Consider the following 120,059-nt stretch of genomic DNA (forward strand, 5'->3'; position numbering starts at 1 on the left):
TGGTTCATTTTCTCTACTTTCCCTGAAGATTGGGGGTACCAAGAAGTGTGTAGCTTATAGTCTATCCCTAGGGCTGTTGTGAGCCCCTGTGTGATTTTGGGTATAAAAGAGGGCCCATTATCACTCTACAGGGACTTTAGAAGTCCAAACTAAGGAATTATTTCTCTTTTTTTTAATTAGTTTTTTCTAGAGATTAAGACTTTAGGGCTTCCCTGGAGGCGCAGTGGTTAAGAATCCACCTGCCAATGCAGAGAACACGGTTTGAGCCCTGGTCTGGGAAGATCCCACATGCCACGGAGCAACTAAGCCTGTGTGCCACAATTACTGAGCCTGCACGCTACAACTACTGAAGCCCGCGTGCCTAGAGCCTGTGCTCTGCAACAAGAGAAGCCACTGCAATGGGAAGCCCACACACTGCAACTGAGAGTAGCCCCTGCTCACTGCAACTAGAGAGAGCCCGCGCAGCAACGAAGACCCAATGTAGCCAAAAATAAATAAATTTATTTAAAAAAAATTTACAATAGCCAGGACATGGAAGCAACCTAAATGTCCATCAACAGATGAATGGATAAAGAAGATGTGGTATATATATACAGTGGAATATTAGTCATAAAAAGGAATGAAATTGGGTCATTTGTAAGAGACGTGGATGGATCTAGAGACTGTCATACAGAGTGAAGTAAGTCATAAAGAAAAACAAATATCGTATATTAACACACATGTGGGATCTAGAAAAATGGTACAAATGAACCTATTTGCAAAGCAAAAATAGAGACACAGATGTAGAGAACAAGGGTATGAACACCAAGGGGTGAAAGGGAGGGTGGGATGAATTAGGAGACTGGGATTGACATATATACACTACTATATATAAAATAGATAACTAATGAGAACCTGCTGTATAGCACAGGGAACTCTACTCAGTGCTTTGTGGTGACCTAAGTGGGAAGGAAATCCAAAAATGAGGGGATATATATATATACGTATAGCTGATTCACTTCGCTGTACGGCAGAAACTAACACAACATTGTAAAGCAACTATAACCCAATTTAAAAAATAATAGTTCAGTTAAACCTTACAATTATGTAGCATGACAACAAAGAACTATCTGAGAAGTAGTCTTAGTAAATACAGACCTCAAAACAGAATTAGAATTTGATGTCCACTGAAACACAATCTTTTTCTCTCTAAAATTACCCTTGTTTTTCCCAAATACAGCCAAATTACAATTTATTAGATTGCAAATTAAGTCTGATATCAATAAACTTGACTTGATTACTTATGTAAGTGTAATTGATCGTATAGGTTATTTTCAATTGATTGTGCTGGAACTTTTCATAAGGAATCTCAGACTAAACCTTTAAAAGGCCGCTCAGCGCCAGGAAAGCAATGCCAAGCACTTATCACAGATTTTGCCTTACAGATTTGGATGAATTCCTCCCTTTTTGAGGTCTCCCCAAAATACTTTGAGATTCTTGCACCTGTTAGGAGCTGGCCTTTCTTATTTACCTGATAAAGCTGCTGGGAACCTCTGAGTTGCCCATTTCTGGAGGGATCAGGTAGAGGGAAAGATAAATGTTTCAATTCTACTTTGGGGCGTAAATTACCAAACTGCTGTAAATTATAATTAGCTTGAGGGGAAGCGTTTCCTTATATCTGGAAAACAGAATAAAAGCCAGTAATATCTCAGACAAAACTGAAAAATTGTAACCATCCATCAGTTCACTCAATCCTATTTAGCAGTTTTATAAGGCCATCACATTTACCCAATTTAGTGGTATGATATGAAAGTTATGAGAAACCTGTACTTGTCAAAAAGCTCTTTCTGGGCTTCCCTGGTGGCGCAGTTGTTCAGAGTCCGCCTGCCGATGCAGGGGACGCGGGTTCGTGCCCCCGTCCGGGAGGATCTCACATGCCGCAGAGCGGCTAGGCCCGTGAGCTATGGCCGCTGAGCCTGCGCGTCCGGAGCCTGTGCTCCGCAACGGGAGAGGCCACAACAGTGAGAGGCCCGCGTACCGCAAAAAAAAAAAAAAAAAGCTCTTTCTGTGAATCTTCTTGAAGATGAAGCATTTTTGCGAACCATCAGCTTAACTGTCTATGAATGGCAAAAGACTTAAAATTAAGGCACGGTTGAACACCTGATCACAATGCAATTGACAAAGAAACTTGGTCATAACAACTAGAATTATGACTGATAACACTTTATCAGGATATACCAGATTTTTAGGAAAGCCATCCAGGGGCCCTTGAAGCATCCCAAAGTTAGCTGGAGGTCAAAAGAACTTTAATTAGAATTTGCTATTTGGAAAGTCTGTCAAAAGTATCAAAAAGTTTTAAAACACTTGGTCAGATAGGATCACAGGTCACTTTAATACTTACTCATTTAACCAAAGTGACAATAAAAGATTTCAAAGGGCAAACGGAACAAATTATTTAAAGGCAAAGAAATTCTCACAGTCTGTTATCAAAAGCAGCATTCCAAGAAAACTTTGTTCTCTTAAGAGAGAGGGAAACCAAATCCTGTACCAGTCTACTCTTAAAATCCATTTACCTAATTAAATTGAGTCCAATCTTAGAAAATCCTGACCACATACAAAATTCTTTTCCCAATCTTCCTTTTCCAGCAAACCTTTTCCAACTTTATGTATCATATATTATTCTGTCCCTCATTTTCTTTTTCATTTAGAAACAACCAGCTCTAGGACAAAATCACCTTTTTTTTTCCTTTTGACAAAATGCATTTCCATTCCTCATACCTTCATTTACTGAAAACATGTTTCCCATTTTCCTTGCATACTGAAATGTTTTCCTTATAATTCTTAACCTTAAAGTCTTTTTCTTTTTTATTTAAATTTATTTAATTTCTTTATTTTTGGCTGCGTTGGGTCTTTGTTGCTGTGCGCGCGGGCTTTCTCTAGTTGTGGTGAGCGGGGGCTACTCTTCGTTGCGGTGCACAGCCTTCTCATTGCGGTGGCTTCTCTTGTTGCGGAGCACGGGCTCTAGGTGCATGGGCTTCAGTAGTTGTGGCACGTGGGCTCAGTAGTTGTGGCTTGCGTGCTCTAGAGCACAGGATCAGTAGTTGCAGCACACAGGCTTAGTTGCTCCGCGGCATGTGGGATCTTCCCAGACCAGGGCTCAAACCGTGTCCCCCTGCATTGGCAGGCGGATTCTTAACCACTGTGCCATCAGGGAAGCCCTAAAGTCTTAATCTCTAGAAAAAAACAAGAAGCAAGTAATTGTAAACTGTTTGTCATACCAGCATTTTCTGATTGGAATATCCCATAACCTCTAGAAACATGCATCTTCCCAAAGCACTATTTCTTTCCTCAGTGTGGTACAAGACATGTGTCTAATAAACCCAAACATTTAATTTCCCTCTTCTAAGAGAAAAGTAGGTAAATTTAGACCTGTATAGCAATTCATGTTCCAATATTTTATCTTATTTGAAATGGCCTGGATATTCAATGAATTCCTATCATTTAACTTAATTTAGTTTCAAGTTACCAAAATTTGGAGAAACTATTTTAGATGCACATTTCCAAAATATAATTATTTCTATAGAGTTTACCAAAAAGCTCTTATCTCAGTTACATTTACTTAAAAGTTTAATCATATCCGGTTATCTTCCTTCTTGACAAATTTTATAACAGAAACAATATGCACTTATTGACTTTCAGTAACCCTAGGTACAATAAAAGTATTATACTTAATGTTGATGACTCTAAAGAGAGGTCTGTATTAATTAAACCTACAAGTTTAAGCTAACTTTAATCCAGATATTAATTCAATACTGGGTATTTCCCAGATCACAAGAACCTGAACCTGAACTGTATTCTGGTGAGTGTCTTTTATATTTCTGAGAATTTATATAAGTGCTTTATTTCCTTTAAGCCAATTAAATATAGCTCATTTACAGGTTGATTTTTACATAAAGACAGACAGCACCAGAGACCACAGTTTTCCTGCTTGAGTTTAAAAAGGCCTCCTTTTTTCTTTTTCCTCCTCAGTCTTGGGGGCTACAGATGGATCAGATAGTTCCTGAGAGCTCAGGCAGAACAGTTACATTTTAAAAGCAGGGGAGAGAAATGCAAGCTCCCTTCTCCCCCTCTCCCTTCTTTAAAGTCCTACTAAGTAATCCAAGGCTGGAGTCTCAGGCAATGTGAGCTGTGTTTGTATTTCAAGGCTTACGTGCTCCACAGGGCCCACAATGAGGCAGAGACTTGCAGGAGCGCTTGGACAGACAAAACTACGTAAGACAAAGATCCTTTGACGTTCACTGACTGAGACTCAACATGTACCAATGACAGAAACTTAAAGACACAAACAAGAAACAAAGACATGGTGTTATGGCGAGGTGGCTTCTGGAGGACTTGGTCCAGCACAACTCCTCTCTCAGCTGGCCCTTCTGCCAGCCAGAGTTAGGAACACAAAACAGAAAAGTATGGGGGGTCATGAAAAAGGTGAGCCAACAGGGAGTCTCCAAGATGAAAGGGATGGGAGTATAGGTATGAGGACCAAGGGAGAAGTAAAGGGAGGAGGGACAGAAAATACCGAAAAAAAGAGAGGGATTGCCATTTCAACCTGCCCCCTGTGGGTGTCTATTCAGGCACCAGACTGTGTGCTTCCAGAAAGGACCAGTGAAGGAGGGAGCACCCTGTCCATTGCCCACCAGGGCGATCAAGCCTGGAAACCAGTCAGTTGTAAGTCGTCTGTGGGACTCCAACCCACAGGTGAGACTCTGACCCACACATACACCAGTATATAGAAATCTGCTGCTTCAGCCTGGTCCCTCCCAACAGGACTTCTCTTGGCAGCAGGAAAATAAAGGTGAGCATATTGCGATGATAAGACTTCTAGCCACTACAGGATATGAGATTTGAACTTCTATCACTCTCATAAATCTCCCATTCAGGGAGAGCCTGCTGGACCAAGATCTGCATGGTGTGAGGGGAGCCTCTCCCACCTCTGTCACCAATCAAGGTGAACCATTGCCAGCCAGAGGGAGCAGGTCTCACGAGCTGAGAGGAGTGATGCTGTAGCTGTGCAACATCCACTCTCTCAGAAGGATAGGCCAGAAGTAGGAGAGGACAGAGAGAGGAGAAGACGGAGAGAGAAGCAGATATCAGGAGAGGACGGGGACAAAGGGAGGGGCAAAGCAGTGAGGGTAGAAGGACAAGGGGGAGGGGCAGAGCGTTGCTTGAATGAGGGGACCAGGAAGGGAGACTTACCAGGTGTGGTGACAACTGCATTCAGTGGTCCTGGAGGTGCCCACATCCTCTCCCAGGAGGGAGACAATGTCCCTTTGTGGAGTCTCCACAAAGTGTGTTACTGACCACGGTTCTTGGACTCCTTAATTAATAGAAATTGATAAGAGGCCAGACAAGAAATCCAGGCAAGGCTTTACTGGGACCTGTGTTGCAGCAGGAGGGAGAGAAAACAAGTTAACAGTTTCTGTTGCTTGCTCTGGAGGCGGGGGCAAGCTCGTTCCTTATATGGGGTGAGGGTAGGGGCGGGTCCAGGGGTCAAGCCTGAGGGGTGGCTTAGGTGGTCTGCCACCCCCTGGGTGGTGCTGTGTGCAGGGGGCATGTGTGGTACCCTGCTTTTGCTCCTGGCTCCTCAGAAGTGGCAGTTGGGTTTTTTTTTTTTTAAAGAAGATGTTGTTGGTAGGAGTTTATTAATTAATTAATTTATTTTTGCTGTGTTGGGTCTTCGTTTCTGCGCGAGGGCTTTCTCTAGTTGCGGCAAGTGGGGGCCACTCTTCATCGCGGTGCGCAGGCCTCTCACTATTGCGTCCTCTCTTGTTGCAGGAGCACAGGCTCCAGACGCGCAGACTCAGTAGTTGTGGCTCACGGGCCCAGTTGCTCCGCGGCATGTGGGATCCTCCCAGACCAGGGCTCGAACCCGTGTCCCCTGCATTTGCAGGCAGACTCTCAACCACTGCGCCACCAGGGAAGCCCTCATGCTTCTTTTGATCTTGGGCGCCGGGCTTTCAGATACGTATTTACAAACGTCGCCCGGTATTGGGCCTCCCTCGGCTTCCCTTTCCCGGTTCAGCTTAGGTGAGAGCCGTCTCCACGGTCCCGTGCGCACAGCATGGTAACGTCCAACCCAGCCCGCGCCCCCTCGATGGCCCCCGCAGGGCCTGTCGTGTCCCCCCTCCCCCTTCTAGTGCGAGCAGCCCAGCCCAGAAAGGCCGCTCATGCCCTCCAGCAGCCATGCAGGAGGGCCCCGGGGCTCCCAGGTAGCCCACAACTTGGCATTACCTAACTCTCCAACCATGTCTCCTCCGTAGCTTTATTTCCCCAGGACCACTGACTCTTTGAGCTCCTTTTCTTTCAGAAGCCCCCCTCTCGCCCCCATGGCCCTTCTGGGCTGGGCTGTGGGCTTTTGCAGGAAGGGCTAAAATAAGGTGATGTCCAGTGCCTGGGGATTTTCCTGAGGGGGTGCTCAGGGAAGGCCCCACTGAGAAGGTGGCATTTAGGGTAGGAGGTTGCCACTGGAAGCAGTGACTGGAGGCAGTGGGGAAAGTGGTCCAGGCAAGGGAGGAGCCAGGAAAAAGTCACCAGGTGGAATGATTTGACTGGTTAGGAACCAAGGAGAGGGTGTGTGCCTTCCTCCTCAGGGAGAGGAAGAGAATAGCAGACAGGTCCTAGGGCAGTGTGTCCTGAAGGCACCCTACCCATGACACTGTTCCCCCATGGAGAAACAAACTCAAACCTTGGGCCTGGGGTTGGGGTGGGGAGAGGCTTGATCCCCTGTGATCTTCAATCTAAATGGTGGCCCAGAGCAGCTCAGCCTGTGACCTGTGGTGGCCTTGTCTCTGGCTGCCCCACCACCTACCTCTAGGCTTGGCTCCACACCCCAAAGAAAATAAACTGAAGGAAACTTCAGGAAACCATTGTCAAGGGATGGGATTGAGACAGGCTGGGACCTGTGACCCTTTGCTGCAGTGCTTGCACCTGGACAAACTTCTTCTGTACCTGGACAAACTTCTTCAGCAATGAGAAACACAAAGAAGCTATAAGGGACTAAAAATAACTGCTCACATATGCATTTGGGGCAAATTATGGACAACAAGATACAAAAAGACCCCCCAAAAAACTCAACTGCCACTTATGAAGAGCCGGGAGCAAAAACAGGGTGTTGGCAGCAAAAGGAGGGTACTGCACATGCCCCCTACACTCACCACCACCAGAGGGGTGGGCACACCACCTAAGCCACCCCTCTGGCCCAGTCCCTGGACACGCCCCTACCCTCACCCCATATAAGAAACAAGCTCACCGTCCCCCACCCCCCAGAGAGAGAGTGAGCAAGGGAAACTGTTATGTGTTTTTGCTCCCCCCTGCTGCAGCAGGGGCCCCAAGAAAGGCTTGCCTGAATTTCTTGTCTGGCCTCTAGTCAACTTCTGTTGATTGGGGAAGGCCCAGAACCCTGGTGGGTATCAGGATTATTTTTGGAAGGGAGAACTGAGCGGGTGGTTACAACACACCAGAGAGCAATAAAACCAGAAGGCTTTCCAGGCACCCCTGCTCCTCTCATCTTCCAGAACCTTTTGACTTAAGGTCTCTTCTGTGCTCCCCTCTCTTTCACCTCAATCTTGGCTGTAGTCTCCTGCTTGACACCCCCCCTCCCAGCTGACACCCCCAAAGGCAATCAAACAACAACTAACACACCTAGGGGGCATCACCAGGGAACGGTAACTCAGATTGTCCCACTCCAGTTCCATTTCAAAGGTGAGGAAACTGAGAGGCTGGTCATTTGCCCAACAGTGGCAGGGCTGGTGGATAGTGGGTCTCCTGATTCAGGCACCAAGCTTTCCCATTGGCGGAGTGTGCATGCTATGTCCTGGAGGGTAGGGAGGGGTGTCAGTGGGCAGGGAGCTCCCTGCAGCCCTGGGAGGGTAAGAAAATCAGATGTGGGAAGGAGGCCTTGGATCATAGGGACAGGGTCTGGTGGCCAGCGCCTCTACTTGCTCTTTTGGCTCCTGCGTCCTCAAGAGACCCATGCAACAGCTCCTCACCTCGGCTGCCTGGCTGCCTGATGTCATTGAGATGGGTGGCAGCAAGGGGGCCGGGGATCCCCTGGTTATGACAGCTGGTCATGGGACGCTGACTCACTGCCGGCCAGACCACCTGACCACAAACGCAGGCAGAGAGGGCCCAGCAAGGGAGTTCCCCAGCTGCAGCCTTGTTTACCTCTAGCAAGCCTTGGGGGAGGGCAGGAGGAGGGCAGGGCTCAGCAGTGGGGCATGCTGGGAAGGCCAGAACCTGGGATCTCCAGGGGCGGGGGTCTCCCTGCTTCCCAGGGCCCCATTTCCTTCCAACCCCTTTCTCCCTGAGCTTTCCATCCCTCCCTGCAAACCCACCACGGTCCCAAACAGAGCCAAAAGGCAAGAAAGCAAATGTGTTCCTAGGGGCGGCCTCCATCTCAGCTGCCTGTTTAGACAGAGGCTGTGCCTGGAGTCCTTCCTGAAACCTGAGGCTCCCTAGAGCCACAGGGCTTTCGTTGGGCACCCCCCATGCTCTCAGATGGGGATGATGTAGTTCTGGGGTCAGGAAGCTGGGCTCTTGGTCTGGCCTGCCCTGCCCAGGGCTGAGTGGCTCCCAAGCTGCTGAGTCACACGGGGGCACCTGTGGGCCACTGCAGCCTCCGCCCACTGGAGGCTGTTGCCTCTTTGTCCCCTGACCCTGTCTGTAGGGCAGCAGGCATATAGGGTCACTTTCCCAGGCTTACAGCAGGGATGCAGAAAGAAGCCTGAGAGGGGACTGTCCTCTCTACAGGGCTGCTCTGGAGCTCTCTGCGAAAGACAAGCCACACCTGTGGACAGGTCCCTGCTGTGCTTCCACAACCAAGTCCCCCTTGCACCTGACTAACCAAATTCAACCTACTTTCCTGTGGTCTCCAGGTTTCCCATCCCTTGAAGTTTTACCTGCTTCCACAAACCCTACCATGAAAAAGCATGAATTTGACTCAGTAGGTTTGACTTTCTACTCACAGAACCGTATCTGGAGGGATTCATAGGGTGACATAACCTTCCTGCCTACCTTCTTCTAAGACACCCACCCGTAACAACCCCCTTCCCCCAGGCCATTTGAACAGGTCACTTTTGTCACATAAAGCCGGAGATGTCCAGCGCAGGAGGGAGGTGGGCAACAGAGGCCCAAAGCCTCTGTTTCTTGGTCCCTAGCTGGGGGCTGTTGAGCTAAGTACTGGGCTGCCCGTGAGGCCAACAGACCTGAGACCCCTCAGGCCCTTGGGCACCACCGGCTGACTAGTGGGTGTCCAGGCACCAATGGGGAGTCTCTTGGGCTGCAGTGAACACTTGGTGGCCACTGAGGCTCCAGGAAGCCTTAGCAGGCCCTCCAGTCAGGTGGGGGTGGGAAGATCCTGTGCTCTTCTGGCACCTCTCAACCCTACCCCCTATCAAACTGGGAGCTCCTCTGGTGCTCAGGCTTCATTTGGGGGTCTGTCCCTCAACTCAGTAAGGGACAGTCATGGAGGATGCTGGGGATGGCGGAGTGGGCTGCCACCTGAAAAGCTGATGGCTTCGAATGGGGTCGGCTGCCAAGAGTGGCAAGGTCAGGACAGCACCTCGGGAGCCAATTTGTTCTAGCTGGCGGTGCCCGCTGAGTGCCTAGGAACTTCCTGGCTTCCGGCCTCTGTTGTCCACCTCCCTCCTGCACTGGCCATCTCCGGGCGGCCTGGGTTCTGCTCTGCTGAGTCACGGCCAGGACCAGACCTGCGAGGGATCTGGGGCGGGACCCCGGCCGGTCCCTTTCCCTAGGTGCAGAGGCGGGCGCCAGACCGAGATGTCGGACTGCGGGGCCGGCCTCTTGGGGTCCCTGATGCATTAGGGGCAATGAGGAAAGGGGGCGGCAATGAGGGAGCCCAGCGCCGAGGAGGCTGTAGTGAGTGTGGGGCTCCCGCAGGGTGGCTCGCGCGCGACGTCCTGGCGGCAAGGGCTGGACCGGGCGCGCTCAGACCCCGCCCCCAGGAAGTGGGGAGGGCGGGGCTCCCAGCGTGCCCTACAAAAGCCGCACGCCTGAGCGGCTACCCTTGGGCTCCACTACTGCTTCCCAACTCACGGCGATGGCGTCGCTCACCGTGAAGGCCTATCTTCTGGGCAAGGAGGACGCAGCCCGCGAGATCCGCCGCTTCAGCTTCTGTTTTAGCCCGGAGCCCGAAGCGGAAGCTGAGTCCACAGCTGGCCCGCGGCCCTGCGAGCGGCTGCTGAGCCGGGTGGCCGCCCTGTTCCCCGTACTACGGCCCGGAGGCTTCCAGGCTCACTACCGCGGTGAGCGGGCGCCCTAAGGCAGCGGCGCGGGGTCGTGACGCAGTCCTGCCCTGCCGGCGGGGTGGCTGCCTCTTCTTTCTCGTCGGGCCTGGTGGCGTCTGCGGGGGTTTGCTCTGGCTGCTCCCTGGGTGGACGGCGGCCCGCGAGGGTCCCTAGTTCGGCTTCGGGTGCCATCCTGGTGACGAGGAGTGGTGACTACAGCCGGCCCTTGTAGGGTCAGGCGCTGCCAGGCTCTCCGGGCGGATCTCAGGCCTGGCGGCGTAAGAGACCTCCTCCCCCACCCCCACCCCCGCCCGCCATGATGTTGCAGATCTTGGCGAAGGCGCACCGGGGCGTCCTCACCGGCTCGCGAGCAGGCACAGGGTGGTCAGAGGGGCACTCAGGTTACAGTGACATCTTGCTGCTGCCGAGTCTGGGCCTGCTAGTGCCAGGTGGGGGTTGTGATAATAACCCGGAAGAGCCTGGGCCGGCAGACTGGGAGGAAGGGCTGGCTGGGGAGGAGGACTCAGCTGTGCGGCCTGGCCCGCGAGTTCCGGGCCGCCGGCTGGGAGGGGAGATCGGGGACAGACCACAGAACGCCCAAGACCAGGCGGAGTCCAGACGTTATCCCATTGGCAGTGGATAGAGGGACCAGATGGAAACGTGCTTGAGAAGTGTTGGTGTAGGGACGGAGCCCAGGAGCCAGCTCAGTTTATAGCTGCGCTGGCAAGACCGGTGACTGCGGGGGGTGGGGTTGGGGGAGGTGGTTGTGACTGGGACGGAGGCGGGCCTGCCGGTGGGTGGGCCCGTGCTAGGACCGTCCTCAGGGCCCCAAATTTTAAAATTTATTTTCAGAGTAGATCGTTGTTTATTTATTTATTTTTAAAATTTTTATTGGAGTGTAGTTGCTTTACAACGTTGTGTTAGTTTTTGCTGTACGGCAAAGTAAACCAGGCATACATATACATATATCCCCTCTTTTTTGGATTTCTTCCACCTTTTTTTTAATAACAGTTTTATTGACCTACAGTTCACATACCACAGAATTCATCCATTTAAAGTGTACAGTTTCGGGCATATTTACAGATTTGTGCAGCCGTTATCACAGTCATCTTGGAACCTTTCCATCACTTTATGAAGAAACTCTGCGCTTTAGCTATCCTCCCATCCCCATCATCCCATACCCCAGCCGTAGACTACCACTAATCTACTTTGTCTGTGGATTTCCCTATTTTGAACATTTCATGTAAAAATATGTAGTCTGTTGTAACTGGCTTCTTTTACTTAGCATAATGTTTTAAAGGTTCACCTACGTTGTAGTATGTATCAGTATTTCATTCCTTTTTGGGGCTGGGAAAGGTTCAATTTTATGGACACGGCACATTTTGTTGAGCTGTGCATTAGTTGATGGACATTTGAGTGGTTTCCACCTTTTGACACAACCCCTGTTTTTATGGTGGATGTTGCATCTGGTGACCCATAGACCTGAACCAGCCTGCAGATGTATGGTGTGGTTTGTCTTGCATGGTGATGCTTTAAACCATTTGAGCCAACATCTAAAAACTGGAGACTACATATAAATACGTAATTTTAGCTTTGTTGGGGGAGGAAGCAGGCAGATGTATTCTACTTTACTCTCCTAAGCCACAAGAGGTCCAAGGCCTTTGGAGGGGCTGGACCCCTGAGGAGCAGGTCACAGATGGGGATCTCCCACAGTTGATGGGGGCTGGGGCTGGTTGGATGTGGATGGAGACAGTACCTTTCTGACAGGGCAGCTAGTGCAGAGGCAGAGTGGCAGGTGGCCAGGTGCTACCATTGCTGCACCTGCACACACGTACTCTGCCTTTCGTGTGCGCCCAGGGTCCAGGTTGGAGTACTTACTCTCCAGGCAGTGGCAGAGTGAATGGGCAGTTTGGCCTCAGCCCTGCTTTCCCCTGGCTCAGACAAGTGGGCTTCAGTTTATAGCCCTGCAAGTGCCCCTTTTCGCACTGGCCTCAGCCCTTTTCAGCAGCTTGTGTCCAACTGAGAAGGCCTGGGTGCTCACTTGCTGTCTTTTAAACAATCTAGATGAGGATGGGGACTTGGTTGCCTTTTCCAGTGACGAGGAACTGAAGATGGCGATGTCATATGTGAAGGATGACATCTTCCGTATTTACATTAAAGGTAAGGGGCAGCCTGAAGCCAGGTGTTCCTGCTGAGTACAACTGGCTTGAGGTTATGGAGACGTTCCCCTAAAGAAGGGGTGAGGAGACTGAAGGCTGTTTAAGACAGGGCCATAGTCATTGCTGTGCTTGGCCTGAAAAGGAGTACTGCCCACCACAGGGGGTGAGGTCGGAGGGTCTCTGGGTTCACTTAAAAAAAAAATAAATTTAATAAATTTTTAAAATAAATTTAATACATTTATTTATCTTTCATTTTGGCTGCATTGGGTCTTCGTTGCTGTGCGCAGGCTTTCTCTAGTTGCAGCGACGGGGGCTACTCTTCGTTGCGGTGCAGTGGCTTCTCTCGTTGCAGAGCATGGGCTCTAGACATGTGGGCTTCAGTAGTTGTGGCTCACAGGCTCAGTAGTTATGGCGCACAGGCTTAGCTGCTCCACAGCATGTGGGATCTTCCTGGACCAGGACTCGAACCCGTGTCCCCTGCATTGGCAGGCGGATCCTTAACCACTGTGCCACCAGGGGAGTCCCTGGGTTCACTCCTGATCGTGCCCACAAGCTGAGGGTTTGTTTAGTCGGGGCGAGGCCAAGGCCGTGCAGACGCCGCTCATCTCTGTTGCTTTGCTCTTGCCTGGGCCGCCCGTCCCCAGGTCACAGGCGCAGGGACTGTGAACCTCCTAGCAGGCTCTGAGGTTGTGTTGTGGTCACTTGAGTAAGTGAATTCGCGTGGATTCGGTGTTGGAAGGGTGGCATGAGGGACCTGCTGACTGTGATGGCCCCATAGTGGTGACAAGCAGGAGTCTTCCGTGGCTTACAAAGAGTGTCATGGCTTTCTGCCCTGCCTGCAGAGAAGAAGGAGTGCCGGCGGGACCACCGACCCCCATGTGCTCAGGAGGTGCCCCGAAATATGGTGCACCCCAACGTTATCTGTGATGGTTGCAACGGGCCAGTGGTGGGGACCCGCTACAAGTGCAGCGTCTGCCCTGACTATGACCTATGCTCTGTCTGCGAGGGGAAGGGCATGCACAGGGAGCACAGCAAACTTGCCTTCCCCAGCCCCTTCGGGCACCTTTCTGAGGTGAGTGGGGCCTCCCTGTGGGCTCAGGGTGGGTGCAGGGTGGCAGGAGCCCGGTGGCAGGAGCCCCCTGACCTGGCACCACCCTGCCCCTCTGTCTACCCCTGCCCAGGGCTTCTCTCACAGCCGCTGGCTCCGGAAGCTGAAACACGGGCACTTTGGGTGGCCTGGCTGGGAGATGGGCCCACCGGGGAACTGGAGCCCACGTCCTCCTCGAGCGGGGGATGCCCACCCTGGCCCTGCTGCAGAACCAGGTGAGACTTGTGTCTGCTGGCCTCTGAAGGACGAGATGTGAGGGCTGGCAGAGCTGGAGGGCCTTCCCTGTGTCCTGAAATCCTATGTGCCTATGGCTGGGCTGGGCACTTCATGGCCATTCCTGGCATTTAATCCTCACAAAACCCAGCAAAGTGTGGAGCATTATCTCCATTGTACAGGTGGGAAAACTGAGGCACCTAAGTGCCCAAGGCCACTAATGCACCTGCCCTTGCCCACTTCCTCATGCTGCCCTCTGAGGTGGTCCTCACATATAGACGGGAGGCCCCCTCCAGCACCTGCATCTCCGCAGTATACTCTCTTCTCTTTTATGCTAGCTGTCAGGAAAGTCAGAGCCAAATTTGCACAAGTCTTTTAAAACACAGTCCCCAAGTTAAAAACTTACATATAGCTTGCATTCTGAACTTTAGGATTCTGGTTTTATTCTGATTTTATTAATCTTACTGTGTCCTTGGATTCACTTCATCTTTAGAGACAAAGATGGGGATGTTTGATTCGAGTAAATAATATTTCATACTGTATGTACTGAGCCCCCTGCGGAGTACCAAGGCAGCAGGAACACAGATGCAGGGGGAGCAGGAGGGGAAGTGGTCTGAAGGACCACGGGGCCCAGGAGGTGGCCCGGAGAGGGAGGGAGAGAGGGAAGCACTGGAGTGTAGGCTGCTGGGACGGGGCCCCGGGGGGAGGGCTCCTGGGATGAAGGTGACAGGACTGCGACAGGTATCCGTCATTGAGAGACATGCTTTGAATTAAGTGTATCTTTGTTTTTGTTTTTTAAAATCAAAGCTTCTGGTCCATCGGATGATCCCAGTGTGAATTTCCTCAAGAATGTAGGGGAGAGTGTGGCAGCTGCCCTCAGCCCTCTGGGTAAGTGGTTGCCTCGTCCGTCCGTCCTTTGATATCAGCAGAGCATTTTGGTAACCAGTGTGTAGGTGGCTGTTGTGTGGCTTTCACTTGGGATACTGCAGAGGAGTGGCAGCTGATGTGTTCTTGAGACCAGTAAAGATTTGTTGCCACATATCAAACTTTACCAAGTGCTGCACCACAGGCCACTCGAAGTTGCATTCCCTGACAGATTCTTGAGCTTTCCACACAGAGTGTGGAATCAGCCAACGTGTGGTTGGGGTAATCCCACTAGGGAGGGTGACCAGGCTCAGTTGCAGGGCTGGCCTGTCATCTTCTGCCTGTTTGTCCTTTGGGAGAAAACCAGTCTGTATTTCTCCTAATGTGAGTCTTGGGGTTTCTTCAAGGACTTGTGTGAGTAGTTAGTTGAGATGCCATATTGCCTTTCCTCCCTTTTTGCAACCCCCAACCTTTCCTGGCGCTTCCTGAGTGCTGGGCTTGTGCCGGTGCCGGAGAGAAGGGAGGAAGGGAGGAAGGTTCTCTGTGTGCCGCCAGGTTACCAGTGCGCAGGCCCAGGGTAGGTGTCTGGGTGGATGAGCCTCCATAGTGTGCCCGGCCTGAGGCCAAAAGCTCCAAGAATTTAGAAAGCACTTGCTGTGTTTTGGCAGCAAGAATCAGCTAATGAAGGTGATTATGATGAATCCACGATCTTGGACTAGAAGAGAGGTCATCTTTGTGACTGCATTGGCAGAAAGTGCCCACCTGGTCTGTCCAAAAGTTGTGTCCATGTCTGAAAGAATGCTGTAGGAGGGTGCCCAGCCCCACCTGCCATCCACCCTGTGGCTCACAGAGCATGACTGCCATTGCTTCCAAACCGAGACCATTTCTGTTCACACTCATTGAAGCAGCAGTGACATCTCGGTATTGCTGCTACATGAAATAGCTCAATTCACACATGGTTTCTGTACTGGAGTTAAAGGTTCTTCTTGAGAGTGAGGAAAAAGAATTGCTATATTTAATGCTTTCTAAGGAGGGTAACAGTGGAGTAGTGATGAAATAATTGGGAGATGGGTTATCCCTAAACCCTGACACTCACTTAAGACATAGTGAAAGACATAGTAGAATTTTAAGAAATTCAAACTAATGGGTTGCTACTTAGGGGCCATGGGAAGTTTTCCTCTGGAAGATAGTAAATGGACAGTGGTTCTGACTGAGTATCAGAATCACCAACAAAGGGTTGGGGTTTTTGGGGGGGTTTTTGGTATATAATTTGGTGTATGGAAACTATTAAAACTAATTATTCTGAAGAACAAAGTTTTTCACTAGAAGAATGAACGAGACAACCTGGGAAGTCACAATACCAAGTCTAGGTTCAGGCAGGGGACTTGAAAAGAGTGTGGAGTCCCAGGTCCCTTGATTCGGTGAGTGGGTCTTGGGTGGGGCCTGGGGTCTTTGTGTTCTGAAGGCTTCCCAGGAGACTGCGTCATGCTTGCTTTCCATGCCAAGACCCATCTGAGCTTGTGAAGTGTTTCAGAACTTGACCTGGATTCCCCACTCAGGACACAAGTGCTCAGAGGTCTTTGGGGATAAGGATTAAGGCCTTTTCAGATCTTTCGAAGTGGATGGAGTTGGTTTCTACTAACTAGGGAGGAGCCTGGAACCCTATAAAACAAGAAAAGTTTCAGTAAGATATGCTTTTGAGTAATTTCCATTGACAAGAGCCATTCGAGGAATGGGTTAAACTCTGTTGTTGGAGTTATGGGTATTTTCCTTTCTTATGAGAAGCTAACAGGATGACTTACTCTGCTAACTGCCTACAAGGGACCATTTGTTCCCAGATCATGGGCCCAGAGGGGATGTAACCGACACCTCCCAGAGGGCAATGTGTGCAGAGAGTCGGTGGCTTTAAAGTGCAAACCTGAGGCCTTTTTTTGGTAGGTGCTGTGAGAGCCAGCTGAGCAACACCATGAGGCCTAGGGTGGAGGTCACAGTCACCGACACTTAGGATGTAAAATAGCAGGGCCCTTCCTCGTCATGGGGTCTTCAATAAATGCCCCCACACAGAGGCTTTTGGGACAGCATGGCAGAGACTGGTACAGGCTTGTAAGCCCTGAAGTCTTAGATTATCATTAAGTTGGAGAAACCCTAGTTAAAAAATCTCAATGATCCATTTACAGAAGCGTCACATCATTCACCCATTTAGAAAAGTGAGAAAGTATATGGGTATTCATTGTACTGTTCTTCCAGCTCTTCTGACTGCTTGAACCTTTTCCTAATGAAAAGCTGTAGGGGAAATGGAAGGAGAAGAACAATTTAAATTTTGCAGATGGCGCACCAGTAGCTAAGCCTGCTTTCATCTCTGCTTGCTCCTCAAACTCCACTAAAATAATAGTGAAGGGATTAAACAAAAAAATATAAAGCATCATGGATAAAGAACAAGAGAAAAAAGTAATAGAGGACAAGATAAAATGAAGTTATCAAACCTTGGAAGATGGGAAGCGGATGGAGGACAGTAACAGAGTGGGGGCATCAGAAGCCTGTGCACCTGCACAGGGATGCCACCGAGAAGCAAGACCGGCTGTGCAGGGACCAGAGAAGGCCAGGGACCCAGGGGAGGGGTTGAAGACGCCTATTAAGGATCATGTAGAGACTTCACAGTCCCAGTCAGCCAGATGCTGGCCCTTGCCAACCCTTGCAGGAGACCTGGTGTTTAATTTAATTGCTTGAGCACTTGACCCAGGGAAGCTTCAGAGGTGGGGACACTAGGGACACAGGGCAGGGTGAGGCACCAGCCTGAAACTGGGCATCATGAATGAGAGTGAGTCCAGCAGAAGCTGGGGAGTCCCTGCTCAGGAGAGGCTGAAGGCACCAGAGGAGCATCGGACAGCTCTGCCACCTATAGGATCCCAGTGTCTGGCTGGGCACCCCGTCACCCTGCAGTTGGAAGATGACGACGGCCCTGGCCCCAGGGAGAGTGCTTCCCATCGCCTTTTCCTTAGTGCCTCGTTAGGATCAGGCAGCTATGGGTCGCCAACACTTCGGGGAAAACCTCCGTGCTCGGGAGAAAAGGAACTGGAGGAAGGACTCAATAGGGAAGAGAAGGTTAACATCCTCAGTGAGAACAGAAAAGTGTTTGTATCCATGAAAAACAGGGTACCGTAAAAATGATAACATAAAGGAACAGAATAAGAACGTTCTTGGAAATTAAAAAAAAATAGAAAAAAGACAACTTCAAAAGAAGTCTCAGGTTTTAAGATCATCTCGAGGAAATACTCTAGAAGCAAAACAAATAGAGGCAGAAGGAGAGAAAAGATGGGATAATTTGAGGATTAATCCTGGAGGTCCAATATAGGATGAAGGAATTCCAGAAAAAGAACAGAGTAAACTGTAGGGAGGAAATGAACAAAGAATACAAGACAGTCTCTTGGCATGAAGGACATTAACCTCTGGATTGAAAGGGACCCCAGATGCCTTATGTAGCAACTTCTTGGAGTCCATCTTTCAGGAGCATAACTTTATGCTATGCATTGAGTATATGATTCTCAAGTAAGTACACTTGAGAATTTTATTTGTAGTTTCAGATCCTCCCAATAAGATAAATTACAGAACTCTAGTATCTCCTGGCTTTTCCCTACATATAGGAAATATAGTAGATAAGTGGTATTTCCACTTTAATAGACTCAGCAGTATAACAGTGATTGTTAACCCCCTCCATTTGTATATCATGTTACAGTGTGATCCCACTTTAGTATTTTATGGTTTTTATAATGGATGAGCATCAAAAATATAGTCCATATCATGCAGCTTTTATTTTGATTCAGAAATCTTGGTATTTTAAAAAATTTTAATAAAGTATATCACATGTTAAAAAAAAAAAGAAAAAAAAGAAAGGGACCCCAGATGCCTTGGACGGTGACTGAAAAAAGACCCCACACCAAGGGTCACTGTCAAGTGTCAGAACCCTTGGGATAAAGAGAGACTCTGGAAAACTCTCCAGGATGCTATAAAAGCTTGGGAATTGAAGGAGCACAGCAAGAGCTGAAAGACAAGTGACTTTAAAAGGCTCATCTAAAATGGTTTTCCAACCTCGAATTCTGTACCCACCTAAAATGATCGTGTGGGAGCAGAACAAAGTTGTCAGGAGTGCAAGGGTCTTAATCATCTTACCTGGGCTTGAACTCCCTCTCTCTGGCCAAAATGAAGAAATAAGCCCAGAATGAAGAAAGAGGTGCTTGACAATGGTACCCAGCACATGAAAGAGTGACAAGAGGAGTTGCCAGGATGGAAGGAAAGGTGTAGCTGTGCCTCTGGCCCCGAGAGCTGCCTGTCCAGGCTGGAGCTGGAAGCTCCATGCCCGCCAGGGGTGGTCTCCAGGGAAAAAAACAGAACGGATGCGGTATCTGATACACTTAACGTGTGTTGTAGAAAACACTATAGAGAAGCTGTGGGAGAATATGGGGAAAGTTAGCAAATGAAAAGGAGGACATCGTTACTGCTACAGAAACAGAAAGACTCTACGAGTAAATAAGGCCAGTACTTGGCCCAGCAAAGAACAATATTTATGTAGTGGCACTAACGTAAACGCTGAATGCTGTTTTTACCAAAACTTGAGTTTGTGAAAGGACAGGGGAAGGGGTGGTAAAGTGTTGATCTTCCAGAGTAAGAAATATGCAGTAAACTTGAGCAGTCGAGAAAGAAAGAGCATTTGTGGGTTGACAGCTGTCTCTGGGGAGTGGGCAAGGCTGTGTGGCAGGGGGCAGGGAATCTTCTATAGAAGACTATAGTCTTTTTTTTTTTTTTTAATTTTATTGAAGTGTAGTTGATTTACAATGTTGTGTTAATTTCTGCTGTACAGCAAAGTGACTCAGTAATACATACATATATTTTTCATATTCTTTTCCATATGGTTTATCACAGGATATTGAATATGGTTCCATGTGTTACACAGTAGGACCTTGTTGTTTATCAATTCTATAGCCTTTTAAAATTGTTTGACTCTAAGCTATGGGCATGCCCTTTGAGAAATTAAAAATAATTAAAAACATAGCCCCGATGATTGTCCACTCCCTTCCCCTCAGTAAGCATGTGCCCCAGAGTGTGAGAGACTGGAGGTAGACACACCAGCCAGTGCTTGCAGCCTCATGGGCCTTGCACAGAGTTTGCACGGGCTGTCTGCCCGCCTAAACAAAATTCGCGTGTTCAGTGTGCATGTTTTTCACATTACTAGGCCCCTGCATGCAAGTGCGATGCTTTATGTGGTCCTCACCACTGTGGCACAGGTGGTACTGGCCACACGTGGTATTTATTTGGCTCTCACCGTATTCCAAGGGCCTGGCCCTGCCTGCTGTGCAGCCGCTGTTCTACATGGTTAGGGGAAAACAAGGTCTGTTTATGGACTTTCTGGCTCTGAAGCTCACCTGGGATGCTAGCTATTAATCAAGTTTTTGTTTTCTCCTTGGCTTCCAGGCATTGAAGTCGATATTGATGTGGAACATGGAGGAAAGAGAAGCCGCCTGACACCCACCTCCCCAGGCAGCTCCAGCCCAGAGGAGAAGTGTAGCTCTCAGACAAGCAGCTGCTGCTCCAACCCCAGCAAGCCGGACGGGGACGTGGAGGGCATGGCACAGTCTCTGGTGGAGCAAGTGAACAAGATCGCCCTGGAGTCAGGGGGTCAGCCTGAGGCAAGCACCCTCCCACGTCATCCCCAGGTTGTGGCCGCCCAGAGCTTCTCCCGGCATCCCAAGCACAGCCCTTCCCTGGCACTCAAACAGCCAGAGGGACCCATTTCTGTTGCAGAGTGTCGGTGGCATTTAAGTTGTTCTGTGAACCTCCACTAGAACTTTGTAAAGCAAAAGCCTCTTTCCAGTCCTCCATGCCCTGACTCTCCCAGGCTGTGGTCAGGTGGCCTGTTGTCCTTGTCCTTGTGCTCATGGGGGGTTTTGTTCCAGGAACAGATGGAGTCTGATAACTGTTCAGGAGGAGATGATGACTGGACTCATCTGTCTTCAAAAGAGGTGGACCCGTCTACAGGTGAACTCCAGTCTTTACAGATGCCTGAATCTGAAGGGCCAAGCTCTCTGGATCCTTCCCAGGAAGGACCCACAGGGCTGAAGGAAGCTGCATTGTACCCACATCTGCCACCAGGCAAGAGATTTCAAGTATTTTGTATTTCTATCTTTTCCATTCAGAGCATCCTATCACTTGCTTTTAGCAACACAGAAAAACATGATGTCCTGTACTGCATGGCTTGTCTGTTGACGCAAGAGAAAACTGGGAGTTGGTTTTGTCCTCTGTGTCTATACTGAGCCTTAGTATAAGCTCAGCTTTCTAAAACTTAACATCCAGACCCAGAATTACAAAGGCAGATGTGACGTGGTGGCGGCGCTGGCTTTGGCACTGCCATGCACTACTAAAAGTGGACTCGGGGTCCATCTTCACTGTTTCCTCGTGGAAAGTGCTGACCTTGGAGCAGGGGTCCTAGCCAAGGCTCCGTTAGGAGCCAGGCAGGAAGCCACCGTGTGAAGTAGGTGGTGTGGAAGCAGTAGGGCCGGGTAGAGAGTGTGCCAGCCTGGAGAACTCACACTGAATAAAAGAGGCCACTCACACCCTGCTCTGGTTCATCACTGTCACACGGCAATGACTTTTAAAACAATATTCAAGTGGAAACCCATTCTGTGGGCCAAATTCAGCCCTTGGCCACCAGTATTTATCTTCTCTGCCTTAAAGCAGGGAGTGGCAAACTACGCCCCATGGGCCAAGAATGATTTTTTCATTTTTATAATGGTTGGAAAAAAAGTCAAGATGGGAAAATTAGATGAAATCCAAATTTGTGTTCATAAATATAAGTTTTACTGGAACACAGCCATGATCATTTGTTTGCATTTTGTTTGGCTGCTTTTATGCTTCTAACAGCACAGTTGAGTAGTTGTGACAGGGATGAATAGCCTGCAGAGCAGCTTAAAATATTTATTCTCTGACCTTTTATAGAAAAAGGTTGCCAATTCCTGCCTTAGAGGGTCCCTGTGAGGGTTAAGACCTTGTAAAATGGCCAGGCCCTGCAGGCCCTGGGTACTTGCTGGCTGGACAGCATGCTGCCACATACAGGTCACATCTGGGGCCCAGTGACTCTTCCTCATGGCTGTCATTACTCTCTCTGGCAGAAGCTGACCCCCGGCTGATTGAGTCCCTCTCCCAGATGCTATCCATGGGGTTCTCTGATGAAGGCGGCTGGCTCACCAGGCTCCTACAGACCAAGGATTATGACATTGGGGCTGCCCTAGACACCATCCAGTATTCAAAACACCCACCGCCGTTGTGACAAAGTCTGCCTACCCATTCTGTGTCCCCTTTCTTCTCTCATAGTTGTGTTGAGCTAGTATAGCACCCCAGTGCCTCTGTAAGGGCCAGTTTCTCTGCATTCTTCTTCCAGGATCTGGGGGGGTGGGGACGCACAAAGCCATTTAGGGCAGTAGAACAAGTGACACGAGGGGGTAGTTCTAACTAGCTTCCTGTGGGCGCCTGGCTCCTTGCAGCTGGGGGTGCCCGGCTCCTTGCCGCCGGGGGGTGCCCCCCTGGGGCAGAGCGAGAGACTCCTTGCTGGGGAGGGCGCGGAGGCCACACTGCATCATATTCCCGCTCTCCCTGCAGGATTACACCAGCAGTCCAGAATAGATCTTGCCTAATGGCCTTCCGCTTTTTTGCTTTTTTTAAAATGACTATAGTACACTGATATGTAATTGATTTTCTGCTAGAAATCTGCTGTACTCCGAATTTGGCTAGAGTATAGCCAACATTCTGTTGGTGCGGAGAAGGCTGTCCTGTAGTGATTACTAGAGGGTAGGACAGCTCAGGACTTTGGCTAAACATCTGGGAATAAAGAAGGGCTGACAGGGGAACTGATGTTGTTCACTGAGTACTGCCTGTTTCACAACTACTGTAATTTTCTCATTTCCCAATGTGTCAACTGCTTTTAAAGTAAGAAAATTGCTTTGTAGCCATTCTGTCACCATATTTGTAAACAATCTTAATTAAATGGTATAAGCACTTTAATCAGAGATGGTGCAATGAGAGATGATCTGTTTGATAGTCATGTTTATTGTTGGTTCTTGGTAGTTCCCATAAGTCATCCTTAGTCCTACTATTTAAAAGCAACTTGGGGAGCCCTGTTTCCAGTGGCGGCACAGAGATCAAGTGGAGAAGGGCTCACTTAACAAATATGTCTACATTAGTAACACGTTAGTTTCAATTCACAGATCGTCATCAAAGTCCTCTCCGGTTTTAAAGAGGTCACACAGTCGCACGAGTGAAGAAGGCTCCTGCATCCCTTTGACCAAGGGCCCACCCTCTGCCCAAGGGCCTGTGCCCCCTGACTGCTCGGGGGTCTTTCCACAGAGCCTCTTGGGCTCAGGCGTGGGAGTGTGTGTAGCCTGAGGAGGCTGGAGTGCACCAAGGGTCCTGCAGAGGACTCCTTCCCTTGGGGTCTGGGTCCTGGGGGTCCCCTGCTCAGTCCGTGTTGCCCGGGCTGGCCTGGGGCCTCTTTGCAGGGGGGTCAGGGGCTCCGTGTCCAAATGTGAGCTGTTTCCAAGTGGCAGAAGAAATTGTTCCCACTTAGGAGACACGGTCCTGACGTGCTGGGCAGGACACGGTGGTTCCCCCCGAGGAACGACGAGCTCCCTGGTGTCCCAGTCCTCATGACTGCTTCCTTCTTTGACCTTCCCTGTCAGGCCAGTGTGGTCCTGAGGTGGAAACACAAGATGATGGCCCTGTTCTCCATTCAGAAGAATGCCCAGCAGGCTCAAGGGACAAGGAGAGGAGGTCCTGTGCCTGTACTAGTCCTTGACTGTACCTCTGGGCGCTGACACTTTCTGCTCTGCTGTCTACTATTCTGTAGCCTGGCAGGCTAGGGACATGCCTTGATTTTGAGGTTTAGCAAAGCATAGCAAATAAATGCCCTCTCCGTCACTCCAAATCCTCTGCCAAATTCCAGGACCAGGCTTCCCAAAAAAGGAAGATGTTCTCATGTGATCAGGGGATGTCATGGGGACCTTAGCATCAGGTGAGGGAGTGCCTGAGGGGTTCGAGCAGGAAGGGCCCTAGAGACCACCTGGAAAGACCATGTGCTCATTGCCAGGCAGCTGGGAAGGTCTCTCTAGAACCATGTTCAGGGTTTTGAAGCTGGAGAAGGGGCTGCACAGAATACCCCAGGGGTATTGAAAATTGGGTTTCACTCCTAGAAAAATGGTACAGATGAACCGGTTTGCAGGGCAGAAATAGAGACACAGATACAGAGAACAAATGTATAGACACCAAGGGGGGACAGTGGCGGGGGGTGGGGGGGGTGTGATGAATTGGGCGAGTGGCATTGACATGTATACACCGATGTGTATAAAATGGATGACTAATAAGAACCTGCTGTATGAAGAAGTAAAATTCTAAAATTCAAAAAAAAAAAAAAGAAAATTGGGTTTCACTGCCTACAAAGGAATTTGAAAGCAATGACAGGAGGGACCCTGCATCACCACCCCCAGGCAGTTTGGACGAGGCTGTGGGCAGTTGTTAGTGATTCAAGACGGCCAGTTCTGCCACTGATGTGCTGTGACCTCAACTGAACCTTCACCAGCCTCAGTTCCTCACCTTCAAAACAAAACAGGCTTGTGGTGAGAATTAGTGCATAAAAAATGTTTAGCCCTGGGACTGGTACATCAGTAACTGTCACACTCATTATTCTATAGTTTGGAGATTCAGGGCCACATCCTCACCTGGGGGCCACATAGCTAGTTAGTAGCAACACCAGAGTTTGACCGCTGCCTCTTGGCTTTGGACGGGCGCACTCCACTACTGTCTGAAGCTGGCCAGGACGACCCAGGCCTATGTTGGGGCGTGGCAGTGACAAATGCCTGGCAGAGTTTCTCTGCCTGGGTGCCTGTGGCATAAAGCAAAACCTGCATTCTGCAGCCTGGAAGGTCTGCTAGGTTTGAAGGATCAGGGACAAGAGCAGGTCCTAGGTGAAGAGAGCGCCTCAAATGCACAAGAACCCACCTGGATAAATGAAGGTGACAGTTCCTCAGAAACCCAGGGCAGGTCCCAAGCTGAACAGTCTGACAAAGACCCGGTACTCCATGCAGAATGAAGGGAACGGTCCTAATGCAGAAAAGCCCTACTGGTCAACCTTGATTGCCTCCAAGGCATCAAGCTGCCCTTTTGACCCCGAGTTAACATCAGTGACAGGAGGAGCGTGGCAGGGAAACAGTGCAGGCCAGAGAAAGGAATTGGCTTAAGACACAGAAAACAAGACACCCACGCGGGAAGTTGGGCTTTTAGGGGGTGTAAGTCTGATACTTTAATTGTCCACAAAACAAGTTAAAAATCCTGCATCTGCTTAGTGGACATTGGGACACTGTCCTCAATCACTGACCTTCAGGGACTTCAAGGTGACCTCACAGTTTCTGGTGTCCTGGACATTAGGGCTGCATGGAGGCTGGACTGTGCTCTGGCTCCATTTCCTGGCAGAGGGAAAGTGCTGTCAAGAATCCAGTCTTTCTTGTAATTACAATGGAAAAAAAATCTCAAAAAGGATATATATATATACACATACATATATATATATATATATATATATATATGTATAAAACGGAATCACTTTGCTGTACACCTGAAACTAACACCAAATTGTAAATCAACTATACTTCAATAAAAATTTTAAAAAAAAGGACCCAGTTCTACCATTGAACAGTGGCCCTCAGTCTGACTTGGTGGTCACCTGGTCTGACACCTAGCACAGGTAGGGACCTTGCCATCCCTTATAGCTTACCCACTGGCTGCTCAGCTTCTGCCCCACTGCCAACAGGTTGCCTAATGACATCTAAGGCAGTCCATTTCTCTGGTCTATAGCTTGTAGTTGCTAGAAAGTTCTTATTCTGAACTGGAATCTACCTCCCAATAGCATCTGCCCTGGAAGAGCCATCCTAATCTAGATGAGGCAGTCTCTCAGAAAACGCACTGAGGGACTTCCCTGGTGGTCCAGCAGTAAAGAATTCGCCTTCCAATGCAGGGGACATGGGAATTAGGACCCCGTGTGCCATGGGGCAAGTAGGCCCGCACGCCACAAGTACTGAGCTCACACGCCCCAAACTACAGAGCCCACGCGCTCTGGAACCCGCGCACAACTACAGAGGCCACACAACCTGGAGCCTGCGCGCCACAACTACAGAGAGAAAACCTGCGCGCTGCAAATAAAGAGAAAGCCCACATGCCACAATTAGAGAGAAGCCCGTGCACCACAATGAAGGGCCTGGGTGCCACAACGAAAGATCCCGCATGCCTCAGTGAAGATCCCGAGTGCTGCAACTAAGACCCGATGCAGCCAAAAATAAATAAAATAAATAAATAAATCTTAAAAAAAAAAACACCTCACTGAAATGCAGATTAAGACTGGAGAAGAGACCCATGAAAGTCAGGTCATTCCTGCTCTCAGCTAAAGGTTCCCAGGCCTGTCGGTTTCTCTGGCCCCACTTCACTTTCTCAACCTTGCCCTTAAGTTTTCCCTGAGATCAGTGCAGTCTAGATGTTCAGAATTAAGTGAGCATCATAAAAGACGCCCCCACTGGAATCCTGCCTAGCCCTCACCTCTGCACTGGCTGCACCTGGTGCCTGGCCACGCCAGAGGGCCTGCAGTGATGGCGCCTGCTGGCTCACATCCCTCAGGCTTCCTGCTGACCACAGGAAGCTGCTCGTCAGTCCCCCCAACTGTAGGTCAGCGAGGTGGGCATGGGTGAGGGCTGGATTAGCTACTAGCTTGGCACCTTTTTCTAGGCAGGCCTGTACTGAAGGGAGGGTCTGGCTTCTCTCTGTTGGATGAGGGCTGTCTGTTGAAACACACTCCTCCTTCTTCCAGCTGCAGTTCTTTGGAGTCCCTTTCCAGATACTTCAGCCAGCGGTTCTTTGAGGGCTGGAGTTTTTCCTACAGGATTGGGAAGTAAGTTTATTCTCAGAGTTGGAAAGCAGACACCTTTACTGAAAATCTCCAGTGCAACTCTGAGGCCTAAGGGCCTCAGGACCCGTGTCTACACCGTCACCAGGAAAGGAATTTGATTGGAAGGTAATGGGGGACAGATATCTTGAATGCAGCACACTGGCACACACTTCGGGAAAGCTGCAGGTCACAAGAACTTTACCAAGAACTTTGCAAATGTCCACACTCCCTGGCCCAGTAGTTCCAAATGAAGACAAAGGCATAAAGATGCTCAAAGTGTTACAAATAATAGCAAATATTTATAGTAGCAAAAGTTTGCGAACACCCTAAATGCCCAATAAGGGAATAAACATTGCCATATCTACTATATACTGCAGGTACTTTTTAGAAATGAAAAGAATTGAAAGCTATATAGCAACATAGAAGATATGATGTAAGTGAAAACTCCAGGATGCAAACAAGTGTTTCTTACAGAAGGAATGATGAAAGATTGTCTGTACGTAAAGAAACTGGAAGTACAGACCCAAATATGCAAGAGCTGATGTGTTAGTGTGCTTACGAGCATCTCCCCTATTTATTGATATAATAAAAATATGAACAGCACCTGGACAGTGGGCGTTGCCAGTGTGATTCTGTGAGCAGAGGTGGGACTCTGCCAGGAAGCCTGTCAGTTGTTCCCACTCCCCGTCCCTGGCAGGACACAGTGTTCTGCGTACCCATGGCGTCACCTACTCAGTCACTCCAACTCTTACATGCACTGCCCATCCAAACACTGATTGAGTACCTACTTGAACCAGGCCCTGGGAATGAACAACTGGATGTAAGCCCTGCTGTGGGGCTCAGTCTGGAGAAAGGGAACATGGAAACCCAGGCACTTTACAACAGCATGCCTTCCCTACCACAAGTGTGCTGAGAGTGCTGTGGGACGAGGGGAGAAGCACAAGGAGGTGAAGTTCAAGCTGAGTTCGGAAGAGTTCACCAAGCAGCCAGAAGGAAAAGCTCTTTTCACAGTATTGTCATTATTTCACACTGCTGTCCCCACACACGTGAAAGGGTTAGGTGTATTCATTCTTGTGTTCCCTGTAGCTGTAAGCCAAGTGCTCATCATTCGGTGACATCAACAAGCATTTGCTGAAGAAATGAGGAATGAATGAACAAATGGAACCCCCCTCTGTGACAGAGCCGGCTCAGGCATCTGGGCCGAGACGGCGCCGCTGGCTTACCTGCAGGCTTGCAGGCACAGCCTGCCGAGGACGTGCATTTTCCTCCTCGTCGGCATTTATGGATTCTTCCAGAGACCTTCGGGAAAGATTGAACAGTTGTCCTTTGTAAAATGACCAGGAAGATGAAGGACAATGAAGATGGCAATGGCGAGATGCACGGACTTGACGTGGATATCAAAGCCGGTTTAGGGGAACTTAGAACTTATCTGTGTTGTTTCAGTGTGATTTGGTAATCTTCCAGCAGTTCAGAAGGCAGAGGGACCATCTGTTACTTGGAACAAGAGGAAAAGTGACACAGGGAAGAAGTGGCACTCTTAACCCAGAGACCAGAGTTTGCATCATGGCTTTGCCAATGACTGGCTGTCACTGACAGTGTGATTCTGGGTATTATCACTGTATCCCAGTTTCTGTATTTACAAATGGGGATAATATTGCAAGGGTCACTGTGAAGATAAATGAGACAATACATGTGCATGTGCCCTGCTCAGTGCCTGAACACAGAGACTAATGTCAGCTGAACTCATAGCACAGAGTCCCTCCCATCAGCAATGGAGATGTCCCCATTGCACAGGGTCATGAGTGTCTTTACAGTTGTATTATATCTCAACCACTACAGGAGAAGGCATTTTACTGAGCTTGATGTGTCCTAGTGACTTCATCCAGCCTCCCAGGGACAGCAGGGCTCTTTTACCACATAAAGCAGAGTGAGGAGCTGGAACCTTTGCAGCCTGCAGTAAGGCTGGATGGCCAGTGAAAACATTCATAGTGCAAGGACTGAAGGTTAGCGCCAAAGCCACATCCACCCATGTCAGACAGGATTGTTACATCACACAATCAGACTGGAGCTCTCTCTAGAGAACTACAGTGAGAGCCCCAACTCTACCAAATGTGAGCACCTCTACCTCAGTGTTTTCATCTGTAAACAGAAGCCAATTATCCTCACAGGGGGATGAGGAAGATGAAATAAGATTACGCATATGGGGCTTCCCTGGTGGCGCAGTGGTTGAGAGTCCGCCTGCCGATGCAGGGGACACGGGTTCGTGCCCCGGTCCGGGAAGATCCCACGTGCCGCAGAGCGGCTGGGCCCGTGAGCCATGGCCGCTGGGCCTGCGCGTCCGGAGTCTGTGCTCCGCAACGGGAGAGGCCACAGCAGTGAGAGGCCTGCGTACCGAAAAAAAAAAAAAAAAAAGATTATGCGTATGAACTGCCTACTGTGCCACATGGTCGATACTCCCAATGTCCAGGTGAGCAGTGTCCTAGCAGCTACTAGCCAGAACTCTGCTCACCGTACTGTGATTCAGGAACTCAACTCCATCAACTACAGAACATCTCTCAGCAATATGAAGGTAATGGTCTGTCTTCTCGCTTTTAATGTTACCCCTGAGAAGCTGGGTGTCTACTGTTCTTGTGTAGGTGATCTCTTCTCTCCAGCTACTTTTCAACTCTTCCCTTTGTCTTCCATGTTCTGCAATTTCATTATGTTGGTGTGTCTAAGGGCAGATTTTTTGTGTCTTTTAAAATTAACTTATTGAGGTATAATTTATAATTAATATACACTAAAATGTACCAGTTTAAGTGTACAGTTAGATGAGTTTGGTAAATTTTATCTTTGAGCCTATTACTCCCATCAAGACATAGAAAAAAAATTTATTGAGATATAATTAGCAAGATATAGAAAATTGTCATCATCCCAAAGTTCCCTTATATGCCTTTGTAGGTGATTCCCCCTCCCCAGAATACCACTCATCCCTACAGTATGTGGTCTTTTGTGTCTGATTTCTTTCACTTAGCAATGTTTTTGAGGTTTGCCCATGTTGTTTTTGTTGCTGAGTAGTATTCTATTGTATGAAAATACCACTATTTGTTTATTCACTTGCCTTTTTTTCATCCTTCATTGAATCTGTTTATTTATTTATTTTTGGCTGTGTCAGGTCTCAGTTGTGGCACGTGGGCTTCTCTCTAGTTGTGGTGTGCGGGTTTTCTCTTCTCTAGCTGTGGCGCACGGGTTCAAGAGAATGTGGGCTCTGTAGTTTGCAGCACACAGGCTCTCTAGTTGAGTCGTGTGAGCTCAGTAGTTGTGGTGTGCAGGCTCAGCTGTCCTGCGGCATGTGGGATCTTAGTTCCCTGACCAGGGATCGAACCCATGTCCCCTGCATAAGGCGGATTCTTTACCACTGGACCACCAGGGAAGTCCCTTCATTTGCCTTCTGATGTTATCTATATGTCTACCCTTTCACCAAAATCACACTGTCATCTTGATTGCTATAGTGTTATAGTGAATCTATAGTGAATCAGGCTGTAGAAGTCCTCCAGTTTTGTTCTTTATCAGAATTGTTTTGGCAATTGCATTTCTATATAAATTTTAGGATCAGTTTGTCAATTTCTTAAAAAAAAAAAAAAACTGCTGGAATTTTGATTGGAACCTAATGGCAGACTCTACAGATCAATTTACGATGAACTGACATCTTAACAATATTGAGTTTTCCAATCCATGAACATGTCGTATTTCTTCATTTAGATCTTCTTTAATTTCTCTCAGCAATGTTTTGTATTTTTTACTGAAAATTTCTTGCACATTTTTGTGTTTTATGTTTATCCCTATGTATTTTATTTTTTGATGGTATTATAAATGGTATTTGATTTTTAAAATTATTTTCCAACTGTTCACTACATTTATATAAAAATAAAATTTAGTTTTGTATGTCGACCATGTATCCTTGTGATCTTGCTAAATTAACTTATTAGTTCTAGTAGCTTTTGTATAGATAGGCTCATTAGGATTTCCTACATACACAATGTTTTCATCTAGTTTGGGATTTACTGTGTTTCCTGAATCTAAGCCCTTTGATTCTGGAAAATGTTCTGTTCATTTCCCTGCTAATATTGCCTTTGTCCCCTTCTCTTTATTATCTCCTGCTGGAACTCTTCTCTGTAGCCTTCATGTCTCTGAACTTATGTTTTTGTCTTTCTGTGCTGCACTGTGATTAATTTCTTCAGATTGATCTTCCATTTCACTAATTCTGTCTTCAGTTGCACTTGATCTGTTTAATGGTTCACTAAACTTTTAATTTCAATGACTATACTTTTCATTTCTACAAACTTTTTGGTTGTTTTTTTTAAAAAACTGGTTATTTTTTAAAGTCTCTTGCTCCTCATATTAGCAACCCCCCTCTTTTAATTTCATTAAATATATTAAACATGAATTATTATGTATTCTGAACTCTTTTGGGGTCTGATTTTTCTGTCATTTCTGCTGTCTTTTGCTCATGGTGACATACTTCCTTAAGTAAGTTAAATGATTTTTAACTTTGGGTATATGCTCCTTGGAACTTTATATGTGGGAATTCTTTGATACCTGGGTTGAAGATGTATTGCTCCAAAAAGGAGCTGCATTTACCTCTGCTTCCTGGGACAATTTAAAAATAAGTTCTCAGCTTGAGACTTTTCACACAGCATGTGTAAAAGGCTTAAAGGCCATGTGACAGATTCCTTGTGCTTATAAAATCCTGGAGCAGTATTTCTCTTCTTCAGTCAGTGCCAAGGTCAACACAGGCTGGGTCCCTGCTATGGAGGGGGTGCATTTCTAGTTCATTTGTATGCTGAGGGTGTAGTCCTTTGGGGACTCAGCTTTATGTGGTGGTCTCCTCTGGACCTTCCCACAGTGAACAGACCCTCGGCTTTGTCTTTGTCTCCTGCTTCCCTCCCAGATGCATGGAAGCTGAAGGGCAACAGGTTTCAGTCGCCTCAGCAGCCCAGCTGCTTATTCTCTGGGTTTTGGCTTTTGCTTCATTTTTGGCTTCTGATGGTTACTTACCTTCTTGTCATCTCTTCAGTGCATTTAAAATATTGTGGCTGGCATTTTAAATTAATTTCAGTGGGAAGACTGTTCAATATCTAATTGCCATATTGTAAGACATGGAACTCTAAGGGATTTCTCCATCATAGACTTCCACCATCCACTCAAGATAAAAACAGGGCAAGATAACCATGCCTCCCTCAAATTACCATACCTGAGTGACATCTCTGAAATCTGTCCCTGCAGCAGATTTAATTTTTGGACATGGTGTCTACAGTCAGCACCAGAGCCCTCACCGTAAGCCTGAGAAACAAACAAACAAACAAAAATATCAAGTTTAAAAAGTGATGACAGAATGCTGAGAAATAGATCCATTAGAGCTGCAGCCCCGGGAGGATAAAACTGTACCTCTCAAGGCCCAAAGCACCATGCAGGAACCCAAACAATGACTGCTGTTTCTGCAGTGATTTACAAACTAACAGTCTCAGGGACTAATAGTTTCAGTCTATCTGGCTGCCCACCATCACCCTGAACTTTATATATCAAAGCCAAACTCAACCCAAAATCCCACACAAATTGGTTAATGAACATAAGGAATTCAGAAGAGAAGTAACGCAAATTGCCAATAAACATATGAAGCGATACACCTCACTCACTATCAAAAGAATATGAAATAGATGAGATACATTTTTTCACTTAGCAGTCACTCATTTGTTCAATAAATATTTATTAAGCACCTATTATGTGCCAGGCCCTGACCTAGGTAAGGACAACACAATACAGGAATGGACAAACACTACTGTCATCATGGAGCTCACACTGTAGCGAGAAGAGACAGATAATAAGCACATAAGTCACCATATGGCCATCAGATGGTGAGAAGTGCTTCTGAGGAAAGTAAGGCAATGAAGCGGGGTGGGGCAGAGTGGGGACACAGTAGACAATTTTAGATGTGTGATCAAGAAGTCAAGGAGTGGACCACTGAGAGGGTGACATCTGAGCACAAAATAGGAAGATAGGCGGAAACAAGCCACGTAGATACCTGGGGGAAGAACATTCAGCAGAAGCAATGAAACGGAAAGGAGTGCAAAGACCCTGAGCCTGGCATTTTGGAGGAACGGTGAGGAGGCCAAGTGGCTGGAGCTGAATGGTCTAGGGGGAAGATGGTGGGAGAGGAGGTTTGAGAGTGTGGGCCCCGTTACAGGCAGTCAGCCTTATAGGCCTGAGATCTGCTCTGCTGTCTCCACCTTGAAATTCTTAATAATCTTTGAACTTGTGTAAGTACAGTCTGATAAGATAATGAAGCATGCTTGCGAGTCGTGGACACCAAATGTGTCCACTGTTTTTTGTCACTCCTTTTGTATACAGCATGCCTGATGACTGAGGAGCACAGAATTGCAGTGAACTCACAAGGTGTGGGAGTTCAGTGAGACTCCAAGTTCAGACGGTGTGTACAAGTCTTTTTTTTCCCCCCAAAAGAGAACATTTACTACTTATTTTTTTCCTCATTAGAACTTTCTTTACAGCAACACAAAGTAAAGCACAACCAAAGTACATGGGGGACAACCTCAGCCTGAGAGGCCAGGCTTTCCACTGGAATCAGAACTTGCTTCAGTTGCAGAAAGGAGGCAAGGGTATTCTAAAAAACATGAACAACAAAGGAAACGTGTCATATCTTTTCTTACTCCTGTTACGTCCCTAGAATAGCCTATGCTGAAAATAATAACACAGGAAAAAAAAGGGAAAGATAGGGCAATCTTTCCCAGTTCCTTTTCCTCTCAGTACTTCCTTACTCATCAGTGAGCTAAAGGTTGAGAGTATGGGTGGAATGTGCATGTATCAAGCAGTGAAGTAAAAATAGTTAATTTTCTGCAACATCTCCACTGTTCTGGTAGGAATGAAACATGTAGGCACGTATGAGCTACAAAATAAAAATTGTGCAATTTTGATGATTCTACGTATACACCAAATGCTCTTATATTACTCTGCATATGTTCCGCATATGTACTAAATGCTCTTTGCATTTATAACCGGTGTTGCACAATATAAATGGTGTTGCACAATTTTAAATGTTAGTTTTTCTTTACACAGGAAGATATTAAATAGTAAATTTTAAAACTAGTAAATAAAAGACATCAGGAAAAGTCAGGAGACCATGAAACAAAGGAAAAGCTTAATATTCTAGTACCTTTTTTTTTTTCCTGCGTTACGCGGGCCTCTCACTGTTGTGGCCCCTCCCGCCGTGGAGCACAGGCTCCGGACGCGCAGGCCCAGCAGCCACGGCCCACGGGCCCAGCCGCTCCGCGGCATGTGGGATCCTCCCGGACCAGGGCACGAACCCGTGTCCCCTGCAGCGGCAGGCGGACTCCCAACCACTGCGCCACCAGGGAGGCCCTCTAGTGCCTTTAATAGCAGGTTTTTTTTTTTTCTGCTTTTGAAAAGGGGCCCCACAGTTTCATTTCACACAGCCCCATGCCCCAACCTGGCCCTGTCTGTAGGAGCATGAATGTTGCTCTAACCTGGAAGGTCTGACATGATCTTGCATATGTTTCAGTAGGACCCTGCAGCTGTGGTGCTGAGACTGTATGGCAGAAGCAGGTGACCAGTCAGGAGGTCGTAGCAAATACTGAGGCAACTCAGACCACGGTGGTAGCAAGTGGGCACAGTCTGGGTATATCCTGAAGGCAGGGCCGGCAAAATGTGCTGATGGATCAGATGAAGAGTGTAAAAGAAAAAGAGGAATCAGGGATGAGTTCAAGGTTTGTAGCCCAAACAACTAGAAAGAGGGACTTGGCACTTAAGAGTTGGGGATGACTGTGGGAAGAGCAGGTTGGTGAGGGTAAGGTGAGGGCTTCGTTTTGGGATACAGGTTTGGGATGCCTCTTAGATATCCAGCAGAGCGGTAAGTGGTTGGAAGCATACCCAAGCTCAGGGGCAGGTCTGGGGTCTGAGATGGACATTTGAGAATTGTTAGATTGTCTCATCTCAGATGACCACGGGAATGAGTGTAGCTAGACAAGAGGTCAAAAAACTGAGAACCAGAGTACTCTAAGGTTTAGAAGATGAGGAGATGGGAAAAAACTAGCAACGAGGGTGGAAACACAGCCAGGAAGACAGGAGGAAAACCAGGAGCAGGATGACGACAAGTCCAGATGAAGACAATGCTTCAAGGAGGAGGAAGTAACCAACTCTGACAAATGCCACCAATAAGTCAAGTCACTTGAGGACTGAGAACCAACCATTATTTTTAGCAACACAGAGACCATTGCTGATTTTGACATGAGCAATTTTAGCGGACTGGTGGGGGCTGAAATCCCGTTTGGGGAAAGTTCAAGTGAGAATGGGAGGAAAGGAACTGGAGAGGGGAAAGGCAAAGTTTAAAAAGACTGATAACTGACTATGGCTGCCAAGAGGGAGTGGGTTGGGGGAGGGATGGATTGGGAGTTTGGGATTAGCGATGCAAACTATTATATATAGAATGGATAAGCAACAAGGCCCTACTATATAGCATAGGGAACTACATTCAATATTCTGTGATAAACCATAATGGAAAAAAATATGAAAAAGGATGTGTATGTGTGTGTGTGTGTGTGTATACACACACACACACGTATATGTATATAAAAAACTGAATCACTTTGCTGTGCAACAGAAATTAGCACAACATTGTAATTCAACTATACGTCAACAAAATAAATTGAAAAACAAAATTCTAAAATGACTGACAACTTACGTCTGGCATAACTGGTAGGGTGTATGCTCTCCTGCATAGCAGAGACTGCTGCCTGAATACTGAAATGCATTCTCCCCTCATCTGGGAGCAGACTAGACTACATTTTCCAGTCTTCCTTGCAGTCAGGTGTGGCCATGAGACTAGGTTCTTCCCAGTGGAATGTAAGCCACTTCCAGATCCTTCCTGGGTAGCTCCTCCCTGATCTTGCTCCTTTGAGGGGCAAGAGGCAGTGGGAGACAAGCCTCAGGGAATAACAGAACCTCAAGATTACAGGTGCCTGGGTCCCCGGATGACCCTACCAAGGACAGCTGCCCTGCTGATCTCAATCTCTCCCAGGAGTGTTACAAGAGCAAGAGAAACAACTTCTATTGCGTTAAGCCACGATTTTGGTGTCTGTTTGTTACTGTGGCCTAGTCAGTCATAAGCCATATACCACTGCACAAGCATGGGGGTGCTGAGAGGAAGGCAAAGCTTCCTCAGGAATTCAGAAATACATGCTGACATCTAAAACAAGCAGCAGTCACAAGCTATGAGCCAGCCCCTGCCTTCTGAGACCCAGTCTCAAGGTAGGCCTCAGCAGCTACACTTACTGACAGATGACCAAATTGTCCCCACTCCCACCCATCCCAACTGACTGGACCAGCGGTGGACATCTGAATCATCCAGGTCAATCAGATTGTTTCTCCCAGGAGTTTATAATTGGGACTCAGCTATTCCAGTTGGTTTGAAATGAGATTCTGTGGTCTGTGAGTGGAGTATGTTACTGTGAACTGGGAACAGAGAGGAAGGGAAGGAGAGGAGATAGGGAGAGAGGGAGGAAGGTATAGGGAGAAACTGGGTGAAGGGAGGAGAAGGGAGGGAAAAGATGATGCTTGTGTTGTTGGCAGCTTTTCAGTTCTTGGGGTTGGTTCTTCAAGGGGTCAAGGATGAAGCTCCTTCCTTGGATCCCCCCAAGATACCCCATTACCTTGCCAGTACATTTTAAATTTTGCTGAAGTGTTTTTTTCCTATTATTTGCAACTGAAAGAACCTTGGTCAAAAGAATTCCTCTGATTTAACTTCTAGGAATTCGTCCTAAGGAAATAATTGGTCAAGTGAAGAAAGAGGTATTTGTAAGAAGCTTCATTGCAGAGTTGTTCATAACAATGAAAACTAAAATCAACCTAAATGCCCAACAATGTTGGGTTTGTCACTTACTCATTCAACAAACATTACTTGAGCAAGCACTGACTGTGACAGGCACTGTGCTAGGTGCCAAGAGTATATCAGCAAAACATACAAAAAAGGGTATATAACTGTCCATCAACAGATGAATGGATAAAGAATATATGGGGTGTATGTATGTGTGTGTGTGTATACAGACACAGACACACACACACACACACACACACACACATATAATGGAATATTATTCAGCCATAAAAAAGAATGAAATATTGCCATTTGCAACAACATGGATGGACCTAGAGTGTATCATATTAAGTGAAGCAAGTCAGACAAAGACAAATATTATATGATATCACTTATATGTGGAATCTAAAAAAATAATACAAGTGAATTTATTTACAAAACAGAAACATGCAGACATAGAAAATAAACTTATGGTTACCAAAAGGGGAAGAGGGGGAGAGGAATAAATTAGGAGTATGGGATTAACAGATACACACTATATAAAATAGATAAACAACAAGGATTTACTGTATAGCACAGGGAACTACATTCAATTTCTTATAATAAACTATAATGGAAAAGAATAAGAAAAAATATGTATAACTGAATTACTTTGCTATACACCTGATACTAACATAATATTGTAAATCAACTATACTTCAATTTTTTTAAAAAGGGTATATAAGTAAAATAGGCAAAGCCTCTGTTCCCATGGAATTTACAGTCTCAGATAGACAATACTCACATAAACACACTCGCCTATATTTCTGATCAGGGTAATGCGATTAACTAGGGGAAGCCCCAACAATGAGCACAAAGGCCCTAAGAGGGAAGCAGGTTTGGATTGTTTCAAGGTCAGAAGGAAAAGCCCTTATGGCTGAAGGAGGAGAATGATGAGATGAGGCTGGAGAGGTGGCATCAAGGGCTGGAGCAAGTGAACAAGGGGCTCAGTGAGGACCCTGTGATATGAGAGATCAAGTGGGTCAGTAAGTATGGACTTGAAAAGACCTGTGATGCTGGGTGAAAGAATTGGGCTAATAAGAGCATTTACAACATGCTCCCTTCAGTCCCCATGCTCTTTCATCTCCTGACTACCTTCACACCCTGCCTGCCCCCTCTCACACCCCTGCATCTACCAACAGCTGTCTGCCCATCCCCAGTTAGGTCTGATTACTCAGTTATCTTCTTACAGACCCCTGTACTTTCCTCTAATTTTGCTCAGTCTAGTTTTAAATTACGTGTGTGTGTTTTAAGTTTCTCATCCTGTTCCACAAGAGCAGATCGGTGAAGGCAATAACAACATGGTCTTACCTTCCCTTGTGTCCTATGCCTGCATACAGAAGCTACTCAGTAAATACTTACTGACTGAATAAAAAAAGGCAGGTAACTTTCCAGGCACTGCTCTATTCATTTCGCTTCCTGAAGGAAGATGATCTTAGGGAGCAGGAGCGCTATATCCAATGAACTTGAGCCAATAATGGAACACTGGGTTCCATGAGAAATATGCTTCTGCAGGGCTGGGTCCCACTTGCTTCCTGGTATGGGTATTAGACACTCTGCTGCTTGGGACTCACCCGCAAAAATGACTGCTTCTCTCCACAAGCTTTGCATGTCCATTTGAGACTCTTTTTCACCTACAATGAAATTTCAGAATTATACCTAAAGTAATTATTTGAAACAGGTGGAACTGGATCAGAAATAATAAAGAGATCAGTGGAAAAGAATAAAGAGTCCAGAAACAAACCAACACATGTATGAAAATTTAGTATATTATAAAGGTGAAGAAAGAAGAGACTATTTAATAAGTGGTTCTGGGAAACTGGCTATCCATATGAAACAAAATCAAATTAAATCTCTACTATCTGTGGTTCTCAAAAAAAATTCCATGATATTTCAATTCTTGATAAATCTGACTAGATGGATTCTCTCTTAACATAATAAAATGCCTTACATCCAGCTCTAAAGCTGCAGAATCACCATCAGCATTCCCATGAAAGTCAAGAACAAGTCAAGGATCTGCACTATTATTTACCATTTTTTTTCTGGATGTAGTAACTGATGGAATTGGAAAAGAGAACATAGCAAGAGGTATGAAAATGGAAAGAAAAAAAATACTATCCTTATTTATGGATGATATGATTTATTTCTTTAAAACCCAAGATAACTAAATGAAAAACTACTAAAACTAGTAAGACAATTTAATATAGGGGCTAGGTAGAAAATTAATATATCTTCAAAAATTAATATAGCTTATAAGCAAACATCTACTTAGAAGAGATAAAGAAATAAATCCATGTGTAAAGGCAACAAAGGAAATGTTATCAAGGGGCACCAAAACTTTTTAAAGAGATGGAATGAAATGCCATGCTTGACATCACAAAGATGTCTCGGTTGATTCATAAAAATTAACATGATTAATATGATCCTAATACAAAAACCATCAGGGCTTTTGGGGAAGTACCTAAAAGGATTCTAAGGAGGACAAGCAGCATCTATTACAAATTTAAGTGGGTATATCCTAAGATTCCACTTCTCAGCATCTACCTTCAAACACCATAAAAATACTGTGTATCTTCTACAGGTACATATGCAAGTAAGAAATGCATTAAAAAAATAATAAAAGGTCTGGAAGGACACACAGTAACTGGCTGGCTCTGGGGAATGAAGATACAGAATTCAGAGGCTGTTGAAATTAAATGAGATGTGTGAAACTGCCTGATACACAGCCGACTTGGAATTAAACTGTTAACCCTCATTTCCCACTTGCTTTCAAATCACTTTTCAGAGTTGAAAATGCCCATGAGAACACGAACTACATTATATATATAATAATTTAAAAGTGGAAATGATTCCCATTTATTCTCAACTCCTAGAACCAAAAAAATGAAATAAGTAAAAAGTTTCTAAGCCCCTAAAATGACCCTTACAAAGTCACAGCGAACTTACAGGTGCATACCCAGCCTCTTCCTAGCTTGTAAACATACGTTGTGTATGTTTGTACATACATCTCGTATGCAATTTGATGCTACCCTTCAGGGCACAGCAGATTAGCAGGGGACTACCAGAAGCGGATACAATGACAACCTTGACAGCACCAAGCAGGGAGACAGAACGTGATTCAGGAAAGAACAGGTTAAGTGACATCCCCTATTTTACGTTTTGAGTCAGGGAAGCATTACGTTTTAGAAACTTCGATTATCCGGTTTAAAGGCGCGAGATTATTTACACTCTGAGGAGGCGTCCAGTCCCTCACTACGGGCAGAGCCAAAGAGTGTGTCGGCAGGGGTGCCCAGTCGTGCTTCAGTTTTTAAAACTATCATTTCCCTGTATTTAAATGAAAGAGCCATTTTGGGGGCTAGGCTCTGCACAGAGGAGGCTGTCCTCTACCCTCAACCTGGTGTGCCCGACCACCCGCCAGATAAGAGTTCACGAGGCCGCCTCGGCAGAAACCATTGGCTGGTTTCTGCGAATCTTACAACCACCAAGCAAAAACCGAAAAAAGCCCAGAACAACGTTATGCAGAAGCGACATCAATAAAACCTAGTTCTCAGGACAGACATGGTCATTTGTCCTGGACCCAGACACACCCCGCAACCGCACGAGACGGCGCCCACGCCTGGGGGAGGAGGTCTGGCCCCCGCGACCCCACCTCGTCCTGCCCGCCCACGCCTGGGGGAGGAGGTCTGGCCCCCGCGACCCCACCTCGTCCTGCCCGCCATCCCCGTGCTCTGAGGAGGGGGAGGCCCCACCTGGTGCGCCTGGAAGAGGCGGCAGCAGGAGCACCGCAACACCCGAACACGCTGAGGAGGCGCCATTGCGCCCGCCGTCGCCGCCGCGCGTGCGCCGCGCTACCCTGTCCGCCCTGGCTCCGCCCACTTCCGGCACTCGGGCCCCTCTGGCCTCAGGCACCGCCCCTGGAGAGCGTGCCCCCTGCGCTCCGGCCCACTCGAGCTTCGCCCCTAGTGCGCACTTGGGCCACCGGAAAGCTCAGCGTTAGTCGGCGGTCAGCTGGGACCCCGGGCGACCTCAGGACTCGGGCCGTATCTCTGCTGCCGAGTCGGGCGTTGTTTGGGGTTTGCGTCAGTCAGGTCACTGGTTGTCTGTCTCAGCCCGAAGCAGTTCCCGTCTCTATCTAAACCAGCGTTTCCGCCGGGCTCCCTGGGAAGATTGAAGTTGCAAGGGCTGGGTCTCCAGCCGCCGCTGGGGGTCCGGCCTTTGCTGGTACAGTTTCTTCTGCTTCTTCAAGTCGGGGAGAGGGAGCCGGAGGGCGCCTCCCTGCTCGGGCCCACTCCCTGGGGCCCACGGTAGGAATTTTCAGGATCTCTGGTCAGAGGTGGTTAGTTAACGTTTGAGCCGGAGCACCGAGAATCCTGGGAAGATAGGCAGTTCACCAACCCTACGCTTCTCGGAGAGGGAAACGGAGACGCCTGGCGGTTGAAAAAGAAACCAGTCCTTACTGCAGTCCCGAAGACCCGCTCTAAAAGGTGGAGCCCAAGTCCCAGTCTAGGCATAGAGGAAAAATATTGCACCCCTCATGTCCCAACCTCACCTTAACGCCAACCCGCCAAGACATTTCCACGTGCCTGACAACATAAATAATCTTGTTAAAAGAAAATTAAAAACGCCCAATCCTGACAAGGATGCTGATAGAACGGTAAAAGGGAAAAACAATCTGGCAGTTATCTCCTAATAATCTGAATCACGCAGATTTATTGTTTATGCAGTAGTGTTAACGGAAGTATAACAGGAAAAAACGGAAATAAGTATTCTAAAGAGTGGAACATTATGCAGGTCCATTACAAAGAGTTTGTAGTGAAAATGCTGGCACGTGTGTTGTTGGGAAGCAAGGAGGTTACAAAGTGTCCATAACAGCAGTTATAGGTGAGACCAGACGTGCGCGGGCAAGGGTTATAAATGGCTTAAAACTTTTAATATTTTCCAAATTTTGCACAATAGCGTATACTAGAAAAAAAGCAAATTAAAAAATTATGTTTGAGACTGAATATGCAAACAAAGGGTGACCAGACTCTCTCATCACCCCCCAAACCACAACTTCTACAGCAGTCAGGACTTGGTCCATGGCTGCCAGTTGCCCTCCTTTTTGCACCTCCCCACTTCATCTCAGGACCAACCAAGAGAACTCCAGTTATGCTCCCCAAACCAATTACATAAAACATCCTGCTTCTGGTTAGCCAGCCTGTTTCCCCACTAGCAGCCTCTAATCAGAACACACCTGAAGCCTTCCCTTGCTTTCACCGTAAGGCCTTCCCACTCTTCTGACTACATTTTAGTCTTTGCCAAACGCAAGTAATGGTGGCTGACTTCTTTTCTATAGCAAGCTCTGGATAAATGGTCCCTGTTCTCATCTGGGTGGTTTTTGTTTATCTCTACATGTCTCATTGTGGCTGAGCTTCTGGCAACTACAAAGAATGTTTTGTGGTTAATGAAAAGAGAAGAATAAAAATTTCACACGTGGTGTGAGTTCAACTTTGAAAAAGACAGATATAGGGAAAAAAACACCAAAATAATTAGTAGTCTTAAATACAAGGAAAAATTGTTTTCCTACTTTTCTGTTTTTGCCTCCTTTCTGCAATAAACATGTAATCCTTTAAAAATTCATATACATTTTTTTTTTCGTGGAAACTATAAGAATGACTTGAATGGTTTGGTACAACATATCTCTTGGTAAGGAGTTTTAAAATATACAATTATGTTTACTTACAGAACACAAATATATTTAAAACTTTATTTTTATTATCCATTTATTATTTAGTGTTACTGTTCTTGTTAAACATTTTCTCATGCGAGGTTAAATAATTAATGGATGAAAGTACTATTTTATTGTACATTTTTGTACCTTCTTTTATCACGTAAAAAGGATAGTGTCCTCTTTTATGTTGTTTACTTTCTTTGGTATATTCTCAAATTTATACTTCTACATGGCATATAAAACATTTATTTAAATTCCAGGACTTCCCTGGTAGTGGTCCAGTGGTTAAGAATCTGCCTTCCAATGCAGGGGACAAGGGTTTGATCCCTGGTCGGGGAACTAAGATTGCACATGCCACGGGGCAACTAAGCCTGCGTGTTGCAATTACTGAGCCCGTGCGCCACAACAAAGAGCCCGCGCTCTGTAACGAAAGATCCCGCATGTCACAAAGATCCCACGTGCCGCAACTAAGACCCGATGCAGCCAAATAAATATTTTAAAATTCCAAGTTATTTATATCTTTCTAATTGATGACAATCAATTTGACTCTGCCAATTTTGTGTAATTCTTATGTATATCTTTACTTAATTTTATTATGACCAAGAACATAGTCTTTTTTTTTTTTCTGGCTGCATCAGGTCTTAGTTGTGGCGCACAGGATCTTCGTTGAGGTATGCGGGATCTTTCGTTGCGGCGCGTCGGCGTCTCTCTAGTGTGGCCTGCGGGTTTTCTCTTCTCTTGTTGTGGCCCGCAGGCTCCAGGACGCACGGGCTCCAGGGCACGTGGGCTCTGTAGTTTGCAGCACACAGGCTCTCTAGTTGAGGCACGCAAGCTCAGCAGTTGTGGTGGGCAGGCTTAGTTGCCCCGCGGCATGTGGGATCTTAGTTCCCTGACCGGGGATTGAACCCACATCTCCTGCATTGTAAGGCGGATTCTTTACCACTGGACCACTAGGGAAGTCCCAAGAATGTAGGCTTTCTAGCAATAAATTCTTTGAGATTAATTTATGACAAAGCATGTAGTCAGTTTGTGTAAATACTAGAAAGGAAATTACTTTTTGTTGTTGTTGTCATTAATAAAACAGCTGTTCAGTTTCTTTGACGTTGTTTTGCTGCATATTTATCGCGAAGTGACTCGGCAGTTGTAAACAAGGTAAAATCATGGAGATTGTTATTTTAAAACCATCCATAAAATCTAAAGAGATAGAAAATAGATTGGTGGTTCCCTGGAGCTGGGGGCGGGTACACGGATTGGCAGCACATGGGCAGGAGGGATCTTTCTGGGGTGATGGAAATATTCTAAAGTTGAATTGTGGTGATGTTTGTACAACTCTTAAGTTTACTAAAAAATCATTGAATTATAACTTAAAACAAGTGAATTTTATGGTATGTAAGTTTTGCCTCAATAAAGCTATTAAGTTTAAAACCAAACAACAGCCACAGAGATGTTATCTTTTAGTACAAATAAGAGTGATCCTGTGTTGGGGGCAAACGCTGGACATGATGATCGCTCCTGCTGCAAAGCTAAGGGGTCCTCATGGCTTAGCCTGTTGCCCGTGTCCCCACAGTCTTCTTTCTGAACCCAAAGGCTTGCTGCAGCCCAGGCCTGAGCACACATGTCCTGCACCTGGACCCAGGCTGTTTATACCTGCAGAGCAGGTTTCCTCTGCTGGTGTAGGTCTTCACAGGCCCTGCCAAGCCTGCATCAGCAGCTTCCATGTCCCCATCCTCCCTAGGGGTCTTGAACCCCCACCTCCTGTGAGAGACTAAGTGTTGGGAACCTCTGGAATATGGCCTGGGCCTCATACCTGCCTGGGGAGAAGCCAGGAGGCCGAAGCAGTGGTTGAGGGTCCCATTAATTCTCTATACACAGTGTAGTTTTTAGTTCTTTCAGGGATTTATTAAGGCTTTGAGCATAGTGTGATTTTTAGCCAACTGAAATGAATACAAGGAAATATATCAGGACCTGAGGGATATGCTTTTAAGGTTAATGGTGAGGATGACGAGCTGAAAGAGAATTGAGAGTAACGCCTGTGCAGGCGGCACCCACCCTGGTGCAGCAGATGCTTTCTGCCCGTGTCCCCGAGCCAGAAGCTCAGGCTCAGGGGCTTCTGGAGAGCATCTCGAAGTTCTCACCACTTTGGTGCCCGATAGGCACTCAACCCCCCTACCTGGTGCCAAGTGGCAGGAAAGCTCCCAGAGCACGCAGCTGCAGAAGAAGAGGTGGAGGACAGGGTGCGGCCTGGCCACAGCGCAGGGCAAGCAAGGGCAGATCGGAGAGCCCCTGACACTACGCAGGGGCCAGGAGGTCCAAGGCAGAACGAGGGGGTGGGGAGCCCCTGCCTAGGTCCCAACTGCGACTGTTCAGCCTTCTTTCCATTTACAACTCACTGCTTCTGGGGAGAACCGGAGGAGTGTGTCCTTCAAGAGAAAACATACGGGAGGGAGGGAGGAGTCAGAGGCCAGCCCCCAGGCCTTGGAGCTCTCAGCCCAAAACCACAGACGGCTCATGGTCACTGGAGGTGCTAAACTGTCTCTCCACCTTCCTCTGGTCCTTGATCTTGAGTCCAATGTCTACCCTCTTCTCAAAGAAGTTCACCAGCACGGACTCCGTCAGGATGGAGGCCAGGATCTGCTCGAAGGAGATGCACCAGTCTGTATCAACGGCACCCCCACTGTGAGTGGTGGCCACGGGGCTGTGGGCCTCCCCACCCACCAGCACTGTGTCATCAGCCAGGTCCTCACACTGCAGGGAGCCCGTGCTGACCACCGAGTACGAGGACATGGACATGTCGTCTTTGGTTTCATCGTCAGACAGAGGCTGGGAGGGGGAGCCCTGCCCCTCGCCGCCGCCCCCTTCACCCACCACCTGGCTCTCCTGCGGTGCTTTCCCAAGGTGGGTGTCTCCACCCGCTTTGGCCTGGGGGTCCCCTGCAGCTGGCAGCTGAAGCTCCTGGGCCGCGTCTTGAGGTGGGTGTGGGGCTGGCGGCTCGCCCTCCTCAGGGGCACTGTCCCTGGGCTCTCTGCCCGACCATGCGGAGAACCTCCTCCCCACCTCCCCAATGCGGAGCAGCAGGCTGGCCACCGTGGCGATAGCGTGGTACAAGTCCTGCTCCATGGGGTCTTCGCTGAACATGTTGTAAAGCGTCTTGCACAGCTCTATGAACTGCTCCTTTTAAGGGGAAAAACAGAAAAAGGGCAGGGAGATGGTAAAGAATGGGTCAGATTGCCCTCAGATCATCCAGACTCACAGCGCTGGCCATTCTGATTGGTGTGAGGGTGTTGTCCCGTTAGTTGTCTCTGTACACCTGTGTCTTGACATGTCCATTTCACAGATTAGGACACTGAGGTGCAGAGAGGGAAAGGGCTTTCTTTGCCAGCTGCCGTTCTTTCAGCACATGTAGGAACACTTAGAGTCTCTCCCTGTGTCTATGTCCATTGTGTTAGCAGAGACAGACCTATTTCTATCATACCTTTCCCAACCCAGTGACTACAAGTACTTCTTCACTGTGTTTTAGAATCACATTGAGTTTTTTATATGTTTAATCGGAGGCGCCTTCAACTCTCCTTTATGAAGCTCTTTAGAGAGTGATGACAAGGTAAGGCAGCTTGGGTTGGTTGAGAGGGGTGAAGAGGTCAGGTTCCAGGTCCTGAAACCATATTTAGGCTTCCTGGCCTGAGAACGGGATGAAACCTCCCTCCACGGGCACCCAATTCTTCAGGCCTGTGGATGAGAGAGCACCCAGATTGCAAGGTCCCCCTTCGGGCACAGCAGACTGTGGTCAGGCTGCAGCTCAACAACTGCCTTTGGTTAGATGTCTGTGGTCCTGGCTGTAAGACCCTTGGCAAGATGCCACGGTCCTGACGCAGAGACCAGCAAACAAACATCGGGTGGTGGGTCGAGCGGGCCTGTGTGTGCACAGCTCCGAGCGGGGCCTGGGAGGAAGCAGAAGCGCTGTGATGTTGTCTCATAAATGGTGGTGTGAGTCTCTGCCTTTTGAGGCTAACCTTCCCCAGTGCTCCTCTGGTTCACGGGTACCAATTAAACCACAGCAAGTCATCACCAGCGGAGTGTTCTGGACAAGGCCCTGAAGCAACTGACCCCTTGTCCTCCTAGAATAGTCCCTGACTGCTGCCTGACTAGAGGTTCTAAAGGTAGGCAGGAGAATCCCTACATTCCAGGGGGTGCTGGAACGGTGGTGAGGTGCCGGGTGCGAGGGCTCAGCCTTGGGCAGAATTTTGCAGAAACATCTGTTGCGTGTTCTGATTGGGCCTACCTGGTTCATCTTGGGAAGATCCTTAATTGTCTCCTTCTGAACCTCTTTCTCCTTGGCCCACATTTGAAGGTAGTGCCGATAGTCGGGAGGGCTGGTTCCCTTCTCCTCTGCGAGTTGGGAGAAAAAAATTAATCTCCGTCTGCCAAATGAGAGGAAGAGGGCTGGGGGCTGGTAGCAGGGGGTAAGTGGGTTTAGGTATTGTCTGGCATGGAGTTACCTGGGCCCTATTACAAAACACCCCGGCATTTGGGGAGGTGGTGATAGGAAAAAACACCCTAGAACACTCATGGGTCTCCCCTGAGTAATGCTGAAGTAGGTCTGAGCTAAGCTGATGAGGATGGTCCCAATCTGTCTTCCCCAAGATGGTGACAGAACCATGCGGAGGCTGGAGAGAGAGTGGCATGAGAAGGAGAGGCCGGCTGGGCACCTAGAGGAGTCCTGGCAGGAAGCAGGCACCCCCAGAGGGAGGCGGCGATGGCTGGGGGTGTTCATAGCTACAGGAGATTCAGGCCTGGGGCTGATGACAGCTGGACAGCTGATGGGCTGGGCATTCACCTCAAGGAGAGCTGTGGTTTCAGGCATGCATCTGCCATCTCCCCAGGGTACGGGGCTCTTCTGTAGTGACAGGGCAACCAGACCCCACCCACCCTGGGACCTCTACCAGCATCAGCAGATGTTGGCCTATATATACACCTCTTCTTTTTTCTTGGACGTCATTTCCAGCTCCCTCTTGCTCTTCCTGCTGTAGTGCTTCTGGACAACGGGATGAATAAAAACAAGAACATTCTTCTGTTATGACTCCAAACCACTAAGGTCCTTGAGTGGTCGGTCTAGTCTGTGCTCTCCTGCGGAAGCGGACCTGGCCCTGGGCCCTGAATGCTGCTTCTTCTCTGCCTTCTCTGAGCAGGGCTGTCTCACTCCACCCGAACCACAGAGCCACTGAACCCTTACATCCTCTCTTTCAAAACAGTACAAGTCATACCACACAGTTCTTAAGTGAACGATGGCGCACGTCATGGGCAAAAAGTCTGAGACCAATGATTTCTATAGTTTCTGCTGATAAAGGTCAAACTCAGGGGAGTCCTAATGACCAATTCAACCTGCAACTGCCACACTAGCTGATGAGGAATTTTATGTACGTGAATCCTGCGCTCAGCACTGTATTTCTTAAAGTGACGTATTTGCTGGAGTCTGCATACACCGTGCTCCTTACGGTGACCATAAACTTGGGGCGAGCAGGCTGCCCAGCTTTTGCAGACCTGTTCCCTGAGGGAATGTGACCAGTGGGGGAACCTCAGGTGGGACAGCAGTGTCCCAGCTCTGAATGGCCCTTGGCAGCTATGTGGTGGCAGGGAAGGGTGCAGCGCTCCGGGCTGAGGCTTCTCACCAGGGAAGGGACCGCTGCCTGGAGGCTACGTGAGGTCTGAGGACAGGGGTCTGTACCCCGAGTCCCTGGCCTCTCCTGGAAGTGTCTGGGACAAGCCTAAAGCATCCTTGATTTGCTCGAGTATAACAGAAGATACATCTGTTTCTTCAGTTTGTATACTTGAAATCAAGGTCCTCGAGCTTCATAGTCAAGTTAAGTAAGCCTCTGGCACTGTCAACAGGATTGCTTTGGGTATCTTGATAATATCTTGATAGTACCTTTTACTTTCCCTTTTGAGTGTGTATTTTCCTTGGTGTGTTATTACCTATCCCCCATGAGAATTATAGGGGGGTGTTTTGGTTGGTTTTCTAGGTGTATTATATACCACCAGCTTGATTGCCAAATCCCAGGCCCAGAATGCCCCATCACTCTGGACCCAGTACTCCCAACAGGTTTTAAGTGTAGCACAGGGATGACTTCTAGTAGGCACTCAACAGACGTATTTTTCCCCAACAAAATAGTTGTGTGGAACATGAAAATGTTTCCAAAGCTCTACCACTCTCCTCCACCTCTGCTCACCTGTGCTTTGTCTGTCTCACAGTGACAGCTTTGCAATGATAGCATTTTGTGTTTTTCCTGTGACCATGATGACAGAATACTTTGTGCACGTGGCTGGGGAGGCGACACCCTCGTGCCCGTGCCACACCCACTACACCGCGTGTCCGTGTCCTCGCTTACTGGCCGCACGCAAGCACAGCAGCGGCCCCTCCCCACCCCAGTCCACGGCTGGCTCTGGGTCCTCCTCGGAACTTAGCCACACAGGAGGCGTCTCTGGAACTAAGAGCTTCCAGGCCTCCTGACCATGCACGGGAGAGTTCAGGAGATGAAACCCAAGGCCCTGGGGAAGCCAAGTGCAAAGGGGGCACCCCTGCCCCCCAGGCACTGACCTTGAGCCTCCCAGGGCAGGAAAAGATCCAGGTCGGAGGCCAGAGGAGATGCTGGAAGGGACAGCAGAGGAGGAGCAGAGGCAGAGGGAGGGAGAAGCCCGGGTCCGGGAAGGCAGAGACAAGAGAAACAGGAGTGAGAACACCCCCGGGGGGCCTGGCTCTCGAGGAAGAGGCAGCTTCCCCTGGCTCTCGCTCTGCACCTCCCCACGCAGCACACTCCCCGAGCCCGTGGAGGGCCGCAGGCCACCTGCATGCGCCCCACAGCAGTGTTGCTCGGCACAGGGCCCGAGGCCAGTGGGATACAGTGCTCACCTTCTGAGGAGCTGTCCTCGGTGAAATAATGGGTCGCTTCCAGGGCTGACTCAGCCTCCTCTGGGCTCAGGGCTATACTCGGAGCGAAAGAAGAGTGAGGGCAGGAGGGAACAACTTGATTCTCACCGAACGAAACCTCCCTGAGTCCTGGACAAAGGCCCTCCCCCCACCTGCCACTGCGTGCTCCACAGCTCCCAGCCCCACCAATATGGTGGTCATAGTGGTAACAGCTGACGACCGATTCTGGTTGACTCGTGCATTGTGTTTGAAAATGTAATATATACATATGCCAGATAAAAACCCAGTCAGTGCAGCTGGGAGTTGGTTGAGCGGCCATCCTTTCTCCCACCCCACGATGATGCGGCCCAGGGATTCTTTCGGGATGTTTTATGCTCCTGCAGGTACATATGCAGGGAGCGGCCAGGCACAAGTGACTTGCTCTCACTTTATACACTTGGGCATTGCTCCACACCACCACATACTGGCCCGCCTCAGTTTGCAATGAAGTAGTCTCTGGGGTGTCGGATCCACTTGGTTCTGTGCAGGGGGCTTATTCTCCCCATTGTACGGAGCGGGAGGAAGTGAGCAAGTTTTTACAGTGCGTGGCACAAGGGGAGGTGGCAGGTGTGGGCCGCCACTAGAGCCCTAGATGAAGCAAGGTGCGCAGAGGCGGCTTGGAAGTGGCAGGGCTGGCCGCACGAGCCCTCACGGACAGGCTCTCGGCACAGTGGGGTCTGCCCAGCCCAGGCCTCTCTCTCAGCAGAATGAGAGGTGGCCTATACCAGTCTTTCCATGGAAGTGTTCCTTGTTGTGTTACAGGGAAAAACCAGCCACAGGTGAGAATGTCTGTGTCAGGAGCAGTTGTCCCTCCAACTTTGGATGCAGAGAACAACCCTGGGGGAAGCTTTAAAACTACAGTCTGGGCCCCGCCCCAGGCCAATCGAGTGAGAGCCTCTGGGATGAAAAATCACTCAGGCTAACTCTGAGGCAGCCGCTGACTCCCAGGGGCAGGTCATGAACAACAGCAGGAACCCAGGACAGCTCCATCCCAGAGCAGAAACCCTGGGGCCAAATTTTCACCAGCCTGTCTCAATTCCCTCCTGTGAAAATGGGGAAGCCCTCCCCCGCTGCACTTGGACAACTCTGAGTGGCCACCCCTGCTGAGCCAGGTGAGCTAGGCTCCCTGCTTTGGGACCAGCTACTGCGGACGATCCACTGTCAGTGTCCCAGCAGGCCCGGCACTGCTAGAGAAGCCAGAGGAGAGCAGCCATACAACAGGGCTCCCCGGCCTTGGCGCCCCCAGGCCACTCCTCTGGTGAGAAACAGGAACCCCTGAGAGACTTAAGGATAAGCTAATGAACACAAGAGATACAAACCTGAGTATCCACTCCTGTGAGTCCCCCTCATGCGGGGGAGTTCTAGTTGAGCGGCACAGCGCTCCACCTGGGCCTCTGCCTGTGGGCAGAGTCCTCCCCGAGACTCCCGCACATCCCCTCCCAGGTCACTCAGGTCACGGCCCTGCTCTCAGACCGAGACTGGCCTGGGCCTCAGCCCCTATGCTCTGGCTCCTCCATACTCTCTGTCAGGACGGGCGAGCCTCCACTATGCTGGGACCCGAGCTGCCGCAAGGCCCAGCATTCCAGAGGCCTGTGCTGTGGAATGCTGCAGCTCCAGCTCTGGACACGTGAGAAGCCCTTGCTGGGGAGTGGGACGGAAGGCTCTCACCTGGAGGCAAGTGCAGCTTGTAGAGCACCTTGAGCTTCTCTGTCAGGTCCCCATGGTACATCCCACCTGTGGAGGAAGGCCAGCAAGGAGGCACGCTGGCAAAAGGGCACAAGAGTCCCACGGCCAGTCCACATTCGAATACCTCCCCTTCCAGTGGGTTCTGGTGGGACCCTCCTCACCACCTGACTCTCTCCTGGAGAGGACCCTGGGGGTGAGAACCAGGCCTCTGGCTTTCCCCTTCTCTGGGACCTGCACACCCGGCCTCCAGCAGTGGACTGAGGGAGGGGAGGGGCGGGAGGGCTCCCACTGGACCTCCATGTATCTCCAGTGGGAAAACTGCACTTCCTTTATCAAGGGTCAAGGGCTCCAGGCTGCCCTCAGCTTGCTGCAGTGGGAAGACTGGCCAGGGCTGGCATCTAGAGGCTTCCTCAGAAAGGGCGTGGGCACAGAAAGGCCCCTGCAGGCCCTGGAGCCACTCACTCATCCCTGTCACGAACTCCTTGAAGTTGATCAGCGAGTCCTTATTCTCATCCAGGAGCCGAAACATGCGCCCCGCCAGCACGGGTGTGTGGGAGCCACAGGCCCAGGGTGTCAGGCTGGCAAAGAGTTCCCGGAACTGGTTCGTGTCGATGCGGTACTGCTCCAGGTAGGGCAGGCTGGGGTCCCGACGCACAGCTGTAGGGCGGCTGCTCCCCCAGTACTGACTCGCCAGCTGCTTGGCCTGCAGGGGGCATAGCCTGGTGAGATGGCCTGGCCTCCTGGCCCCTGGGTGCTTAGGATTACCAGGCTGGTTGGTGTGTTCACCCTCCAACTCCATCCAAGTCTGCAGAGTGCTGGCTAGTGAGCACTGGGCTACACACAGCATCTCACAGAACCTCCTGCATTGGTAACATCAGCCCCTCGTTTATAGCTGTGGGAGTCAAAACAGGGCCCTAGGACCGCCAGCCACAGCGGGTGAGAGGCAGCACTGGCTGGACTGCTCTGACCTTAAGGCCAGAGCAGGGTGGTTATCTTGGGGGTTGAATCAGAGGCAGCTGGAGGGGCAGATGGGACCCGACAATGAGATCAGAAAGGCATTGTAGACATGGCTGTTTCTGCCTGCTCTTCACACCCTTTCCCCTTCTTCTGTTAACAGCACCTGAACTTTTCTTGGAGAGCCCCTCTTGTCCCACCCTCAGGCCATGGGGTGGGCACGTGGCCCAGTTTTGGGTCAGCAGCAAACACCCTCCTGTAGCCACAGCACCTAACTTGAGTCATTCCAACAATCAACCCTAGGCTTTTTGCTAAAACCACTTGGAAAGAAAACTTTTCTTTTCACTGGGGTTACCGAGAGGACAGGATGACCTTGGAGATGCTGGCAACAGTCCTGCCACTCTGTAGGAAGAGCAGTCCAGGTGATATCTGAGGTAGGGGAGCTTGACAGGATGTTGGAACACCTAGATCCAGTCATGCCTGAAGCTGTACATTCCTAGACTTTTCAGTTTCATGAGCCAATGCATTCCCTTTTATATAAGCTGACTTGAGTGGATTTTCTTCCACTTAAAAGAGTGTCCTGCCTAAACACCAAGAAGGATTAAATTCTACCATGTGAACTTTGTAGTAACTGCTTTTTTTTTTTTTTTTTTTTTTTTTTTTTTTTTTTCGGTACGCGGGCCTCTCACTGTTGTGGCCTCTCCCGGTGCGGAGCACAGGCTCCGGACGCGCAGGCTCAGCGGCCATGGCTCACGGGCATGGCTCACGGGCATGGCTCACGGGCCCAGCCGCTCCGTGGCATGTGGGATCTTCCCAGACCGGGGCACGAACCCGTGTCCCCTGCATCGGCAGGCGGACTCTCAACCACTGCGCCACCAGGGAAGCCCTGTAGTAACTGCTTTTGAGGATGCTTTTAAATCTATTTCTCTCCTGGCAGGAGGCTGCTGCGCTGAGGATGACTTTAGGGGACTAGGATGGGATAGTGGTCCTCCCTTGCTCTTGGCTGTCACCTTAAACACCATGTAAAGGTCCTCCAGCTCTTCAATTGAGAAACCAACGTCCCCAGGTATAGCTCGGACCTAGAAGGAAAGAGAAACAGGATGTATTAATGAATTCTCAAGTTCCCGCCCTTTGAGAGAATCCCCATGTGGATGGGGGCGAAGACATGAACTGCCCTCTTGGTGTTGCCAGCTGGCCGAGCACATGAGGGTAGTCCATCAGGAAAGAAGGTGTGGTCCACACTCTTACCCCTCATCACCCATCCTGTCACTCAATTCACACTCCCTGAGCTCCTTCCTGGTGGGCACTGGGGGTGCCTTTCTGTTCTGAACACCCAGTCAGGGACACAGGGTGAGGGGCGGTGATCAACCGACTGCTATCTGGATCCCTCGAAAGGCCCTGGCACTGGCACTTTGGAAGATGACCTAGAACTTCCCAGTAACTTCTCCCTCCAGAGACAGGAGGACAAAGGCTTGCAGCAGAGGTCAGCGGGCTGAGTGGATGGAGGGCTGGGTGGCTGAGTGTTGCTACCCAGGGGCAGGGGTTAAAGCCAGGCCTGAAGGCTCAGTCCAGAGTGGGATCATGCTTAGCCTTTAGGCACTGAGGCATCAGAGAAGCTTCCCCGTGACCAATCCACAAGCAGAAAATTGTGACCAGCCCGCTCCCCACTTCCCTAAATTTGCACCTTCACTCCTGGATTCCAGTCCCACACAAGACAGTGCTAGGGGACTCCGCACCCTGCTCCTCAGGGAAGTCTGGAGATGGCCTGGCAGGAGCAGCCCACTTGGTCACCATCCCCACCCCAGCTCCAGCCTGCACCCTGGGGCCATGGGAGCCCGGGCCCATCCGTACCACACTCCTCTTGGCCGTATCCTCCAAGGACTGGATCACTTTCAGCCTCTGTTTAAACCGCATCTGTTCAATGTCCTCGGCCCTCAGGCTGCTGAATTTCTACCAGTCAGAGGTGATTCAGTGAGATAAGGTGGAACCACAGAGCAGAAGACAGCCACCCGGCCATGGCCAACTGCACCCACACAGCCCAAGGGAGTGGTCTGGCCAAGAAGCCCCCAGTGAGTGCTGACCTCATATGACACCTTCAGGAGGTCGAAGATGTCCACCTCTTCAGGAGGGTCATCTCCACTGGTCAGCAGGGCATGGAGGTGTGGGATAGGAGGAGAGACACTCTGCTTATTGACCACATTATCCAGGTATCTGTAAGGATTAAAGGACAGAAATCTAGATCACCCACAGGTGACAGGGGTGTCTTACCCATGGCTAAGTGATGTGGAGAGACCTAATTTGCCTAGACTCCCAATCAATGAGCGAGTGTACTGAGGGCCAGGCATCCTCCAGGCGAGAGAAAGATGAGCCACTGCAGGGAGGAGGGGGAGAGGCAAATCAGGGATGCCCCCTGGAGGCAGTGGAGAGGCTTGAGCACTAACTCTGAGAAAGCTAGGTTGTCCACTGGGGTCCCACGGTGGGGGGACCTTTACAAGTCCAGACCCTACCAAAGCAGGAGAGAGGTTTGTCCCAGCTGCAGGGATGACACGTTTCCTCCATCTGGCAGGTCACTGGGCCAGGTGTGAGGACTCCCTGCCTGGCCAGGAAGAACCAGGGACCAAAGGAGTGTCCCAGGAGGAAGGGGAGGGAGGAGCCCTGCTGTGGGGGTGTCCGAGGAACACGGCCTCGGGACAGGGCCTGACTTTGGCTGGACTAGCCCAGCCAGGACCTCACACTCTCGCAGGCTCTCTGGCTGGGCCTGACACTCAGGTGGGAGACACCCACTGGCTCCGGCACCGCTTCTGGTCAGGCCCTGCTGCTGAGGAGGGGCCCCATCTGCCTGGTGTGGGAGATGGGCATGGAAACCACTTGCCGGCTCTGGCCACGGGCTGAGTATCTTGCCATCGCTGAGGACAAAGAGCTGGCGTGGCGAGAGCAGAGAAGCGACAACCCTGCCAGCCTGGGACCCCTGCACGTTCCCAGTCAGCACCTGGGCTGGCTCGGCAGGCAGGTGGCAGCGTCCCTGGCTGTCCCGGGTGGCCGGGAGCATTCCAGGCTGGGCAAATACATGCACGTGGGCTGGCAAGGCTGTACAGAGCTCAGGACCTGGGCCACAGTGAGGACCCCCCAGGAAGGCACCTGGTTATAAAGGCCTTGAAGGCCAGGCTGGGGGACTTAAATCCTTTGTCCAGAACACCACCAGTGGCACAGGGAGTCCCCATACCCCAAGGGAGGAGGAACAGGGTCAGATTCTGATCACGAAGAGCCCTGTGGGATGCTGGTGGATGAGACTGGAGCAGGGAGAACTGTGACGATGCAGACACAGGGCCCTTGGCAAGGGGTGTCATGGGTCTGCCCTGAGGCTGTAGGGGTTGAGGGGAGGGGCTGGACCCCAGAGAGGGTCCATGAGGATGGGACGCGGGGACTGAGGGAGGACGAGGCAGCCAGGCTGACCCGGGCCTTAGGCGCCTGGTGGGTATCAGCTCATTCAGCAGCTACAGCAGGCCCAACATGGGCCCTTGTCTAGGTGATGGGGCGAGAGTGATGCTGCTGAGCTGGGAAAGGCACGACCAGGAGTGCTTTGCGGGAATAACAGACACCCAGCCTTCGCTAGAGGTGGGAGGCCCTGCTGTTCCAGGTGCCTCCTGCCCACCAAGCCCTCCAGCCCAGTGTGCTCTGGCCCACTACCTGTTTTACCTTCTCCCAGCACTTATTACTACTCCAGTACTGTTCTGTCTCCTTCCAGAAAGGAGGCTCTCTCCGCCCCCCTGGAGTATCCCCGGGTCTAGCCCTGTCTGGGCACTTGGTAGGTACAGTCCCAGGATGCTGACCAAGGAGCACATAGGGCTGGGGAGGGGTGGGGTGTGCTGCAGTCAGTGCTGGCCAGCTCCCCAGCAGGAGGAGGGAGGCCGGCTCAGTCACCTGCCCAGGACGGTCATGGCTTCGCCCTCGTCGCTGCAGCCCAGTAGCTGCTCCATGTTGGCATCCAGGATGGCCAAGGCCACCTGCAGGATCACCTTGATGCCCTCATAGAAGAAGCAGTCAACAATGACCGCAGCACTCTCAAAGGGCATGACGCTGAGGAAGAGGGTCAGGAACCAGGAGAGCGAGATGCTGGGAATCACCCCCAGGTCCTGCATCTTCTCGGAGAGCTGGGGCAGGAAGTCTCTCGTGAGCTCTTCGAAGATGCCTTGGTCCACCAGGGCACCTAGGGAGAGAACAAAGGAGTCTGAATGGTGAGCTCACACCCCTGACTCAGGCAGGCCCTCATGTGGGACCCCAGGGTCCCACCTGCAAGAAGCCCACCTGGTCCCCAGCCAGCTCTGCTTACAACTGAGGGCTGGAGGGGGGCAGGTGGGGTGGAGAAAACAAGAACGGAAAAAATCCTGTAAGTTTCCTTTCTACTACTTCCAAACCACTGTGTGAAAAGAACGATTTCTTCCACTATACTTGGATTTTCTTTCTGGGAAATACTAATTTCTCTCTAGGGCGTCAGAAGTAAACAGAGAGCAGCTGCATAGCACAGGGAGATCAGCTCGGTGCTTTCTGACCACCTAGAGGGGTAGGATAGGGAGGGTGGGAGGGAGGGAGACGCAAGAGGGAAGAGATATGGGGATATATGTATATGTATAACAGATTCACTTTGTTATAAAGCAGAAACTAACACACCATTGTAAAGCGATTATACTCCAATAAAGATGTTAAAAAAATATATATATAAAATAATAAGAAAAATAAAAGAAAAACAAACAAAAAAACCCAAACAAAAAAAGAAGTAAACAGTGATCTCAGTAGATTGTGTGTGTCTTGACCTGAAGCTTGTGAACAGATGCAATTCTAAAGGACCCCAAGAGTGGAAACCCCCAAAAGCACACAGTAAGGGAAGGACATTTTAGAATAACAGACTTAATTATATATGTAATTAAATATATTTGCAAGTGCACTTCCATTTAATAACACAGATTCTACTGGCTATGAGTTCCTAACAGTTGACATGGGGGTATACTATATGCTCTAGTTGTGATACTGGAAATTTTCCACAATAAAAATGTTTAAGAAGAATTAGATGGATGTGAATTTAGGCCCCAAGCTAATTTCTTCTCTCACTGCCAGCAACTCCTAGGGAATCGCATGAAGTCTGGGAGAGACGGTTGGGGTCTGTGTTTGGCTCTCCACTTTTTAGCTGTGTGAAGTTTCAGCAGCTTCCTAATCTATGGAGCGGAAGCCGTGACTGTCTTCTGCCTGGGGCAAGGCTGCGAGGCCTCCAAGAGCTCACTTGTGGGGTGTGCTGAATGTAGACCTGGCCCAGGGAGGCCTGCCACCCCCACAGGGAGCTGCCAGTCTCAGGCACTCACCCACCACCCTGGTGTTGTAGTAGTCGGGCAGCATGCGTTCACAGAGGGCCACCAGCAGCCAGAATGCCTCCTCCTCGCTGCCATAGAGCAGGAGCACTGAGGTGACGATGTTCATGGCCTATGGGCACAGAGACAGGTAGGGGGTGTCATGGAGCTGTCCCCCCCGCAAGTGGCCTATGCATTCTCCTCTACCAGAAAGCCTGGCAACAACAAACTCTTCCACCCAACTCTGGGCAATTTGCCAAAAGGCAATTTGCAGGAAATCAATTTGACCAAAACGGTCAACCAAGTTCCTCAAATTGGGCTTGCAGGCATTCGGACACCCGAGAAGGCGAGGACCTTCTTCGGCGTGGTGTCTGGTGTCACAGGTGCAGCACGGGGCCAGAAGGATGTGTGAATGAGCTGCATGCAAAGGCCACATGGCTGCAGGAAGGCCATGGCAAAGTAGCGACCATGCACAGGCTGAGCTGATACCAAGTCTTGTAAGAAAAAGCTTCCATGGTGGCAAATTATCTTAAAAATGATTTAGAGCCAGCACACTGGTTTTCCATGCACTGGCAATATGTCCTGCAGAACACTGGTCCTACAGAAAAGTGATTCCTCTGAAATCCAGAGGCAGTCACAGGGAAACAGAAAGCCATCTGACCTGGCCATGAAAATGCCCACTAGATTTAAAATCAAATGCCCCTGGAAATGCAAATCAAAACTGCAGTGAGATGCCACCTCATACCATTAGGATGGCTACTATCAAAAAACAGAAAATAACCAGTGTTGGTGAGGGTGGTGAGAAACTACAGCCCTTGTGTATTGTGGGTAGGAATGAAGAATGGTGGAGCTCGTGTGGAAAATGCTATCACAGATCCTCAAAAAATTAAGTATATGATCCGGCAATTCCACTTCTGGGTATAATGCCTAAAAGGACTGGGTCTGGATATTGTACACCTATGCTCATAGCAGCACTATTCACAACAGCCAAAATGTGGAAGCAACCCAAGTGGCCCTGGATGATGAATGGATAAACAAAACACGGTGTATACATACAACGGAATATTCTTCAGCCTTAAAAAGGAAGGAAAATTTGACACATGCTACAACGTAGATGAAACTTGAGAACATTATGCAAATGAAATAAGCTAGTCACAAAAAGACAATACTGTATGATGCTTATATGAGGTACTTAGTCAAAATCATAGAGACAGAAAAGATAATGGTGGTTGCCAGGGGTAAGCAGGAGAGTTGTTTAATGGGTACAGTTTCCATTTTGCAAGATGAAAAAGAGTTCTGGAGATGGATAGTGGTGATGGTTGTACAATGATATACCTAATGCCACTGAACTGTACACTTAAAATGATTAAGATGGTAAGTTTTATGTTATGTGTATTTTACCACACACACAAAACAATCAAACGCCTCAGGACCCCGACCAGAAGCACATACATGGCATGGGGATGAGGTGAGCGATGAACACTGCTTCTAATTTCATCTTTTTCTGTGATTAGGATCTTCCTGGGGGGGGGACAGGGCACAGTCACAGGTGTGTGGGGCCATCACTTAGGCCCAGGGCCATGCAGAGCTGCTCCTGTGAGCTTCTGGTGGGAGATGCTGTCTCTGGACCCTGCTAAGCCCCTGTACCTGGCAGTAGCCAATGGTGGGGTTTCGGAAAGCGTAGGCAGTCAGCACCCGGCGGAGTGCAGCGATCCCAAGCTCATTCTGGAAGGCAGGGTGCTCAGGCATGGAGCGGTGGAGGTCTCGCTCGATCTCCTCTGTGGCCAGGCTGTACTTCCCTGTGGACTTCTCCACCAGCTCAGCATAGTAGCCAGGGTGAGTCACCATCTCATTCCAGGCCCCTGTGGAGACACAGCTGGTAGCTGTCTCCCTCCTCCTCCCCTCCCGGGACTTCGAGGGCAACAGGGCAGGGTGGAGACGTCAATGCACTGCAGAAGAGAAGTGGCACTTTGGGGCCAACTAAGAGGTGCCAGGCAGAGTCTCCCTCATGATTGCTTCTGAGAGGAGTCACCCCATCCAAGTTCAAATGGCTGACTTGCCCTCCTGAAACCATCCAAGTGGCCAAGGGTGTGAATGTTGTCAGAGCCTGCCCCAAGGAAAGGAGGCCTCAGGAGGCCTGTTTGCCTTCCACTGCCGGTGGGAAGGCACCGCCTCACTGGTGTCTGCTCCCCAGAACGCCCCTCCTGGCACACCTGAGCTTCATTACAGTGGCTGAGAGTCCTGTTCCCGCCCTCTAAAGGATGGTGGTTCCTGCCTGGCCGACTCAGGAGGCCCACTGGGGGTCATGGAGGCTGAGGCTGTGGGGCCGTGAGGCAAGGGCAGCTTACCAGAGAAGAGGAGCCACAGCTCCCCGCGGAGGCTCTCGGGGATGCCTTTCAGCACCAGCTCCCGCGTCCTGGCGGTGCGGTACATGCACATGCCGCGCCCGTACTCAAAAAAGTGGATGTGCCACGACTCCTCTTTCATCTTCTCCTTGGCCTGGGGGAACAGCAGACAGGGGGGGTCTGTGGATGCGACCCGAGTGCTGAGGCAGGTGTCAGGCCCTCCACCTCTCCTCCAAGGGCTTGTGGCGAAAATGCCATGAGCCCAGGCTGGGCTGCGCACAGCATCACCCTCAGGCGTCAGGGACACGGGACCCCCTGCAGAGGCCTGACGCCCATGACCAGCACTGCTGAACAGGTCACTCAGGGTGTCCCTGGGCATTTCACATCGTCACCCAAGGGCCGCAGACTGGCCCTGCCCTTCCCCCCTATGTGGCCTGCATGGTGGTGGAGCCCCGAGTCTGGGCTTACCCCCTTGGCTCCCAGGTCCTCCATGGGCGTGTTTCTCTGGAAGAGTTTGAGCAGGCCCTGGGAAGCGGTTGGAGCCTCCTGTGCATGGGACCCCTGGAGGCCACCGAGGGGTGAGGTCGGGCTGGCAGGCTGTTCTGACACCTCCTGAGGAGCCGGGGAAGACTGGGAAATACAACATGGGAAGGAAAGCACTGAGCGAGAGAGCTGCCCCACTGCCTGAGGGGTGGCCGTGCGGGGAAGCGCAGGAGGCCATGCTGTGGCTCAGCCCTACATCCCCTCTGGCCAGACACACACCTGTATTGTCCTCCTTCTCCAGGGACGGGTTCCGCTGCTCATCCTGTCAGGCCCTCTCTCCGTGAGGTCAGGGCCAGGAGAGAAGAAACCGCAAGGAGACAGCTCCACGTGCCCCTTCCTGAACTCTGTGTCCCCTACAAGGGCTTGACTGGCAGCACTCGTGGGTGCTCCCTGAGATGCCTTTCTTGCTCCAGCCTCTGGGGTGCAGACCCTGCCGAGCCCTGTAGGGACAGCTGCTGGTGGCATCTGCCCGGACTGTTCTCGGGTCCCACCACTGTAGCGCCGCCCCATGGGGCCCCTGGCCACAGTGACTGGCTCAAGTGGGGAGTGCTGGGAAAGAGCGCTGGGGCCCAAGCATGGAGGGGAAAGCGGAGCAGAGGCAGGGTGACGTCAGGCCTGCTCACCCAGTACGTCCTGCGGCTGACAGCCGGCCTCACCCTTTTCAGACTGACAGAGTCCTAATTGAGGGCATGCCTCCTGCGGGTGCCCTCAGTGACAGCTGAGGGAAGGAGTCCCTTTCCTCTCCTCCCTCCCTCAGGCTACCTGTCCACTGCACTCTCAAGGGCCCCTCAAAGAAGGGGCTCCGAGGCCCTCTGAGGGCTGCTGGTTGTCTGCAAGGCTCCCTCTCTCTCGGCCAGTCGCCTGGTGTGTGGTGTGGTCTACAGTGGCCACACGTCTCTTGGGCCACACCCTCTTTCCGGACACTTGTGCAGCTCAAAACCGGGTTCTCCTTAGCAGTCCGCCACACTTGCAACAAGGCTGTGGGGCTTTGGGAGGCGAAAATAAAGACACAGGTCTAGAACTAGGTGTGTGGGGAGGGGGTCCCCACCTGTGGGCCATCTCTAACCATAAACGGCGCTGGTAGGGCTGTAGGCCCTTCCCCAGTGTAGAAACCTGGGAATCTGCTTTCCCGTTGCACGGATGGCCAAACAGCAAGAGAAATGGATCCTGGGTGGTTCTGGGAACATACTGGGGGGCAATATGGGGCTGGGAGAAGAAAAGGGGGGCATCAAGGACAAAGGTCTAGAAGGAGCCCTAACATTCAGGTTCTTCCCCTGGCTTTCTGGAACCCCCACCCCTGGCCCTCACCCAGCAGGGCTAGCGAGGAAGTTCTTAGTACCCTTCAGGTACAGTGTGGGTGACACCAGGCAACTGCCCCTGCTTGTGGATTGTGTTCTACCTGCAGGCACCTGACTTCAAGGTGAGTTCACTGCCGTGGGCAACGGCCTGGGCAGGGAGCTTGTTCCCTAGCCCGGGGGTCAGGTGGAGCACAGTCAGTGCCCACTCTGTCTGTCCTCCTCTCAGCTCCCTCCCCAAGTGCCCACCAGCAGGAACAACACCGCTCTTGGGTGGACACTGGTCACTGGCTCCCTTGAATCCACTTCTCCTTCTGCCAGCAGTGGCTTCCAATTTTGGGAGGGCACAGCACATCTTTCTCCACTCTTGGACCCACACTTTGTAGAATCCACTGAGGTCTGCAGTGGTGGCCACAAGCTAACTAGCATTTCCCATGCCTGTGGGGGCTTCGGGGACTGTGTCGGCCACCCTGCGGGGAATGTCAGGGTGAGCCAAGGAGGGTGCAAGGGCTGCACCGCCTTGCTGGTGCCACACACGCCCCGGGGGCGACGCTCATCCAGTGGAGAGAGCCCAGCTCTGATGACAGGCGGCCAACTGTGTGGACTTCTTGGCTTCGTGGGCCAGTGAGCTCCCCTTCTGCGTGCTCCAGTCTGAGCTGAGTTTCTGCCCTCGTGCCTGTCAGCTCCGATCCCGATGGCTGTGGTCAAGCAGGAGTGCTGGATGCCTCCCCCGAGACTTTCACCCTCTCTGTGTTCCTTACATGAGAACCCACACCACAGCTGTGATGGCTTCACAGGGACATGCTAAGCTCATCAAGCTGTGCTATTTCAATATGTACAGCATATTGTATATCAAATTTACCTCAGTAGAACTGTTTTTAATAAAAAGGAAAAAAAAAAAAGAGAACTCTGCTAGGTTCCTATCCACAGCCTGCCCCTCTGCCCCTGGCTGGTGTTTTCAAAATGGATTTTAGAGCAACTAAAATACATTTTCATGACAAACTGCCCGAATCCAGGGACATGACCCCAGTCCAGACCCCAAGCATCCTGATGCAGAGAGTCTGCTTCTGGCTCGAGGTTCCCTGCAGGAACAAGGACACAGATGGACTTGCAGGCCACAGAGCACTGCAGAGAATCAAAAATCTCAGTGCCGGAAAGGAGACTGACTCGAGGATGTGACCTCAGTAATAACCATCCCTCGTGACAGACAGGTTCCTGGGGTGATGGTGAGCTCACAGACCCATGCTGCCTGGGAATCCAGTCTCTCTCTCCTTCCTCTTGGTAACTGTCTCACACATTTTTCCAGTGCAGACCTCCCAAACCATCCATCTTCCTCACTTCCTACTGCCAGCTATTGAACTGAGCAAGCAGAAGCAGGAGCAATCTGACAGCCATCCACGGTCACCCCCACCGGCCCACCTTCCCACAACTGTGGCCACGCGTGCCAGGCCCAACTCTCCCCCGACTCGAGCCCAAGATCCTACCACTCTCGCCTCTAGGACGTTCTTCTGGCAACTGCCCCCTCTCCACTGGATTAATTACCATCAGCAGAGAATCATGCTGTTGCCCCTACAAGCCCTCCCCGTTCTTCAACTGGGTGGTGCTCACATGTTATGTCCACTTTTGTGAAAGTGCATCAAGTTATGCACTTAGGATCCATGCACTTTAGAGTATATATGTCACACTCCAATTACAAAGTCACACCCTGAAGGCACCCCTGTGATTCTCAGCTGGTCTTTCTACAAAGTTTCTGGAAAGAGTTGCCTAAACTCACTGTATCCTTTCCCTCTCTTTCCAGTTTGTTCTTGAGAAAGTGTCAGAAAATGTATGTTTATGTTCTAACAGTTACCTTTATACTGATGTCTTTATATAGTACCCTGGGTCCCCTCTTTTTATACACTGGACTCCCTCCTAGGGGCAATACTAAAATTAGCGAGTAGCCCTGACCTTCCCCCTCCACTCCTTTCCCTGCCGACGTATAATTTAAAGTGATGATATACCTTGCTCTTACTTAATAAGGCAGTCAGTGAGCTTATTCTACTTTCCATACCTTCTCTTCTCATGTTTTCAATGTACTCGATGTATTCAGAGCAAATAAAACTACACACGACTTGTCACCCTTATCCTTGTTATCTAGTCCTATTTCTACAGCTAGACACATTCAAGGCTCCCACCAGACCTTCTGCCAAAGCCTCTTCCGTCATTTCTTGGTTGTCTGAGGTTGTTCACTGTTACATGCCTCAAAAGCTGATAGCTTCTGTGAATTCCTGCATGTTCCTGACGGTCTGTGGTCTTGATACCTGAACGTCAGTTTGCCAGATAGAAAATCCTGGGGTCACAGCTTTTTTACTGTATATCTTACAAAATGTTACTCTATGTGTATAAAATTTTGCTATCAAAATGTCTGATGCCTCTCTGATTCTCATTCCTTCATAAATGACTTGGTCTTTCTTGACTGGTTGCCCAAAATAATTTTTTTTTTTTTTTTTTTTTTTGCGGTACGCGGGCCTCTCACTGTTGTGGTCTCTCCCTTTGTGGAGCACAGGCTCTGGACGCGCAGCCCCAGCGGCCATGGCTCACGGGCCTAGCCGCTCCGCGGCATGTGGGATCTTCCCAGACCGGGGCACGAACCTGCGTCCCCTGCATCGGCAGGTGGACTCTCAACCACTGCGCCACCAAGGAAGCCCCCAAAATAATTTTTTTAATCTTTAAAATCTGATAGTTTTACTAGATTATATCTCAGTGTGTATATAGTGCATACTATTCTGTATTGATTTTCCAGCTGTACACATGCTCTTCCACCAGGCAGGTTTAATTCTTTTAGGTTCAGAAAACTTTTCTTGAATCGTGGTTTCTATCAGTTGTTATTCCACAGCTTTGTTTTTCCTTTTTAGGGAGCTATGTTATACATAAGTTGGATTTTCTTTGCTTGACTTCTTTATCACTTCTCTTGACTAGTTTTTCTCTCTTTATTGGACTCTCCTCTTATAGCCTTTCCCCGCCGAGTCTTGTCCTTATTTCCCTTAATGGACTTTCTGTGGGGTCTGTTCATTCTTGTGTTCTTGGTTGTATGATATTTATTTCTGAAATATTTCTGCATTTTTTTCTAATTCTTTCCTGACTCCTGTCAACTCTCTTTTCACATTTTTCTGTTGACTAGTCACTTAGTTTCCGAGCTTTCTAAAATTTTTTTATTTATACCATTCTTTAGTAGTTTCTAACCCTTTTCTAATTCTTTTTTAGGTCATTTTGAAATATTAGGGTACAGGTTTCATCTGCTTTGGGGGGATGCTGTTCTGGTGTGCTTTCTTTGTCTGTGGAAGGTTTTGGGGATCGTTTTCTTCTTTGTATAGGGTGTGCTCATAACCTTCTTCTGTTGCTCACATTTGAATAACATGACTTTTTCTGTACTTACAGGAGGATGTTGTATGTATGGGGTAGCTGTTTGCACTGCACAGGTGGTGGTCTGTCTTCTGCTGCAGTCTCTCTATGGAGCCCTGCTCCAGGACTTCCTGATCTGTCTCCTCTAGTGTCAGAAGTTTCTCTCTCTTTACTCCTCAGTATTCCTGCCCTGCTCAGTTCCAGCTCTTTTTTCCTCAGGGAGGGCTCTTTCCTTTTGGAAGGGAGTTTTTGTTGGGTGTTTCAGATTTGTCCCAGCATTCTCTGATCTTCCCTCAGCTCGCTAGTGGATTCTCATGTTTTGTGTTGTTGGTTAACTCATCTGTGAGCTGGAGCCTGAGAAATATGTCTGCAGTTTCACAGGTGGTTTCTCTTAGTCACTTGCTGAGGTTTCTGTTCAGTGGGTAGTCTCTTTTGAGGAGGGTGTGTGTGGGGGGAAGTATTTTTGGTGATTTCTGGATTCCTTGGCTCTTGGGACTGTCGAACCCTTTTTCTCTTCCCTCCACTACCACAGCACAGCTGCTGATTCTGTACCTGTAGAATAATGCTGCAGTTGGTGGTTTGGCCTCACCTACCTGCAGTCTGGGGTTTGTAAGATACCCTTTTAACTGGCTTTGTTAAAGCTGTTGTCTGTGGGCTTTTATTTTTACTCTTAAAGTTGCTTTGTGCATTTTAATGGAAAATTTGGTAAGGTTTAAAAAGCTACCCCAATAACCAACAGCTTATCCCAGTTGAAGGCCACTCCACCAGGCTTTTCTTCCTGTTCTTCCGCTGAATAAGTCCTGAAAAGGCCACTGTGACCTCTGCTTGCCGTCTCCAGTACTCAGTTCTTAGTTCTTATGATACTTGACCTCAAATCCAAACTGAACTCTTGACTGCTCCTTCCAAAACTGCTCTTCCTCATGTCATTAAATGGTGATTCTATTCTCTAAGCTGCTCAGGCCAAAAACTATAGGGTCATCTTTTTGTAAACCCTTCTCTTTCTCCCATACCCTCCATCTAATTTGTCAGTTCTCTCAGATCTACCTTCGAATTATATCCTGTACACTAACACTGAACAATCCGAAAAGGAAATTACGAAAATGATTTTATTTACAATAGCATCGAAAAGAATAAAATACTTAGGGATAAACTTAGCCAAGTAGGTGAAAGACCGAATGCTGTATGCTGCAAACAAGAAAACGCTGATGAAAGAAATTAAAGATGCAAACAAATGGAAAGACATTTTGTGTCCATGGATTGGAAAACTTCATATTGTTAAGATGTTAACATTACCCAAAGTGATCGATAGATTCAGGGAAATTGCTATTAAAATCCCAATGACATTTTTGCAGAAATAAAAAAATCTATCCTAAAATTCATATGGAATTTCAAGGGACCCCAAATAGCTAAAACAAGCTTGGAAAGAGAACAAAGTTGGAGGTCTCAAATTTCCTGATTTAAAAATTTACTATAAAGCTACAGTAGTTAAAACAGTATAGTACTGGCGTAAGGATACAGACCAATGGAATAGAATTGAGAGCCCAGAAATGAATCTTGCAATACATATGTTCAACTGATTTTTGACAAGGGTGCCAAGACCATTCAATGGGGAACAGATAGTTTTTTTTTTTTTACAACAAATGGTATCGGAAAACTGGATATACACATGTAAAATGGTAAGGTTGGACACCTATCTCATACCATTTACAAAATTAACTCAAAATGGATCAGAGACCTAAATGTAAGAGCTAAAACTACAAAATTCTTAGAACGAAACATAGAAGAAAAGCGTATGGCAACTATTTCTTTGATATGACATTAAAAGCACAATAAAAGAAAAATAAATTGGACTACATAAAAATTTAAAACTTATGTGCATCAAAGGACACAATCATCCTCAGTCAGAATGAGAAGGCAATCCATGGAATGGGAGAAAATATTTACAAATCATGTATCTGATAAGAGGTTAATATCCAGAAGTTCTACAATGTGACACAAAAACAAACAACCCGATTAAAAGAAATAGGCAAAGGACTTGAATAGACATTTCTCCAAAGAAGATATAGAAATGGCCAATAAGACGTGAAAAGATGCCCAACGTCACTAATCATTGGGGAAATGCAAATCAAAACCACAATGAGATACCACTTCATATCCATTAGAATGGTTACTGCAAAAAATAACAGAAAATAACAAGTGTTGGAATGGATGGGGAAAAACTGGAACCCTTATGCATTGCTGGTAGGAGTGTACAATGGTCTAGCCACTGTGGAAGATGTTATGGCAATTCCTCAAAATATTAAACACTGATTTACCATATGACGCAGCAATTCCACTTCTGGGTATATACCCCAAACAACTGATAGTAGGGTCTGAAGAGATATTTGAACACCCATGTTCACAGCAGCATTATTCACAACAGCCAAAAGGCGACAGTAACCAAAACGTCCGTCAAAAGATGAATGGATAAACAAAATGTGGCATATGTGTATACACACACACACACACACACACACACACTAGTATGTATTCAGCCTTAAAAAGGAAGGAAATTCTGACATATTCTATAATGAAGATGAACCTTGAGGACATGATGCTAAGTGAAATAAGCTGATCACCAAAGGACAAATACTGTATGACTCCCCTTATATGAGGTACCTGGAGTAGTCAAATTCATAGAGACAGAAAGTAGAATGGTGATTGCTGGGGCCTGGGGGTGGGGGCTTGAGGGTGGGAAATGAGGAGTTAGTACTTAATGAGCACAGAGTTTCAGTTTCCAAGATGAAAACAGCTTTGGAGATGGATGGTGGTAATGGCTGCCTAACAGTGTGAATACACTTGATACTACTGGACTGTATACTTACAAATGGTTAAGATGGTAAATTTTATGTTATATGTATTTTACCACACACACACACACACACAAATATATATATGTACCCTGAATTTGACCACTGCTCACCAGCTCCACTGCTACCACCCTCGACCAAGGCTCTATCATCTTGTGTCCTGAGAACTGCCAGAGCCTTCCAACGCATCTCTGCTTCTATTCTCGTCACTCTCTAGTCCCGCTCTGTTCTAGAGAAATATAATCAGAGCCACACATGTAATTTAAAAATGTCTAGTAGCCACATTAAAAGACATAAAAGAAATTGTGGGCTTAACTTTAATAATATATTTTATTTAATATAGTCTAAAATATTATCATTTCAACACGGAATCAATATAAAAAAAATCAAGATATTTTACATTCTCTTTTTCACACTGACTCTTCCACCTCTGGTGTGTAGTTTATGCTTACAGCACATTTCAGTGCGGTTGCCTTTCAAGTGCTCAACAGTCATGTGTGGCTACTGTACTGGGCAGCTGCACCTCTATTCCATTCTCAATATGACAGCCATAGCAATCCTACTAAAACATAAACAGATCGTGTCCCTCCTCTGGTCAAACTCTCCACTGGCTCCCATCTCACTCAGAGTCAAAGCTAAGTACTCCCAAGGGCCTACGGGCACAACATGACCTGGCTTCCCACTCCCTCTCTAATTTCACTACCTGCGCCCTGTCTCCACTCGTCTCAGCAGCCTGTGCCAAGCTCAATCCTGCTTCCAGGCCTTAGCACCTGCCATTCCCTCTGCCTTGAATACCCTTTCCCCAGATACCTTAGGGCTGTTCCCTTACTTCCTTCAAGGACCACTTGATCAGAGCCCCCCACTTCCCCTAGCAATCCTGATCCTTTCACTCTGTTTTATTTTTATCCTTGGCCCTTATTGCCACCTGACATACTGTATGTTTATTTGCTTACAGACGGTCTCTCTCACTAGAATATAAGCTCTAAGAGGGCATGAATTTTGTCTAATCTGCTCTATTCCTAGCGCCTAGAAGAGTGCCTGGCACCTATTGGGAATGCAACAAAATGTGATGGGTGAATATAGGGCAGGTGCTTGGAAGGGGCCACTGGGCCAACCTTACACTGGCTGGTCAGGCCCTGTCACTTGCTGCACTGTGCCTTGAGAAGGCAGCTCGACATTCCTGCTCACATCCCTTTTCACCCAATCCAACCTCACTGTTTCTTGAAATCCCAGATCAAGCCCAACCTCCTCTAAGAAACCTTTCTTAATGTCTCCACTGCACACTGACTCTGCCCACTTCCTTCCCTTCCATTCCTTATCTATTTAATAGTTGACTGAGCATCGATTACAGGGGTGAAAAATTTAAAGGCTTTCATAGGCCAGACCAGGTGGGGTTCTGGGGAGCTGAAGTGTACGTGCCACCACTCAGCTCCAATGCCACTCAGGGGGAATGTGGGCCCTGTAATGTCAGGGCCCCTGATTTTTCCAGAGCAGCCAGATACGTGGATTTTTATACGGACTCTTCTAATCATGAAGTGTTTTCACAAATCCAGATTGATAATAGCACACATATCTTGTCCAAGATACCAAGAAGCAAGGAAGTGATCAAACATGGCCAGGGTAATGTCAAAAGGACTCAGATGTCACCTGAATAAGCTTCCTCTGGTCACAGATGGAATGAGGATAATAACTGTCATGGACTGAAACACATCAAGTTGCTTAAATCTGTAAGTTCATAATTATACTAAAAAGTAAACATAAAGAACTGAATTGGTCATATTTTGATGATATTTGAAAACCAATTCATCATTTTAACAACTGGTGAATAAAAAAAAAGATTTATTCTGCCTTTTCTATATGAACTGTGCCTCACGGTAACCAAATAGTTGTTGAGGGTAAATTTCTCTATATGGAAATATTCCAGCTAATGAACAGAAGGAATGATAGAATTAGAGTCCTCCCATTTGCAATCCTAATGAGTTACCTAGTGAACTATCTAGGCAATGCTTGTCAATGACCGGTAACAGCACATAACCAGGTATTGCATACCTGTTGGTGGAAGTACACAGCACCTCAATCCTGCCTACAAGTGGACCTGCCCCCCACTCCCCAACATGAACAATTGAATCCAAATCTGAGTTGGGGGCTTCCCTGGTGGCGCAGTGGTTGAGAGTCCGCCTGCCGATGCAGGGGACACGGGTTCGTGCCCCGGTCCGGGAAGATCCCACGTGCCACGGAGCAGCTGGGCCCGTGGGCCATGGCCGCTGAGCCTGCGCGTCCGGAGCCTGTGCTCCACAACGGGAGAGGCCACAACAGTGAGAGGCCCGCGTACCACAAAAAAACCAAAAACCAAAAACCAAAAACCAAATCTGAGTTGGATCTCATTACTCAACCACCAACTTACAAGAAACAGGGCACAAAAGAATCCGTTAAGTGTTTCCAAGAGATGCAATCAGCAAACACCAGACTGCGAGAAACTCTATAGCACAAATGACCCAATTCCTTCAACAAAATACTGCAAGAAAAGAAAGAGAGAGAGAGAGAGAGAGAGAGAGAGAGAGAGAGAGAGAGAGGAGTAGAAACCTATAGATAAAAAGGGATTATACCAACCCACTGTAACATGTGTATGACCTATGTGTACCTCAATCCAAATGATTAAACTGTAAAAAGAACATGTGCATCTAGGGAAATGTAAATACAAGTTTTTGATGTTAAAGAATTATTGTTAATATTGTTGGTATAGTAAAAAGATTGCAGTAAAAGGTAACCCTGTAAGAAAGATTGATGGGAGAAATCAATCTCCCAACAGGTAAATAAACACAAGCTGGACAGGCCTAAACAGAGTGGCTCTCAGTGCAGCAGAAGTTCATAAGGGACAGAGATGAGGGTGGCTGGTCCAGGCAGAGAAGGCTTCTTATGTGGAATAGGACTTGAGGCAGGCAGCAGTGATGCTCTGGAGGACTAGGGCACGTCTCGGGGTACAGAGGGGGCTGTGACCCTAGGCATCACGTGTGTGGCCAGGACACCTGAGACTGGGGCTGGGTTAGGTTTTCCACCCTGCACCACGCGAGGACCCTCCCCACCCAAGGCCCAAGGCAGGCACCACAGGGCTTCCTGGGCTCTTCTCCTGGCCCTGACCCCCGGCCCACTGCTCTGAAGGGCCCTCTCACCTCTGGGGCTGAGTCCACAATGCTGGCTTTCCTCCCCGCTCTGCTGTTGCCTGGTGGCTTGGATGGCATTTTCTGGAGGAAGTCAGAGATCCTCTGAACCAAGAAATCACGGTCTTTCAGGTTGGCAAACAGGAAGGTCATTTTGCTCTTGGTGCTAATGGACAGAGGGCTGGGCAGGACACTGGAGCTATCAGCTTTTTCGACAATGGTCACCTGAGAAGACAAAAACACCATTTGGGGGTCTGTATCTTGGGATGTAAAGCCAGATGGTTTTGTGAAGCTGAGAGCATGGTGGGCTTAGGTCGTCTTCTCTCAGGCATGGGGCAGGGAGTGGACGAGGGGCCCTCCAGGCCTGGCCGATTCATATTCTGACTCTGCCGCTTGCTGCTGTGTGAGTTACGTGCATGTCTGAGACTCGTTTTTTCAGCTGTTGATGGGTGTGAGCATATGAGCCTTGCAGGACTGTCATCAGGATGGTGACACAGAATGTAAAGCATGAGCCCAGCTGCTGGCCCTGATCAGCTTCACCAAGATGGACAGTCATGTCCCTGCCCTAAAGCACAGTGAGCAGCCCTGCCTGCAAGCCCTCCTGAGCACTCATTCCCTCAGCACTTCCTGATGTGCGTCCTGGGCCCAGTTCTGATTGCGAGGTGTGTGAACAGAGCAGTGCAAGTGTGCAGGGCAGAGGGTGGGCTTTTAGGGGGCACCTCTGCAGGGCCCGCAGCTTGGGGTGGGTACAAACAATGAACATGCAGGCTAATGAACACTGTCACCAGGGCTGGTGGGGGCCACAGGGCAAGCTGGGAGGCCGCTGGGCTGCTTCCTGTTGAAGGCACCTCTGGGGAGGTAGTAACTGAGCTGAGACCCAGTGCAGCCAGACGAAGAGCTAGGGGAGAGGCCAGCAACCACCCCGAGGAGGGGCCCAGACTGGCGTGATGGACAAAGAAAGACCGGAGAAGCTGGGGCAGCGTGAGAAAGGGTGGGCTGCGTGTGTGCGTGTGTGTGTGTGTGTGCGCGCGCCTGCATGTCTGTGTGTGGGCCAAGGTCTGACTAGGGATGGGTGGCTCACTGAAGGTCTTACAGGTCACAGCAGGCAACTGGAGATTCTTCTAATCACAGAAGATGCCGGAGGATTCTACCCAGGGTGAGCAGATTTTTAAATTATGTTGGCTGCTGTGGAAGGATGGGATCTAAAGGATAGGTCCTCAAGCCTTAGGTGCAGACAAGGTACTGCTGAGGTGAGCCAAGCAGACAGCTTGTCTTAGATGGTGGCTGTACAGAGAAAGGGACATGCTCCGGGGAGCAAGCTGACAGGACATGCCATGGTCAGGACGTGGGAATGAGGCCAGGTCAGAATCAAGGGTGGCTCCCGCTTTCCACCTCAGCAAACGGATGGAAGGGGTGTCACTTCCAGAGGCGAGGCTGAGATTGGGGAGTGCAAATTCAAGAGCCCAGTGGACACATGAGTGAGGAGCCCCTGTGAAGCCCCCTGGCTAGGATACTGAGGTCAGTGCTGGGCAGGGGCCTCCATCGGGACCAGCTGCAGAGCCCCATCCCGAGAGCTTCCTGGCTCAGCCAGAGCTCTCTGCCATCAGGAATGTCAGGACCCATCAGAAGAAATGGAGCTGGGCCTAAGATGACCCTGTAGCCAGCCCCCAGGGCTCAGGGTCAGATCAGTACAGCACCCGGGACAAATCCACAGACCTAGTGCCAAAGGAGAGCGTGGGGTCAGGGGCCACCTCTGAGCCCCTGAGCCTGGAGCTGTGGCTCCTTTAAGTCCTTCGCCTCTGACTTCCCTTGGGGAAACTGAGGCAGCACACTACCTCACACCTGTTCACAACTATACCTGCAACTCCAGGGCTTTGTACAAAGGCCAGGGAGGTCCCACTGCTCTACAGTTTAAATAGAATCGAAATACTGTGTTTTAACTTATAGCTTAAGAACCTCACTTAAACCTCAATTAAACAGCCAGTAAGCCCTGTTGGGCCATGAGGAAAAGGAGGCCTTGGAGGGGTGGGCGGCTCTCCCTCACTGTCTACACCTTCACGGCAGCACAGGACAAATGGCCTTGTTTCTACCAGAGTCACTGTGGAAGCCCAAGAAACTGGAGAAAAAATAACTCTGACAGGTGAGAGCTAACCTCACCCTTGACAGGTGATAGCTGACCCCACTCCTGAAAGGTAACAGCTGACTTCCGACGACTCTGCTAGAGCCTGAGCCACAGCCAAGGCAGGTGTCAGGAGAGGAACAGTGAGGTGGCCCCTGAGAGTAACACGGGGCTGGGGTGGGACCAGAGTCCTCCAAGCGCAGCCAAAGCACGGCTTTGCCAAAGTCTAGCTGCAAGGCCCAAGGAGGCAGGACTAGGGGACACTCACCTGCAGGAGGCCACTGGGCTCTGACCAGGGAGGTGTGGGTCCTTGTTGAGGTTTTCTTATGTCCCACTGTGAGCTCTGCTGGCAGGCCAAAGCCCACTGTATCTCCCCACCAGGTGAGGTTGATCCCTGAGGGGGCAACCAGTGCACCCACTCCCACCAGGGCCTGGTACAGGACAGGTGCTCAGGGAGCACATGAACCACCATGTGCCCTCTGTACTCACATCACTAAATCCTGAGGGGCTTCCTGGGCTGGGGACCTGGCCACATGCCCTGGTAAGAGAGGGCAGAGCTGGCAAGGGCCTAGGGCTCACCTCCCGCAGGGGTATGATGAGGTGGCAAGCATCCTCTTCCTTGCTGGCAAAGCAGATGTAGTTGCTGGAGATAAACATCTGGCCAAGGATGTGCAGCTTGTTGAATGGGGTCCACAGGGTGCAGCCTGTGTGGCCGTCCAGGCGCTCGTCCCCAGGCAGCCGGAACGTGGCACAGTAGCACTCGTTCTTGGCTCGAGCGTCCAGGTCTCTGGTGAAACCAAGATGGGGGAGATAGAAAAGCGGACAAGAGTTGGGGCTGGCACACTCACAAGGCGGCCTCATGCCCTCGGTTTCCACATTGGACTCAGGCTCGTGGGGGTCCTCCTGTGAGCAAGTTGTGCCCAGGGATCTCAGAGTTCAATAACACATGCACACTGAATGGTCAAGTAGTAAAACGTGGACATCCGTATGACCAGCAGAGTGGTCAACAAACAGCATGCTCGGTACTGACGGTGGGTGGTGCCTAGAGGGTGCCTGCACCCGCCCTGCCGCTTCTCATTAGGAAGACCAGCCCCACCTAGAAACTCAGACAAGGCCTCCCGACAGGCAGGTGTGGAGTCAAGACTAAAACACAGGGTGCTGGGATTTCCCCAGCGGTCCAGTGGTTAAGACTCATGCTTCCACTGCAGGGGGCATGGGTTCGATCCCTGGTAGGGGAACGAAGATTCCACATGCCCCGTGCTGAAGCCAAAAGAAAAAAACACAGGGTGCTGTTGCTTAATGGAAATGCACACTCGCCAGTCCGATGGCTGTGTGAGGCAGGGGCCCGGTAGCCTGTTCCTCGCCCCTACGGTGGCCCTGTTCTCGTAAACATCTCTCTCTTCCCAGCCCCATGGGGGCCGCTACCAGCGTGAGCTCGGCCTGGCAGGCACACCTCGATGGACAATGCCAGAGACTATCAAGTCTGGCCCTGCTCATTTTCTTTCTGGAAGGTTCTGAAAGCCACCGTGTCACTCGCATCAGGAAAGTAATGCCCTTGGACAGCGTTCTGGTCCTGAAGGCGCACCCAAGAGTCTGGGCCTAGGCCACAGTCTCTGCGCACACAGGTGTGAATCTGGCTGTGGGACCCAGGGGTTCAGGGAATCCCTGAGCTCCTGGCTGGCCTACAGGTTTCCCCTAAGCTGCAACGGAAGAGCGAGAACAGAGTGCTCCGGAGGGGCCAGCCCCAGTGAATTGTTCCTCTGTCTACCAATTCCCACAGACAGGGTGGCAGAGACCTCAGACCTGTGCAGGGCTGTCTCCTGGGGCCTGGGGTCAGGGCCCAGGGGTCCTGAGAAGAGCTGTCAATCATGGCGGGATGGAAGCGGTGCACCCTGAGCTGGGGTTCTGCAGCCTTTCTGAAGAGGCCTCTGGGGACGCCCTGGCTGACGTGGTGGGGCGCCTGTCCTGGGCTCCACTGCTCACCTAGAGCCAAGGCCCTGGGGCCCGGGGCACGCTGCTCTACCGCCCTGTGGCTCAGCTTCCTGTCTGAGACCAAGGAGCCTGAGAGAGCCTCCCCGCCCCGGGGCTTCGAGAAGTCATACGTGAAGAACTCCCTCCACGTCAGCGTCAGCGGTAGGATTTTCAGGACGCCGCCTCCGGGAACCTCCTGGTGCCCTCCCCACTATCGAAAACCACCCCTTCACCTGGCCCCCTTTCCACGCAGGGAGCCTGTGAAGGGTGAGGAGGTCCCTGCTGGGGGTGGGGGAGGCACAACGCACCGCTTCAGAGCCGAGATGTTCCTGTGTGGCCGGGGGGGCCTGGGCAGTGCTTTGTCTTCCAGGAAGCCCTCGCTGTCCAGTAGCTGCCGCATGGCAAGGTTGGCCAGCTGCTCCATGAGCTTGAAGGTCTCGCCGATGTTGAGGAACATGGAGAAGAACAGCTCCTGGTCCCGGGTGTCCACGCGGATGCTCTCAGGGAAGAGCAGCGTGGCGTTCTTCTCCAGCCGGGTGACGTCCACCCACTGCACCACCAGGCTCACTGGACACCAGAGGGGACAGGCACACCATCAGGCCAGACCAGCTGGACGGCTGGGCAGGCAGGCTCCTGACTCCTGCCTGGGCCTGGAACCCATGTGGGGGAGCGGGCAGCATTTACTGCCTGCCCGTTCCCCACCCCCCAGACCCACGCCTGAGCCTAGCTATGCTGGGACACCAGCTCCACGAGGAGGGACTGGGCCGTCCTGGGCCAACCCAGTGCCCAGCCCCGAGAATCTCCTGGGTTTGCCCACCAAATGGCTAAAGGATGAGATGAATGAACAAACAGAGGTGAGCTAGCTGAGCCCCTGGACTTGAGAAGCCCCACCTAGTGGGAGGGCACTGATGTGGGAACAAGTCACATGGTGTGACCAACACAGAGAGGACGCTGGCTCCTGCCTGAGGAGGAGACGCAAAGGTGGGAGAAAGGCAGGGGAGGTTGTGACAGGTGTGTGTGCATGGCTGGGAGCCGGCCTTGCTGGGCCCAGGGAAGGCCACACTGAGAGCAGCTAAAGCCCTGGGGGCTCTTTCTAGGGGCGACATAGCAGCAGACTGCACTGGCTGGGAGTCTGCCTTTTGTCCCGAGGCCAGGGTTTCCTGTGGGCAGGGACCTGCAGCAGGCGGCTGCAGGGGCACACGTCCGAGGCACCATATAACCTGGAGCCGCTCAGGGGTGATGGGTGCCCTGGCAGTCTACCTGAAAGAGGGGAGGCCCTGTGCAGGTCACTATGTGAAGAACTGTGCTAGTTGATGTACACATGACAGGAGCCCCCAAGAGCCCGGTGATGCCTGGTTCAAGTCTGGAGTTCTGGTCGTGGGCCACTAGGTTCTGGGGAGACCCTCTGGTGGGTGTGTGGGGACAGAAAATCCGGGGGCCGAGGAGGGACAGCCCTCAGCAACTTCGACAGTCTGGGGAGGCGGTACACTTTCTAGAGGCAAGGTCGAGGGTGAGGGCAGAGGAGGATGCCCTGAGGATGACGGGGCCAGCTGGGGGACTGGGGCTAGGGGGGACACAGGGGGCACTCCTGCTGCCTGCACTCACCCTCCTTGCCCAGCAGGAAAGAGTAGAAGCACAGGTGGTTGACGGTCAGGTAGAGCCAGCCCTGCCGGGGCACGCGGCCCTTCCAGTAGCTGCAGGAGTAGTAGTTGACCAGCTTCTCTCCCTCGGGCATCCCAAACTGCTTCCGCATTTTCAGCTCAGCCTCCTTGAATTTCCCAGGGTCCTCATCTCCCTGGGGCTGCAGGTTCTTGTTCTCTTCTGCGATGATGCCCTGTAGGAGGACAAGAGGACTGGTTCCCACAGGGAACTCAAGTGGCGGGACCCAGGACTCTTGGACGCTGGCCCAAGGGCCACAAGCACGTAGGCCTGTCATCTGCTCTGGACAGACAGATGCTGGGCAAGTTCCCCTAACTCCCTGAGCTATTATCTCTACTGGATCAGAGAAGGGAATTTTTAAATTTACATTTTAGTTATTTTAATGTAAATATCTGAAAAATATAATACATAAACATGGTAAAAAAATGCAAGTAGTAGAAAAGCGTGTTCAGTGAGAAGGGAGTCTCCACCTCCTCTGCTGCTGTAGCCACTTTGTTGGTTTCCTCCCGGACAGGCTGGCACTGATGCACCTTTAAGCAAATACATGCAATCTGCTCCTTCCCCCCTTTCTTTGCCCAAATGGGATCTTGCTGTGGCACTGTTCTGTGACGTGCATTTCTTGTGACAATGTCTTGGAGGATGTTCTGTACTTGATACTCCCCCGCCCCCACATTCCAGGGGGCTCCTGCCTCTTGCCCCTGCTCAAGGCCCACAGACCAGCTATAGGACCCACCCAGCTCAGGACCTACCCAGCTCAGGGTCCAGAGACCAGCCACAGGGCCAACCAACTCAGGGCATATCTATGCTGTATCCCGCTAGCATCTTCACTGGGCTCAGGGTGCCCAGAGACATCACCCTGGGCCACAAAGCCAACCCCAAACCTCCTGGGGTAAAACAGGTTCTTAGCGCATTTGGCTCAAAATGTACATGCAGATATTCCAGGGGGATGATGACTTGATAAGCTAACGTAATTCAAGGCAAGTGTTGTGGCCCAGATTGCTGCTTCTGCTGAGCCTCCTGGCAGCCTTGAATTCCTGTATCCATGAGCAGGGAGAACAGCCAGGAGTTAGGGTGAGGATCCAAAGGTAAGGTGTACCTCCATCTCAGTACAGCCAGTACCACTGGAGCTGCAACTCCAACCTCTTCTCTCTCTCAAGCTGCCTCTGGTGCTTCCCCAGAACACTACTGCAGGAACTAGCTCTATGTCTGGGAAAGAGGCTCTGGCAAAGCACCCTTCTTGTTACTAAGGCCCTGCCCTTGTCTTCTGCTGCCCTCAAATGCACCTACTGGGAGGTTGGGGAAGGGGCCCCACCAGTGGAAAGGTGGGCCCCAGACAGCCTGTGGGCCATCACGGCACCCTGTCCCTCAGGCCACCTTCCTGGGTCTCAGTTGGCAGTCCCCTCTCCCCACCTGGGAGACCCCCAAGCAGGGAACAGAGGGGCTGACACTCTGCTTTGCATTTTTCTCTGCATTGTCTGCTGGCCTCTACTCAGGAGTAACGGTCCTCACCAATGGGAATGAACGGCCTGGCCCACAGGACTGGGATTCTGTTTGTTGGCTGATACAACTGGACTGTAAAAATCACTGGGCAGATTTTAAATTACTGATTCAATTTCTTTAATAGTTTAGGCATATTCAAGTTTCCTATTTCTTTGTGAGTCTCAGTTTAAGTTATATTATGTGGTAGACCAAATAATAGCCTCCCCCAAAGATGTTTACATCCCAATCCCCAGAAGCGTTGAGAGACTGACTGGTTGACTGAAGAGGCCATGCTGCTGGCATTCAAGAGAAAGGTAAGGGCCAAGAATCATGGAATATGAAGCTCCTGAAAGCTGGAAAAGGCAAGGAAACAGATTCTCCCCTTAGAGCCTCCAGGAGTCAGCCCTGCCAATTCCTTGATTTTAGCCTGTGAGATTCATTTCAGACTTCTGACCTCCAGAACTGTAAGAAAAGGAACTTGTGTTGTTTTAAACCACTAAGTTTATGATAACTTGTTACAATAGCAACTGGAAACTAAAACATACTATTTTAAGAGTGTCCATCTTGTCTCACTTCTTACAATTTATGGGCTTAAAGCTGTTTATGGCATTATGTTTCTTTTTTAAGATTTTTTTGATTGTGGACCATTTTTAAAGTCGTTATTGAATTTGTTACAATATTGCTTCTGTTCTATGTTTTGGTTTTGTGGCCACGAGGCATGTGGGATCTTAGCTCCTAGACCAGGGATTGAACTCACACCTCCTGCATTGGAAGGGGAGGTCTTAACCACTGGACCACTAGGGAAGTCCCCTTACTCTCTTTTTTCTTAACCCTGCTTTTATTTATTTTTATTTTTATTTTAAAACTTTATTTATTTTATTTATTTTTGGCTGCATTGGGTCTTCGTTGCTGCATGGCTTTCTCTAGTCGTGGCGAGCGGGGGCTACTCTCTTTGTTGCAGTGCATAGGATTCTCATTGCAGTGGCTTCTCTTGTTGCAGAGTGCAGGCTCTAGGTGCACGGGCTTCAGTATCGTGGCACGCGGGCTCAGTAGTTGTGGCTCACGTGCTCTAGAGCACAGGCTCAGTAGTTGTGGCACACGGGCTTTAGCTGCTCCGCAGCACGTGGGATCATTCTGGACCAGGGCTTGAACCCATGTCCCCTGCACTGACAGGCGGATTCTTAACCACTGCGCCACCAGGGAAGCCCCTTACCTTGCTTTTTAAATAGATGCTCTCATATTTCATTCCCAACATTACTTATTTGAGGTTTCTGTTTTGTCCTGGATCACTTTTGCCACAGGTTTGTTTATATTTTACATCTGTTTTTGGACCTGTTGCTCTTCTGTATCATTCCTTTATTTTCTAAGGAATTAACTTCTTCCCTTTGTTACAGGCATACCCTGAAGATATTGCAGGTTTGGTTCTGAACCATAGCAATAAAGCAAATGTCGCATTAAAGCAAGTCACACAAATTTTTTGGTTTCCCAGTGCATATAGAAGTCTACACTATACTGTAGTATATTAAATACGCAATAGCATTATGTCTAAAACAACAAGGTGCCTATCTTAATTAAAAAATATTTTATTGCTAAAAAAATGCTAACTATAACCTGAGCCTTCAGCGAATAGTAATTTTTTTGTGATAACTATATTTCTTTCTTTCTAATTTCCTGGTTTCTCTGGTATTCTAAATTACTGAATTGGACACCTGGCTCATTAATGTCCACCCTTTCTTCTTTTCCTCACATTATAAAACATAAAATGTAAGGCTTTAAATTTCCTCCTGTGTGCTGCTTTTGTTACATCTCACAAATTCTGATAAACAGTAGTATTTCCATAACTGTCCAGTTCTCAGTTTTTTGTGTGTGTGTGTGGCCTCCCATCTTACAGGATCTTAGTTCCCCGACCAGGGATTGAACCTGGGCCCTAGCAGTGGAAGTGCCAAGTCCTAACCACTGGATGGCCTGGGGATTCCCTCAATATTTTCTAATTTCCGTTTTTCCCTTTGACTCATCTAGAACTTTATTCTGTTTTGTTGGTTAGTTTGTTTGGGCCTGGCATGAGGGAAACATTCCATAATGTTGCTGTTATTATTATTACTGCCCAGCTGGCTCATTAGGAGAGTGAAGACCTGCCTCTGCTCTCTTTGTCTATTTTCCTGGAACTAGAAAGGCAACACAGGTCCCACCCTGAACCCCAAGGTACACAGAGAACTGCTGAGAACTCTTGGTGCCATCTGCCCAGGTCTAGGAGGTTCTGGCATAATGAAGTCACAAGGGCTTGCCCAGAGTAAGTTTGCATCATGAAACTTTGACCTGGTAACAGATCTCTGAGGAATCTAACCCAAGGTGATAATCCATCAGAAAGAAAAAGACACACACACACACACACACACACACACACACACACACACACACTCACTCACTCAGATAAATGCTCATTATGCAATTATTCCCTAAAGAGGAAACAATCTAAACATCACTGTGATAAGTTTTCACACATTGCTACAATCTTCATAATTATTTTGCTAGCTGTAAAATATTCCACTAAGAATACCACATATGACTGACCAATTCCTCTGAATATAAAGTGCTCAGCGCAGTACTCATAAAGCAAATACTCAATAAATGCTATGTTGGCAAGCATGAGCCCTCTCGATTTGCAGAGGGAAGAACAGCTGCTTCCTCTCTTACCATGGGACTGGGAAGCACTGTTTCCAGCCTTTTTGCTAACAGTGTTGCAGGGAACATCCTGCTATATACGTCATGCTGGACATATGAATACACTGTAGGGTAAATTCCAAGGAATGGAATTGCTGGGTCAAAGTGTCTGTGCATTCTGAAGTAATGTTAGTTTTATAATAGAAATAGACTTAAAATTATCCTGTCATTTCCAACTTCTTCCTCTTTTGGCCACGGAACTGGCTATCAGAGTTGTGTATCTGCATATTTGCTCTGAGGCCCTTTGCAGAGAATGGAAACTCCCAGCTAAGCTTAAACTCCGTGGCTGGCCAGTAGATGGGGCCTGCATACAATGAGTTCAACTGCCCCTTTCAACACTAAAAGAAGAAGATCAGACCCTTCGTTTCCATCTCTGTTTAATGGGGGAAAGAACTACATGGTGTTGTCTGAAAGTTATAGAAGATGACAAAGGTGAACACTGGTAGCCCAGAGAAGGGAGTGAGAACCAGTAGTGGAAAGTGAATCTTACGTGTATCTTGCCCTTGACGAAGGTGGTGATATCTTCCTCATTGTCAAAGATGGACAGCGTCTGGAGTAAGTTATTTTCCAGCCATTCCCAGTGTTTTGTGATCTCTTTGCGGGAAGAACCTAGGAGAGGTTTGGTGGCATAAAGAAAAGGAAAAGCATAAAATCACCAGGCCTTAAACATAAAATCAAGAGAGATTAAAGTGGCTGACCTAGTTTGCTATATACCAGAGTGACCACAATCTCTGAGCTGCTGACTCTTTCCTTCTTTTTTTTTTTGTTTGTTTGTTTGTTTTTTTCTTTCCTTCTTTATGTATATGACAAAAGTCATAAATGGTCCCGATAAAAACACAAAATAAAAAAATTCCAATAGAATTACAGAGTCATGAGGAAAATAAAGCCTCAATTTCCCTCTAATGTCCAGAGTAAGAGTGACTGCTAGTTTCCTCTGTGTCCTACCAGAAATAGTGTATACATTTGCAGGTTTGCTTACTTACTTTTCTTCGAGATAAAAGGACTTAATGTGGTCTTCCATGTACAGGTGATTAGCCAGACACAGTCAGACTTGGTATAGGTGACTGTGGCTCTCCTGAGAATTTAGGCATCCACAGATGGCAGCTGGAGCTTCCAGTAGGACTCCAGGCCTCTGGCTGGCTGGTCTCCTGCTGGGCCATAGGTGCCCATCCCTCTCTCTGAAGCCAGATGCCCCACCCAGGTCTTTGCCTCCTCCTCCTCATCCCAGTTCACATCCCAACCTGGATCCCATCTCTTTCAGGAACACTTGTCTGACCCTTTCAGTGTCTGGCTGGCCCCCAGGGTCTGCCCCACCTAGGAGGGGGTCCCTGTCCTCCTCAGGGAGGGGTCCTTGTGGGTACTGTAGGCCCAGTGGAACTGGGAGAACTCAGAGAGGCAGCCCATTGCCACTCCCAAAGAGTGAGGCAGCTGTTTTCACTGCCTCCATCAGGGAATTGGGAAAAGGGACCCCAGGAGGAGAACTGAAGGGATGGGGGAAGTCCCTGCCAGGCCTGGCTTCCCCTGCGCCTCTGGCACCCCACTTTTTGGGGCTTTTCATGTGTCTGGCATGGGGTTTTTGCACTTAAGAACTCTTCTCTGAATGAATTAACACAAGAATAAGAAAAGGAGTGAAGGCTCTGCTTCCTTTTCAGCATCCTAGGGTGGGACGGTCTGTGGACTGTAAGCACCCAGAAGGCCCAGTTGCTTCTGTGACCACGGAAGGCCCACACACTTGGCATGGAGGGAGCGTTAGCAAAGACATGAGTCCAACGTGACTGGAGACCACAGACCTTTCTTGCTGGGTGCCCGATCCCTGGTCACCCGATCCTTCACTACCTGGCTACAGCTTTTCCATCAGCTGAAGACTCAGCTCTGACCCCGCCCTGGCCAGGCTGAGTTGGTCCCTGTCATCTCCTCTGGCCCAGGCATCTGCTCATTGCTGTCACATGTCACAGTCCAGCCTGACTTGGTTACGGTTGATTTGTTTCTTTACATTTACCCAAGAGGCTCACCACCCTAACAAGCAATTCCACAGAAAGACCCTCTCCCATGGTCTGTGGGAGGATGCCCATGTGAAAATGATTAAACTCAGAATCATACAACTCACAGTGATAATCATAACAATAGATAACTATAAATAGAAATTACCTCTGGAAGTTGCTAAATCATCCATAAATTTTTTTTTCATTTTTCTTTGTATATCTATTATGGCCTCCTTCCCCTAGTGCACAGAGGCCAAGGTCTAGTTGTTAGGTGAAGGGAGTTCCTTCTTTCTTGCTCTTTTTGCTAGGAACCCACATTTGAATCTGGAAGTTGAATTTGCATGTGATGCAACCCTCTTACACACATGTTCCTTGCAGCCTAAAACAGAGGAATTTTGTCCACAATGCCTGTGTGGATCTGTCTACACTTTAATTATAAATACTTACATATATTCACTTAAAAGAATTATTAGTTAAAAGCAACTCCATCTTCATTTAGCACTAAGTAAACACTGAAACTATGCCATCTCTATGCTAGGTACTGGGAATAAAAAATATAATAGCTAATTAAATTATTAAGTGCTATTTCTGTTTTCCAGAACTTTTTATGGATTATCTTATTTGATTCTTAGAGCACCTTGGAGACAGGTACAGTTATTTTCATTTTATAGGATGAAGCTGAGGCACAGAGAGGTTGAGTATGTTGCCCAAGGTCACCTAGCTGGGAAGTGACCACACCATAACGCTAATCCAGGCTGCCCAGCTGCAGAACCTGCCCACACCCTCAAGGAATTGCTGGCCTAGTGGGAGAGCCAGTGAGCCTTCAGTGCAAAAGTGCCGGTGGAGACGTGGCAAGTCTAGAGGAGGGAGAAGGGTAGGTACATGAGTCTGGGGAATCTGGGAAGGTTTTCCATAGGATGTGACATCTGCGTAGGTACTCAACAGAGCAGGAGGAGGTAAAGTGGATGTGGGGCGATCTGTAGGTACACCAGCCAGGACAGGTACGGTTAGGAACTTCAGGTCCTGCAAGTGTCTTTTCTGGCCGAAGGCCAGGTGTGAGCTGGTGGGGGGAGGAAGACAGAAATGGAGGCAGGCAGACCCTGGAAAGTCCTTTAATGGCAGTCTAAGGAGTGGAGATTCAGTGGCAGGTGTCAGTAGGTGTCTGCTTTTGGAGAGCTGAAGAGAGGTGGTGGGTAAAAACAGAGGGGCATGAGCAGATGAGTACAGGGGCCTGACCAGGGCAGGGGCTCCACAGTGCAGCTGGGTCCCTCCCCAGCAGCAGGCCCTGATGCTACCAGTGGGGTTCCCACAAGGCCCCACAGAGTAGCCACACTCCTCTCTCCCCACAGAGAGGCTGCTCTCACTACCACTGCCCCTCTCCACCTGCTTCCTGAGAAGGAACACCTTGAGACAAAGATGAACATCTCAAGGGCTCATCTTAGGGTGAAGCGTCTCATCTTAGCCCAGGCACATACCAACTGCCCTGGGCCCTACCACACAGGAAGCCTCTCTCCTGCAAGTGCCCCACTCTGGGCACCCTGGTGCCTTCACCCCTTGACCTCTCCCCCCAACCCCCCAACCCCCCAAGCTGGAGTCCAGCTGTAAACACTCCCATCACCTCTTCTCAGGTCTCCAAGGAAAACCATTATCCTGGGGGACAGTGACACTGTGTCTTCTAGCAGAGAGAGATATTCAGCACAGTGGACACGAACCGGTGCTCTGGGTCTGATCTGTGGTTCTGTGTGACTTTGGGCGGGTTATTTAATCCCTCTGGGCCACAGTTTCCTCATCTTCAAAATGGGGAAAATCAAAGTTTCACCTTCTGGAGTTGTTGGGAGGGTCACATGTCTGGCATGCTGGAAGTGCTGTCTGAGTGCCAGCTATGACTGCTGTTTTATCCCAGGGACCTCAGCCAGGCTGGTCCAGCTGAAAGGGGACTTCCTCCTGGACTCTTGGGAGGGTGGGTGTGTCCCCCGAGGAGGACAACTGCCGGCCATTCTCGGCATTCACAATGGTTACGTTCCACAAGGTCTCCTGGGACACTGAGTTTGCCAGTACTGCTCCCAGGGGAGCTACAGGGCTAAGTTCATGCGAGCCTCTGGTCACAACGTTTTCACCAACCGATCAATACACTACTTTGTCTTATATGTCTTTCTACTTAAAGACACCTCATTTAACATATATTTTTAATACCCCAGCATTGAACTCAAAGCCAGAAGCACTGTAACTCATGCCTGAAGGAAGCTCATCTAACTTGTATTTTCTCCATAAGGCACATCACAGCTTCCCGCGCTTAAAAACACCACACAGCACTTCAGCATTATACCTGGGGCCATTTTAAACAGCAAAATCACCAACAGATAACACAAAATGAGAAAAGCATGGTGCTTAGACTTCTAAAAGGAGACATGTTTATGGTATGAGAGCTGAAACAAGAAGGCATAAGGATGCCTTGTTCCACCTCAGCTGGGAACCTGTGTGTCTGGTGACTCAAATTTTTCATTGCTCTGCAGACACACATTTCCACAGATGTCCACAAATGACCCCAGAAGTACCACAAGTATTGATTTTGGGGTTTACAGATAACTTTTAGTGAGTAGGTGAATTAAAAAAATACGTAGTCCATGAATAATGATCAGCTGTCTCCACGTTGAGAAAAGGTTAGCAGGAGAACATGGACACTGCCCAAGGCCAAGCCCTCAGAGAGGCACCCAGGGCTTCATGGGGCCCATGTCCGCTTGCCCTGCATCGGTGTACAGGTGAGCTGCTTTCCTAAGCTGGATGCTGGCCTGGGCTGTGCTGTCTGAACAAGGGGCAGCATCAGGTTCTCAGTGGGCCGTGTCCAATGCAGGAATGCAGGCTGCGTCCCCTCCCTCTCTGGGGCAGGCCCTGCCCAGCACCCCTTGTGATTCAGGGCACCTACCGCACGCCACTGTCCAGTAGACCTGCGAGTCCTGGGTCTGGTGCAGGATGCGGTAAGGGGCCACCCGGGCGCTGGAGTCCAGCACCACATCCAGGGTGCCCACGAGAAGACCTGGCAACAGGGCAGAGAGAGGGGAGGGTGAGGGAGGGCTGGGCTGAGAGCTGGGCCTGGCTGGAGGCAGCCATGAGGGTAGCACTGCCCCCAAAGCCCCAGCCCAGAGGGTGAAACACCTTACATTACCCTGGTCCGTTAAATTACTTCTTTTTCCTCAAAGGCCTTCAGCCGGTGTCTGATCCCTATCAAAAAATCCCCTCCCACTTCTTCCTGGAAGCTTCTGCTTGTCCTCCTGATTCAGAAACACTTGCAGGCAGGGGCAGATTCAGGTTTTATGGGGCCCAAAGCTTAGATGATCTGAGAGGCCCTCTTCAAGAAAAATACAATATCAGGTTTGAAAACAAGTATTTCTTCAGGATGAGAAAGTACAACAATGACAATTAAAAACAAAACAACAATACTACAAATATCACAAAATCCAGAAAAATAATACAATATGTTGTATTAACTGCCAGACACATCTCTTAAGACATGTTTCTCTGACATGTGCGACCTTTTTGGCTGTGTACTCTGATGCCTTCTTCATAAGACAATGATTTTGTAACATCATTTTCCACATCAACAACAGGAAGATAATGCAGCCTCAAAAGTCATGAACAAAAAGAACATGCAGGGCTTCCCTGGTGGCGCAGTGGTTGAGAGTCCGCCTGCCAATGCGGGGGACACGGGTTCATGCCCCGGTCCGGGAAGACCCCCCTTGCCGCGGAGTGGCTGGCCCCGTGAGCCATGGCCGCTGAGTCTGTGCGTCTGGAGCCTGTGCTCCGCAACGGCCACAGCAGTGACAGGCAAAAAAAAAAAAAAAGAACATGCAAATTTTTAGAATTGTCCAATTTAGGAAAACACCGATCCAGTTTTTTTTTTTTTTTCCATCTCTGAACTGAAACATTTTAGGGCATTTCAAGTTTTCCTTCTCATCAAAATGTCATCGACATTTGTCAATGTCACTATTTCCCCAATAAATTAGAGGAAATGTCTACCTTTTACCACTATTCGATTCATTCTTCTTCATTAATTGAATTATCCAGCTACATAAAAGCCTGTCCATTGTTGCTATTTGAACTTATTTTTTCCTTTTCATGAAGAGCTACTTTTGGTATGATCTGAAAATATTTTGTTACCATTTTCCTGTTGATATCAGAATAATTTCTATTGATTTTATTGCTCGATTTTAACACTTGTTTCATATTCCATTTTTAATTTGATTTTTCCCCCCTCCAGTCTCTAATAAATAAAATAACCAGTTATAAAAGAAGGTACTCTTCACATACATCCAAGTCAGGAGTCTGTAATCTCTCACTTGTTATACTGAAATGTTCTAAAATGCCTCTCTAAATTGCAGTTAAAGCGGTATATTCAAGTCTTATCAGTGTTTGGAATAAACTGCTTTTTACTGTTTGTGTTGAGGTTTCTCTTCTGGTCTCAGAAATTTTATTTTAATTCCTACACCGTTGGCATATCCATATTGCAAGACTTGAAAACTTTTTAATGGGCAGGCCATCTCATCACACTCTTCAATGAAGAATCTAGCTTGGTATCTGTTTTTAAAAGACAGCTTGAATAAAACCACATCACTGTTTCTCCCCCAGGGAGACAGCGGTCAGGAAGCCATGATGTCCATGATGGCACAGGGAAGGCCATGCCAGAGGCCATGCCAGGACTCACCAAACCTAGCTGGAGCAGAGAGTTCAAGGTGTGGTCACCAGGGGGGACCTGGGGAGCTCTGCCTTGGGGGACATGGAGAGATGAGTGTGGTAGAAAGGGCCTTCTCTGTACATGAAAGCAGAGCACAGAGGGACCCACCCACCTGCTGAGATGATCTGTGGAGAAACAGCACAGAACAAGCACTGAAATCTGACACGATGGCATGCTGCTGCAACCAAAGATACTGGTCGCCCAAGCACTGCTTTTCTACATGGGCTTCAAGGTTGACCACTGGTCAGTCTCTCCAGAGGGGCTGCTGTCTAACCTCCACTGAACAGCCTAGTCCAGGAGGCAGGTCCAGTACTGGCTCCTGTGATTCTAGAGGCCTCTGGGAAGGAGCTCAAGGCACCGAAGGGAACAGGTTTCTTGGGAATGGTACAGTCCCTTCCACATCAGGAGGTGTGGCCCAGGAAAGACTGACGGAAGAAGTCTCCTATGGGAAGCTTCTATCTGCATCTGGTAGGACTGCATTAGCTGCTAATGTTTAAAATTAGGACATTTCACAGTAAATTCTCTTGATAACTGGAAGACCTGTCAACATTGGGCCTGAGGTCCTAAATGGCAACAATGGGCCACCCGAGGAGCGCAGACACTGGTCTGACCCTAAGACTGACCCAGGTCTGCTTGGGAGTGCCTGGGGTAGGTCCTGGAGCATGAGGGACCTTGGACAACACCGGTAGCGGGAATGCCCAGTAGGCATCCCCTAGATCCCAAATGCCACACACTCCAGGAGGTGCCTGTCTGGTCTAGTCCCGTGTAGTACCCAGACGGGCAATGAGGCACCTTGGCTGGTTCACCGGAACACATATACTGGTGATTCGGCTAAGCCGCGGTCTGCAGCTCCAAGGCACCAAGAAGCAGGAAAGGTGGGTGAGGAGAAGCTGGAGGGATGGGGGCTGAGGCCAGCAGCAGCTGGGAGAACTCTGATCTTGCTGAAAAGGCAATTCTTTGGTGAGTTGGGAATGAAGGAGGCAAAAGAAAACGAATGCTTGTGTCACTTGACCCCTCCTCGGAGACACTTGCAGAAACTGAAGCAGAAGCAGAGGACGGGAAGATCTCGCGGACTTTCAGCTGTGAAATCCCCTTCCAGGAAGCTGCACACGCCTCCGCTAAGCACCGGGAAGCTCACGGGCAGCGAGTCCGGGCAGAGGCCGCCTCCACCCTTCTCTTGGCTGCCCTGGTTGACCGAAGTCTCCCCACCCGCCTCCTAACGCGAGCGCATCTGTCTTCCTCGAGTCCCTGGCCCCGTCCTCACCTCGCACCACCCCACCCCGTCCCTGCCTCCCACCCGCGGTTCGCGTTCCTACCTCCCACCCCCCACTCAGTGCCGGCCTCGCGCCCCCAGGCCCCCGCCGCACGCGCTGACGTGCGCGTCCGCAGTGACGCGCCGAGGCTGGGCCTGTCCTGGGCCGCTAGTCCTGGGCCCCGCCGCCCGGCGCCCCCTCCTCGCCCGCCCCGCGGCGGCGCCCACAGGCCCGGTCGCCGCGCGCCTCTCACCCGTGAGGCCTCCGCCCTTGCCGTGGCCCCGGCGCCGCTGCAGCACGAAGAAGGGGTTGGCCCGCTCCGTCACCCACAGCGCGTTGGCCACCAGCACCTCCTCCGGGCCCAGCCACATCGTGGCGCCGTTCACACCGGGCCGTGGCCGGCCAGGCGGAAGCGCCGCCGTAGTCACCGTGCGGAGCCGAGCGGCCGGGGCGGGGCGGGGCGAGGCGAGCGGGCGGCGCCCCCTGGCGGCCGCCGGGACAAGCGGGCCCTTCGCTCTCCCCACCCGGCCCCGCCCACCCGCCCAGTCGTCGGGCCACAGGCCGGCTTAGTCCGGCCGTGTCCGCTTCCCTTTCGCCCTTCTCGCTGCAGGCCCCTGCGATGCAGCCTCATCTAGGAGGAGCGGCCAGGTTCCGGGGCCACGCGCCTCTGGCCGGAATGGTTGAGTCCACGGTCCACATTTAGCAGGGCTTCTGGCCTTTTGTAAAAACCCATCCAGGGTTTGCGGGGAAAATGTAGAGAAAAAGCATTTGGAGATACAGTTTTGGCTGATTGTGCAGGGCAAGCCAGTGCGTGTTAACATTGGAAAGGGTGGCTGGAAAAGGGTTAGTCGATTGTGGTAACTCAATTTTGTCACTTGGGCCTAAGACAAAGAGAACCTCCGGGAGTCCAGGACAGGTTGCCAGGAAGCCCTGAGGCTGGCAGGGTCCTCAGAAACCAGTGCAGTCCCTCACTTGATAGATGGGGTCACTGAGGCTGAGTGGTCTTGGGGTCGGGGGCAGGGCCTGCCCTGGGGCCAGCAGGGGCTTCTGAACGGGTATGGGGCGGGCGGCAAAGGGAGGCTGGGGATGTGGACCCCTGCTTTCCCAGTTCTGGCCTGTAGGGGTCGACCGCCTCACAGTCCAAACATTGACCCTTTTGAGTGAACGAGGGAGCAGTTAATGCCGTCTGGGGCAATAGGCATGAATCCAGAATATCCAGGGCTAATTGGGATGCAGGATCTGGCCTGAGGCCGCCAGAATCCGGCAGAAGGCCAGAGGGAAGGGGGCACTTTAGAATCATCCCTGGAGGTTTAAGGTGTTTTGTTTTTTTTATAAATTTATCTATTTTTGGCTGGTTGGGTCTTTGTTGCTGCGTGGGCTTATCTCTAATTGCGTTGAGTGGGGGCTACTCCGCTGCAGTGCGCGGGTTTCTCATTGCGGTGGCTTCTCTTGTTGCGGAGCACGGGCTCTAGGCGAGCGGGCTTCAGTAGTTGTGGCATGTGGGCTCAGTAGTTGTGGTTCGTGGGCTCTAGAGCACAGGCTCAGTAGTTGTGGCACACGGGCTTAGTTGCTCCGCCGCGTGCGGGATCTTCCTGGACCAGGGCTCGAACCCGTGTCCCCTGCATTGGCAGGCAGATTCTTAACCACTGTGCCACCAAGGAAACCCCAGTTGTCTTTTTGATTGTTGAGCTGTAAGAGTTATTTATATATTCCAGATACTAGACTGTTATTGGATATATATTAAGCCTACTTTCATTATTTTAAATCCAATCCCCACTCATTTACCCTACGAGGTAGATATTTTAAGATCCATATTAAAGAGATAAAACTGAAATCCAGACAGGTGAAGTGATTTGCCAATTTCATACTAATAAGTGGCAGAGGTAATATTAATGTCCAGACCTTTAAGGTTCCAACTCTATTCTACATGTATTGGACATTTGCTGTTTTTGCCCCAACATCCTTTTTTTCCTGTGCAGCATCATGATTTTGCTGTGGCAACCACACCTCACAACTCTCAGCTCCTATCTTTCAGGTGAAGCTGAATGCACTCCTGGGCTGCAGAAGTAGAGCCCATGTTGGCCTTAGCTAATGGCACATTCTACCTCTGTGACCATGGTGGTTCATTGATGTCCATGTGCTTCCAACCAAGCCAATCAGGGTCAAGGAGATGCCATTCTGGTCTCCTGGGGAAGTAAACCAGCTCTTGTGCTGATGAGGCTACGACCTCTCTGAGCCTGAGAATGCAGTTTACTTGGAGGAAGCAAGGCTAGCAAATGTGTCCTGGTGTCAGTGTTTGAGGGCCAAACCATGCTATAAGTGACGTAAGCATACCCATGGCATTTAAGCTTTTGTGAGACACCATACTTCTCTTTGGCTTAAGCCAGTTTGGGTTGGGGTTTCTGACATTTGCAACCAAGAGTCCTCACTGATACAGGTTACCACCAACAGTACTCCATGTGGCCAATGCATCTTTTTCAATAGGTTTTTATTGAAATGATTATATTAGCAAATCCCACACATACAGGTATACACTATTGGAATATAGGTATATACCATACAAGTTTACTACTTAATTATACTTACATCAACCATACATTTCAAAGGGCTAAGATCTGATTGCCAAGAAGTCAGCTCACATTCTACTTGCAGGTGCCTGTGTTCTAGACAAAGTAACCCCCCTATAGTGAACCCCCAAATTAAGCTAATGATCAATTTTGCTTCTTGGATATTCGATGTGTATTCTTTACAGCACAAGCTATCGAATGGTGAATTAAATTTAAGTGCAGTTTCCCTTTCATCCCTCAAGGTGGACAATGTCATTAGCTATATTTAGGTATATCCCAAGCCTCCCCCACCCCAAATTACCTTTGCTACAGTTAGAAAAATAGTTTTGTAACTCACCCTCTGAGATGTTGTGCATAGTTAGCAGGAACCCAGAGTAAGAGGAACTCTTTGAGTGACCTAAATATGAAAGCAGGAACTTTGATATGAGTATAAAAGCTACTGAAGGTAAAAAAACAATTGTGACATATGTGGCCTAGGACTTGGACCAACTCCTTCTCTTGTACAGGAACAGGATTGTTCTATTAGGTGATGGTGTTCCCCATATTCCAAAGAGCATGTCCTAGCTTGGAGTCTTTTCCTGTTTCTGTAATCACACTGGTCAAGTTTCCTTAGCCAGAGCCATTGCTGCTCAGAAGTAGACCCTGCTTTCCATTCTCAGCTTAAGATACCAGATTCTGGCCCCAAGCATGGTCCAAGGGTGCCCCTCATCTAGCTGGGTCAGCAAGACAGGCCTGGGCTGCTAGGGGATGAACAGACATAGTGCCCTCTCCACTTCTCTCTAGGATGGCACATGTCATCTCAGGCTGGGCACCCAGCAAAGGAGCTGGGACTCTGGCACTGGCCGCACCTACTGACCTGGTCCACGTGGGATGCAGTGGCAGTAAGCAGTAGGCAGTTAGCCTTTCTGCTTAGGAACAGCTTACTCACCTGGGAAGGAAATGGCCTGAGGTGTGATAGTCTACCTACCCCACATCTTTTGTATTCCACAAACATCTTGGCTCAGTACCGCCCAGTCACTAGAAAACTCTTTTAATATCACATAGTGTAAATATCCTTGGACCAAATTATGGATGAAGGATAATTCTAAGAGCAAATTAGAGTTCACTTTGTGTTGGGTTAAATTTGTAAAAACTAGCTCAGAACATTCATCTGTAACTAATAGCTGTAAAGAGAGCTGGAGAGAGAGGGTGATAATCAGCTGAGGGATAAGGAGCTGCTGAAGGCCAGTCAGACTTGCCAGATGACCGGCATGCCCCTTCCTTACACACACGCCTGCCTAAGTGGACTGGTGACAAATGAGCCATTTCAGCCCAGCATTAAACGATGGGGGGACTCTAGAAGCTGTGTCCCAGGGGATCAAGGGCCCACTGCAGCTGAGAAAAAGGTGCTAATGACATCCTCCAGCTCTCGGCTTTTCCACAGAAGAAGAATGTGTGTGGTTTTAAAGGTGTTCACAGCTGAGCTGGACGCCACGCTTGGCTTCAGCGTGCAGGCTCTGGCAGCTGCCTCTGAGCCACCAGAAATGCTTCCCCAGGCCTGTTGTTTCTGAGAAAGTCACTCCTTTCAGGCTGCCAGACTGGGTCTGTGTCACCTCAAACCTCCGTCTTTTTGAGTATATGCATGTGGAAGAGTCAGTGGGAGGGACCAGGAAAGCCCGGGACAAGTCTGAGTGACTCCAATTGCACTGAATCCTTCTGAAACTTTAATTCTCAAGTTTGTATGAAGTTCAACGTTGCTTTGTTTTTTGTTTGTCATAAATTATCTTCCCTCTTCCCCAAGTCAGAGTGAAGAAAAAAATGGCTTGAGCTATGGTGGAACTGCAAGAGGCAAAACCCCAGATAAGTCCCAGGTTATGGACTGGGCACCCCCCCACCCCCCCGCCCCAGGGCCTTGTGAGACCATTAGAACCAAGTCTTGGGCAGACGTGTCCTTTTAGCAGTCGAGACCGGCGGCATCGCCTCCCCTCCGTGGTCACTGAAGGCTGGTGGGACGCAGCTCTGGAGAACACAGGTGACTGCTTTTACCCTATGTCTGGTGAGGACCCACTGGACTCTCTTCTTCCAGGCCCAGTCTTTGGGGATCTTTCAAGGCACCCCTAAGAAAGAGGGCAAACCTCCTGACTTGACTCCCAGAGGAGTGATAGAAGCTGGCCAGTTTGGGACATGGCCCCTGTGGGAGAAACCCTTCTCCCTGGTTGTGGGAACTGGCATGCTTTGCTTTTCCTGCTGCTTTGCAGGACAGTAAAAAAAAAAAAAAAGCACAATTCTATGAAGGAAACACAGGCACCTTACTTCTGTATCCTTCTTTCTGAATTTTCTCTGATGTTATGAAACAAAATCTTTCATGCGTTTTCCAGTCCTGCTGAAAGGATCTTAACCATCGACGGATGTCAAAGGAACCAAATACTCGACATTCATTTCATCCTTTTCCAAATGGACTTTGGAATGATTTGCCAACAAAGCCAAAAGAAAAGGCAACACTAGAATCATCCCACTTGTAACAACTGCCTTTAACAGGGAAGAGACACTTATTTTAAGCTGTGGGTGTCGACTCCCGTATGTGGAGCTGGGAGTGAATGCTGAGTTTAATAACTCCAAACCCCATCTCTGGGCGTGAGTGAGGCTGCTCCTGGCATGGCAGTGAGGTGAACACCACTTTTCTTGAACAGGGAAGTTACACTCAGTGGTTTTTCTAAATCAGTTGCTGTCTACAGCCCCTCCTGTCCTTAAATATCAGTGTCCCCAGGGCTTTATCCCAAGCCTGTTTCTCAAATCACTGGGTAGTTTTCACCCCATTCTGATTTCCATCATCATCTGAACTTAGCTAAGGAACCCCAGGCCTGGCTGGACACCCACTCTGGGAGATTCTAACTCCAGTGAGTGTGTGTGGGAGGGGTGAGAGGGAGAGATTCGGGGCACCTGAGGGACTGGATTACATGGAGACTACTTTGGTAGGTGTAGGTGACATGTACATTTAAAACACAGCTTCCCAGGATTCTGAGGCACAGAGGGGCCTCACCAAACCACTGCCTGAGATCCAAGGTTACATCTCCGTGCCTCCCCTAGAGGTCCTGCCAGCCCCCAGATCTAAAGTGTCCCCACAAGGGCTCTCTCTCCCTGTGTCCCACCAATAACCACTGGGTCACCAAGACTGGCGCCTGGGCTTCCTCTTCAATCTCATGGCCCCCTCCTTTCCCACCGTCAGACCCCAGTACTCAGGCATTGCAGGGCCTACCCGGCTCACCCTGACTCCATCTCCCTCTCTTTCCAAAACAGAGGTTTGGGCCCTCCCCACAGCAAAGCCGTCCCTGCCCAGGAGGTGAAACCCACGGCCTTGCTGGTCTCAGCTTCTCTTGGCCTGTCTTCACTGGGGGTGTAGCATCCTTGGCAACCACAGGTCCTGTTGGTGGGGTCCCTGTGCTGCACTGCGCCCTTCCATCTATGCCCTGAAACCCCCCTTCACCATTCACCATCATTTCATTTGGGCTTATATCCCAGTTGGTTGTTAATGTGCCAGTTCCCATAACAGCCAAAATTTTAATGATCACTGGATTCAACTTAACTCCCTGTATGTGTGTTTGGTACACAGTGAGAACTTACTACCTTTTCCCTTCTAAATGCTGCTTCCTGGAAATAGTGCTTTTGTTTCACGACATTTAAGAGCAGCAACCATTGTCAAGGTGACCTGACATTAACACCATCTCCTTGTTTTCCTACAGCAGAACCACTGCGTAGATAATAAAGATGGATAGCAAGCAAGATAACATTTTGATTTTTCTTCAGTTAAAACCAGTTTCATTTAACATGTAGATCAAGGAAAGAACTGGATGTGAGGGATTATAAAAATAGGAGAAGAGCTTATGAAGTCCACAGGAAATATCAAGTTAGTCAAATTTAGTAATCCTACTTTGCTTAAACCCTTTGCGGCCGCATCTTTCAGAAGCTAGGCTGTTGCATGCATCAGTTCAAACCGGTGTTCAGGAAAGTGCTTCATTATGTTCCTCTGAGCCAGGGCTAAGGAGGGACTAGGAGATGGAGCCTTTCTTCCAAAGTGGGACTCACCAGACTTTGTCAGGTGGTCTTAACCACCTGGTGGTGGAACCTGTCTTCCCCTGAGGCTGTAGAGGCGGGCAGCCCTGGACAGACATGCCGCCCACTCACACCACCAAGCCCGACCCTTGTACTGCGGATAGCTTGGCTGTTATCTGGCCAGCCGCCTCTCCGCTCTCCCGAAAATAACAGGAAAGGAGGGCTATGGGCAGTTCTTCCCTTAGGAAGTTAAAAATCACCAAATTGTAAGCGTTTGCATTTTAACTGTCACAACCGAATTCCTCGCAGATCAGCTGACGGTTCTGGCTGCTCCGGACCCCGCTCCACCCTCGTCCTGTGGTGCCTGCTGGTTCTGTACCCAGCTTGGCTTGGAGACAGGGTAGAGGCCTTGCCAGGAGGAAGAGGCTGGAGCCAGGCCCAGCTCAGAGCAGTCCACTGGAGGGACGGACGGTTTGTGGTGTACGAAGCCCACTCCGCTCCTTCCACTCTTCAGATAGGACTCCCCACCCCTTCCCCCCAAAGCCCACAAAAAACAATCAGAGGTTATCATATTATTCCTGGCTAACGATCACTGCAGCCGGAAGACTTGCAACAACTGAGATACTCATACAGGGCAGAAGCGCCTCTCCACACCCCCACTTTGCCACATGGCCAAGGCACTCGGCTCCCCGCACCGCAAGCTTCTTACGGGCAGGACTGCCCATGGTGAGAAGTGCCTTCTCGCAAAGCTCACACGGCAAGCAGCCCCTGGCGTCAGGGGCTTGTGCCAGGGTCCTGGGGGTGGCTGGGCTGAGGCTTTCCCCTCGGCACAGCAGCCAGCGAAGCTCTGTTGTTTGGGATGAAGAATGCTACCCTCGCTATTCCTGGAGTATATGACCTCCCCGGAGAAGTTACTGCCTCTCCTGACAAAGGCAGGACATTCTCTAGCTGAGCAGGAAAGTGGCCCCAATTTTTAGGAAAAGGGTGTTGAGCTGGGATCCGAAGCACTATGCTAAGAGAATTCCCCTGTCGGAAATGCCTCCTTGGTTATTTGACAGTGAATGTGTGCCTAGATTTACCAGAAATTCAAATATTATATTAATAGGTGGACTTTTAGGCACCTGAATATTTAATTTCATCTCAAGTAATTTCATTTCTTTTCAGTAATGTCTGGAGTGAAATTTAATGTATATGCTTTTTTAAAAATATATATGAAATGTAGTGGTTTATTTATTTATTTATTTATTTATTTATTTATGGCTGCCTTGGGTCTTCGTTGCTGCGCCTGGGCTTTCTCTAGTTGCAGCGAGCGGGGGCTACTCTTCATTGCGGTGCGCAGGCTTCTCATTGTGGTGGCTTCTCTTGTTGTGGAGCACAGGCCCTAGGCACGCGGGCTTCAGTAGTTGTGGCATGCGGACTCAGTAGTTGTGGCTTGCGGGCTCTAGGTGTGTGGGCTCAGTAGTTGTGGCGCACGGGCTTAGTTGCTCTGTGGCATGTGGGATCTTCCCAGCCCAGGGCTCGAACCCGTGTCCCCTGCATTGGCGGGTTCATTCTTAACCACTGTGCCACCAGGGAAGCCCCTGCCTATGCTCTTATAAGATTGTACTAATCAGAAGAAAACACTCCATTCGGATCTGAGTTCTGGTTCAGGAAACAAGGTCATGATAGGGACGACATAGTCAGAACTGAGCCATTTTCTCTGTCAGGTGAGCCAAACCAAATATAAACGCAGGTGAGTGTCTGGAACCTCTGGCAGACCGAGTTCTAATCTCCTTGAGACATATTCTCTCACTGTAAAGCCAGTGGGGCAAACCTGTCTTTCTGAATAGTGTTCTCTTGGAACTGTTTATCAAAAATATTTTTACAGTACAAAGACTATAGTACAAAGGAAAACCAAACAAAAGCCCTTGGTTAAAGGTAAAAAGAAAAAGCTGCTACAACCTTAAAACTCTGCACTGTTTCAGCCTCAAATGATAATAACATGCTTTTGGTCACTCGGAGGTGACGTCACTCCCTGGTTCTCTGCGGGGTTTTGTTCCAGGCACAACTGTGTCTGAGGCATCTTAGCGACACATCACAAGAGGAGAAGCCAGCTGCACATGAAAAATGGCAAGTGTTCACTTCGAACTCTGTTCTACAGAGTCAATACAAATCGCAGGGCAACTCTGCATGGCTTGCTGCTGGATCTAGGCATATGGAACTGAAGTTTCCACTATCATACAAGGATGTGAGAATTTGCATTTACATCTCTCCGTAGTTTATATCGATGGGAGAAACAGGCTGAACTATGGTGTGTCCTTAAGCAAAAAGTATGCGTAATTTGTTTTATAAATTTACTCACTGTGGTTCTGTGTTGGGATTACTTTTAGGATACATGTTTCTTGCGATGTTAACTTGATGTCATCCCAGGCATGTGGGAAGAGCATGTGTGTCCCTCATGTCTGCCATGCTGGCTACCAAGGCTTTCCTGTAAGCTCCTGTGCCTGCTTCATGCTGAAGCTGAGGCTGATGGGAGGGGACTGGGCTGGATGGGTGAAGACTGAAGACGGGTGCTTATATGGTATGTAAGAGCAAGGAGGTGGTTTGGTTTTCTCAAGAAAGCACTCAGAACATTCTGATTTTGACAACCACTGGCCGTCACCTGGGGATCACCATGCCCAGCTGGCCTCCTGGGCACTATCTCCCCATACACCTCAGCAGTTGCCAAGGAGACAAGTCCACTGGCCTCAGGGACAGGGCCTTCAGTGTTTCAGTGGTCACATAAGCACTCGTCACCTTATGTCATGCTCTATGAGGGACGCGGGCAACAACACAGACAACTGCCCATCCTGCACAGCCTGCAGCTCCACTGCAGTGCGCTGGGTCAGTCTCAGAGGAGGGACAAAAGGCAAGGCTTTCTCTTAGGAACCTTTAGAAAGAGGTCCTTTAACAGGAAGTAAAGTAAGAGACAGGAAAATACAGAGTGGGCCAAGGAGCAGCAACTTGTGCCCTGCAGCAGTAAGAAGCAGTGCCTGCAGGCTTTAGTATGCATTATAAGTGGGGGCACAAAAGGTATTTAAAAACCCCCAGCGGCAAACCGACACAGAATAGCATGTGATTATTCAGAGACACGTTGGCATTGCAACATTAACCCCTGGGCCCCGCCTCTTCTCTGGAAACAGCCAGGCTTGCTGGGGCCCATGTTCAGTGGCTAGCTTTGGGTAGGTTTTCCGTGCCATGAGGCTACCTGGGCAATAACGTTGTCCTCAAAGCCTCACCTTGGGGGAACTTGGCAATTTAACCCTGAGCCCCAACCTGTGCTTGGAAAGCACTGCCATTCTTCCAAAATGGATACTGACAGAAGAATACAAAATAAGAAAGGTGATCATAAATCAAATCACAAAAGAGGTGGCAGCCCATGTTTAAAAATCAGGTTTTGTTCTCATCATACATGTCCAAAGAAGGTTCGATTGTGGAGAATTCACTTTCATACACCAGGCTCCGAGGGGACAGAGAGTTCCGATGAAAGAAGTGACCACCTAAAAAAGGAACAAGGAAAACAGACTTAATAGGTCGTCAGGCCTAGGCTCCCCACATGGCCTGAAGGAAAGAACGCAGACTACTTCAAAGCATCACATTTTCTCAAATATCTCCATTTTGGGCTCTTATCATGAAAAGAATACAGGCATCCCTCAGTGTAAGCACACTTTAAACACGTAAATTCCAGTGCTTGGATCCACAAGAGATTAACCACTGGAGCTCTTCAAGCAAAAGCTGCCTGTCTTTTTCTTAAGAGAAAAAGACTCCACTTATACATTTGAAGACTTCTGTCTGGGGACACACGGTCACGTGGAGAACTCTCAAACCTCCTGTTTGAGCACCTGTTCTGGGCTGAGCCCGATGGTGGGGGTAGGGTGGGCACAGAGTCATCAGCTGAGCAGACTGACAGATGTGACTTTGAAGCTCTGATAATGCATTAAAAAGTTTTTATTTATATCAAAGTTCATTTACATGGTTAATTCTACACATGTTAAGACCAGTGATCTCCAGTCCTCCTTTCTCAGACAGCCACTTTGAGTTGATCCATGTCCCTAAATAATATGCCTGTGTTGATCCTTCCTAATTGTTTCAGTCTTAGACTTTATCTACCGCGCTCCTCCTATGGAAAATGAGGACTTTTCCCCTCCCCTCTACCACATCCACACATATTTTCCATTGCCCCAATATAACTATATTTTGATTAAAAATTCAGTGTTAACAACAAGGTCCTACTGTATAGCACAGGGAACTATATCCAATATCTTATAATAAACTATAATGGAAAAGAATATAAAAAAGTATATATATATAGATACATACATATATATATATATATATATATATATATATCTGAATCATACCACAAACTAACACAACATTGTAAATCAACTATACTTCAATTTAAAAAAAGATTTAGGGCTTCCCTGGTGGCGCAGACACTGGTTTGAGCCCTGGTCCGGGAAGATCCCACATGCTGTGGAGCAACTAAGCCTGTGCACCACAACTACTGAGCCTGTGCTCTAGAGCCGGCAAGCCACAACTACTGAGGCCAGGTGCCACAACTACTGAAGCCCGCGCACCTAGAGCCCGTGCTCCACAACAAGAGAAGCCACCGCAATGAGAAGCCCTTGCACTGCAACGAAGAGTAGCCCCTGCTCGCTGCAACTAGAGGAAGCCCGCAGGCAGCAACGAAGACCCAACACAGCCAAATAAATAAATTAATTAATTTTAGAAAAAGATTTAACAGATTGTGTCTACATTATTTGACTATTTGTGCTATTCAGAGCTGATCCATGCTTACTCTGGTCCTTCCTTTTCTGAACAACTGTTTGTTTTTACAGCCTTATTGAAGTACATGTAACATACAACAAAATGCACATATTTAAGGTGTACAGTTTGACAAGTTTGGACATATGTATGCACCCCTGAAGCCATCACCTGAATCAAGATAGTGAACACCTCCATCACCTTCAAAAGTTTCCTGGTGTCTCTGATAATTCTTGCACTTCTCCAATTCTGCTCCTATCTCCAGGTAGACCACAGATTAGTTTGCATCTTTCTAGAATTTGATTTAAGTGGAATCATATGGTAATTTATTGGCTCTTACAAATAAAGCTGATACGAACATCTGCGTACAAGTCTGAGTGTGGACATGTGCCTTCCTTTCTCTCTGGTAGGTACCTAGGAGTGGAATCACTGGATAGGTGTATGTTTACTTTTCGAAAATGGTTGTACCCCACCAGCAGTGAATGAGAACTCCAGTTCCTTGGCATCCTTGTCGGCATTTAGATGGTCAATTTTTTACATTTCAGTCATTCTAGTAGGAGTGTTAGTAGTATCTCATTGTGGTTTTAGTTTGCATTTCTCTGATATTTGGCATCTTTTCCTGTGCTTATTAGCCAACTGTATATCTTCCTCTGTGAAGCCTTTTTTGTGTGTGTGTGAAGCCTTTTGTTCAAATCTTTTGCCCACTAAAAAAATTTAGTTGTCTTCTTATTATTGACTCATAAGAGTTTAAAAAAAAATTCTAGAAACAAGTCCTGTGTCAGATATATGTTTTGCAAATATTTTCTCCTGGTCTGTGGCTTGCCTTTTAATTTTTATAACAATGCCCTTTGAAAAGCAAAAAGTTTTGAATTTTGATAAAATCCAATTTATTGATTTTTCCTTTTATAGTTTGTGCTTTTTGTGTCTGAATAAAAAAATCTTTGCCAAATCCAAGGTCATTAAGATTTTCTCCTATGTGTTCATGTTTTATATTTTTAACTCTTACATTTAGATGATCCACTTCAAATACATTTTTGTATATGGTGAGAAATAAAGGTTGAAGTTCAGCTTTTGCCTATGGATATTCAATTGTTCCAGCATCATTTGTTTAAAAGATTATCCTTTCCCAATAGAATTGCCTTGGCACTTTGGTTGAAAATCCATTGATCAATGTGTATGGTCTTTTTCTGGGCATTATTCCAGCAATTCATTTGTCTCTCTTTACACTAATGTAACACTGTCTTGATTACTACAGCTTTTTAAATCTTGAAATCAGGTATTATAAGTTCTGTAACTTTGTTCTTATTGTTCAAATGATATGATGGGCAGGGAGGAGAGGAAGGCTGTTATAAGGAGTATAGACAAGTATTAAATGAAAGCATTTCACGCACTAGTATGAGTAGTAGGACCATTTCTATTTTCTTGTTTAACTTTCCTATATTAAAAACTTCTGCATTTAAAAAACTGGGATGAATTCAAAGATGCTTACCATCTGTATAAGCAGACTTCTTAGAGGAGTCCCAAGTAAAAGATGGGATCTTTGATCTCTGACAGCTGAGTCTCAACCCTCAGAGGAATCTGCATAGTCCAACAGGGCTAAAGGGTTAAAGAATTTTTTTTTTTTAACTTGGTTGCACAGGGTCTTAGTTGCAGCAGGCAGCCTCCTTAGTTGTGGGCCCAGGGCTCCTTAGTTGTGGCTTGCAAGCTCCTTAGTTATGGCATGTGGGCTGCTTAGTTGTGGCATGTGAACTCTTAGTTGCGGCACGCATGTGGGATCTAGTTCCCTGAAAAGGGATCGAACCTGGGCCCCCTGAATTGGGAGCTCAGAGTCTTATCTACTGTGCCATCAGGGAAGTCCCAGGGTTAAAGATTTAAAAACCAAACCAAACAAACAAAAGAAACCCAGCAAAAGAAGAGGCTTCCTGCTCTGCAGGAAGAACTAAAGCTGTCAGAAGTGGAAATGACCTAACTTTTTGTGTTAGTGTACTGATCAGCTGACACCAAATCTTTGGTAATAAATAATGGGTCAGAATTTACTCAGTAATCTACCCAGCTATTAACCAGTTTACTTGAGAAAAATATAATATCAAGAGAGGAACACACAAGCAGCTGAATTTCAGAGAATGGCATGATGCTGGCTTTGCCAAGAAAGCACAGCATATTTTTCAACACCTGGAAACATCCTATTTACTGATTAACTGATTATTATTATTTTTGTTATTGGCTACGTAATGTTATTAAGTAAACTCTTGAGGTATAACCTATATACAGATGTGCACAAAGTATAAGTATACAGCTCAGTGAATTTTTACAAAGAGAACACACCCATGAAATCACTGGATCAAGAACTAGAACCCTACAAGCACCCCACAAGGACCTCTATTGATCCCAGTCACTAGGTCCTCTCTTCTCCTCCAAAGGAAACCACAATCCAGACTTTTCAGACCATGGTTTAGTTTTGTCTATTTTCAATTTTACATAAATAGAAACAGAGTATATCTTCTTTTGTGTCTGGATTCTTTCAGACAATATTATGTGGTGACATTCATCCACGTCATTGAATATAGCAGTAGTTTGTTCATTTTCACTGCTGCATGATATTCCATTGTACGACTACCCCACAATTTATTTATCCAATCTTCTATTGATGGACGTTTGCTTTGTTTCCATTTTGGAGCTATTATGAATATTGCTGTTAGGAATATTCTTGTGCTTCTTTTTTGTACATGTGTATGCAATTCTCTTAGGTAAACTAGGGGTGAAATTGCTGGGTATGCATATACTGGCAGTTTTGGCAGATACTGGCAGTTTTCCAAAGTGGCTGTAACAATTTTTACCCCCGCCAATGGATAAGAATTCCAGTTCTATATCTACACTAATTCTTGATATTTTCTGACCTTTAAATTTTTGCACTTCTGGTGGGTAAATAATGGTACTTCATTGTGGTTTTAACTTACATCCCCTGATGACTAAAAAGGATGAGCACTTTTTAATATGTTTTTAGGCTATTTGTACATCTTGCTCATCCTGAAACATGTATTTATTTCTTTTGCTCATTTTTCTATCAGGTTGTCAGTCTTCTCCTTCTTTATTCTGAGTATGAGTCCTTTGTTGTAAGTATTACTTATGACATTATATAAGTAATATACGTATTACTTATTACTTTGCTATAAGTATTATAGGTTTTCTTCTAAAATAGTGTATTGTGATGAACAGAATTTCTTAATTTTAGTGTGGACCAATTTATCTATCTTTTATTTTATGGTTAGTGCTCTTTTGAGTCCTGTTTAAGAAACTGCCTATCCCAAGGTTTTGAAGATATTCTACTTTATCTTTCAGAAGCTTCATTGTTCTACCATTCATATTTAGGTCTATGCTCCACTTCAAATTCATTTTTGAGTATGGTGTGAAGCAGGAATCAAGATTCATTCTTTCTGGGCCTCCCTGGTGGCGCAGTGGTTGAGAGTCCGCCTGCCGATGCAGGGGATACGGGTTCGTGCCCCGGTCCGGGAGGATCCCATATGCCGCGGAGCGGCTGGGCCCGTGAGCCATGGCCGCTGAGCCTGCGCATCCGGAGCCTGTGCTCCGCAACGGGAGAGGCCACAACAGTGAGAGGCCCGCATACCGCAAAAAAAAAAAAAAAAAAAAAAAAAAAAGATTCATTCTTTCTTTATAGATATTCAGTTGATGCAGCACCACTTATTGAAAAGACCATCCTTATACTCACTACTGTACAGTGATACCTTCATATGATTCAAGTGTTCATAAATGCATGGTCGTTTTAGGACCATATTCTGTTCTATTAAGCTATTTGTCCATCCTTGTATCAATACCTCACAATCTTAATTACTGTACCTTTATAAAAAGTCTTAATATCGAGTTCAGTAATTCCTCCACTTTATCATTCTTCAAGATTGTCTTGTTATTTTTGGCCTTTTAAATTTCCATGTAAATTTTACAATCAGCTTGTCAAGTTTTACACACACACACACACACACACACACCCCTACTGGGATCTGATTGAAACTGCAGTGAATCCATAGGTCAATTTGGGGAGAATTAACATCTTTATAATATTGAGTCTTATAACCTATCAACCTGGTATATTTATTTATTTCAGTCATCTTTAATTTCTCTCAATAATGCTTTATAGTTCTTTGTGTAGAAATCTTGCACATATTCTTTTAGATTTATTCCTCAGTATTTGATGTATATTTGATGCTTTTGTAAATGGTATCTTTTTAAAAATTTCATTTTTAATTGCTTATTGTTGGCATATAGAAAGAAAATTGACCTTGTTAAATTTACTTATTCATTTTAAGAACTGATTTGTGGAGTCTTGTGGAGTTTTTACATATACTACTATGTTGTTTGTAAATAGTGACAGTTTTATTTCTTCCTTTCCAATCCTTACATCTATTTCTTTTTCTTGCCTTATCATATTGGCTAAGACTGCCAATAAAATGTTGGAGAAACCACAGGAGGTATCTTGATTTCCAACCTTAAGGAAAAGTTTTAAATATTTCATTATTAAGTATGATGTTTGCTGTAGTTTTGAAAATACTCACTATTAGATAAGGAAGAATGGGTGCTGAATTGCAGCAAATGTCTTTTCTGTATCTATTAAGATAAAAATATGACTTTTCACTTTCATTCTGTTAATGTGTTGAATCGCACTGACTTTCAACCTTGCATTTTTTAACAAATCTAACTTGGCTGTAATTTTTCCTACTTATATATTGTCAGATTCATTTAGCTAATATTTTATTTAGAATATTTGTATCTATATTCATATAGTAAATTAACTTGTAATTTTCCTTTTTGTAATGTCTTTGTCATGATTTGGTGTTAGTGTTATGCTGGTCTCAGTGAAGGACTTGGAAGTATTCCTCTTTTTCTATTCTCTGGACAAATTTGTGTAAGACTGTTTTATTTCTTCCTTAGATGTTATAAACAATTCATCAGTGAAACCACCTAGGCCTAGAGTTTTAAAATTTTTTAAAAATTAATTATTAAAAAAATTAAAGTATAGTTGATGTTATAACATTAACAATATAATATCTATAATGTTACATTTGTTTCAGGTATACAACATAGTGATTCAATATTTTTATAGATTATGCTCCATTCAAAGTTATTATAAAATTTGGCTATATTCCCTGTGCCGTATACCATATCCTTGTATCTTGCTTATTTTATACATAGTAGTTTGTACCTGTTAATCTCCTACCCCTAGAGTTTTTCTTTGAGGGAAGATTTTAAAATATGACTTTAATTTATTACTTAGATGTAGGAGAATTCAGATTTCCTTTCTTCCGTGTCAATTTTGGTAATTAGTATTTTTCAAGGAATTTGTCCATTTTCATTTAAATTTCAGAGATTCTTAACACAAAGTTGTCATAATACTCTTTTATTATTAATTTTTTTATTGTAGTAAAAAACATAACATAAAATTTGCCATCTTAACCATTTTTAAGTGTACAGTTGAGTAGTGTTAAGTATATTCACGTTGTTGTGAAACAGCTGAAGAACTTTTTCATCTTGCAAATCTGAAATCTATACCCATTAAAAAACAATTCCCCTTTTCCCCCCCTCCTTCTGATCCCTGGTGACTACCATTTTACTTTCTGCTTTTATGAACTTTATTATCCTTATTTTTAATGTATGTAAGCTCTGTACTGATGTCCTCTTTTTTGTTTTTCTTATGGGTCATTTGGGTCTTTTTTCTTGATCAGCAGAGGTTGTCAATTTTATTAGTCTTTTCAAAGAAACAACTTTTACTTGGTTGATTTTTTTCTACTGTATATTTGTTTTCTAGTAAATTAATATATGATGTTTATTAACTCCTTTGATTCAGTTTGCTGTTCTTTAACTGAGAGGAATGCTTACAACACTGACTTTTAGCCTTTCTTCTGTTCTAATATATGCATTTAAAGTCACAGATTTCCCTCTAACATGGCTTTAGCTGCATCACACAAGTTTTGATATGTTGTGATTTTACTGGCATTCAATTAAAATTTTTTTATAATTACAACTACAATTTCTTGACTCATGAGGCTTTTTTTTAGAAGTTTATTACTTGATTCCTATCATTCCAATATCTTTTTGTTATTGATTTCTAACTTAATTCCAGTGGTCAGAAAACATACTCTGTATGACGTCAATCCTTATATATTTGTTGACATTTGCTTTATCACCCAGAATATGGTCTATTCTAGTAAATGATCTATGTACACTTGAAAATTATATCCTGTAGTTGATGAGTGCCATATATATGTCAATTACATCTTGTCTATTAATTATGTTGTTCAAATCTAGATCCTTAATGAGTATTTCTCTGCTTGTTACCAAGAGGTGTGTTTAAAATTCCCACTGGGACTTCCCTGGTGGTGGCACAGTGGTTAAGAATCTGCCTGCCAATGCAGGGGACACGGCTTCAATCCCTGGCCTGGGAAGATCCCACATGCCGCGAGCAACTAAGCCTGTATGCCACAACAACTGAGCCTGCGCTCTAGAGCCCGCGAGCCACAAATGCTGAGCCTGTGTGCCACAACTACTGAAGCCCAGGTGCCTAGAGCCTGTGCTCAACAAGAGAACAAGAGGCGCCACTGCAATGAGAAGCCCGTGCACCGCAATGAAGAGTAGCCCCCGCTCGCCGCAACTAGAGAAAGCCTGAGTGCAGCAGCAAAGACCCAACACAGCCAAAAAATAAATAAATAAAATAAATTAATTAAAAAAAATAAAATTCCCACTGTGACAGTGGAACTGTCTCCTTTTAGATCTGTCAATTTTTCCTTCATACATTTTGAAGATATATTAGGTACCAAAATTTAGAACTGTTTTCTTCATGATGGATTAACTCCTTCATCATTATGAAGTGTCCCTCTTTACCTTAAAGCATATTTTGTTATATTTATATAACAATTTTCTTTTGGTTAATATTTACATGCTATATATTTTTCTACCATTTTACTTTCAACATTTCTGTCTCATATTAAAGAACTATTACACATTCATTGATGTATATGTATATAAATTTTAAATCTAGTCTATATTTATCTTTGAGTATTTAAGCATCCATTTACATTCATTACTGACACATTGGGATTTAAATTTATCATTATATTGTTTTGTTCCATATTATTTTCCTCCTTTTTATTTTTAACTCTTCTTAAAGGTGACTTTATTATTCCATTCTCCCTCATAAGTTTATTATATATTATTTATTATTCTTTTAGTGGTTTTGCTAACCTAGAGACCATTATTTTTTTAGTTGTTACCCTGGATCACAACATGTGTCTTTGATTTATTAACATCTAATATAAATTGGTGTTTTTAATTATTCCTGTAAATACAAGTGTCTTAAGAGTACTTTTATTCCATTTATCCTCTCCCGTCTTTTTGTGCAATTAATGTCAACTAATTTCCACAAGACATTATTATCAGTGTTTTATATTACATCAATTGTCATTTTACCTGAATATTTACCCTTGATGTTGCTCTTGAATTTTCCTGCATCTCCATGTTTTTATCTGGAATAATTTTCTTCTGCCTGAAGAACTCCCTTTCAGTGTTTCTGTTTGTTGGAAAATGTCTTGTTTCATCTTTATTTTTATAAATGTATTTATTTTTTTAAAAAAACTTTTAAGGGCTTCCCTGGTGGCGCAGTGGTTGAGAGTCCGCCTGCCGATGCAGGGGACACGGGTTCGTGGCCCGGTCCGGGAGGATCCCACATGCCGCAGAGCGGCTGGGCCCATGAGCCATGAACGCTGAGCCTGTGCGTCCGGAGCCTGTGCTCTGCAATGGGAGAGGCCACAATGGTGAGAGGCCTGCGTACCGCAAAAATAAATAAATAAATAAATAAATAAATAAATAAATAAAAAACTTTTAAGAGTATCATAATTTTAAAATATATTTATTCATTTATTGGCTGTATCGGGTCTTAGTTGCAGCCCGTGGGCTCTTTGTTGTGGTGTGAGGGCTCCTCTCTAGTTGTGGTGTGCAGGCTCCAGACTCTGTAGTTATGGCATGAGGGTTTAGTTGCCCCGTGGCATGTGGGATCTTAGTTCCCTGACCAGGGATTGAACCGGTGTCCCCTGCATTGCACTATGGATTCTTAACCACTGGACCACCAGGGAAGTCCCCTCATCTTTATTCTTTTTTTTTTTTCTTTTTTCTTTTTTTCTTTTGCGGTATGCGGGCCTCTCACTGCTGTGGCCTCTCCCATTGCAGAGCACAGGCTCCGGACGCGCAGGCTCCGCGGCCATGGCTCACGGGCCTAGCAGCTCCGCGGCATGTGGTATCTTCCCGGACCGGGGCACGAACCCGCGTCCCCTGCATCGGCAGGCGGACTCTCAACCACTGCGCCACCAGGGAAGTCCCCTCATCTTTATTTTTGATGAATTTTTTTCCCCTAGGTTTTTAGGTTGGCATGTTTTTCCTGTAACACTTCATTCCACTGTTTTCTGGTTTCCATTGTTTCTGTCAAGACACCAACTGTCAGTCCTCTGTTGCTGCTTTAAAAGTAATATATTTCATATAAGATAGATAACCAGCAAGGCCCAACTGTATAGCACAGGGAACTCTACTCAATGTTCTGGGATAACCTATAAGAGAAAAGAATCTAAAGAAGAATGAATACATTATATGTATAACTGAATCACTTTGCTGTACACCTGAAACTAACACAACATTGTAAATCAATGATAGTCCAATAAAATTAAAATTAAGAAAGTAATATATTTCATATTGAAGAAGGAAAAACAGAGTTGGAGGACTCACAATTCCCAATTTCAAACTTACTACAAAGCAACAGTAATCAATACCATGTGATCCTGGTACAAGGACAGACATAGAGTCAATAAAATAGAATTGAGAGTCCATAAATAAACTCATATATTATGCTCAACTGAATTTTGACAAGGGTACCAAGACTATTCAACAGGGAAAAACGAATAATCTCTTCAACAAATGGTACTGGGACAAATGGATATCTACATGCAAAAGAATTTGGATCTCTACCTCACATCACATACATATGTTGACTCAAAATGGATGAAGATCTAAACATAAGAGCTAAAACTACAAAACTCTTGAAGTTTTTGTGACTTTGGATTAGGCAATGGTCTCTCAGATATGACACCTAAAAACACAAACAATGAAAGAAAAAAAAGACTCCATCAAAATTAAAAATTTGTGCTTGAAAGACACTATCAAGAAAGTGAATAGACAAAGAATGAAAGGAACTCTTTGCAAATCATATATCTGATAAGGGTGTAGTATCTGAAATATACAAGGAACTCTTACAACTCAGTAACAAAAAGACAATCCAATTTAAAAATGGGCAGGGCTTTCCTGGTGGGACAGTGGTTAGGAATCTGCTTGCCAATGCAGGGGACACGGGTTTGAGCCCTGGTCCGGGAAGATGCCACATGCTGCAGAGCAACTAAGCCTGTTCGCCACTACTACTGAGCCTGCACTCTAGAGCCCGCAAGCCACAACTACTGAGCCCGCACACCACTACTGAAGCCTACGTGCCTAGAGCCTGTGCTCTGCAACAAGAGAAGCCAACACAATGAAGCCCACCACTGCAATGAGAAGCCCGTGCACCATCACGAAGCAGAGCCTCCCACTCGCTGCAACTAGAGGAAGCCCGCATGCAGCAATGAAGACCCAATGCAGTCAAAAATAAATAAATAAAATAAATCAATTTATAAAAAATGGGCAAAGGACTTGAATATACATTTCTCTAAAGAACATATAAGTGGTCAACAAGCACATGAAAAGATGCTCAATGTCATTAGTCATTAGGAAAATCAAATCAAAACCACGATGAGGTGCTACTTCACACCCACTAGAATTGGCTATAATTTAAAAAAAAAGGAAAATAATAAGTCCCGATGAGAATGTAGAGAAATTTGAATCCTTGTACATTACTGGTGGGAATATAAAATGGTTCAGCCACTGTAGAAAACAGTTTGGAGGTTCCTCAGAAAGTTAAACATAGAATTAATTATCATATGACTCAGCTATTCCACTCCTAGGTATATACCTAAAAGAATTAAAAAGAGGGATGTAAACAGATTCTTGTACACCAATTCATAGCAGTATTATTTACAGCAGCCAAAAGGTGAAAGTAGACCAAATGTTCATCAATAGATGAATGGATGAACAAATTGTGGCATATATATAGATACAACAAACGATTACACTATTATTCAACCATAAAAGGGCATGAAGCACAGATACATGCATACTATGATGTGGATGATCCTTGAAACATGCTAAGTGAAAGAAGGTAGACACAAAAGGTCACATATTCCATATGATTCAATTTTTAGAAATATCCAGAACAGGCATACCCATGGAGACAGAACACAGATGAGGTGGTTATCAGGGGCTGGGGAGAGTGGAATAGGGAGCAATGACTTAATGGGTAGGGGGTTTCCTTTTGGGATGTTGAAAACTTTAAAAAAACTAGGTAGAAGTGGTGGTTACACAATATTGTGAATAGACTAAATGCCACTGTTCACTTTAAAATGGTTAATTTTTTGTTATGTGAATTTCTTCTCAGTTAAGGAAGTATCTTTTATTCCTCTAACTGCTTTAAAATTTTTCTTTGTCCTTTTTTTTCACTTTTACTATGGGTATCGTTTCCTTGAATCAGTGGTTTGATGTCTTTTGTTAGTTCTGGAAAATTCCCAGCCATTACCTATTCAAGTATTGCTCTGTTTCAATTTATCTCCTTGCCTTCTATGACGTGAATTACATGTAAATTAGATGTTTTTCATCACAATATAAACGCTCCTATGCCCTTTTCTGTATTTTTCTCCTCTTTTTCTTTTTGTGTTTCAGGTTGCATATTTTCTCCTTTCCAGGTCATAAATCCTTTCTTCAGTGATGTTTAAGTTGATGTTAAACCTTCTATTGAGTTATTACTTTCAACTAGTATATTTTTCAGTCCTCACATTCCATATAATGCTTTGTTGTTTCTATTTAGTTGCTGAAATTATCCGTCTTGTCATTGGTTTCCTAAAAATACTTAAAGTTATTTTAAATTCTATGTCTTATATTTCCAATATTTGTATTTCTTGTGGATCTAGTTCTATTCTTTGCTTTTTCTCTTTTTTGGTCATTTGGTCATCTGGTATGCCTGGTATTTTTGATGGATTGCTAGACATTATATATGAAAAGTGTTGTGATAATCTGAGGCTGCTGATGGTGGTACCTTCCTCCAGAGGATTTCCTATTGCCTTGGGTGGAAACATATCACTTTTAGGGTATGGGTATGTCACTTTGATCCAATCAGAAATTAAGCAAATTCAGAGTTGCACTTCAGTTTTTGAGAAGGCTAGTCAAATTCTAGTTCATCCTCTAATTGCAGAGTGTAGCCCTTTGGGGATTCCAATGGAAAGCCTAGGGTGTTTATCAGGGTTTGTTCTCCTTGGTGGGCCCTGAACTCTAAGTTTTGTCTCACAAGCCCAACAGGACTGCCTGAGCTCTCCTCATCTCCGTCTGTCAGCCACCACATTTTGGTCACTTCACAGCTATTGTTTATGAATTAGCAAATGCCTCAAATGCTCATCGTTGAACTTTCCTTTTCTCTGGGCTTGTGGCTCCTGAAGTCCTCACTGCATTGATAGCTCTTCAATGTCATAAGATAGAATGTTTGAAAAAATGCTTTTTCCATATTTGCTGGTTGTGCTTGGTATGATGGTTGAACTGCAACAAGCTAGTATGACATAACCAATAGTGGAAACCTGATCAATTTATTATCAATGGCTTAGACTTCTCTTAGTGTGGCTTAAAGTCCCTTCTAGACCTTCAAATCCTGAAATTGATGAATGCAATTTAAAAAGATAAAAGAGAAGATTTTGCAATTCTCTGCAAAATATAAGTACCTGATTATGTGTGTTGTCCTACTTGCTGTGTTTTTTTTTTTTTTAATCTTCCTTCCCCAATTAGACCAAAAACTACTCATGGATACAACTCAGATATATTTTATTTCAGTGTCTTCACATTGGGCCAGTAAATACTCCATAAAATTGAGCTGATTGGGATATATACTATCCCAATTAGCAACCACTAATTAGTGTTTAAATAGTTTTAACTTGGAACTCTCTCAGCATGAAATAAAAAGGGCTCTCACAGTAAGAAACAATCAAAAAGCCAGAAATTAATCACCACTTGTTACTTCTGTATATCATTGATTTTTGGCAGTTATATGACTTTCATAAAGATTATGAAGATTTTAAGTAACTGAAATGTCCATCAATTGAGAACTGATTCAATACACAATGCATTTGTTAATATTAAAGAAAATGAAGCAGACAGATCTGTATGCACTGATGTGGGAAAATCTCCAAATATTGGGGGAGAAGACTATAATGGTCTGCATATTCTTTTCTGGATAACCTATTGTTTCCTAAATTCTTGGTCTCAAATTTTAAGTATATGTTTTCTGACTCAGTTCTAGCAAAGAGCAAATGGAAGCCTGTCTATGCCTTGACATTGCAAGCTTTTGTAAAAAGGAATTTAGACAGTTAAGGGGATAGTTGATGCAGATGTAGAAAACGAAAGAGAACCCTGTAGAGCCATTTAGGGGACACTTGTAAGGTTAACATGAAGACAGGAAACATTCACAAAAGCATAAGTCCTAATTGTTTACAAATGTAACCATTAGAGCATCTTGTGACAGTATTTGTGAGTCCCTTTCTGAGATTTTTTTACTTCAAAGGTGTAAAGTTTTCTTCAGGGATGTTAACATTTAATTCTTGGAACACCCTAGGCTAACTTGTCATCTAACTGTTTTCTGTGGATATAAGTAAGGTAGGAATTCTTTGGTTTGGCAGAAAGCCTCAGAAATGTCTTTCTTTTTTTTCCTTTGGGGATAAAGGAAAATTAATAGATCAGTGACCAATAGATAATATGTTTAAAACTATGTGTAGGAGAGATTTTGTTGGGGGAAGGACAATGCATATATGATGTTAGTAACTGTTTTAAGAAGGTGCGTGTGAAAGAATATGCTTCTCTCTGCATGAAATCTCTCTGGAACTGTACATGTAGGCAACAGAGACTGCTGGATGAGGCCTGGGGCACTGGGTCAGGGAGACAGGGAGATGTACTTTTCACCTTACATCCTTCTGTACTATTTTGACCTTAAAAAAAATCATGTACATACATTATTTATTCAGAAAAATAATTTAAAATGATTTCTAAGTACAAGAAAAAGGGATAAAAGGGAAAAACTTAACATTTATTTAATTTTAAAATATTTATTTATTCATTTATTTGGCTGCATCGGGTCTTAGTTGCAGCATGCGGGATCTTCGTTGCCAAGTGCAGGATCTTCGTTGTGGCATGCGGGTTTTTAGCTGTGGCATGCAAACTCTTAGTTGCAGCATGTGGGATCTAGTTCCCTGACCAGGGATTGAACCTGGGCCCCCTGCATTGGGAGCGCAGAGTCTTAGCCACTGGACTACCAGGGAAGTCCCAGAAAAACTTAACATTTATATACAATTTCACAACAATACCATAAGATAGAAAAGTTATTCTATTTCACAGAGAGGAAACTAAGGTTCAGAGAGATTAAAAAACTTGCTCAAAATCATAAAGCTAGAAGTTGAATCCTGGTAAATCTGAATCCAAAACTAAGTTATCTTTCAGTTTTGTACTCTTAAAACATAAGCAACTTGGATTACAGTTATGATCAAACTGCAAAAAATGTTTAACAATAATTTAAAACACCCTAGTTGCAACACCATTAACTGATTTGTTTCATATGCTGAATAAGAAATGGCAATAGTAAATAAGAAGGTCTACTTTTTCTGAGGCAATCAAAATTTAATTAAACTTCAAAAACTTCCCAAGGACTTTACAAAAGTCCTGGTAACAACTTGGATTTAAAAAATACAATGTTGGGGGCTTCCCTGGTGGCGCAGTGGTTGAGAGTCCGCCTGCCGATGCAGGGGACACGGGTTCGTGCCCTGGTCCGGGAAGATCCCACATGCCGCGGAGCGGCTAGGCCCGTGAGCTATGGGCGCTGAGCCTGCGCGTCCGGAGCCTGTGCTTCGCAACGGGAGAGGCCACAAGAGTGAGAGGCCCGTGTACTGCAAAAAAAAAAAAAAAAAAAAAAATACAATGTTGGGCTTCCCTGGTGGCGCAGTGGTTAAGAATCCGCCTGCCAAGGCAGGGGACACGGGTTCGAGCCCTGGTCCAGGAAGACCCCACATGCCGCGGGGCAACTAAGCCCGTGCGCCACAACTACTGAGCCTGCGCTCTAGAGCCTGTGAGCCACAACTACTGAAGCCTGCGTGCCTAGAGCCCGTGCTCCACAACAAGAGAAGCCACCGCAATGAGAAGCCCACACACCGCAACGAAGAGTAGCCCCTGCTTGCCGCAAACAGAGAAAGCCCGTGCACAGCAACGAAAATCCAATGCAGCCAAAAATATAAAATAAATAAATAAATAAATAAAAAATAAATAAAAAATACAATGTTGCTACTACTTCTCTTTTCAAGAAATTAAAAAAATAGAACATAAATGAAGACACAAGTTTTCAGCACTCAGTGCTGTAATAGAGCCAGCTAAATAACTAAAGGACCTGTCAAATTTTAAGAATTACTTTCACTGTGGAAACCTCGCATTCCTATAATTAATGTAACAATGTAATCTACAAATCTTTATCTTGTGTCTTCTTAAAGAAATTAGACAATGCTCAAGTCTTCTTTACCCTGAGGAATCAGGAGCTCACTTGGAGTGAGGCTCCAGGGGTGACGGTGCTTGGCTCTGTGAATGGAGGCTACTACACCCCCCTTCCTGGTCCCCTTTCCTCCTATTTTCTTTCCGTCATCTCTAGCCTGTGGGCCCCATTTCTAGATCAGATGCAAATATTTGCTCACAAGCAGCAAAGCTTTAGGTTTAATGGTGGCTGCACCTGTTGAAAAGTGATAAATGACCAGAATTTTCACATAAGCTTTCCTCATGTAAAACAGGGATCGTGGTTGGAGGTGAGACAGCTTTTCCAAGAGACCTTTCAAAGGGCTTCATGAGTTCTCACCTGGACCCAGGACCCCTGTTCCTTGATGAAGATGAGCATGGGTAGACATGAGGGAGAGGTAGTGGTGCCCAATGGACCCAAACATGGAATAGAAGACCAGTTGTAAAACCTCAGCAGTGTGGAGCCTTTCCTGGTCCAAAGGATGCCTGAGCAAGGCTTTCCTATTATCAACACTAGGAAGGACTTTTATAGGTCAGTCCATCTTTCCATACAAGGAAGGAAGAAACAAACATTACTGAGTAACACTACATGCCAGGCACCTTCACAAATCATCTATTTCTCACAGCCCTGTGTGGCTATTATTGTAACTTTCATTCCACTGCTGAGAAACTGAGGCTGTGAGAGGGTAAGTGACTAACCCAGTCAGGAAGGGGCTGGTCTGGGTCTCATACCTCTGTCGCCTGACTACACGTTCGAATGTGTGGATCACATCGGTCTACAGACCAAAGTGATGCTGCTTTGTGTGTTTCAGTTAACTTAGCTGGCTGTGTAGGTGAAGTACTCAGAGGGTCAATAAAAATTCACTTTGCTTCTCCCAAAGCTTAGCAGTGCTGGCCTTGACAGGAACCTAAATACTATGCTCTGCTGCTGTGAATTTTTATGTCTGTCTTAGGCTGCACATGAATACTTCTGTTGAAGACGATTCCAGCCCGGTTTAGAGAGTGGGAGCCTGAGTTTCAATGTACATTTATACCCACTCAACAATAAATGCCAGGAGAGAAAGGCGGAAGAGGCGGGTGAGAGAGAGAACATTTAAATAGTGGGGGTGAGTCTGCCTGTCACCCCATACCAGGAGTATCTGCCCTGCTAGGACAGTGACAGGAGTATATGACTCTGACGTTTCTTCAGTAAGTTGCAGTCTCCTGTATACCCCGTCAGCATTTCACTGGGATTTGAGGGATTTTTCAAATGTAATTTGGGCTACACTTTGTCTTTTGCCTTTATAAACTACCCCTACCCGCTAAGACACAACTTCCCTACACTATAGTTACGATATGCCTGTGACCAAAAGCAAAATCCTGGAGAACTCCCTTTTCTGGGACAGAAATTAAGTCATTTGTGCCTTGAATTCTGAAGGATTCTTCGTTGCCCACGTGTGTAGGCTGTTCTTGTTTTAGTCACGTGTGGTAGCGTGTGTGTATGGAGGTCATGCGGCAAGAAGCCTCTCATAGGAAGGGTCAGGTCAGGTCCGCCTCTGGTCAAGCGCCCAACTTTGCCCTGAGCTTTGGGGCAGCTTGAGCAGGAAGAGGCACCCCCTTAAGACAGAGGGCAATGGTGCCTCAGCTTCCTCACCCAGGGTGAGAAAACCCCTTTCCCCTTCATTAGGAAAGACCGACTGACACTTTCCTCAAAAGGAACTTTCATGAAAAAGGAACTGAATAATTTTAAGATTTACTAGATTTCTTCTCAGTTTTTTGAAGCCTCATCAAAGAATGGCCAGGCTGTTGCCACCAATATAGCCCACCCATCTTGGGCATCTTTTCATCACCTTGGTTTGCCATTACCCTTTCTTACGCTCAGGTCAAACTCAGGTTTAGCTGCTGCACTAGCTCCTGTTATTTATACCTGCTTTTTGACTCCTCAGTAAAGAAAGTATTTCCCCAAGAAAGAATTTCCCCAATTTCAAAACTCCTCTCTGAGCTGTACTCTGAGTGGGCATAAATGCACTCATAAAGCTCTGCTGCACTGAGTGAATTCTTCCTATAGGTCTCCTTACTTACGGGTTTCTAGAATCTTCCTCTTGTCACTGACCCAACTGTTTTCATCCCATTTCTTACCTGCTGGCTTGTTTAAAGTAGCTTCTAAGCTGTAATGTTCTAAACCAGCACCTCCACCTGCTTTCTTTAGTGATCGCAGTATTTGAATTTCAGGAGCCAGTCTGCCTCTAATTCATACCTGCTAAAATGCACGAGCCTCTTCATGGCTCCCCACTGGAAAGCCCATGCTCTGTGCAGAGCATCGCCATCTCTAGCTCTAGAAAAACTCTTCTCACCAGCCCTGCTTGTGTCCTAAATCCAAGCCCATCACACTTCTCAGACTTTCCTACTATTATGCTTTGCACACATGGGTCCAGTGGTCAGTCAGCATGCCTTGTAACGTACCTTCCACTTGGCGAGCTTCTCTAAGAGACAAAACAGAAAGGGGGTTAGAAGAGACACCGGAGCCAGGCCATATGCACTGGAGTCTAGCTGCAGCTACTTACTAGCACTTGAACCTTGGCAAGTTATTGGATTTCTCTAAACTTGTTTCCTCATCTGTACAACGGGGTTAATAACAGGATTGTTGCAAGGATTAAATGAGTTAATATATGCAAAATGTTTAGAAGAGTGCCTATCACATAGTAAGCACTATAGGTTAGCTATTATTCTTGTGGTTATTCATTAACTTTAAAAACATAGTGTGTGTGTATATACGCTGTCCATTTTTCTGTGATACACACAGACTATATATAAAACAAATAAACACATACACTATATATTTGTGTCTGTGTATATCTATATATATATCTATATATACTATGCGTGCATATATAAAGCTTTCCCCGCAGTTCCCTCTGTTTATTGTCCTGTTTTTCTCCCGAGACTCTTAATTCCTCAAGCACAAGACTGTGCAGAACCTAACAAATACTGGCCCAACTGTCTCATGGATGAAGGGCGGCCAGCAGTTAGGAACAATGACCCTGGGCTGCCAGGGTCTCATTTCTGACTCTGCCACTCAATAGGTGAGTCATCTTGGCCAAGTTACTTGACCTTCTCTAAGCCTCAATTTCTTAATTTGTAAGAGAAGAGCTATAACTTCTCTCATCGGGATGCTGCCAAGATGAAAATTATAATGTATATAAAACACTCAGCATGGTGTCTGGCACATCCTGTGGTCTGAACTCTCCTGCCCAGCTTCACAGCAGAGATCTAGAATGGCAGTTTCTATTTCAACTGGATTCTTTGTATTATCTCTTGCCATTAAGTTCTATTCTTAGGCTGTCTTGATAAGGAATTTAGCGTAACCAAATAAGTTGGTAGATAAAAAGTCAAGGAAACTTCAGGATCTTTTCTCAACTATGAAAAAGCCTAAAGTTACAACCCAGCTGGCCAAAGAGAAATCAGATTTAATTTCTTCAGGTCTGAAGTTGCCAGGCAGGAACAGGTAAGCTGCATTCCTGTTGGAGGCTCTTTGGACTAAATTCTTACCAACTTTTGGTCTATTGTAAACACTGAGCCTTCCTTGAAATAAAATACTCTTGAATAATACTATGTGTGTGTGTGTAAAAAACAAAACAAAACAACCTATGCCTCATGCATTACAAAAGTTTGTCCAAGAAGGGTTTAAAAACTCTGAAATATCACATCTGTTCCAGACTAATTTCTGATCACTCAATAATTTTTAAAATAGTAAATAAGAAATTATTCAATTTCATACATTGCCTCAATTCATAAAGCTGATTTCTTAGTTGAGAGCACCATGCCCATGAAGAAATAAGCAACTGTATTTTTTTGTGTGTGTGGTATGCGGGCCTCTCACTGTTGTGGCCTCTCCCGTTGCGGAGCACAGGCTCCGGACACGCAGGCCCAGCAGCCATGGCTCACGGGCCCAGCCGCTCCGCGGCATGTGGGATCTTCCCGGACCGGGGCACGAACCCGTGTCCCCTGCATTGGCAGGCGGACTCTCAACCACTGCGCCACCAGGGAAGCCCAAGCAACTGTATTTTGATGCTAATTCTAACTTTGGTTCTAAGGAACAAATCCCACACTTTAAAGAGCACTGAGACCATGAAATAATTGAGATGTAAAAACTTGACGATGTCAGTTCAATCTCAAAGCCACAAAACAGCAGGTTCAAATTTCAATGGATGATGCAAATCTTCCCTAAGATTAATGGAAAGCCCTATCCTTGTAATTCACTCATTTTATTTCTTAGCTTTTGAAAAAAGTCTGTATTTGGCCTGAACAGCACCTACTTTTTTTTAGTCTTACTCTCTGCTAGGACTTGAAATAATGTGAAAAGGGTGAAAGTAACAATAATAGAAACAGTAACATTGCCATTAAATAGTCCTACATCTCCTGACTGTTGATGAAGGAAAATAACAATTCACCATAAATGGGAAATAGAAGAGAGGGAACAATTAGTTTGATTTTCACTGGATAAAGGTAGGTGGGGAGGAACTATACTATTAATTGATGAAAATACTACTAAGTGAAAAACATTTTGTAGGTATTAAGGAGAATGTCAAGGCAACAGAACCCATTCTAGAGGGTAAGATCAAACACACTGAGCTTAACTCTCTAGCATTTAGAGTTGGCTGGAAATATCAGGAGGACCACTGAACCAGTGAATCTCAAGGAATACTGATGTAATGAATAACCTGTGCAGCTTTTAAAAATCCTTTAACCCCCATATGCACTTAACAAGAGAGCCTCCAAACACATGAAGCAAAAAAAGACATAATCAAAGGGAGAAATAGACAATTCAACAATAGTCATTGGAGACTTCAATACCTGACTTTCAATAATGGACAGAACACTAGATAGAAGATACAGAAGGAAAGAGAAGATTTAAATAACACTATTAACCAACTAGACCTACACAGCACTCCACCCAGCAGCAGCAATCTGTATATTCTCAACTGCACATGAACATTCTCCAGGGTAGACCATATGTTAGGTTATAAAACAAGCCTCAGTATAAGTAAAATGACTGAAGTCTTATGAAGTATGTTCTCCACCCACAATGGAAAGAAGTTAGAACTCTGTAACAGAAGGAAATTGGGGAAATTCACAAATACATGGGATTTAAAAACAACCAATGGATCAAAAGGAAAATCATAGCAGAAACTAGAAACTACTCTTAAGATGAATGATATAAAAACCAAAACATACCAAAATTACAGATGGGTGAAACTGTGCTTACAGAGAAATTTATAGCTGTAAATGCTTATATTAAAAAAGAAAGATCTGAAATCTATAACATAATCTTCCAC

The 120,059-nt window shown here is 47.4% G+C and overlaps 3 protein-coding genes across 10 annotated transcripts; 1 reads left to right on the plus strand and 2 right to left on the minus strand.

The window, feature by feature from the left end:
- The first annotated feature begins 10,041 nt into the window (after positions 1–10,041).
- Positions 10,042–22,675, plus strand: SQSTM1 (sequestosome 1). Its single transcript, XM_081232850.1, has 8 exons — positions 10,042–10,295; positions 12,342–12,437; positions 13,279–13,508; positions 13,618–13,759; positions 14,565–14,645; positions 20,088–20,302; positions 20,570–20,765; positions 21,782–22,675. The coding sequence occupies exons 1-8, from the start codon at positions 10,091–10,093 to the stop codon at positions 21,937–21,939; spliced, it is 1,323 nt and encodes a 440-aa protein (XP_081088976.1). The 5' UTR covers positions 10,042–10,090; the 3' UTR covers positions 21,940–22,675.
- Positions 22,676–22,695: 20 nt separating this feature from the next.
- On the minus strand, positions 22,696–40,847 carry MRNIP (MRN complex interacting protein). 6 transcript variants are annotated; one of them, XM_081232855.1, is made up of 8 exons: positions 40,485–40,847; positions 38,089–38,148; positions 31,826–31,914; positions 27,816–27,891; positions 26,423–26,580; positions 25,036–25,123; positions 24,660–24,761; positions 22,696–23,356 (listed from the first exon to the last, which is right to left on the minus strand). In XM_081232855.1, exons 3-8 carry the CDS (start codon positions 31,834–31,836, stop codon positions 22,868–22,870), a joined length of 924 nt encoding a protein of 307 aa, XP_081088981.1. In that variant the 5' UTR covers positions 31,837–31,914; positions 38,089–38,148; positions 40,485–40,847; the 3' UTR covers positions 22,696–22,867. The 6 variants fall into 6 exon arrangements, with proteins under 6 accessions (XP_081088981.1, XP_081088977.1, XP_081088980.1 ...); XM_081232851.1 differs by lacking the exon at positions 40,485–40,847 and adding an exon at positions 40,264–40,428; XM_081232854.1 differs by lacking the exon at positions 40,485–40,847 and adding an exon at positions 40,264–40,351 and having other exon boundaries at positions 37,877–38,148.
- A 3,254-nt stretch (positions 40,848–44,101) lies between these two features.
- Positions 44,102–89,101, minus strand: TBC1D9B (TBC1 domain family member 9B). Of its 3 annotated transcripts, none has more exons than XM_081231731.1 (22): positions 88,899–89,101; positions 85,587–85,697; positions 81,172–81,290; positions 76,428–76,656; positions 75,131–75,389; positions 73,431–73,638; positions 70,745–70,957; positions 59,975–60,136; positions 59,510–59,660; positions 58,809–59,023; positions 57,177–57,294; positions 55,744–56,029; positions 53,904–54,033; positions 53,674–53,772; positions 52,833–52,901; positions 51,331–51,571; positions 50,851–50,916; positions 49,126–49,197; positions 47,194–47,253; positions 46,501–46,607; positions 45,279–45,395; positions 44,102–44,855 (listed from the first exon to the last, which is right to left on the minus strand). In XM_081231731.1, the coding sequence occupies exons 1-22, from the start codon at positions 89,014–89,016 to the stop codon at positions 44,709–44,711; spliced, it is 3,297 nt and encodes a 1,098-aa protein (XP_081087857.1). In that variant the 5' UTR covers positions 89,017–89,101; the 3' UTR covers positions 44,102–44,708. The 3 variants fall into 3 exon arrangements, with proteins under 3 accessions (XP_081087857.1, XP_081087858.1, XP_081087856.1); XM_081231732.1 differs by adding an exon at positions 48,814–48,864 and having other exon boundaries at positions 44,102–45,395; XM_081231730.1 differs by having other exon boundaries at positions 44,102–45,395.
- Between the last annotated feature and the right edge of the window lie 30,958 nt (positions 89,102–120,059).

This window comes from Mesoplodon bidens, assembly GCF_964165515.1.
Source record: "Mesoplodon bidens genome assembly, chromosome: 4".
Taxonomy (NCBI): Eukaryota; Metazoa; Chordata; class Mammalia; order Artiodactyla; family Ziphiidae; genus Mesoplodon; species Mesoplodon bidens.

Bases quoted from the DNA above. Each gene is read 5' to 3' on its own strand.
- SQSTM1 (XM_081232850.1), top strand. From the start codon at position 10,091: ATGGCGTCGCTCACCGTGAAGGCCTATCTTCTGGGCAAGGAGGACGCA. The intron at 13,509-13,617 runs GTGAGTGGGGCC...ACCCCTGCCCAG, and splicing joins CCTTCGGGCACCTTTCTGAG to GGCTTCTCTCACAGCCGCTG. The intron at 20,303-20,569 runs GCAAGCACCCTC...GTTTTGTTCCAG, and splicing joins AGTCAGGGGGTCAGCCTGAG to GAACAGATGGAGTCTGATAA.
- MRNIP (XM_081232851.1), bottom strand. From the start codon at position 40,329: ATGGCGCCTCCTCAGCGTGTTCGGGTGTTGCGGTGCTCCTGCTGCCGC. The intron at 24,762-25,035 runs GTCAGTGATTGA...TTTCTGCATTAG, and splicing joins TCACCTTGAAGTCCCTGAAG to GACCGTTCCCTTCATTCTGC. The intron at 23,357-24,659 runs GTGGGTTCTTGT...TTTCCACCTCAG, and splicing joins TGTCACCTTCATTTATCCAG to GACCACACTGGCCTGACAGG.
- TBC1D9B (XM_081231732.1), bottom strand. From the start codon at position 89,016: ATGTGGCTGGGCCCGGAGGAGGTGCTGGTGGCCAACGCGCTGTGGGTG. The intron at 56,030-57,176 runs GTGAGTGCCTGA...TTCTCTCCCTAG, and splicing joins CTACAACACCAGGGTGGTGG to GTGCCCTGGTGGACCAAGGC. The intron at 51,572-52,832 runs GTGACAGCCAAG...TGCCCCCTGCAG, and splicing joins ACCTTTACATGGTGTTTAAG to GCCAAGCAGCTGGCGAGTCA.